This window comes from Mus caroli, unplaced genomic scaffold (genome assembly GCF_978045245.1).
Source record: "Mus caroli unplaced genomic scaffold, Mus_caroli_1 scaffold_1, whole genome shotgun sequence".
NCBI classification, from domain to species: Eukaryota; Metazoa; Chordata; class Mammalia; order Rodentia; family Muridae; genus Mus; species Mus caroli.
Window position 1 is genome coordinate 37,362,356 of NW_028227256.1, and position 144,179 is coordinate 37,506,534.

The window sequence follows — 144,179 nt, forward strand, 5'->3', positions numbered from 1 at the left end:
TCTTGTGGGACAGTGTTTCAAATTCTTCTATCTCCTAGTAAAGAGAAGATTTCTACCTAGTTCTAACCTTGTTGAAAGAAGAAAGTTAAAGTGTCTGGCTATGATTCAAGATTCTTGTATCTGCTCTTGAATTTTCAAGTTCCCTTCTCATGTTTCAAAGCTCTGATATTAGGAACAAAATCGGTATGCTTATTATAATATGAGGTGGATTGACTATCATTATTCAGTGACTCTCTTTATTCCAGGATATATGTGTGTATGTAATATATATATATATATACATATATATGTATATATATATAATATATGTATATATGTCTTTAATTAACATACATACATTAAATATATTATATATTCAAATATATTAAGCTATAATATATTTAAGTGTATTATATATTAATGTTTATATTAATTACATATATATATATATATATATATATATATATATACACACACACACACACACACACAAAATCTACTTGATAAAAATGAATATAGTATCCAGGTATGGGGGCTCAAGTTTGCAATTGCAGCCCAGGAAAGGGTATGGCAGGTGTTAGGTGATACTTAATAAAATATTTCCTCCCAGTGTGGAATGAGTTTGTTTCTGTCAATGCACAGAATGAACACATAACAAGAAGAAGCCTTATCTCATCAGAATGGGTCAGATATTCCTTGAGCAGTGAAACGATCTCTAAGGGCGGAAGCTCCTCGGATAATGGAAACCTCAGTGCTGCCAACATCCTGATGTCACAGATGTTACGAGGCCCACGGGTATGAGTAGAAGTTGAGCTTTGGACATTGTATAAGGGCAATAAAGTTGAACTGTTCTGAGGGTGAACAATTTCTGAGAAGAGAGACTAGATGATGGCATGTGATTGTCATGGCCCAGCGTTTCAGTTTGTTTTTGGTCCCATTGGCCTGCCATGGTAAAATGTGGGGAGGAGACCAGCAGGAAACTTCATCTGGAGCCATCTCTGAGGCTTGCTATCATATCTTTTCTGGAGAGCTCATGATTCGTTTTCCAAGTGGTCGTTGCTTAATCTACCCAAGAATAGGCAGAGACAAGAATCTTCTTAAAATATGGAAAGAAATTTGCAAGTTTCATAGAAACCATGAAGTCTGAGGAGGGCTATGTGTTCCCCTCCCCTCCCCCCTCCTCTCCTCTCCTCTTTTACCCCCCCCCCCCCACGTCTCTCTCTTGCTCTGAGATAGAGAATGTAAAAATCAAAAGTTTCAGATGGAGATTATTTTTCTCCAAGTGAGCATCTCCGTTAAGCATGATTCTTGGCCTCAGAAATCACATGGACTTAGGGAGGGTTGGGGAGGTGGAAGGGACCCAGACTTCTCACCTGATTGTAACTTTTAACTTTTTAAAGATGGGGACAGGAGTTACTGTGGTCCAGTCTTCCCCTCTGCAGACCAGGTTAGCAAACTGGAGTTCACAACGGGCAACTGGTCACGCCAATTCAGTTCCTGTCCATGAGGAGACTCCCCCCAACCCCCGCCTCCACCATTATGAAATTGTAAGAGTTCTAAACGAATTTACTACTTTGTACGCACAAAACAAAGCTGAGGTTTTATTTCCTGTTGAACGTTATAGAAAAGTGTTGGAGACCAGCTCCAACATTGTGTTCAGTGAACTAAGGAGGTGACGTGGAGGTTTGAGCCAATGTAAAGCAGGCATCCATTCACACATGCTCAGTGGATGAAATCAGATCCAATGAGCAAGCTGCAACAACTTCACATACACACAAACACACATACACACACACACACACACACACACACACACACACACACACACAGTGGATGGAGCAAAGCTTCAATAAGCAGACTCCAACAACTCTTCCCCATTTAGCCTTTTTATACAACCTAAGACAAAACTCCCTATGTAAGAAAAAGATTTCCTTATAGCCACAAATTACATATTCTCTAAAAGTAATCGCCATGGAAACATATACTTCAAAACCAGATTAAAATCATCACAGGAAAGGAAATTACAACAGAATTATTGATTATGTATTCTTGCTTTGAAACTCATACCTAACTACACATTTCCTGTCTATCTTTCTCTCTACAAGTTCATCGTAACCCCAAAGCGATAACTCTTTTGTCACTGATTAACGAAGTTGAAGCAAGCCAGTCTATATAGGAAGTTTTTTTCCCCTATGCTTAGCTGACGAAAATTTGTATTTCTCAAGAAACAGATCATCATCTGGCTTATGTCTCATTTTTGAAGTCTTGTTCAGTTAAACTGGCTAATCATCTATTCTCTACTCTTATTCTCACAATAGAATTAATTGTTCTTTGTTCATTACCCTGCCTTTTCATGGTGCACACCAAAACCAATGGCCACATCCCTAGATCATAAGATCCAGGAACTCAGACCCAACATAAAATGAAATGTTTTCTTTGATTGCTAACTTGTCCCAAACCTATTTTCTTCTTCCAAGTACAATTACACGTTCATAGCACATGAAAGCTCACTGTACTCCTTTTTCTAACCTATGCAGCCCTTACTATTCTACAAGGAGGGTTCACATCCCATTCTTAATTCTAACATTATTATCTCTTTTGGATAAAACAACCTAAACCATCTCCTTAAACTTTCTATTACCCTAACTTCCTAAAACTGTTTATATCAAGTCAGTAATTCTGTAAAATCATTAGTTCATATAAACAATATTATTTTATGAAATTTCATCTTTATGTTGATCTACAGGAAAATTGCCCAATAGAGTGGGCTGTCTTCCAAGAAGAGAACACACCAGAGTATAGGCAATGAGGGTCTTCCCATGCCCAATCATACTATGCTAGATATATGAAGAAAGAAGCAATGGCAAACACGAGAAACCACAGAACCAACAAGAGGCTTTATCTCTCCAAGGTGCATCTATCACAGCTGTGCAAAATGGTGGACCATCTCCAGGGAGCTCACTTGCCCCTTGCCGATCCTCCTGCATGGCATCCACCATTAATTGATGATTTGTGACAGATGTTTTTCTGCTTTGCTTTCTTCTTCAGACATGCCTTCAGAGTTCATGAACCACCACCCCCGCCCCCCCGCCCCACACACACATAGAGAATCCCCAGCTTCTCTTTAGGTTTAGGACATTTAGTCTTGAGACACTTTTTATGTCTGTGCTGTTTTTGTGGGGTTGTATCTGTGGCTGCTTTCTGTTGCTGAGATGGTGTGTGTGTGGGGGGGTGGTAGGGTGGGGTGGGGCACACATGTATGCATGTGCACACACAACAGAATACCTGTGGAGGCCAGAGGACTCCCTCTTTTCTTCTCTCATGTTAGTCCTGGGGAGACAACTCAGGTTGCCAAGCTTGAGGGCAAGTCATTTTACTCATGAGCCATCTTACCACCCCCAGAAACACCTTTGATTGCATCTGGTTTCTTTAGAGACTCCTAGTTTTAAGAGGTATAGTTGGTTTTGCTGGATGGAAAATGAGGGTATATCAGACTGGATGGGGGACATCCAAGACCTTCTGGTTTGAGGAGACTTTCCAAGATGGTTGGACTAGACTCTCCCTTTGAGGTGGATGTGATCTAGCAGTCTTTGAGATGCACACTTTTCAAAGCCTTTATAAATAGATACATACCAAACCCATACAGGACTACTTAGTATTTCACATATTTATTTTTCTTAGTAAGACCTTTTTATTTCTAGCTCGGATGGACCTTAACATTCATCTCTCTAGGCTTTGACGGGAGCATTGAGGACACCACGATTCATTTAGAGAGTACCAAAGACATAAATGTGAAGGATTGATGAAGACTGTTTTACAGATAAATAACCACATTCTTAAGCACTGACACGGGCCACGTTCTTCAACATTGTTAAGGTCATACTCACGACAATAAGTGATATCAAGAGATCTAGAGTTCGGGTAGACTCATAGGCCAACCACAACAGCAGATGGGGAAAAGATCTGCTCACGAGGAAAGACTACCACATTAGCTTGATCTCTGTTGATGTGATAAACACCGTAGTCAAAAGAAACTTGGGGAAGAAAGGGCTTATTTCATCTGATTCTTCCCTGTCAACTCCATAATTGAGGGAAGCCAGGGCAGGAACTCAGTCTGAAACCTGGAGGCAAGAATTGAAGCAGAGGCCATGGAAAAACGCTGCTAACTGGTTTGCTCTCCGTATTTGTTCAGGCTGCTTCCTTATACAGCCAAGGACCACTTGTCTCGGGGGTGCCACCATCCACAGTGGCTGCTATTCCCAGAATAATTATTAAATGAGAAGATTTCCCAATGGCTTGTCCACTGGCCATAAATATGATGGAGACTTTTCTCACTTGAGGTTTCTTCTTCCCAGATGATTCTGGATTGGATCAAATTGGCAAAGCAAAGCAAAGCAAGCAAGCAAACAAACAAACAAGCAAGCAAACATATAATTTTGGAACAATCCATTCTAGTTTTCAAAATTTTTATTTTTCAAATATCTTAGTTTGAAGTCTATATTTTCAGGCTTTTGAAATGTTATGACCCCTTTCCCAGCTCTTACAGGGTTGCATTCCATGAAGCTAAGAATGTGTTTCATGTTCGTGCATCTTTGAGTATCTGGATTAATGTTGGGCCTGTCAGTCAGTGTGTGGTATGTGATTGATCACTTGTGTCTGGGATAATGTTGGGCATGTCAGTCAGTAGGTGGTGTGTGGTTGACTGCTTGTCCATGTTTTCTCCCTTCTCATGCCGTGGGGAATAAAGGGTAGGTGACTCCACATAAAGTCACACTCTGTGTGGAGACTACACACTAAGATTCTGATGGCATTTACTTGCTGGTTTTTCAACTTTTATTCATGATGCCAGTAACTGCAGAAACGATTTGGCTGAAATGTGGGTAACTGGTCTCTTGACACAAGGACAAAAGACAAACAAACCAAAATATAAAAACAAACAAAAACAGAACAATAAAAACAAAACAACCAATGAAGAGTAAGATCAAAACCCAGACTCTAACTCACACTTGTTACTGACTTAGCCAGATGTGACATCTGCTGAGTTTTCAAGCACTCTGCATGGTCAAATAAATCCTAAAGATGTTGTTTGTTTCATTTTGTTTTTTTTTTAAATGTAGTTTTGCCAAAAGTAATGTTCATGTTTGAGGCAGAGAAACTTTAATATAGATTATCTTTACAGAGGTTATTTATTTAGCAACAATCATACATTTTGGACAAGAGATTATTTTGAGAGACCAAAACAAAAGTTTCCCCAAATTAGACAACAAGTAAGAGACAAAACAGGTTGTACCTAAAGAGTTCGTTCTTTCTGCATATGGAGGGCTTTAGTAAATTACACAACCCATTGGTTCAAAAGCTACTAATGTGAAGAGAAACAATTGTATAGATAACTAGAGTTGGTATTTAGTATTCTAGAACACTTAACGTGAACTCATAAAATCTTTCTTACGAGGACTCGAGAGGCCATTTGGGAACAGGTAGAAAGAATCCAGCTATGGGCACTTTGGATTCTGTCTTCACTTGTACCAACCAGTGGCTTGGGTGAGATAATTATCCTCTGAGCATCCTGTCAGTGGGTGGAGGCTACAAGGGATAATGTGAGCCTAGTCAGTATACAAAGAGCTGGTTGTTCACTTAAGTACATGGCATGTGCCAGACTCTTCAAAACCTTGACACAGAAGTTTCAAGAGTGCCACTGTCTGCAGAACTGTGCCTTGTCACCCTCAGAGCACAGCTGTAGGGAATTCGGTCTATCTACCGGCTCTCTGAGGACAGCAAGAGACCTACAGCCAGCAGGAATTGGGCTGGTTTTTGTTTTGTTTTGATGATACTTGAAGGTCCATGGAGATAAGGTTAAAACTGGAAGTCCATTGTGTCAAATGTCTAAGACAAACAGTAAAATGAGTGAAGATGGTTAACAGCTATCTCTGAGTTACCAGAGACAGTTTCTGTCTATCAGCAACTGGGTTCCTGTAAAGTAACTGATAAGGAAACAGGGAGGTGTTTAGAGATAGGGTGGCAACCGTATTTGCATAAAACTATTAGAGAAGTCACCTTTTGCAGTTGACAAATTCTGGTGTTTTGAAGCTGAGGAATAAAGATGGCTAGGACCTCTGGCTAATGGTGAGTACTTTTCAGGGTTTATTTATTTATTTATTTATTTATTATTCATTTAATCAAAGATGGCTTCATCTCAAAGGGAAAAGCTCTTTCTAATACAAACTTAGGTTAAAGATGATAATCACTACAACTTTTGCTTATGAGAAAGATAGTATTATTAATGGGAATAAACAAAAACAACAAACCAAACCCAAGGCACAGAGTAATAAGGTTGAGCTCTTGAATTCTAGTGTGTGAGATGGGATTTTGGACTACAGTGTTGAGAAGGATTGGGGTGAAGCTCTGGAAGGATGTGAAACTTCAGAGCATGCGTCTAGAGGGCTCATGGATTCTTTAATCATCCCTGGGAACCAGATAATTCCGGAAATGCTGTAGTGAAGTGTTCCTGACTGAAAGTGTTGAGTGAGAGGCTGTGGGGTAAGTGTGTGTGGGGGGTTGGCTGTGAGGAAGACAGTGAGGGATGATGGGAGTGGGATAATCAGTCTACAGGGGAGTCACGAGTCACTGAGCTCTCCCCGATCTGTTCTCCCCCTCCTGCCGTCCTGGTGCCTTCTTTGACACTTGGGCTGACAGTCTACTTCTTGTTCCTCTCAAGGTGACCAGAAGAGTGTGTACAGCAAAATAACCTAGAACTGGACTTCCAACGTCCTCCCTGAACATCTGTTTTTTTTTTCTTTCATTGTAGTTACTTTCAGAAATTAAAAAAGAAAAAACCAAACAGGTAGTGTACTTCTATATCTGCCAGACTTTGGGCACACCATTGTGCTAGTCCCCTTCTGAACATCTAGATGTCACCTTGACCATTCTCTACACAGAGTGACTGAGCCAGACAGTTTAGATTGATGCTATCCTGCATCCAACCCATGTTCTTTTTCTTGTCTACTGGGGCTTGGGGGCATTGAACCTAGCACCTCATGCATAGTGGGCAAGTGCTCTATCATGGAGTCACACCCCCAACCTAGTGTTCAACTCCTGATCTTGTATTCATTTGCTTGGACTCTTTGTTAAGTCTTGGGTTCCTTGTTTAGAAAGCCAGCAAGCATGTTGGTGTTAACACCAAGCTCAATGGGTGGTTTCTAAAGAAGAATAGGGTGTAGAATCCTTAGTGTTGTGATAAGAGAGAACAAGAAATACTGTCAGAGTTCATCACTGTTATGTGTCCCTTTCCTGCTCTGAGCACATTCTTCTATTTGTCCAGCTATCTGGGTGCTGGAGCTGCTAATTTGAAAGTGTCAGATCTTCCAGAGGAGTTTGGGGTTCTCCCTATTTCTGATTAAGTTGTTGAGGGAAAGATTTTGGTCCTAAGGCATTTTTCTACCTGGGTGCCTACATATTTGTGGACCCAGAGAGCAACTGAATCTACAGGAAGAGGGATGGGCAGGAAGGGAGTGTTCCTGGTTTTAAGAGCTCTAATGATTAAAAAACATTTTATTAAGCACACACTAGTACAAGCTAGTGTGTGGATGGGTTTGGGTCCTTACAAACATTTACATGTTTACCTGCTGTATTTTCATTTCTTCATTGGTTGCTTGGTTGGTTCATTTGTTTATTCATTCCTTCTTTCCCTCCTTCCTTCTCTCCCTCTGTCCCTCCATCTCTCTCTCTCTCTCTCTCTCTCTCTCTCTCTCTCTCTCTCTCTCTCCTTCTAGCCACATCTCTCTGTATCTGTTCTTTTCCTTTTGAGACAGAGCCTTGCCATGTAGCCCCAGCTGGCCTTGAACAGGTGAACCCTCCTGCCTTGGCCTCTCAACTACTAACACTATGTCACTTCCTCTTCTCTTTCTGAATGCATATTCTAAGCAGTGGAGATGTAGCTCGGTGATCAAGTCTACACTTAGCACATTAATGACCTCCTCAACTCCCAGCATCTCCAAATAAATCAAATCCAAATGAAAACTATAATCTTTTATTTTTCTGTTTATCTTGTTTGTTTTTCTAACTAACTGTAAGAGGGAAGGTTTTCAAAGCAAACATACCTTCCTAAATGCCAGTGATCTGTTTATTATCCTCTATTTTTCCATGAAGCAAGGATATTTCCTGCCTCACACTTCTATCTTTCCTGCCTCCATACTTACTTCTAGCCTTAAAAATATTTTCTAGAATATTCTAGAGCCTACATCAAAATACAGACATGTGCCTAAAATCTGTCTTGGTTTCTTCTACTCACTTAGTGAAAGTGGTCAGGAGTCAGGAGATGACTCTCTGACTTGCTCTTATATCTCCACCTTTCCTTGCTTCACTTGGGCCACAGGACCTTTCTGACTCTCAGACCTGGGACATCCATCTTCAGCAGGACTCCAGGCTGGCCTGGTCCTTCTGCCTGAGCTGCCTGAGCTGTGCTTCTGTAGTTTTTCTGCAAGGCACCATCCTAGATAGCCTTCTTAGATCATCTGCTGTAGAATTACCTTGCTATATCTGTCCACTTTGCCTTTCTCTTTAGATCATGGTACATGATCTTTTACTTACTTACGCTGTCTGCTATCTCTTGCTTCTGGGGAATAATGTTTATAACATAAGGTGGTTTCATAACCCTCTGTTCTGTCTGGTACTTTCCTATAGCTCTAATGTCTGAAGCAATGACCCCTGTCTAACCCCCATAGCAGTCTGAGGTTCAACATGTTGCAGTTGAAAGCCTGCTTGATGCAGAGTTGGTATGTTTCACTCTACAAAATGCTAAGGCCTGGTACTCCTTACCAATGAGTCACTAGTCAATCCTTACCAATGAGTCCTCTGAATACTCCCCACAACACTTTCTTGGGAAACCCTCAAAATTCAGGCGCTTGACCTGGCTTTCTTCCAATGTCTGTTATCACTTCCTACCACCTACTATCTTATAAAGATTATTTCCACATATCTTACTTTAAATGTGTGGAGTCATTAAAAGTGAATATTTATTCATTATTTATTATTAGAGAGGATCCTCCCACCTCAATCAACCCAATAGGGACTGTCCTGGTTGTCTTGGGTGATTCTTGCTCTTCTAAAGTTGGCCATCAGTATTAGCCACTGCAGCACTGATGGTTACAAACATGACTTGAGAAGGTAACATGGTGGTAGCAGATGACCCACTCTCTCCTGCTAGTCATGCCCTGTGCAGAATCAAAGATCCTCCAAGCATTGCATCTCCCCAACAAAGTGACTTGGAGAACTCAAAATGAACCTGGTTCATAGAAACATCAGCATGCATAGAAAATAGGCATCTTTACCTTTCAGTGGTGGAGTGCAGCAATGAAGACTTGGCATTATTGTCAGGTGCCCTAGGTAAAGAAGTTAGTCTATGGTTGACCAGTTACACTAAAAATAATCTGAGATCAAACAAGTTCTGTTGGGTTGGTTTTGTATTGATATATGCTGTATTAGTAATCTCTGAAGCAGCAGAACCAATAAGTATTCATCTTTCTACCTGGCATCTCTGACTCTATGCTTTTTTTTTTTCTTTGACTAATACATAAATAGGATCTTGCAAGTCCAGAATTCAAAAGTCTGGCAGGCTTAAATATGTGGAGTTGATAAGGTCATCTTGAATCTGATCCTAAAGAGCAGCAGGTGGGAAACTGAGGCAGGATTTCTATCACAATAAAGGCACAGTGTACCTTTTGGAAGTCTATCTCTGCCCTTCTGTTTGTCATGATGCTGGCTGTTGGATGAGGCCTGCCCTTCACTGTGGAGAGCTGTCACTCTGGCTTGTCAATGTATGTGCTGTGGACCTGGTAAATGTTTTTAAGGTCATCTATACTTTCATCTAAGAAACTGGAAATAAATCTGGCTAACTGCTCTTACTTTTAAGTAGATAACTGAAAAAAAAATGGTAAGGGAAAACTTATCCAAAGGTTTGAAGAGGAAAAATCCAGGATAGAGGGGCCAGGAAGTGTTTGTATTTTACTCAGAAGGTAAAGACACTTGTACAAACCTAGCAGCCTGAGTTCAATTCCCAGTTCCCAGGCAAAGGTACAGGAAGTAAATTGATTCCATGCAAGTTATCCTTTGATTACCACATATGTGCTACCACATCACATACAATAATAATGATAATCAATTCAAAACATGAATCAAAAGAATTCCTTCTAGAACAACTTGTCCTTGGAATTTTTATTGAGTCACCTGTTCCTCCAGGAATTGTGGCAAGGGGTAAAATAATGTGGCTACAATCACATGTAGGGATTTCTCCTGCTGTGGCGGATCCCAGAACTGACTTTAGTACTGTGAGCTCCTGTCACATGTACAGAAGGAAGTCTCTAGTCAAGGGAGTGTTATACACCCTGTTGAATGAAATTGGATGCTGTCTCTGTCCACTAAGCCACACCCAGCACAGGCTATGTCTCTTCTTCCCAGGAAACAGACCTTTGTCCCCTCCCTTTCCAGTGAACCATCCACAAGGCTTCTAGTTTCCATCACCAGAATCTGTAATCCCCACTGCTCAGCATCACGTAAGGATAGTACATACTGTTCTGTATTTGACAACTTTTGCTTAGGATATTTTGGGGAAGAGCTTGCTCGTTCACTTTGAAATGATTCCATACTTTCAGATCATGCTGTCTTTGAGAGTCATCAGTTCACCATGTCCTTACAGCAGCAATTCCTTCCCTTTATCAGTGGCTATGCCTTTTCCTTACCCATTCTGTGGATAGACTTCTGAGCCATTTTCAGGTTCAGTATTATGGGTATGGCTTGTTGGTGGAAATGTGATTTAATTCTCTAGGAGTTAAAGTACTGAGAAATGTTGCAGATTTCTTTTTATATACTATCTTGTTTGTCTAAAATGCAAAATGTATACACTTTACACATGAAGCTCGATAAGTTTCCACACACATGTAGATGACGACCCTCATCTCAATTGTGATCTCCCTCCCGCCCCCATCCTTCTCATATCAACCTCTACAGATAATCATCCATCCTTGTCTTTCACATTGCCTAATCCCTTGTGGTTTTGAAAGATTATATATATCCCTGGGTTACACAATGTAGATTCTTTTAAGTATGGCCTCTTTCTTTCAGAATAAATGTTTCTTGGATTAATTCATGTCACACACATTGGTGCTTTATTCTCTCTTATTGTTGGGCAGTGTTCTGTGAGCACAGATGGTTGTTCATGTACATTCTGGTGAATGTTGCTGCATGGTCAGTGTTTCTTATATAAATCAAGACACACAACCACAGAGGACTTGTTTGTGTGTATACATTATTATCTCTTTCAGGCTAATCCACAGGGGAATTCTTGGTTCTTATAGCAAATGTTTAATCAGAAATGACTGTAGTGTGATGCAGTCATGGTGTCAGTTGAAGCTCTCATGGCAATCTATGTGCAATGTCTGAGAGCTGGGACCACACATGACCTTCCAATACTTGGTATTGCTAGGATTTTTAAAAAATTGGATGTGAAATAGAATTGTATAGTAATTTAATTATATTAACGTCTGTAATGATTGATAATGCTGAATATTATGAGTTCACTGTTGAATGATGAATTTTTTCTTTTGTTAAATTCATTTTAGATCTTTTCCTCATTTTTGAATTACCCGCTTCACTTTCTTTATATTGGCTTTAAAGAGAGTTTTGTGAATTATAGCTATAGAAGTCATTCTTCAGATGTGTGGACTTTATTTATCAGAAACTCTGGGTTAGCATATTTAAATTTCAATATCCCTTGAAGAACAGACACTCTAACTTCGGCGAAGTCTAAGTTACTCATTGTTTTAGGATCAGTGAAGTCATTTGTGTGTATATGGTTTAAGTTCTTTTCCTGTACTAAGTCAAAGAGATTTTATGTTATAAAATATGATTGGTTTTAATTTTGTGTATGTGTGAAAATTTTCCACATAGATAGCCCGTTTTCTATCATCATGTGTTGGAAAATGATGTTTCCCCATACATTTGCGAGTATACTTTCATGAAATGCCAGATCATTCTCTGAGTCTATATCTAGGTGTTCATTTTCTGCCTTTGTCCACTATGTATTATAACTCTGTGCCAACATTGCACTGCTATAATTATTTTAGCTACATATGAAATCTTAATGTCAGGTTGTTTCTATTCTCCAACTCGATTCCTTTTCTTTGAAACGGCATTTTGGATAGTTGACGCTGGGGAAAATCACAGCCACAGTGACTGTTACACAAAGGAAGTTACACCTGGATTCAATTAAGGTGTGACAAATTCATACACCAGTGACACATGGTCAGGGGTATGTGATGCAGTAACTGCTCCAAGGTCAAAACAGCTTACTTATGTCTTAGTCACCTTACACATGCAAACAATTAGGACTGCTTGGGGTTTCTCACATGACTGCATCCCCCCACCCTCACAGAGTTCTTTCTCCATTCTTGCTGATGGCTTTGTCCATGGCCAGGGTTTCCCCATGGATCTTTCTGGATGACCTGGGCCTGGCTGAACATGAGAGAGCAAAGAGAAGTCCATGTTTCTGGAGAGTTGAGGTCTCTGGGTAGATGTCCATCATTCTCTCATTGTCATCTACACTCCAAGGCTGGAGCGATGGATGCACAGCTCTTCTCGGTAGCTGTCTTGGCTCATTCAACCAAGTGTGGTGAAGCTTTCCCTGTTTCACACACAAATCACACAGTAATATAAATGTCAAAATCACTTTCCTTCCTGTGGCCTGCCTGTGGATCCTGTTCCCTAACTGGGCTGCCTTGTCTGGCCTCAGTGGGAGAGGATGCACATAGTCCAAGCCAGGGAAAGAAAACCAGTAAGTAGCATTCCTCTTTCATCTCTACTTCACCTCCTACTTCCAGGTTCTTGCCTTGAGCTCTTTCTGTGACTTCCTTCAGCAATGGATTGTAGCCTGTGAACCAAACAAACCTTCTCCTCCCTGCTGGGTTGCTTTTGGTCTCAGTAGCTTCTTCATAGCATCAGAAAGCACACCAGGATGCCAGCATGAGCCTTGAGGAGAAGATCTGTCTCAGGTTGGAGGAGAAGAGTTAGTCCAGGGGTAGCTGCAATAAGGTGTTTTGGGAGAAGGAACAAGGGGGGCAGTGGACTCTGTTTATGAACAGAAAGGGCAGAAAGCCACAGGGGCACAGAGTTGATAGGCAATAGCATCCTGTCAATAAGCCCACACGGACACTCCAGGATATTGGCTTTTCCTTCTGCTAAAATAGAAGGGTACCAGAGAGATGCATGAATTGGCTTAGATTCTTAGGGGTTCTCTGGAATCAGTGCATCTAGAAGCTACTGATGAGGCACCAGAAAGCTCTCACTGAGTTTTCAATAAAATGCAAGTACAAGATGACGTCATGGACAAAGATGGTGGGGTATGTTGCAGGTAGGATAGGGTTCACAGGTGACACTGGTGACTCATCCCCATGGGCTGACTGCCTGCCACATATGTGAAGGAGGGCAGATAAAGAGTGAAGAATTTTGCTCTTCGCCAACGATGATGTGCTCATTACTGACATGGGAAAAGTCATGGAGAATCCAGCTTTCACGGGGGCCAAGAAACAAGGCTAGAGGACACTGGGTGTTAGGTTCTGCAGGTAGGAAGACTTTTCTCTTGATGCTTGTACTTCTTATTGTTGGGGCAGAGCAACCTTTCTAGCAGAAAGACAAAGAGGAAGCAACAGAGCCCAAGTAGGTGAATCAAAGGATCCAGGAGAAAATGTGCATTTCCTGTGATGACAGGCTGTATGAGATCTGTGGCTGACAGATAACAGCTATGCACACAATTTCAGTAGGAAAAGAAAAAAAAAAAACCAAAATTTAAAATGTTCTTTATTTATAGGAGGGCAAAGTAATCCATTCTTTTTCTGGTAGGATCTCCTGAAAGTTATGGAACTGATGATATTTGTTTGTTCTTAATATGACAAAAAAGTTCCCAACTCCTACAGGGGACTTGTGATAAGATAGGGGTACAGGTAGCCAGCTCAGGTGGATGACATTTGTAATTTAAACTTAACTGCACTGTTGACCAAGTCAAATGAATAAGCTTTGCATAATATCCCCTGTTACAAAACATGCCAGTGCCGTGACCCAAATGGAAGGAACTGACTGCCCTCCCAGCAATATCAGAGAGATTTGTTTTAATTTACTATATTGGAGAAATGTCAGGGAACCAGGTGATAAATAGATTCACATATAGGTTCAAAACTGTAATCCCAAATCAGGGGAACTGGTGCAAAATTACGTTAGATTTTTGTAAGGTTGATTTTTTTTTTCTTTTAGAACGAGGTAGTTTGAAGACAGAAAAGACCTTTTTTTTTTTTTTTTTTTCCAGAAAAGTTGGCAGATGCTAGCCGGATTCTGAAGGACTTGGCTACTTTAAAACTCCTATTTGGTTCATTGATTGGAGACCCTCCTTGCTCAGATGTGCCTCATAATGCTGTGTTCTATGTATTCTCAAATGGTTGCATTCCATGTCTACAAACCCAAATAGAGGCTGAAATGGCTTATTGTTTGTGGAAGAACCTGGTTAAGGGAAAGATCTTACTTTAATAACTCAGTCATGGTGATCAGAGAAAGGGGTTGACTATGCCAGTTTCTCTCATTTTTTAGTCGACCTGTGGAAAAAGAAAAGAATGCACGTTTCCTTGCTTCAACCACTTGGTTTTAACCCCAGCCACATCTGAGTGAGCTTGGTTGAATTATTTAAGCATTATTAATGATAATGATAGTAGTAAATAACGTAGTCTTGGATTTTGCTCAAACTCATGCTGCATGCAATCCTGATAATAAGAGTCAAGAGTAGCAAGGAACACACTCAAGGTCAAGCTCCCAGACAGCAAAAGGCTTGCTTTTTCTGCCTTGTAAAGTGTATCACCAGTGGCTAAGAGATGGCTAAGCCACTGGGCAGAGAAGAGATGTCAGGAACAGTTCCAGCCCCTATAAGGAGCTGGCTCAAGCTGTGCTCTTAGCTAGCAATACTTCCATGCTTGACTTTCTACCCCTGGCTCACTTGGATTTGGTGGCTAGCCTTTAGAGCCAGCCTGCTTGGGTTCTAATTCTCTTAGTGCTGTGTTGTGTGGATCCCTTACTTAATCTCTGTGCCTCTGGGTCATCATTTGTACAATGGAGAGAACAACAGCATGGCATTGGCTGACTTGGGGAATGAAGAATTGATATGGGAGTCACAGAGAGCCACATAAAGCATAGAGGAGATACTGCATAAAGATATGAATTATTTTTCTATTGGTGCTGGTGTGGGGATGGTCCTTCAATCCTTCCTATGCATGAAGACATCAAAGGAAGTCTCATAATAGAGTCAAGACAAGGATGCTTGGTACAACTCAAAACCAACCGTTAACATTTGTTTCATGTGAAGCCCCAAAAGATGATGGCCTCCTTGGAACGGCTTGGTTATCTTCATCCTAGATGAGATTATAGATCAAAATCTCAGGTACTAGACTATACTTTGGACTGAACCCGAGATGCTCTTTCCGTTATCAAACACATCTAAGCACCCAAGGAGCATAAACATCTTTTGCATCTCAGGGCTCATCTCCATGCCCCCCCCTGCACTCTCCCCAACATGTGGTGGTTTGTGAGATTGTCCACACCACAGGAAAAAATTGTGCCCCCTGACAGTATCAGCAGAGGTCATGACCAGCTGGAGGACAGCCTGGTGTGTGTTTGTTTTTGAGATTTGGGAATGAACATTATGATAAACAGCATTGTTTATCTTAGCTTCACCGACCCAGCAAAGACAGGGGTGAGTGATTTAATTGGCTCCCCTGAGATGGATTATGACGTTGTCCTCATGGTTAAATATTTATGTGGTAAGTTTAGGAATTTCCAGTAAGTGAGACAGCAGCATTTTTGAACAAGTCATGAATTTTGGCTAAAACTAAAATTCTATGATGGGCGGGTTAAAAAATGCCAAGACATCTGTGTATTTAAAAAGAAAGAGGGAGCATGCCCACGTGGGTAGTCTGCAGGAACGAGACAAAGGAGCGCCAAGTAGCCTCACGGCTCTGAGCTTATTCTCTCCAGCCCTTCATCTGGGGTAAGAATCAATAACTGTCTGAAGCTCGTAAACGAAAAAGTGCCTGCAATTCAAAGAAACGTGCACTCTTGAAACTACTAAGGAGTTTAATATTTATTTCTAGCTTTGGGGATTTCTGTATCCCTCCTCTGACGGGTGAAGGGGAAAGCCACAGTAATAGATTCTTTAAAAGAAAAAGGATTATTTATTGTGCACAGACCTCTGGCAAGCCTCTGTGGCTTTTGGGAACAAGCCTAGGCAGTTACTATTCTTTGAAAGTTTGGGGGAACAGTCTTGGATGGCTTCCTGGCTAATGTTTTAGTTCAAATTTTTCCTTCCTTAGTTTTTTATAATGATGCCTATCTGCGTGTACTGGCATGTTGCTCTCGCCTGCTACATGGCTGTGGCTTTTGATTGACACTGTGCTTTCTAGTATCTACTCAATTTTATGGTTCTAAGTTTTACAAATGCAAAAATTTGTTTCCTTTCCTCTTAATTTAGTTTTTTGTTTATTTGTTTTTTGTTTTTTTGTTGAGGAAATGTTCAAGAGACTGGTAAGTATAATCAATCATGAAAAAAAAAATCTAGTCATTGTGAGGACTGCTGTCTGGTTTCACGTTCTGTAGAGATGGATGCAATATTGTATACCTGAAACCTACTATTATCTGTATGTGAATTTAATAAATATGTGTCACCCGACTGTATGGTAAGGACAAATCAAGACAAGTAAGCAAAAAGCGATACAAGTTAATTATTTTACTTGTGGTATTACATGGTTTATTTTTCAGTATCTACAGTGATTTCTCTTCTGGACCCTACCTCAGAGAGCACGCGTCAACGGCCTAGTGAACACACCATTACTATCCTGTGCCATTGCCATAGAGGGACCTCAGCCATCAATCACTAGCACATGATTGAGAGACAGAGAATGGGACTTTGGGCTTTGGCAATTCTGACACTTCCTGTGTATTTGACAGTTACCGAGGGCAGTAAGTACCGAGGGCAGTACCGAGGGCAGTAAGTACCGAGGGCAGTACCGAGGGCAGTACCGAGGGCAGTACCGAGGGCAGTACCGAGGGCAGTAAGTACCGATTCTCAGATGAGTGGTATGGTTTTAACTTAAGTAATTCTGGGAATATTTGGCCTCATTTAAGCTGCTTGCTTCCTGTTGTTTTGGGCTGAATTTTATGTTAGGAAATTATTTCCTCTTCATTCACTCTTTATCGTAAATCTCTCAGAAGGAATTCTCTATAGGGAGTAGATCGTAATTTTTGAGTTATGTAAATTAAGACTTAACCCAGTACCCGCACATGGAAGTTATTAGAAGCATTCATCGATGGCTAGAAGCCAACAGGGACAGTAGCTCAAATTGATTCCTTAGTCTATTGCACCAAGGGGCACATTTAGTAAACGGGTTTAATTGTTGACTTCTTCTTCCTCAAAGCATTACAATATATGATCCATTTAAAAATCTAATCCTGAACAGAAACTGTGGTCTTTTCACTTGGACATTTTAGGATCATGTTCATACTTTTGACTTGTAGGCAAATCGTCCTGGGGTCTGGAAAATGAGGCTTTAATTGTGAGATGCCCCCAAAGAGGACGCTCGACTTATCCTGTGGAATGGTATTACTCAGATACAAAAGAAAGTATTCCTACTCAAAAAAGAAATCGGATCTTTGTCTCAAGAGATCGTCTGAAGTTTCTACCAGCCAGAGTGGAAGACTCTGGGATTTATGCTTGTGTTATCAGAAGGTACTGTTCAGGAAACCATTGTAAGCCTTGTGCGTATTCCCCTTTCATTAATGGCCGGTAGCCCAGTTGTTCTTGCTTTCTCTGTGTCTGCCCTTCAGTGAAACAGTTAAGTTTATAAAATGATTAGAACAAGAAGGGACAACTGAGAAGACCAGCAGCCTGAAGGTTGATGGGCTGGCTATTGAATATGTAACAGTAGAATTGGCAGCCTGATTAGAAGAATACCCATCTTGTCTAGTGACCTATTAGAACAATGAGTAACCGCTCGATGCTCTCTGGGATTAAGAACAAACTAGCATACGAAACAGAAGCCCAGACATCTAAAACCACAAAGATCTGTGTTGGGTGAAAAGGTGTAGATGCCAGAGCCTGACAAATAGGTAGACTGCAGAGACTTGGGGTCAATGTCTGCAGATCTCTCAGCCTGAACTGCAGATCTAACACTGCTACATGTTTAGATTTCACACCATCTCTGGTACTCACAAAGTGTCAGATAAGCCTGGGTATGGTTTGGTGACCACAGTTTTCAACCCAGGCCCTTGTACCAGTTAGGTGTGTACTGCCACCAAGTGACCTCTCTGACTCTAGGTGCCTCATCTGTATAATTCATACAGTAGTATCATTATGATCCCCAAATCACCACTGTGAGAATAAAATGATGTAATTCACGAACAGGGCTTCACTCTGTATCTGGTTCAACAAACATTGGCACAACATTGTCCAAGAGTTACAGCTGGATAAAGCTATATCATGGTAATAAGTATCTCATTTTAAATCTTTGGCTTCTTTTAATAGCCCCAACTTGAATCAGACTAGATACTTGAATGTCACCATACATAAAAAGCCGCCAAGCTGCAATATCCCTGATTATTTGATGTACTCGACAGTACGTGGATCAGATAAAAATTTCAAGATAACGTGTCCAACAATTGACCTGTATAATTGGACAGCACCTGTTCAGTGGTTTAAGGTAAACGTTTAAAATCTGGGGAGAAATTGATAACATCTGCACATGATGTAGCTGAGAGTGAAAATTGAGTGGAAGAAGGTTGGAAAGTCTTGTTGTTGTTGTTGTTGTTGTTGCTTCAGAACTGCAAAGCTCTCCAAGAGCCAAGGTTCAGGGCACACAGGTCCTACTTGTTCATTGACAACGTGACTCCTGATGATGAAGGTGACTACACTTGTCAATTCACACACACAGAGAATGGAACCAACTACAACGTGACTGCCACCAGATCATTCACAGTTGAAGGTAAGCTCTTGGCTTCAACAAGGGATAAAATTCAAACAAATGCAACCAGGGAGACCTGTGCACTTCTGGTTGCATTTCCTACCCTCTCCCCTTAGTCTATTCCCTTCTGCTGCTTCTTAACTTCCATATACTCTAACATGAAAGGAAGTTGCGATGAAGCATAGGCTTAAAAATTCCAGGGAAAGATATTGTTGAATCAAAGCCATAGCTGTTTTTTTTTGGGGGGGGGGAGGCTTAATTTTCAAGAATAACCCAGTCTGAATTTCCTTCTTCCTCCTCCCTGCTCCCCTTCCTCCCCTCCTCCTTCTTTAACAACTCCTCCTCCTCCTCCTCCTCCTCCTGGCTAATCAGCAGAATGCTTATGTACCTAAATCCTGGATGATCCAGTGTCATATATTTTTCTCAGAGGTTCCTCAACTCCTCCCTTAAATTCTACCCCATCTCTGGATTACTTGCAATAACCAATGCAATACTGAAAAAAAAAACCAGGTGTACTGCTTCATAAAGAATAATAAGTCTACAAAACAAAAGTCTACACAAGAGTTATCAAAGAAGCCACTAATGTCCATATGTAGCTAGTTGAGTTCCTGGATATAAAAGCCGCAAATGAAGAGGCCTGCGTGTAACAGGGTGCAGTACTTTTATACACACTGCTGGGTGGTTTTCAGTCCTGGTCTATAATGCTTTTGACATCATCAGTGTTTTCAAAGCAGTTCATTTGTTTAGAAAAGAATTCAACGTTAAAGAAGACATTAGAGGGGAAGATTCCTTAATCATAGTTGATGGTATTTATAGAGTTGAGTTTTTTCTGGGTGCAGTTCCTCTATCGAAGACATGGGGTCTCACTATCAAGTGGCATGGAACAAGAATAGGACTAAGCAATACTGGAGACAATGTTTCGTTTAGAGCCTTTCTGCACTCCATTGCTTGAGAGTAAGCATCACCAGACCACAGTTGTGTCTGTCCCTCTCATTGTTTAATGTCAAGACCTGCAATGTTTCTTAATCTCAATACCCAGAAATAAAATGAGCATATAGGGGTGAAGGGTTCATCCATGCTCCCAGAGACCTCCCTGCTCCCCACTCCCACCCCATCTCAGTGGTAACAGGAGGGGAAACTACTGCGGAGGAAGAAGAAACCTCTCCATATACACATGGGCACAGTGGTGGAGAGCTGTGAACAGTGGACCTGTGGGCTCCTGAACACGTCTTTGTCATGGACATATGGACAGCATCTTCTCTAAATGTCTATGCTTCTTCTATAGAATCATGGTTCTCAAATAATTTATAAGTTACAGAGTCGTTGGATCAGGCAGTATTTGTCTTAATGATATAGAAGATATCAAAAATAACGTAGTAATAGTAATCAGAAGAAGTGTGGCATAAATCACTTGTTCCATTTGTGTATCTGCACTGCCAAAGGTTATTTTCCAAGAGTTGACACAATGCTGTGAAATTAAATAGAACTACAAAAAGATTTGCTTTATATTGGTGACTAATCAATACTTCAATAATTATATTCTATTTCTGTTTTTAATTTTAAGAAAAAGGCTTTTCTATGTTTCCAGTAATTACAAATCCTCCATACAACCACACAATGGAAGTGGAAATAGGTAAGAAAATTTAAACAACTCTCTGTTGACCTGGGAAAACATTTCCTTAGGATTTCAGGTCTGGTTTCTTATGGAAGGGTCACAGATTAGTAGAGAGGAACTTGGGGATCATGTGAGGTGACAGTATGAAAACACCTGCCCTCGTCACAGCAAAAATCAGCACTGCATTTGTGTTGAGCCTTGGAGTTCATGGTTATGTCATAGAAGTATTTCTTGTTATCATCAGTTCTGCCTAGGGAGCAGATGTCCTCACTTCACTGTTGAGGAATATAGGCTCAGAGATGCTCAAAGGAGCACCAAAGGTCATGGATAGCAAAAGAGCGAGGGTAGAATTTTATGAATCTGCTTCTGCTCTTGTTGGTTTTCATTAGATGCTGGGTCCAATGGAAAGGACTTGGTGTCTGAAACACCAGGATGAATCATACCTCCCTCATCACACTCTGTAACCTATCACTCTCCTACACTCTTGGCCTCAGCATACCACTATCTGATGAGCTGTGTGCTTGCATTCTTCCCTATTCTGCCCACATGGTCGTTCCTCATCTCTGTGGAGCAAGATCATACGTAACCTCCCATGTGCAATCCTTCCTGCCTCCTTCTTCCTTGCCAACAAGCAGTATCTAACTGCATCATCATCTCAGGTCTTGGCTACTAGATTTTATTTTGCAGTGTGGTAGCCTCTAACCCTTTCTCCACAGCTTTGCCTTTCCAGAGACTGTCAGGTCCTCCCTCATGTCTGTGATGTGACTCATTTTTAGGCAAGCTCAAGCATAAGTCTGAGGTTCTGGAAGGGAAGTATAACTGTAGCTAAAATCAGCTCTGATGTTTGCTTTCTTTTTTTATTGGTAATTTAATTTTTTACATTTCAAATGTTATCTTCCTTCCTGGTTTCCCCTTCACAAAACCCCCTCCCCTCCCCCTCCCTCTGCTTCTAAGAGGGTGCTCACCCACCTACACACTCCTGCCTCACCACCCTAGCGGTCCCCTTCGCTGGAGTATCAAACCTTCACAGTATCAAGGACTTCTCCTTCCATTGATGCCCGACAAAGCCATCCTCTGCTACATATGCAGCTAGAGCCATAGATCCCTCCATGTGTATTCTTTGGTTAGTGGTTTAGTCTCTGGGAGCTCTGGGGAGGTGTCTAGTTGGTTGATATTGTTGTTCTTTCTATGGGGTTGTAAACCCCTTCAGCACCGTTAATCCTTTCTCTAACTCCTCCATTGGGGTCCCTGTGCTCAGTCAGATGGTTGGCTGCAAGCATCCGCATCTCTATTGGCCAGAGGATCACTCTGTGAATGTTGACATACAGGTTACTTGATAGTTGGGTTGGGTAAAGCTGTTTTAGCTCCAGAGGTAGCCTGTGAAGAGATAAGAGGAATTCTGTGGGAAGAGAAAGCTGTGGAAGAGACCAGTGAAAAAGAAACTCACTTTTTAAACTAGCAGCAACTCCTATGTGATTATGTGAGGCCAGAGCAAGCTTTGTGTTCCCTGAGTTAAGAGGGTGCTAGTGCTATCAGGAACATGGAGGCATTGGGGAGGAGGTGTGAGAACAAAGAGGCACAGGAAGAGGATAAGGAAGGGATGTGAGCAGAACTATAGTCTACTACACTGTGTGAAACTGGATGCCACTAGCAGAATTCAACTTTTGTGATGAATCTCTTTACTTTTTATCTAGGAAAAACAGCAAGTATTGCCTGTTCAGCTTGCTTTGGCAAAGGCTCTCACTTCTTGGCTGATGTCCTGTGGCAGATTAACAAAACAGTAGTTGGAAATTTTGGTGAAGCAAGAATTCAAGAAGAGGAAGGTCGAAATGAAAGGCATGTCATCTATCATATCTATCTATCGTATCTATCTATCTATCTATCTATCTATCTATCTATCTATCTATCTATCTATCTGTCTATCTATCATCTATTGAGACAAAGCCTTACTAGGTATGTCCTGGAACTCACTGTGTAGACCAGCTTGACCTCAATTTCCTGCTTCCTGAATGATGGGATTATTATATCCCAACATTGGGATATAATATTACCATGCCCAGCAATTTCTATATTGAAGCTGAAACATCCCTCTCTGCCTCCTTACAGCTGGCACTTGCCAGGAAAACATCAGTAACATGTTTCTTTCTCAGTTCCAGCAATGACATGGATTGTTTAACCTCAGTGTTAAGAATAACTGGTGTGACAGAAAAGGACCTGTCCCTGGAATATGACTGTCTGGCCCTGAACCTTCATGGCATGATAAGGCACACCATAAGGCTGAGAAGGAAACAACCAAGTAAGGAGTGTCCCTCACACATTGCTTGACTAAATTGGCTGAATCAGCTGTAAACTGCATCCGTTTTCTCCAAGGACTGTGTGTTGTAGCTTGGTCCCAGGGAATCCATCATGATCATGGGAATAGTTGGCCTGTTTCATCAAGTGTTCTTCTCACGTTGAGGAAGCTCCTTAAATCTGGTCTTTCCAGAATGTTTCTGTCTTCCAGTAAGAATCTCTGTCATTGTATGCTTCCCCTCTCTGTGTCCCCTCCTCCTTGTTCTCCCCACAGTCCTCCCCATCTCCTCACCTCCCTTAATGTGTTCTTGACCCCCTTCTCTCTTTTTCTTCTCTCTGGGCTCCTTCTCACCCAATAGTGGCTTTTGCAGTCATCCTTTGTACAGACTACAAGGGACATTGGTATTGATACTGGGTTCAGAGCAGTAATAACTCTGCTGTGTCTCTTTGTATAACCGTGTCATGGAAAACAACTTACAAACTTTCATTCTGAGCAGTTATTAATACCCTTGCTTGGTCCTTGGGTTGACAGGTGCAGCCATCATGATAGATAGATGACCAACTTGATCCAATTTTAAAAGAGTAAACATCCTTTTTACCCTTATCACTCTCTTATGATACTGACCACTGCCTTAATGGCAATACAACTAATATGGAAAACATTTTAAATTTCTTTCAAATATCAAGAGGGCATGGGAGGGAGAGAGACACTAACTCTAAGATCATAGCAATATGTGGTTCATTTATTTGGATAAATATATTGATTAAAAGGATAGGGTGGAGGTACCTATTAGATTCAGTCATGCTGTGTCTCTGCCTGAAGTGGTATTTGGGATTTTTGTTAATTCTGTTTGTCTTCTTTTGTTTGTTTTTACTATAGAAACTATTCTGCCCTTGGACTCCTAGAGTCACCTGCCCTTGCCTCCCAGTTACTGGGATTAAAGCCCAGCCAGGATGTTTCTTGTTTTGGTTTTGATTTTAGAGCCTCTGGTTTGTAACATTTTTATAAAACAGAATTTTGATTCCTAGGTGGCCAGAGTTGTGACTCATAGAGGGATTTTAGTGCTGTTGTGATCAGTGAGGTCTTGGGGATCTGCCCCTGATAATGGTGTTACTCTGGGTGACTGTGGACCACAGCACTGTGTTCCCAGGTGGTGGTGGTCACTGCACATTCTGCAGGAAAAGAGAAGCCAAACCCCTATTCTCACCCAGTTTGACCTTGATTCCACAATGCCTTCCTCTGCTAACAGGGTCTTTTGTCTAGATTTCTGAGTGTACTTTAGTTCACGTTTGTATTAGAATTATATTTTTTAATCAGTAATTTTGTATTTGTTTTGTTTGTGTGTGATTTCTTTGTTTTCCAGTTTATTTTTAATTCACCTGTTGCTATTCAAATCAATGTGTTCATACTGTTTGAACAACACAGCATATTAAATAAAATTCGTGTCTATTGTTCTTGAATGAGCATAATGAATTCTTCTGATATTTCTTAAATTATAAAATCAAAAACCTTAAAAAGCCTCCCTCTGTATTTCTCAACACCATTAGGTACAAGTAGAGTGTCTGTGATAACAATAATTCATATTCATGTTCAATGTCTTCGATGTTAAAGCCAGATGTCTTCGACATATGTCTTAGAATTTCCCATTTATCTTCTTGCCCCATACTATTTGTCAATTTTACTGACTAAGTCAATGAAGCAAGGAAAGAGTGGGCCTAAGGCCTTGCCAAGAACTGTAATTCTAGACCCAGGATGCAACACAGACGACATTTTCATGTTTATAAACACTGCATTTGCGTCTGGTCATTGAACGTGAAAACCACTTGTAGTTTACAAAGTCATAAGCACGTAGATAGGCGTTGAACATCAACTTTCTGGGTCACCTTGAATCACAGTCTTGCCTAGTGTAAACATTTCAGCCACCCACACAGGTACTTCAGCCATAACAGTTCCTATAAGAAGTATGTCTTCCATACCCTCTGTACCTCCCTAGCACGCATCCGGTGGGACTTTTAGACAATTTTTCTGAACAAGCTCCTTGGGAAGTTCTTACTTAAACCTAAAGAAGTGAAGACAGCAAGCTCTGGCCAGTTTTGAGATCTTTTCTCATTTTTGGGTCGCAAGACTTTAGTGTCTTGAGTTTCTTTTCCCTGGATTTAGAGAGAAGGTGAACTGTCAAGGATGGTAGAGGAATTTGTCACTACTAGCAGGGATTTCATGCCAGGTCTTGTGGCCTATGCATGGGGATTTACAAATAAAATAAAAAAGAACTACTTACCCGGTCTGACCGAGGAATCTCCTCATATTTGTGTATAAGCAAAGTCTATGAGGATCATATGGTTCCAACAGGCAAGCATACCAGAAATGGTAGCAGTTCCTGTGTCCAACCTGTACATGTGCCTTACAAGTTCCTGAAGGTGAAAGCCATGTTTCTTGCGTGTTTTGTGAAACAAGGAATGTGGGATTTGGCTGAGAGATAGTTGAAGGAGGATCTCAATAGCAGAAGGCATCAGGATTATAGAACCCAGCAATCTGATGTCTCCATCAAAGCACTCTGTGACCTACAACTGTGTGTGTTTCCTATATTCCCCATCCCCTAGATGCAACAAATTTCCTGATCTACTGACTCACATGCCTTAGGGCTGCCCATAAACACCGACCTTACCAATCCCATTCCTATCATTTCACAAGTTCCAAGCCTCATCATCCCCCTGTACAAATACCCTGTTATATTCCTTGAACACATCATCCCTTCCCATACAAATGAACGTTCCACTACTGTCTGATTAATCTTGCTGAAAAGCACTTTCATCTCTAATACCCTTTCACATCAGGACACATTCCCTAGCAAGAGTGTCTGATCATGTATAGACCTGACCACACCTTCCAGGAATTCCCCAAACACAGTTACTACAGTTCTTAGAACACACACTTCCACCTCTGCACATGAACTCAGCATTCTCTCTGGAGAGGGGAGTGTTCTTTTTTTTTTTCTAGACCATTCTGAGTCTTCTTTGTCCTTTAGTAATCAATTCTATAGTAAGCCTTCCTTCCTTCCTCTAATATAGAGCAATTTCTGTTTAAAATGGCTGTCAGCTGAAATCCCTTTTGCCTCCTATCTTAGCTGGGTTTTCCTGTATCTATGTGCTTCTTTACCTTTAAGCGCACTCTGTGTTACTAAGCCTTAAGACTTGTGCAGAGTATGTGCTAAGAAAATTGATTTGTTGATTTTGAAAGTATTGTTGAAAATTCAGTATTGGTTTATTGGGTAGGAATGCCTTGTGGTTTCTAGGGATGTCGGAGTTCATGCAACCATCCATTCTGTCTCATTTTGCTAATACTAATGCCCGTTTCCCCCATCTCCCCATCTCTTGATAGTTGATCACCGAAGCATCTACTACATAGTTGCTGGATGTAGTTTATTGCTAATGTTTATCAATGTCTTGGTGATAGTCTTAAAAGTGTTCTGGATTGAGGTTGCTCTGTTCTGGAGAGGTATAGTGACACCTTACAAAACCCGGAATGGTGAGTATCTGTTTTCAAGATTCTCTTCACAAGGAAAAGTCCCATTGACTATTGATTATTTGTTTAAAGATATTTTGCTCCTAAACCCAATCTCCATTTCCTTTTAACCTCATCTGTGAGATTTTTGAGTCTACAGGGATCATTTTCCATGCTTCTGTGTCACTGCTTATACTTCTGACATTCAGACATTCATCTCCAAGATTCTCCTTGCTGAGATTGCTATTCCTAGTGAGCCCCCATAACTCTGCCTGAGACCGGACAGGTTCTGCTGTTTTGAAAAATGCATGTTAATAACATTTTACAACAGGACAATAAAATCATACCTGCTTTTCAAGTATGAGCAGGTTATGGAGAGAGTTGGAACACATGCTCATTGCCCTTGAATCCTCATTCCATGAGTGCACACTTGCACAAACTTTACACATGCAAAGGAAGAGTCGCAGTGAAGTAGGAACTTTGAAGCCTGTTTGTGCACGAAGCAATCAATTAACTGTAGGTTGCTTGATCTGTGGGAAATTCAGACCCTTAAGAAGTCCTACTTCCTTGTCACTATTTGCCATTGGCATATTACCTTCCGAGGAAGTAGTATGGTTGCCATATGCCCTTTCTGGGGTTTCAATTGTCTAAGGTCAACTGAACTTTGTAAAGATTAAATAAGCAAAACAAATGTGAGTTTTAAATTGAGCATGACTCTGAGATATGTGATTGTCCTGCCTGGGATGTGAATTGTCTGTTTGTTCAGTGTATCTATGTTGTATAATGCATAATAACCTAGCACTAATCAGTTACCCTATTAGTTAACAGGTTCACTGCCAAGATTCCTTGGTAGCTTGTGTTTGAGGGACAGTTATTTTATGTTGACATCACTGCCTTCATTGCTGGAGTAGTGATGCCATGGATTTTGCTTTAGTCCATTGTCCTATGTTTATTACTAGCTATGGTTGTTAAACTCTTACTGTGACAAGTGTATTAGGTGTGTGTGTGCAGAAGTAAGTGTTGAATGGAGGGCTCAGTACTATCTGTGGCTTCGGGTACTCACTGGATGTCTTTGAACCTGTGCTCTGTGGCTAAATGAGGAAAACTGTAACAGTCAATAGACAGAGAAGACCCTTCCCCACCCATGATAATAGACACTAATAGCTTATAAACAAACTTGAAATATTCTGAAGACTCTTTGTTCTTTATCATTCAAGCTAAGATCATAACCAACCAACCAACCAACCAACCAACCAACCAACCAACCAACCAACCTTTAGTCCAGATCGCTTATTTCCTAGTCAAAATTTAGAGCCATAGTTTGCTGATATCTCTTGGTTTTAGAGTATGAGAGGGGTGAAAGCCAGTTATTAGCAGCCATAAAACTTGGTAAGAATTGCCCTTCAAAAGACAGGCGGGAGGTCTGAGAAGCAGTAAATGAAGCGGTACTTCTTGATTTCCTTCTCAGACGGCAAGCTCTACGATGCGTACATCATTTACCCTCGGGTCTTCCGGGGCAGCGCGGCAGGAACCCGCTCTGTGGAGTACTTTGTTCACCACACTCTGCCCGACGTTCTTGAAAATAAATGTGGCTACAAGTTGTGCATTTATGGGAGAGACCTGCTGCCTGGGCAAGGTAAACCAACTGAGACACATTAGGCGTTGAAATTATTTGAAAAAAAAATGGAGGAAAGGAGACTATGGGTAGATAATGCTAGGTAGTGAGGAGGGGGCGGGGTGGGGGGAAGGACAGGTAGATCGTAGATCACGATAGTTAATAATAAAGTGTGTGAGAGATAGGAAAAGGAAAGCCACAGTTCGTTACAAAATGTCATTATGATGTCGAATGCATTATACATCGATTTAATTTTTTTTTAATTTAAAAAAACTTTAGTACATGGAGTAAGTACTGAGAGTTATATATTTGCATTCGCCTTTTGGTTTATCAGGTGAACCATACATACACTGCCGTCCTAACAATGATGTGTTCACAGCCATGTGGGTGGAACATGGTAGATGAGTCCAAGGCTTCAGCTGTGCAATAGCCACCATTGCTGCAACTTTGTTTCTATTGTATCACACTAGGATAACTGGGACGCTTTTAATGATTAAGTATTATGTCATTTCCACCCTTTCTTCCCTCCTTCCAGTCCCTCTACCTTGCTGCCTCTAAATCATGTTCTCGATACTGCATTTTTAAAACTTAACATTCTGAATTTTGAAGTTCATAGTAATTTTGAAGTTCATAGTAACTTCATAGTAATGAGCAGAGGTAATTCTGATGTTCATACCCTAAACATAATAGAAATTATTTATTATATTATATAATTATTATATTATAATATATTATTACATTGTTGTTGCATCTTGTTACATATATAATGCTAATGCATTATATTATACTGTAATATGTTATATCACAATAAGGAATTTAGCTTAGAATTTTTACTTCATAATAAACACATAGTCATTAACAAAAAATAATTCATGCAAATGATCTGGCCTCTTTGCTGATTGGTGAAGGACTTACATTGATAGTCAGATTAGATTTAAGATCAGAGGTTTACTTACTACTGGCTAACTGTTATTTTGAGACAGGATCTTTCCTGGTCCCCTGGCTGGCCTGGAACTCACTATGTAGTACAGGCTGGCTTCGAACACATGTGGATTATGATATAGCATGAACTACCACACTTGACTTAGAGCAGAGATATTTTAAAATTCCATATATGTTGTGTGTGTCACACGTGCCTGTGACAGTGAGAGGTCAACTTACAAAGAGCCGGTTCTCTCTTTCTATCATTTCTGGGTCTTGGGGATCGGATTCTTGCTCTCAGACTTGGCGGCAAGCACCTTTACTTACTGGCCATCTGGTTGTCCCAAGACCAGAGCTTTTAGGCCGTTGCTTGGGAGATGCTCACCTTTAACTCTTCTCCCCCACTGCCGTCCTAACAATGATGTGTTCACAGCCATGTGGGTGGAACATGGTAGATGAGTCCAAGGCTTCAGCTGTGCAATAGCCACCATTGCTGCAACTTTGTTTCTATTGTATCACACTAGGATAACTGGGACGCTTTTAATGATTAAATATTATGTCATTTCCACCCTTTCTTCCCTCCTTCCAGTCCCTCTACCTTGCTGCCTCTAAATCATGTTCTTTTTAAATTTGTCATTGTTTCATACACACACACACACACACACCACACACACGTACACATACATGCACACACATGCACACACACATGCATACACACATGCACACATATGCCCCCACATACATACATAGCTACACACATGTACACATATGCACATGCACATGCACATGCACACACAATACAATCATACACACATGCACACATATGCCCCCACATACATACATAGCTACACACATGTACACATATGCACATGCACATGCACATGCACACACAATACAATCATACACACATGCACACACACATACACACACATGCACACATGTAATCTAGCCTGCTTTTCCAATTTGGTGTTGTTTGTATATATATATATATATATATATATATAGCTACACTTGATATTGCGTGATCAATTAAAGGGCTCATCCAAGTAACTATTATACTTTTGACATTTCTTAATTGTATGTAGTTCTTTGACTATGGTTGGAGCCTCATAAGATTTCTGCCCTTCTTTGATAGCATGTCTGTTGTGTTGTACACATCCTGGCCATATTCATGATAAGGAGTCATGGGTGAAGCTTCTCTGGCATTTCTAGGAGACACAACCTCACTGCAGCTGACCTGGTGTTCTCTGGCTCTCAGAATCATTTCACCCTCTGTCCTCTGAGCCTTAGGCAAAGGAGTCATATTGTACATTACCAGTTGTGACTTGGGACCCCACCATTGATTGCTTTCTGCTTTTTGACCAGTGGTTTTCTGTAATGGTCTCTAAAATCTGTCTTCCCGTGCCCCATGGGAGAGCTAGAAAATCTCTGGCAAGAAGGTTCAGAGTCTGAAGGCTTGTGTTGTGAGGAGAAGGTTATAATCCTTTACAGTTGGGCAGAGCCAGATCTGAAACTTGCTAACCTCTTCAGGATACCTAACAGAATCGAGAAAAAGGTTTTTTGGGTTTGTTGTTTGCTTTGTTTTTGTTTTTGTTTTTGTTTTTGTTTTTTTGAGACAGGGTTTCTCTGTGTAGCCCTGGCTGTCCTGGAACTCACTCTGTAGACCAGGAAGACCAGGCTAGCCTTCAACTCAGATATTCACTTGCCTCTGTTTCCCAAGTACTGGGATTAAAGGCGTGCGCCACCACTGCCCGGCAAGAAAAAGGTTTTGATTCTGATATTCAGACAGCCTATGGCAAAGATATTTGAAAGACCTGAGTAATGTCCTGCTGGTTTTCTTCATGATGCTGACACAGTTTACAAATCTATATTCCCAGGCAGCAGAACAGCGGCTTTTGTTTCTTAGTATTCTTAGCTAATCTCATGTACTTTTGACAGTTTTATCTCAACTCCAGCTGTGCCAGCAGAGGTTTTATTGTCTTTCTGCCCTCCATACATTTAGGATAGCCTACAGGAGTGTTCTTGCCTTCCCTGTCAACTCTTCCTTGATTCCTCAGAAACCAGCAAGGGTTTAGAATGAGAACAGAGACAGATTATCACAAGCTTAGGCCTTATAACTATTTAAATTGACATGTCAACTAAAGGAGAGGGATGTAAGTACCAATAGTTGACAGGCATGTGCACAGGACAACCTGTTTTCTTCTCAAATATCCAATCAATGCTGACACTGTTATAAAAGACCTGAAGATGCACAAGTTATGAGGGTAGGTACGATCTTACTCTTCCTAGGGGCCCCTCCTTGCTTCCCCAGCTCTCCTGCTGACTGCTGTGATGGTAGAAAATATCGGGCAATGGTCATTAGGGTTCTTTCTGTGTCTCAAATCTTTTCAAGGATCTGTAGGCTCTCCACTTGTCTATGGGGCTGTATGTAGCTGCCAGATCTTCATTTCTCTATCTTACTTCCATTATCAATTACTCATCAATTATCTACATTCTGAATATCAAGCCGACACGTTTGTTTGTTTTTTTTTTTTTTTTTTTTTTTTTTTTTTTTTTTTTTTTTTGAGACAGGGTTTCTCTGTTTAGCCCTGGCTGTCCTGGAACTCACATTGTAGACCAGGCTGGCCTCGAACTCAGAAACACCTTCCATATCAGCCAAACTCAGATGCTTGAATGTTCTCTTGGGATCAAGCTTGTATTGTCTTTCTCAGTTGGCAGTACTCTGTTGAGTAGTTCTTACTTCTCTCCATTGATGCATGAACTCTGGTCTCTCCTCCAACCAGTTACATCAAAGCTGCCAACAGAACACATCTCTTCCCTTAGAGAAAGTTGGTAGCTGGCCAGTGCACTGTGCATAGGTTGTGGCTGCCTGTTTTCCATGCTCCGGAGAAGTCCACTCTGCATCTCCCATGAAATGATAGACTAAGAGACCTTCACTATCCTAGGTATCTGGGAAGACTCTTCGTTAGCACTGATTTATCTGAGTAAACACAGGGCCCTTGGAAAGATATTTTTGTAGCAAAATTGGTAATTCACTCCTACTTTATGAATATGATGCTTTCAGCTCAGAATCTTCCATCTTCTTAGGTCCAGACCATTCATGATTCAAACATTAAATGTACACCAGAAATGATATGAGGTCTCCATCCATCTCTTGACTGTAGATGCAGCCACTGTGGTGGAAAGCAGTATCCAGAATAGCAGAAGACAGGTGTTTGTCCTGGCCCCTCACATGATGCACAGCAAGGAATTTGCCTACGAGCAGGAGATTGCTCTGCACAGCGCCCTCATTCAGAACAATTCCAAGGTGATTCTTATTGAAGTGGAGCCTCTGGGTAAGGCAAGCCGACTACAGGTTGGGGACCTGCAAGATTCTCTCCAGCATCTTGTGAAAATTCAGGGGACCATCAAGTGGAGGGAAGATCATGTGGCCGACAAGCAGTCTCTAAATTCCAAATTCTGGAAGCATGTGAGGTACCAAATGCCAGTGCCGGAAAGAGCCTCCAAGATGGCATCTGTTGTGGCTCCGTTGAATGGCAAGGCATGCTTAGACCTGAAACACTTTTGAGTTGAGAGCTGCGGAGTCCCAGCAGTAGGCACCGGAGTGCAGGTGTGAAGACTTGAAATGCCAAGGGTGGGGGCCCCAAATCTCAGCTAAGGAGCAACTCTAGTTTATTTTCCTGGTTATGGGAGGAGCCACCCATCGCCTGTTTCCGGTTTCCTTTTCCTACTTCACTCTTGTGGCACAAGATCAAACCTGAGCTTTTTCTCTTTTATTTCTCTTTTTGTTCCTTCTTTTTAAAGATTTTTGTATTGGTTATCTTATTTATCTACCTTTCAAATGTTATCCACCTTCCCGCTGCCCCCTCTACAACCCCCCTCCCCGCTTCCCTCCTTCCCCCCTGCTTCTATGAGGGTGCCCCCCACACCTTCCCATCCACTCCAGTCTTACAGGCCTTGTGTTCCCCTACGCTGGGGCATCGAGCCTCCATAAGACCTCCCCTCTCACTCATCAATTATCTACATTCTGAATATCAAGCCGACAGGTTTGTTTTTGTTTTTGTTTTTTTTTTTTTTGGAGACAGGGTTTCTCTGTTTAGCCCTGGCTGCCTGGAACTCACATTGTAGATCAGGCTGGCCTCGAACTCAGAAATCCACCTGCCTCTGCCTCCTGAGTGCTGGGATTAAAGGCATGCGCCACTACGCGGGGCTAAGCTGACACTTTCAGAATAAAGTTCTGATTCACCTGAAAGAGCAGTCTCATTCCCAGAGGCAGAGAGCAGGAAAGAGCCTCCAATGTGCTTGTTCAGGCACAGCTGACATTATTTGCTTACTAGTCACAGGAAAACAAAGTGTTTCTCCATGTTGCCTCTTGTATTAGATTAGGAAGGGAATCCCTGTATTAGATTAGGAAGGGAATGAGCCGTCCTACAGACCAGTTTGTGAATTGTGGTGGAAAAAGTGTTGAAGTTTGTTAAATGCTTGTTAGCAATGTAAACCTCATTCCTAACACACCAGAATTTCTTACTTTTTATTTGTCAATTACCGAGTTTTGTCAAGTCAGTATTAACAGATTTGGTTGAATACCTTTCCCAAATTGCCATTACAGTCGAGCATGTTTTCAGTTCTAAATGCCTTTTATATATTCTTCTATTCTTCTTAGAAATACTTCCTCACTTTAAAAGTAATGTAAAGATGTATTAGAAAACATAAGGTGTAAGAGAAAATATGATAAAATATAAAAAATAATAGAAAGGAAAGGAAATACAATGAAAATCATAACTCTAAAGATTAATTTTGGTAGGTCTGTATTTTAAAATATAATTAAATTTTATACCAATCACTTTTATAGCTGATATTGTACAATACAGACTAGGCAGTTTTTCCTATTTACCACCATAATGAAAACTGGTGGCTGGTTTCTTTAACATTCACAGAAGTTCCAAATGTCTCATTTTAGACTGTGCTGCAGACTATGGCTGAAGCAGCCAGAATGAGAAACATGTCTGCCATGTCACATCGGGACATTTTCCTACTTATTGAAATGTATCTGTCACTGTGTGACAGCTAACTTTTGTGATACTCCTATGAAATGTGTAGGGAATTTGGACAGAACAGAATTAATCTATAGTTCAGAGGTCCTCTGGATGGTCTTTTCCAGGAGAACACACAGACTGTGAGGTCCTAGGGACCCAGGAAACGGATCCAGAGCCCAGGCAAGTGTCTTACAGGTACCTTGAATTTTGCCGATAGATATGAGACCTGGCTTAGCTGAGTTGCTCATTCGGTGATGGGACTCCAGGCTGAGGAGACAATGAAAATAGAATTTGGGAGACTCTTGAAAGGAGGGGAATGTTGAACTCACGGTCAACATATGAGGCTGCAGAGAAGTGTGTGTAGAGGATCTAGAGTAGCCCGTTTCTCTGGGGACAGTGTGCTCTTAGTCTGTACCCTTAGGCTGGGTAAACATTTGCTAGTGTTCAGTTCAGAGGCTGAAGCTTTAGCTGCGGGTGATGAGGAATCCCATATCCAGGGATCCACCCCATAATCAGCTTCCAAACGCTGTCACCATTGCATACACTAGCAAGATTTTGCTGAAAGGACCCAGATATAGCTGTCTCTTGTGAGACTATGCCAGGGCCTAGCAAACACAGAAGTGGATGCTCACAGTCAGCTATTGGATGTATCACAGGGCTCCCAATGGAGAAGCTAGAGAAAGTACCCAAGGAGCTAAAGGGATCTGCAACCCTATAGGTGGAACAACATTCTGAACTGACCAGTACCCCGGAGCTCTTGACTCTAGCTGCATATGTATCAGAAGATGGCCTAGTCGGCCATCACTGGAAAGAGAGGCCTATTAGACACACAAACTTTATATGCCCCAGTACAGGGGAACGCCAGGGCCAAAAAATGGGAATGGGTGGGTAGGGAAGTGGGGGGGAGGGTATGGGGGACTTTTGGGAGAGCATTGGAAATGTAATTGAGGAAAATACGTAATAAAAATATTAAAAAAATAAAAATAAATAAAAATAAAACAAACCATTAAGAGGAAAAAATTGGATTGCTAAATGTGCACTGATAGAAAAGTAAGTTCACTATGGAAAACCCTATGACACATAAAATGTTAGCAATAGTCAAAGTACTAGAAAAGTTAACTGTTTACTATACAATGTTCAGAGTAAATTAGTTTTTTTAAATAAGTGGGTTGTTATGTCAAACGCTTTAAAAATATATAAGATAGTCATATGATGTTTCTCACATGCTTTTGCTGTATGATTCACTTCTTTTCAGAAAACAATTTTTGCATTTATAGAATAAAGTAAACTTGTAACTGTTTGTATAAAAAGAAAAAAAGGAATTCAAACTTCCCCTCGCATGCATCCACCCTGTGGTTGCCTGGTATGCTAAATCCACCTGCTCCCCTGTAGTAGACCGTTTTGTTCTTCTGCAGCTTCATCTACTTCTTAATGAGTTGCCAAAACTGACCACTGAGAAGCATGCTGTGTACATAACTGTCTCGTGTCCCAGAACGTGGAATCAGGAGGAAGCCCTCACACCGGATAACGGAATCCTTGCTCTGTGGCTCTGAGGACGTCCCTTCGCATCCTCAGATAGCACTTTGTCTTAGGTTGGATGGAACATAGTACCATGCTGGATTCTTTGCTAACTGAAAATAGAAGTATTTGGATTTCAGAAAGAACTGGATAAATATTAATGTTGGTGATTATGAAATCTCACTGTGAGCCATGGGAATTTGAGTGTGTATTCTGTGATTGTTCTGAATGAAGACCTCTAAAAATGAAATTCTCTCCAATCTCACCCCTGGGAATAGTTGCTTCCTCGTGCCTGCTGCTCCATCCATGGAAAAGGACTCAAGAGAATTGTTATTTGTTCCAGAGATTCTTCTGATAAGTCTAAACTATTTGCATGTAATTGAGCTGGGCAGCATGGCGCACTTGGGAGGCAGAGGCAGGTGGATCTCTGTGAGTTTGAGGCTAGCCTGGTCTACAGAGTTAGTTCCAGGACACCAGAGCTACACAAAGAAAACCTGTCTCAACAGCAGCAGCAGCAGCAGCAGCAGCAGCAGCAGCAACAGCAACAGCAACAGCAGCAGCAACAGCAGCAACAACAACAACAATAAAGAAAAAGAAGAGAAGGAGGAGGAAAGGAAAGAAGGAAGAAGAAAGGGAAGAAATAATAGATTTTTCTGTAATGAACACACATATGCTTTGATGCTTTTGCTAAACTCAAAATATTAGTTTTATTTTACTGTTTTGAAAGGTTCAAAGCATGATCCATGTAAAAATGTCTTCTGTGGGCTTTCTCCCATTTCTACTTTTGTTTCCCTCATTTCTTCAAAGTGCTTGTCCAGGCAGAGCTGACGTTATTTGGTTATTAGTCACAGGTAAACAAAGCGTTTCTCTGTGTTCCCTCTTGTAGACATCGCTGTATTAGATTAGGAAGGGAATGAGCTGACCCACTGTCCAGTTTGTGAGTTGTGGTAGAAAGAGTGTTGAAGTTTGTTAAATGCTTGTTTTCCATGTATCAAAATGTATGCCTTTCCTATTTATTATTGTATGGTGACTTATTTTTCACTGGGCAAAAATAATTGTGCCATTGATTCCTTGTGTGTTTTCTTCATGTGTGTTTGAAGAGTTCTAGCTTATTAAAAAAAATGTAGAAATACTCTGTTTCTTTTGAACAATTTAAAATCTCACTATAACTTCCCAATTGTGGCTTTCCACCCATCCAGGAGGCTGAGCACCCTGTGCTGGCTGGCACTATAGCCTGGCAGTCTCAAGGACTCTCCTCCCGCAGTGCAGGAGTCCTGGGTTCTCAGCGCCCTCTGCCTGAAGGGTGTGGCACGCACAGGGCACACAGGTGGTTCTTGTGGTTGAGTAGACAGGCTGCAGGTTCCGGGAAGCCAAAGGCGGAGTCAGCTGAGATCCAGGCGGGAGAACTCCAGGGGCTCTATCACCTCAGCGGTGGGGGGTCGGGGTTAGTTCTGGGAACTGTGGAGCTCTTAGGTGAGCAGGGACATGCAGAGAAACCCTGCCAGGAGTGCAGGTCTTCCCAGAACTGAAAGCTTGAGCGCTCCTGGGTGGAGCAGCCTGTAGCGCCCTAGACTTCAGTGCCCCAGCTCTTAACTCCGGGAGCTCCTCCCATCCCAGGCGGTGATCACCTGAAACCTTAGCTTTTCCTTTTTTCTTCTTATTCTGATCTTCCTCTCCCAGTCCTCCCTCCTCCCCCCCCCCCGTCGTTGGCTGTCTTTTATTTTATTTTATTTTATTTCTTTTCTGCAATAATTCTCTGGGTTGCCCAATCTCTCTAATCAAGCTCCTGGCCTTGCCTCATTGCGCCTTCCCTCCCTGTCTGTTGTCACAGTTGTGGGACCAGGAGGCATTTAGTCTCACTTGCTAGGCGAATCCTGCTTCGCAGATGTAAGTGAAGGAGAAGCCACTGCCCCGCCCTATCTGTGGGCCACCTCTCTGAAGGTAAGGGCAGACTCTGATGTCCAGTCCTCACTGTCTTCTGCTGTCTGGAGCAAGGAGAGGGACAACCCACAAGGATCCCGAAAACAAGGTCAATTGTGAGTGGGGTGTGTGTGTGTGTGTGTGTTACTAGTGAGTACAAATGTATACGTTCTTTGTAGAGAGGTATGAACAGCTAAAACACAGCAACAGTTGATTTATTCAGCTCTTACCCTCTGCTGACAATACACACAGGTGTGCTGTATTTTAGTTGCTTAATCCTCTTAGGAGACAAATGAAACAGGCAATATCAGGCTTAATAAATGGTGTGAGGGGAGAAATATTCAGAAATTTATCTAAGAACATCTTCAGTTATTGCACCAGTGAATGACCCATTTATGCAGATTTGGGGAATATTCAATCTCCCTCATGAGTACATGCATGTATGTGTGCACTGATGCATGCACAAGCATCCACACACATGCATGTACACTCACACTCCTGTGCACACACTCACTTCACACACACACACACACACACACACACACACACACACACTGCAGTCACAAGAATATCTGCCTTAGGCACATATTATGGAAAAGCAGAGAGCCTTCTCCTGGGTACCTCACCAGGAAGTGGAGGCTGGTCCAGGAGCCCTGGAAGTGCTGTGTGTTAGGGTTGGCTTGAACTGGCAAGCTTCCTGACAATGCCAAACATTGTGTCATATTGGAAGGACAATAGGGTTCCAGAGGAGTGGGGGGAGGGGGGACGAACATGGTCTTCATACCTGGATCCATGCTTGTGAAGGCATATTTTGGAAAATGGAGATAATAGCAGCAGGTATTTTTACGCTAAGTGTCGTGAGGTACCCATGACTCTCCTGTACTTACAGATGGAAAGTCAAATGTGCATACCCCTTTTTTTTTCCTTAAAGCAGAAGTGCAAGGGTGTATTCAAGATCATTTTTGTTGGTTGTACCAGACTGATTAGCCTTTCTGCAGATGAAGTAAAGCACCCATTGGAGACTGTAGCAAAAGGGACTGCATGTTTAAAAAGAGTCATGGAGAGCAGAGCTCAGTGGTGTTCCCAGCGAGGAAAAGAAAAACCTCATTGGGTGTCATAATTCACCAAAGCAGTGTTAAGGATACATCAGGGTCATGTTTTGTTAAGCAATGACTGTCCATGAGGTGACATGTTTACCTGTGAGTGACTGAAACTCAACTGTCACAAGCTTGGTTGTTTCCCACTCTCCCAGCCTTAGAAACTGAGTGTGTATGGATGTGAGTGAGTGTGTGTGTGTGTGTGTGTGTGTGTGTGCTTACCTGGAAGCTTTAAGGAGCTTAATATCTATGTGCTCAGATGAACTGTTTGTACTAGAATGTGGTCAGTTTCCTCATGGTAAGGACCCAAAAGGACAGAATCAGAAACTCAGGATCTCAGGACATGACCACATTGACATCCTTAGAAAGGACTCCCTTGTCTTGGGGGACAGAGATACTTGTCACCTTGCATCTGGCCTTCATCCTATGCCTCCAGATCACAAAACGTTTGGAAGAGCACTTAATTTAATCTAGAGAAAAATTTATGTCATTGGATAACTAAGTTTGTAACTATCCTTTCTATTTATGAGCACACTCACACTTGCTTGCATATGGATTAATTTTATGTTTTTTATGTCAACTATGAACTGGATGTATCTAATAAGAAATGTACTTTTCTGAGTGCACAGGCAAGACCTATAGATTGGTGGCTTTCCATTTGTTTGTACACTGGAATCAGCTGGGAATGTGGAAGAGTCAAGGGCTCAGGGTGCCTCCTGTGTGTGTTTAGTGGGCAGCATGTCTGTCAAAATAAACCTTTGAAGACATTATGCTTTAAGAAGTCAGAGATGGTGTAGGTGTGCAATAAATTGAATGATGAGTCGGGACTCGCATCTGTATGCATTTTGTAAGCTTCTTTCATTCAACGATTTAGCAAAGAAGCCAGCATAGAGTGGCTCAGGCTGGTTTGCATCAGTTGCTATGGAACGTTGGCACAGTGAGAACAGAGAGAAAGTGAGTGTGTCCATGCTTACACACACCTGCTCCTGGCCAGGCACCTGTGCTAGATTTCCAATCGAGCTCTAGGACAGCCTTTTCTTGGTAAATGGACATCAGCCAACTTCAAAGCAAAGGTAGCACTAATTGATTGGACAGAGAAATAATTCATAGTTATTTTGTAAGTAGAAGTTTAATTCGGTCCCATTTTCCTGACAAAGAAGTAAATGAGATGTTTGTAAGTTTAGAAATAAGTCAAATGTCAGGATGAAATCATAAAACTGAGGAATGTAGGTAAATGTCTGTGTTACCTTTGAGGGAAATTCAAAATGATCTCTACTTAAAAATGATGGAAACACACACAGAGACACACACACAAGGGTATTGACTTGTGTGCATGGTTATAAAAGTTTTCTGTATGCTAATATACCAAAAGAAAAATTAAACAAATTGGGTAGAATTCCAGACATTGGGGAACTGCGAAAGAATCACTTGTGATGGAAGAGTTGGTAATCATGAACTGAAACAGCTAGCATTATGTGATTATTTAAATCATATATAATAAAAAGAAAATGCAGATTCAAATATTCCAGAGGCCCTGTTCCTCTTGGATGGCCTAGTTAGATGTGAAGAGTGGGGTGGAATGTATTGACCTGGGTGTGGTGGGAAGTTTCTTGCACTCTTGAGGCAGGTAGAAGCTGCCAAGACATTTCTGGAATGTGGCTGGGTAGCATCCATTCATAATGCCTTTGGCCTCTTTTCTGTCTCACCATATCCCAACACCAGTAAAATGATAAGAAATAAGGACAGTGGTAGGAGCCGACATCTAGATGACATTATTCTTTAGACATTTTGGGCAGGAACACTTTTGCTCAGGGTGTTAGACCTGTCATTCCCTCTTGTGGATAAAGGACTCTGAGCTCAGCTAGGCATGGTGACTGGCCCATGATTGTTAAGCCAGTAAAGGAAAGGCTTGAAGATTCAGATCCAGGCAGCCTGGTGCCCACGGTTGTACCCCATGAAACTGAGGGACAGACAAAACAGGAAGTTACTTGGGCATCATTTCATTATTGAAAACGAATACAAAAATTATAAGAAGGATAGGGAAATATGGTGCATTGTGAAAAATTTTTCTTATTTTTACTCTTTGTTTTTATTAAATGTTCTACATTAGGCAGATAATATTTTACAAATTAGAAAAAAAATTAGGAAGAAAAGTAAGTTACTTCAAGTTACATCAAAGCAAAACAATACAAAATGAAAAACTCAACAAGAGAACACTAACAATCCTTAAAATTGCTACATGAAAAAACACCAGTTCCTTAAATCCACATATACAACTTAAGAAGCACAACAGAACATCAGAGTACTGCCCACGCCTCCACTCACACAGCAGTGTGGTCAGCATGGAGTTTTTATATGCTGAGATCTTAACTCATCTCACATTGAAACTTGTATCTTATCAGAATGTCAAATGATTGTGTAATTTTATTTCTTGTTAAAAGTTAAAATGAAGAAGAAGAAGAAAGGAAGGAAAAAAGATAGTGCCAGCCTGTGGCAGCCTCAACTGGAGAAAAGGCCCGGGGAAAAAAATCACACTTTTGTATTCTACCCAAGTCAGAAATATCAGACATTAATAAAGGTGTCGGAGTGGGTGGCAGAGGTTTCGAGTTGTGCATTGTTCTAATTTGGCTCCGAACGGTTGGTACTTTCCATGAACAGATACCCTTTGTGTTTTCACACTGTTCTCTATCATCCCTTGCAAACTGGTATGTGGTTTGGGTAGGTTTATTATAAACCTTCGCCTGTGGTTGAGGAGGTAGGAAGGGATGTGAGCGGCCATTGGGTGTTGCCCTTGGTTTTAAGGCTGCCAGGCTCCCAGATGTCTTCATTCATGAGCATTAGATACTGCAATCCCTCGATGGTTCTGGAGGAAGCCGCCTTACCCTCTGTGTTTTGGGAATGGGCTCTCCAGATACTTAATTTGTCCAAGGTCCACAGCTCCTCCTTGAGCATTGTCAGGCAGGGATTCTAGTCCATTCTGTGTGCCTCTAAAGGAACCAAGCTCTTCATGACCCACTGTGTTCCATGGGGCCCCCAGTTCCTTTGAGGCAATGGCGTGGAAGAGATAGGTGGTTCTGTAAACAGGAGATGAGGGATTATTTATGAAATATTTAGACTGAACACCTGACTACATGAGGGAAGGGTGTTCTTCTGTTCTGCTCCTCTTACTCATATCAGAAAGGCGAAGGTTGGGCTGTTCTAGGATCAAAGCCCAGGGCAGAAAGAGAAATGCCCTGGGGTCACAGCCCTGTAAAAAGCTTTGTAATTACAGGAACCTTCTACTTATTTTATCCATGCACTTAAAGTAAGCACACAGGACAGCCAGTGCTGACTCGGACCCAGATCATATACATCTCCTCTAGGGACAGTGCTCCAGGTGCCAGGTCACATGCCCCAGACCTTGTGCAAACTTTGCTGTTGATCGGGGCATCATAATTCTTAGACTTTTGAAACTTTCTGAAATTTTCGAAACTATGAAATAGTGAGTCAAAGTAAGCCTTTCTCTCCCCTGCACCCACCCTCTATCATACACCACACACACACACACACAACACCCCTCCATAGACATAAAACACACACAGCGATACACATACAACCCCCCACAACCCTGCACACACAACACTCCACACACCCCTCCACACACACAAAACATACACAGAACACACACAATACACCTACACACAACACACAAATACCTACACACACACACACACACACACACACTTCTGCACAGGTAGAACTGCCATTCACACCTCCATAGACCATGGGTTGTTTAATCTGTAGAATCATGTATTTTTTTCTAGCATTTAGCTTGGACCCTGAAGGCAAAGTTTAGCGCATCAGGTAAAAAGATGTCAGGCCCCATTTGCTAAAGAAAATTGTTAAATAATTATGTTTTGTGGGAGCTAAAATTCATTGCCTTGAAATTTATTAGTTCTTTGTGACTAAAAGTTTGGTGCACTGGACTGTTTTAGAAGATATGTGATATTGCTGGAATACTTGTGTCGATGTGCCGGAAGAGTGTTTAAACATCTGTTGTAAGATGGAGTTGGTTGTTTGAGGGCATAAGCTTAACCTTATATTATTCTTTCTCTAGAGATACCATTCAAAGTGGAAGCCTAAACATGCATCATGAAGAATTAATCTTGACACTCTGCATTCTCATTGTTAAAAGTGCCTCAAGTAAGTGGTTTATAAACATTCACAAACAAACCATGTTAGAGAGCTAGAGGGAAATTATGGGGATTTGTTCTTATAGCTGACGCAGTTACTGAAGTTGCCTAATTTAGTTAACATTTAGTGACTTCAAATTTTACTTTACAACTCCGAGAAATACTTGCTCTTTCTGGGGCAGGGAAGGGAAGAGAGCTGGGAATGAAGCAGATGAAGATGCTCCTGCAGGTCACTGTGCAGAGAGACAGGGATTCACACTGAATTACGCTTTAGAAGAAAAGGGCATCTCTCAACTGCTCCTGGTTGCCTTTTGAAATAGAGGAAGAAAACAATTGTATTCTTTACTGGTTTTAGACAATTTTATTTGTTTTCTTTTTGGGGGAGTGTTTTGGTTTTTTTGAGACAGGGTTTCTCTGTAGAGTCCTGGCTGTCCTGGAACTCAATTTGTAGACCAGGCTGGCCTTGAACTCAGAAATCCACCTGCCTCTGCCTCCTGAGAGCTGGGATTAGAGGCATGTGCCACCACACCCAGCTTTTAGACAATTTTATATAGCTTCCATTTCCTGAGAGGATGGCAAGAATTCCTTCATTTTAAAAGGAATATTCAAATGGAAGTAAACAGAAAATACTTTCCAACTCTTAAAAATCACCCAAGTGCTAGAAAAAATAAGAAGGAGAAAGGCTGGACTAGAAGCTAAAGGGAGTGTCAGATTACATCAGACAGAACTTGTAACTCATGAGCTGTGGTGGTTTGGGGATCTTCTCCAAGTAGAGAAGGATTGGAAGGTCCCGTTCTTTGGCAAGAAGTCCCATGACTAAGGAACTTTGGCATAGACCTTGCAGGAGAAAGGGAGCAAGCCAGTTAACTTACTTCAGGATGTTATACCCAAAAGGGAGCACTCGGGACCATATCCTTTACTTTGAGAATTATTGAGACAGGAAAACAGAGATTAGCTATGATTGCTTTTATATAAGACATCTCCAGTCTGGAGGTATGCTTATGAATTGACTCATGCATTGTTGGAATATTATGTGCCACACAACGCAGTGATATCCAGATCCTAAAGACCGTTCATTCTTCTTGGTATGAAATGATTTGTTCGGGACTACTGAGCAAGAGTGCCAAGTACCAGCTGTGTGCCACGTGTTCCATGCTTGATAGACAAACATCTATTACCTATTCATGACTGCCATGAAACACAATTTTGGAACAAAATCAGGTCTACATCCTGTTAGGTCTGGGGCTCAGGTTCCTTTGGTGGCTTAAGGAGTGCCTTTCACGAATAGGAATTATAGCCATATGTATCAATATTTTATCTGTGGAATTCATTTAACTTGTTAGTGCTGCCTCTCACAGTTGTCTTCATAGAACAACTTAAACCACTGACTTTGTCCATAGAAGAACAGGACTGACTGCTCACCCAGTCCATGCGCCTTGGCCTCTGTTCATTTATATAACATAAGAGCATCATATCAATCAACAAAGTGAGGCTGTCATGCTAAATGCAAGGAAAGGTATTTTAAGACATGAGGTTCCTCATAATTATACATTCCTAACATCCTACTGCCCACTATTTTTTTTTAATGGAGGCAATCTCCAAAAAGGAATTCATGCATTCATCAACCAAAGAACAAGTACTTATGTTTGCAGCAGGTTTGTTTCTTAAATGAATCAGCACTTGGAACCTGGGATACCTTCAACTGTCCAATAGATTCTTTTACAATAATCTAAGTCCTCAATACATATACAGTGAATCGTCTAATCATGGTTATGGCTGAGCCCTGCATAATAATAAGTCAGGAACTCACATTGCATGTAGGAAAAAGAATGGACATCTATAGGCTTGATGATGTGTGGAGGGATCCAGACACAAGAAAGCATACATACTATATGAGCTGTAACCCTGAGTCTCTAAGGCACTGGGGAGAGTTATTGAAGTGCTAAAGACTCTTGGTTTGAGTGTCAAGGAACAAGTCTGTTGGGAGATTGAGATAGAGAATAGGGGTTATGTTACAAGCACCAGCAAGAGACTGACATTCAGTGTCATTCTTGAACTTTGAAGTAGATCTAACATTTGAGCCACTTCCTTCTTCTGCTGTGGTTAACATTTAAGTTAACGCCCTCCTGAATGTTGCTCTGAACAATAGACCCTAGCAACAGAGACAACATTTTGTGTACGGTCTTAAGGAAAATACTGTATATACTTAACAGACTGATTTTCTAAATAAGGATTAAGGGCATTCTAGATCCAGTGGAGTGGCTTTGAGAATTGTTCAGCAACTGTAATTTAGAACAGAGGGCCACTCTTTGGAGATGAAAAAAAAAGATACATTTCTAAAGCTAAAGAATCTGAGTGAAGAAACAGGGAGATGGGAAGAGAAAGGGTGGTCTGTATTCATCAGTTCTTGGTCAGTTATGTGGAAATATGCCACCGTGAGGATTTAGCTACCCAAGAACTCCTCTAACTCTCCCAAACTTCCCCAGATCGAGTAGACAGACTGGTTGGACACAAGGGACATGAGACCTGCTCTGACTGAGATGAAGATGTATACCCAGGTTTTTTGTCTTTCCCATGGAGATTCCATGGTGCTGACATTTTGAGGGAATACGATGACCCTTTGACTTCTATGCCTTTTCTTAACAGTGAGTTATAAAGTGTCATACTCTGAAGATGTGGCCTCAAAGCCTTCGAGTGAGGGTTGGCTAAGCTCTTCAACTTTCTATCTAGGGGAAGCCATCAGCTTTATCTTCATCTTGGTTCTGAAAGTGTCTTATCTCCTGCATGTCTTCTCTTAAGACAAAAGACAGCACAGGAGTACGATGCTGAGATTTCTCCTAGCTTTCTTACTGACTGTTTATACCCATGGAGGGGAATCAGGGAAAAATCACCCTTGTCCTGTTTTATCTCCCTTTCCTCTTTCAATCTGCTGTAGAAAGTTGTATTCACCGATCGCAAATTCATGTGGTAGAGGGAGAACCTTTTTATCTGAAGCCATGTGGCATATCTGCACCAGTGCCCAGGAATGAAACAGCCACCACGAGATGGTTCAAAGGCAATGCTTCACATGAGTATAGAGAGCTGAACACCACAAGCTCGCCCAGAGTCACTTTTCGTGATCACATCTTGGAATTCTGGCCAGTTGAGATGGAGGATGAGGGAACCTACATTTCTCAAGTCGGGTGAGTGAGCCAATTTGTTTTAACATATTTCCTGAGATTCTTGACCTTGACTCAGAAAATCAAATACACATTTGTAAGCTCTGATAATCCATGCATTTTTTTCTCCCCTGTTCTCTCTTCAACAGGAAACAAATGTTTCATTGTAGAAATATTAAGTTGGTCACTCTGAATTTATATATATGTATGTATGTGTGTATATATATATATACACACACATATGTATATATATGTGTGTATATATATATGTATACATATATATGTATATATGTATACATATATGTATATATGTATATATATGTGTATACGTATGTGTGTGTGTGTATATATATATATATATATATATATATATATATTTTTTTTTTTTTACTAAATTATTAATGAGATTTCCTTTGCAGGGACTCTTGTTAATGATAAGCAGAGAGGAAATTCAGGTGGGTTTGGTAATGAGGTCTTCAGATGATATGGCACCTGAGGCAAGAGCAGCAGGGGCTCCCTCCCACATGTCCTGTTTAGACTTCAGAGAAAGGGAGAAAGGAGAGAGTTTAGAGGAACACACCCTAGTCTAGATTTTGGAGGTTTCTGGGAAACAAGAGGCAAAGTTACTAGGGAAAAGATATAGTTGCTACCCAGCCACAAGCTAATAGCCAAAGTCAGAGTGAGAGGGAGAGAGGGAGGAAGGGAGATTAGGCTCATGCATACATGTGTAGGTAAACATTCTTTATAAAGACTTGGCATTGACCTATAAAACGTCGGTCTCTCAGGGTTAGCTGGATGATATGTCGCTGTGTTGTGAGATTTCTAAAAGAAATCTGTCTTTATTCTGGAGTGAGCCCTGATCCTTATCAGCACACCTTAGAGAAAGAGAAGTGAGATTTCACAGCAAAGCCTCTTTTTCGCTCCTGTGGTTTTTCATGAAATGAGGTCATAGTTGTTTACTAGACACAGAAACGTCTGAGTGTCAGAAATATGTTGTAGAACTTGTTTTTTTAAACAGTGCAGTATATGTGATATTTTAAGGGAGAGAATTATAATATGTATGTTGCAACTGGATCTTTCTAGAGTGAGTTAAAAATGAATGGGGAAGAGAAATGGCCCCCGTCCTCACTGACATAATTGCATGCACAGGACATGGGCATTTTGGACATGGTGGAAAGAGCCATTTGAGGTGAAGAGGCATGTATAGTCATCCTGGGGAGAAGATGGAGACAGGGTGTTTGCTACCTATTTTTCTGATCTGGAGGGCAGATAATACCACCTGTATTAGGAAGCAAGAGTGGGACCATCAGGATGAGGGGGGAATGAGCAAGCAGTGTGGAGACCCGGGAGGCAGGATCAGGGCTCACTCTAGAATAAAGACAGATTTATAAAAGAAATCTGCTACATCTCACAACACAGCAACATATCATCCAGCTAACCCCGAGAGACCGACATTTTATAGGAGCACAACCCGATGATAAGGATGAAGCTTTGACAACGGCTTTGAGTGTAGTGGAGCTTCCACATGGAAGAGGGTGCTTTGAACATCTTTAGTTCAAATAGAAGAAGAACCCGATGCCTGTGTCACATTTTACGGAGGAAGTCAGTGCTGAGCAGGTGGACCAGTGTTTTTGAGAGCATTAGAGGCAGGAGAGAGAGTTTCATGAATAAGAAAATGTGCTTCTCTTGCAGAAAACCTGAGTTCAGTTTGCAGCACCCATGTAGGGTGGCTCCTAAACACCTGGAACCCAGCTCTAGGCACCAGGGCCTCTTCTGGTGTACAGCACTGATACTTGCATGCACATACATACGTACGTACACATGCTTGCATGCACACAGAATCTTAAAACCTAACATCTTTTGAAAAGGAAAGAAAACCAGCTAAGAAGGAAATTCACACAGAAGAGAGTTTTCTCCAGTGGAGGTGAAGAAATGGTGCACAAAACACTTTTATTGGAGCCAGAGAGAAGAAAATAGGTCTTTCTGTTTTCATTCTTCCTTTCTTCCCTCCCTCTCCCTCTTCCTTCTTTCTTCCTTTTTCCTTCCTGATTAATCTCTCTCTTTCTCTCTCTCTTTCCTGTTTTCTTTCATCTTGCTTTAGGTTGCTGCTGATGGAAACCAAGATTATGTTCGTGTTTGGCAAGTGCTCTACAATGGAGCAATCAGCTGTTAAGCTGGGCTTCTTAAACCTGAAGAGCACTCAGCCAGAGGGGCCATTATAATCAGAGTGGCATTGATTCAAGGCCAGGGGTGACAGGGAAGGTGTGTGTGGAGGGTGTCTTAGAATTTTACTTTCTTGATCTCAATTTCCTGCTAGCCTTTGAGCTTGCTCTTTGACAGGGAGTGCAGAGTGATGCCTGGTTTAGCATTCCTAAGGGGTTCCCACACACAGCAAGCACTCTGTTAAGATTTGCTGAACGTTAAGAACTGGGAATTGCAGAGGTGGAAACCAACGTGATATGACAAGAGGAGTTTTAAGAAGAAGATGCTGCCAATGGGAATCTGAGCTCTTTTCAGGGCCAAGTAGCTCTGCTATGCATGGCCACTTAGTCACTGCTTTTTAGCACATGACAGTCTGTTACCCTCCCTAAACCTGGCTGATTTCCTCTATGTTGAACTACAAGATAAAGAACAAGGCTTCAGGGAGTGAGAAAATGTAGTATTATGCCAATCACTCCTGTCTCTTAGGGGCAAACTAATGTGCATTTACTCCTGGTCCCACCCAGTACAACACACACACACACACACACACTCTTGTGTGACCTTGAAAACATTGTTTAGTTACTTACATGAACATTAGGGAAATGGTCAATCTCCCTTGCATACACACACTGTAAAATATCTGGGAGTCTTTGAGCAATAGACCACTTGCTCTCTCCTGTCCATCTCATTGTAGATATAAAGAGGACCTGGGAAAACCCAGGTGTACACATATTTCCCAAATCACAGGAAAATTTAACAATATATGTGCTACCTCTGGGATGTGGACCCATACACCACATGTATGGTGTAAGCAAACATACAATTGAAAATGTTTTCACTTTTAAAAAATGCTGTTGTTTAAAAACATGCCATTTAGCATCATCTTCAAGATGGCTGATTTCTGAGAAGAGCAGTCACAACCATAAGAGCTACTGAAGCTCACTTTTGCTCAGTTGTGCAAGGGCTGTGGCAAACTCCAGCTTATTCAATAGTAAGGAAAAGTCCACAGAACAGCATGCCTGGAGAAAGAGAACACAAAGTGTAGAGGCACACACCATCAGAAGACAAGGTTGGCAGCTGCTTATAGATCTCTTCAAACTAAGACTGTCTTCCTATCCTGGTCTGTAAACCTCTGAGTTTGTCCAGCACTGATGATAAAGTTTAAAACATTAATTCTCTTAAGTTCTTGCCAAATGGCTGCCGGTGTGAAGTCTATTTGGTATGTATGTGTGATGTGTATGTGCTACACACATGGTGTTATGATGGTATACACGTGTGCGTATGTGTGTGTGTGTTTAAAGACTGTACTGGAGTGCAATCTTTCACCACATGACCATTGTAAACGTTCTGCTCTGAACTGAGGGGTGGCGGAGAAAAACTTACACATCAATGATTCAATCTCTTCATATAGAAATTAGGGTAAATCAGAAGATTGGAAGTAGTTGCAGAACCTCTTCACTTGTTATAAAATCCCTCTGTACCTTTGTTTCTTAGAAATGATCGTCGCAATTGGACCTTAAATGTCACCAAAAGAAACAAACACAGCTGTTTCTCTGACAAACTCGTGACAAGCAGAGATGTTGAAGTTAGGAAATCTCTGCATATCACTTGTAAGAATCCTAACTATGCAGAGCTGATCCAGCACACATGGCTGTATAAGGTAACATGTTGACAATATCTCCACTTAAGGCTCAATAAGAAAGAAAACATTCCATGTGGACAATATGAAGACTGTGGACCATTTTGGCCTCCACTAAAACAAGTGGTCCAAGTCCACATGGCTTGCTTGGCCTGAGTGAGAAAGTGTTCCATATGGGTATTATAAAGAGCTAATGTATGCAATATGCTTAGCGTGGTAGTCGGTGTTCAGTACACAGCGACTGCTTCTTCTCTTCTTCTTTCATTGTCCTTCTATTTAACTAAATCAGTTTTGGGAGTGCAGGTTTAGATTCTTTGTTTTATTTTATTTTGGGACATTTAGATGTTGAAACACAACACAATTCTATACATATCCTGAATGTTTGAGTTTACATTATAAAGCTGGTAGACAGAAAACCAGAGACAGAGAAAGGGAAAAATCCCTCCTACTCTCTCAGCTGTGCTTCTTTTGTCACCAGGTGAACATCTGTCCTTAGAAGTAGTGTGTTCTGCTGCCTGCCTTTTTTTTTTCTTTCTAACTGAAACGATGTGATGATTACTCATCCATACCTTTCTCTGAACAACCTTCTTTCAAACCTGAGCTGCATTTTGTATGAACTTAATTTAACCTAATGGACCTCATTCTTTTTAGACATATGTAACTTTCCTAGGTCCTTCAGGTATTTACAGGTTAGAATGGATGATTTTATATAAATCTTTGGGTGATTTATGATTAATACTATAATAATGTGGTTAATCATTCAAGGAAATCCCCACATATAGGATGACTGGAGCAGAGAAGAGGCTAATTGATCGCCCTACTCTCTACCTGCTTTCATCACGTTACTCTAACATGAGAAATAATACTTTCGGAAGGTTAAACATTTGACATAAAACATTTCAGAAACTTGGTCTGTCTCCCTGTTGTTCTCATAACGACTCTAAGTTAAATGTGGGGACTGCATCCTAATAGAGCTTCTTTTGGGAATAGCCTGTGTGGTTTCTGTTTGCCTCCTTGGTGGGCCTTTCCCTTAGTAAGTTGTAAGAGCTTTTTAAGAAGATGCTACGGAGGAGATGTTCACACTTGAATTCCATGTTTAGCATGTATAAAACAGTATATACATTCACATTCATGCACACATGTAACATGACCTGCATCATATCTGTGGAAGAGAAAACCTGAACTGCTGACTCTGTCAAAAGCTGAACAGCGGAACTTGTGGAAGCCGAGCCACTGGTGGTTTCCTTGGGGCGTGTTTGTAGCTCTTTCTGTCATGTCTTGAGATGCGAGGTGTCAGGGGAACTTCCTATCTGAAATGTTTTCAAAACATATGACTCAGGCTTGAGTTTACCTGCCTTCTTTTCCTGTTAAATATACATATTTTGCAATACATGTAAATTAGGGAGTCTTGGTTTCTGGGTTTTAAAGAAAGCCCCAAATACACAAATACCTAAATTTAGGAAATGCATGTTTCTGGATCTGTGTGTGGCTGAGCAGCTGACCAGAAGGTCAAGCATGCACAGACTGTGAGCTGTCTGTGATCTTCCTGAGGTACAAGGCAGGTGAATCAGGAAAGGTCTGATTAGAACCGAAAATGAAGACCTCTAGCATTTTGTATATGTTAAAAAGAATTTGCTTGAGTTTATAAAATGCTCCTTATACTCAGAAACACTTTGCAGATATGAGGCACACATGGGCACTTTGCAAGACATTTGGGTAACTGCCTGGGTCTAGCTACAGAGGCCTCCAGCAGTGGCCAGCAAGAGGCAAAGTCTATAAGCACTAGGTTCTCCTCGTTAGGAATGTGGAAGAACAGAGACACATGGTCAAAGTTAGTATTCCAGATCTCCTTTTTCTGATAGTTCCCACACTGGCCAGGACCTACCAAAGGCTGACGGAGGGCTGATTTGTAGACGGTGGCTTTGTTATGTTATTATTGGTGACAGTAACATGTGGAGAGAAAAAGAAAGATTGAAGTATGCCTATGGGTCTGGCCATCTATACCTTTTGGTACAGGACATCAAGAATCCAGAGCAGGCAAGCTCTACTCAGTCCTCTGAGTCATTCTGCCCATATTCCCTTTGACCCTCCCCTTACACACAGAACTGGAACCAAAGTGTCATGTAGTAGAGGTGTGTTTCATGGATAATCTTCACCTAAGCAGGTACTTTGTTATTTAGTATTCTGTCTCTGTTTCTCTCTCTCTCTGTGTGTGTGTGTGTGTGTGTGTGTGTGTGTGTATGAACACCAGGTGATAGGGGTGGTAAGAGTCCTCTCTTCATCAGTGGCAATGGTAGCAGGGCGCTTTACTGCTCTAGTGGAAGCAAGGGTGAGTTGCTAGGGCACATACTTAGGGGTTGAAGGTCATCTGTTGTGTTTCCCTTTATCTCTAAAGATCTTAAGCATTAGGGATGCGAACGATTAAAACTATGTGGCCTTTAGTGTCTTAAAGTATTTTTAACTTGCCTTGACAAAACCAGAACTGTAAGGAAATATCCAAAACCCCAAGGATCCTGAAGGATGCCGAGTTTGGAGATGAGGGCTATTACTCCTGCGTGTTTTCTGTCCACCATAATGGGACATGGTACAACATCACCAAGACTGTCAATATAACAGTTATTGAAGGTAAGAGAAAGTTTGTGGAAGAAGCAAATGCATAGGAGAGAAGCAGGGGCCTCCTCGGGTTTGAGAATACAACACCACTTGAAGTCTCAGGTTTAAAAGCTTTATCTTGGGCTTCCATAAAGCCAACTGAAACACATGTTTATAGATGGCTATAGTCAATAAGCTGTACTTAGTATTAGAAGGCAAAGAACACAGGTGAATTCACCAAAGCAAGGGATACACTGTCGTCAAGAAATTTTATGCCGATCTAGAGGGGCACTAGGCACTAGAGCTGCAGCTATATGAAATGGGTTGTCAGGGCGGTTGAAGGGTGTGCTGTGTAGTTGAAAGAGAAGTGCTGAAGACTTTGGCAGGTCTGGATTTTAGAGGGCCAGCACCTTGAAGGGGCAGAGCATGCTGGGAGAATAGCTGGCAGCTGACAAAACAAGGACATTGTGTGCCAGTTGGAGAGGAGCACATAGCCCAATTTGCCCTAAGCCCAGAGGGCAATCAAAGACCTAGGACTCTATGGTGACAGGGACCTGAGAGGTGATTTAACCGAACGGCACTACACGAGGATATACTTCAGATGGCACAGCCAAGAACCTGCCATCTATTACCTTATTGGGAACTGACAGGTAAATTTGACTGTGCAGCTATCTTGATATTTTCTCAAGTCCATTTTGCTGCCCTTAGCTTGTCCTGACTGCTTTTCATTTGCTTTCAAAAGCTTCATGGATGATCTGCTCCTCTATGAAAGCCCCTCCGGCTGTTTGAAGATATGTGGTATGACCATGACCCTAATTATGACCTTCTCCCCGGCCGCCCCAGTAAACTAGAAACTCTGTGTAGACGACACGTTTAACCAAACCCACAAGCTCAGAGATTGCTCCAACACATCCACTGTACTGACATGTTTCTCCTGCATGTCACCTGATGCTTTTTGATAGCTGCCCCTGTGTTACTATTACAGCAAAGTACCACAAGACTTAGTGTTCTGAACAAATGAACACCTTGTCTTAGAGTTCTGAAGGTCACATGTCTAAATAAGTTCATTGGGCTGAAGTCAAGGTTTCCACAGCATTTTATAGTTTTGGAGAGTGTGGGGGAAATATATTTCTCTGCCTTTTGCCAGTATCCAGAGGCTATCTTGTTTGTATAATACTTTATCCTCAGGCCTACGCGCATATATCTGCCAGTCTTTTCTCCTCCTCCTCCTCCTCCTCTTCTTCTTCTTCTTCTTCTTCCTTCTTCTTCTTCTTCTTCTTCTTCTTCTTCTTCTTCTTCTTCTTCTTCTTCTTCTTCTTCTTCTTCTTCTTCTTCCCCTTCCCCTTCCCCTTCCCCTTCTTCCCCTTCCCCTTCCCCTTCTTCCCCTTCCCCTCCCCCTCCCCTTCTCCTCTCCCTCCCCCCCCTCCTCCTTCTTCTCCTCCTTTTCCTCCTCCTCCTCCTCCTCCTCCTCCTCCTCCTCCTCCTCCTCCTCCTCCTCCTCCTCCTCCTCCTCCTCTTCTTCTTCTTCTTCTTCTTCTTCTTCTTCTTCTTCTTCTTCTTCTTCTTCTTCTTCTTCTTCTTCTTCTTCTTCTTCTTCTTCTTCTTCTTCTTCTTCTTCATTATATGCATTTCCCAGAGTCTGACATTTCTGACTTTCCCATGAAGACATATTTATAGCCTGATTGGACAATACAAGATAACTTCCCTTTCTTAATCCCTTAAGCAATCACACCTACAAATTTCTTTTGACCATATTCTTCTGCTAGAACAGAGTGCCATGGACCGAGCCAATTATAAGTCATAGAAGTTTATTTGGCTGGCAGTTATGGAAAATTCCAGACCCAGGGATCACCTGTGAGAGTGTATCTATGATGTGCTGTGTGGTTCAGGACATCAGATGTCTTTCTGTCTGTATCACCTGCCATTGCCTTGAGACATATCTCTTGCTAAACCAAGAACTGACTAATATGGCTGAACTAACTCACCATGGAGTTTCTAAGATCTGCCTGTCTCTTTCCCCAGGTGCTGAAGGTACAGGCATATGTAGTCATGCTTAGCTTGTTACATGGGTTTTGGGGATTCAAACTCAGGTCCTATCCTAGCACATCAACCATTCCTGTCCACCAAGTCACTTCCCCAGCCTTGAAAAGAAAACCTCCACTTGACTAGAGAGTAAATGACTATGAATGAGACAGGAAACCTGGGCTGGGCTCATCTTTGTAATCAGAAACCCACCCCATAACACCTAACCCATTTTGACAATAATGACACGAATAGGAGAAGCTTACATACTTTAGGTTAGGACCAGAAACCACTAGGGACAGTAATTGTACCGGGACTACAGATTTGTACAGCAGAGTTGGATAGAGTCAGGTAAGGCACCCAGGATATGGTTAGGTCTGGAGAGTCCATGCCTGGTTCATCTAGTCTTGATATATTCTGTTAAGTCCATTAGTGAGAGAAGGACAGATGGAGGGAGGTGATGTAAAGTAGGCAAGTGCTTCCCAGTGTCTGTCCATCTTCTGTGTCCTAAACACCTGGTCCTCTCAGTACCTGGCAGCAGTCTCCCTTGACCAGACATTCCTTTGGCTTCAGGTTCACTGAGCAGAAGCCAATTTTTGAGTTCAAAGGATACTAGATGGACGATGCTTTCAGCAATAGGAACATACAGCTAATGGGCAATGGAGGCTCAATTCTATGAGCTGTGTTAATGAAGAGTTAATAAGATCATGACACAAGTCAATATGTGGCAATGACTGCAGTTACTCACAGATAATTCTTAAAACCCTAGTGTAGCTCCTGACACCATATTTGGAACCCAAACTGATACATGCTATGTTTCTTTATACATACATGCCCGTGGTAAAATTTAGTTTATAAATTAGGCACAGCAGATTAGCAACAAAACTTAATAATAAAATATAGTAATATGCTGAAACAAAATTGTCAAAGTCACTAGTTTGTGCTTTGTGGTCATGATGAAGTAGAACACAGGTTATTTGAAGACAAGTACCATGATACCACGATGATTAGGCTGGAAGTATATAATGCAAGGATGCACTGAACACGGGGATGATTCAGGTCCTAGTTTGGATAGAATGGGATGGAAACCTGAGAGTGGTACACAAGTTATTCTTCTGTTTAACATTTTTTGGGCCACTTAAACCACAGAAAATAAAATCATGGATAATCAAGAAATGCAGTGTTGGAATCTTTGTTACATGGAATGATCACATTCCAACAGATAGATGTCCTAGAGAAACTGGAGGCAATTCTAATGGTTTTGTTTGTTTGCTATTTTCCTTCTAGGAAAGAGTAAAGTAACTCCAGCTATTTTAGGACCAAAGTGTGAGAAGGTTGGTGTAGAACTAGGTATGTTTTACAAAGTGTGCTTTCTGAATTTATAAATGGGGCCATTATCGTGTTCTCAAGAGTAAATCTGGCTCACTGTTGGCGGATATGACTCATTATATATTTATTGAGGAATATAACAAAATGAGGAAAAGCATGCTACTGTTTGACTATTGACTCTTTTAGACCAGTTAAATGAGTCTTCTGTTCAATATCAGGGGGCTGTCTATGGCTTGTAGACTTCGCTCTCAGCCATGGTTTTAGGCCCCCCGATTTTTCCTCTATTGACTTTTCAAAACATGAAAATTTGGTGATAATACTCTGGAGGAATAAATCAAGCTTGTTCTATGGTTTAAATATTTGGCCATACATGGAATTGGCTGAACTTTCAGGGTTTGTTTAATGCTGTGATTCTCACTCTTCCTAATGCTGCAACCCTTTAATACAGTTCCTCATGTTGTGGTGACCCCCAACCATAAAATTATTTTGTTGTTACCTCATAACTATAATTTTACTACAGCTATAATATAAATATCTGACATGGAGGATGGCCTTAGGCAACCAGTGTGAAAGGGTCCTTTATTCCCTAAGGAGTCACAATTCACAGGTTAGAACTGCTGGTCTAGGCCGCTCTTAAGATTCCCCATGTACAATTAGGTAATTTCTTTCAAACATAAAAACCAGGAAGGAATGAAATAAATTTATACATTCTAAGCCTTATATTGAGCTAAGTGACTTGAGATACAGTTTTCTATTAAGTATGAGAATATTGCCTCTATGGTACCGACTGAATAACTGACACACAGGCCAAGCAACTCACAATTCTCTCAGTCTGCTCAGAACTCAGCTGAGGTGGCTGGGAGCAGAGTGCTATATCCAATCTGTTGTGCACTTAAATAGCTGGGGTCAGAGAGAATTATATTCTCATGTTTGTTGTAAATCTTTGCCACTAGAACACCGCTTCTTAAGGTGTGAGTTGAGACCACACATAGAGCTGTATAGGTGAATGTGAGGACCTTGAGGAATCTGGCAAAAACAAGCTTTCTGATTGCACAATGACAGGAAATTCCAAGCCAAAACTGCAAAGAAGCCAAGATGTTTCCAGGAGCAGTCACTAGAGCTGACTTGTACAACCTCACTGTGTGCTCTGTTCTGAGCACACATGCACACATGCACACTATGTACCAGGCATGCCTTCCTGTATAACATCTCAGCAGAGGACTGAACATCGTGTCCCAGAGTCAAGATGTGTGTGCCTTAGGAGGTTCAGTCTCTTTACTGTGCAGATAAAGGCTTGCAGTCTTATAGAATCATAATGGTTTAATTACAGAAAACAAAACAAAGAAAACCAATCAGATAACAAAAACCTTTAGTGTTCCCCTCCAGTCATTCCTGAACTTGTATTGTTAGTGAACCCTCGGGTTGTATTGTGTTAGGGTGTTTCTTTTTGAAATTGGCTGTTTGAGTTGCAGACTTGAATTTGATTTTCTAAAAAATTGTTGGAGGAATTTTAGTTCAGGATCAGAATAGAATTTCTGAAAGGTCCCTAAATATATTTCTGTCATTTTGTATTACATAATTATGTAAAGTTGTCTCATCTTTGATGATTATAAAATCAAAATTTGAATATTTCTAAGTAACATTGAAGATGTTTCAGAAGCATGAATTACCAATTATTCAGCCAATGTTTAATTATTTACAGAAAAAAACAAACAAGCACACATCTCATTAGCATACAGATTTGCTTTTGTCTTTAATAAAAATTATGTGTATAACAAAGAATTGTTTTAAAATAAATTTCCTCGTATCTTATTTTCAGCCAATGCTTAATTCATATACCTATCTAATTGACCCATATACTCAATCACACACAATTTGTTGGCTGTAAGGGAGTCATGAATCCCTTACATCCTGGCTGAGCGACACTACTTGCTCTCCTATGGTCCCACTGGAAACATGTCTCTGTAGCCTCATGCTACCCCAGCCCTTACTGATATTCGAGAGAGATGTGCAGCTGCCCCCATATACCCAGAACTGGACTCTCTGCTTTATAAGACTCCTGCTTATTTCAACTCCAAGGGACTCCTTACCTGGAAGAGAACTTTCCTACCTACACTTTAATCTCACCATTTCTTGTTCTTTCCCCTGTGCAGCAATGCCTTTCTTATTTTAGGTAATTGGTTTGTATGGTATACCTATCTTGTTTTTCTGGTAGTTTTAGAGAGACATTGGCTTGGTTTAAAATGAAGCACTTCTTCATTTTTAATTTTTCTGAATGTGATGATATTTAAAGGTCACTTAGCACACACTGATTGTATTTTGAAACTTCTACCGAGTTTCTAAATTCAAAACCGAGACTGTCAACTTCTATCTAGGAAAGGATGTGGAGCTGAACTGCAGTGCTTCACTGAATAAAGACGATCTGTTTTATTGGAGCATCAGGAAGGAGGACAGCTCAGACCCTAATGTGCAAGAATACAGGAAGGAGACAACAACATGGTATGTACACGTGACGTGCAAGAGACGCCTGGGTGCGTGCTGTAAAACTTGCACGTGCACACAGCAGAAGAGAGGCTGGGCTCCTGGGTGGCTGATGGGATGTTTAAGTTAGCTTTAACTACAATTATAATTTGCTTACCATCATCATTACCATATTCCAATGTTACCTATCGATCATGTGGACATTTGCTGTACATATCTAAGCTTGAAGCAAAAAGTCTTTTGAGAGTGTTAGTGAGCATTTTTCCATCATTTTATAACGGTACCAGTTAGTCAGAGTGAAGTCACCAAGTCAGGGGTGAAGTCACCAAGCTCCTCGTAAGAGAGCAATTAAAGGGTGCCATAGTTTCTTGGATTTTGGGAACTATGTCAAGTGCTTTATTTTGATTAATGTGCCATAAAAGTCAAAATGGCGTATGTACTCAAAGTCCATTCTCTTAACCACTGAGAATATCCAGTTGATCCCGCTTTGATGTGATTTGTCATCTCTTGTGCTCTTACAGGAGTCTGACTCCCAATGTCTTTTGAATGTATAGAGAATGGAAGAATAAACCCATTCTGTCCTTAAGAGGATGAGGCCTTTGCAGTGTGGTTTGACTGGATTGGGTAGTTGTGTTGCTCAGGATTCTGTTGCTGTGAAGAGACATCATGACCAACTCACTCTTTTTTTTACTCCACACTTCGTCTCTGAATTTGCTCCCATGAGTATTTTGTTCCCCCTTTTAAGAAGGACCAAAGCATCATACTTTGGTCTTCCTTCTTCTTGAGCTTTATGTGGTCTTTCAATTGTATTTTGGGTATTCTGAGCTTTTGGGCTAATATCCATCCACTTATCAGTGTGTACGTACCATGTATGTTCTTTTGTGACCGAGTTACCTCATTCAGGACGATATTTTCTAGTTCCATCAGTTTGCCGGCAAATTTCATGTACTCATTGTTTTTAATAGCTGAGTAGTACTCCACTAAAATGTACCACATTTTCTGTATCCATTCCTCTGTTGAAGGACATCTGGGTTGTTTCCAGCTTCTGGATATTATAAATAAGGCTGCTATGAACATAGTCATCAACCCAGGCACTATTGTGGATGCCAAGAAGTGCTTGCTCAAAGGAGCCTGATGTAGCTGTCTCCTGAGAGGCTCTGCCAGATCCTGACAGATACAGAGGTGGATGCTCACAGCCAACTGCTGGACTGAGTACAGGGTCCCCAATGGAGGAGTTAGAAAAAGGACTGAAGGAGCTGAAGGGGTTTGCAGCCCCATAGGAAGAATGACAATATCAACCAACCAGACCCCATCCCCAGAGCTCCCAGGGACTTAGCCATCAACTGAAGAGTACACATGGAGGGACCCATGGCTCCAGCTGCATATGTAGCAGAGGATGGCCTTGACAGGCATCAGTGGGAGGAGAGGCCCTTGGTCCTGTGAAGGCTCTATGCCCCATTGTAGGGGAATGCCAATGTGGGTAGGTGGGTAGGGGAGCACCCTCATAGAAGCAGAGAGATGGAGGAGAACTGGGAAAGGGGATAGATAACATTTGAAATGTAAATAAAGAAAATATCCAATAAAAAGGGCATCTAATTGGGGCTTGCTTACAATGTCAAAGGCTTAGTCCATTATCGTCTTGGAAGGGGATATGAGAGATACAGGGAGAAGTGGTACTGAAGAGAGAGGGAGAGAGAGGGAGAGAGAGGGAGAGAGAGGGAGAGAGAGAGGGAGAGAGAGAGAGAGAGAGAGAGAGAGAGAGAGAGAGAGAGAGAGAGAGAGAGAGAGAGAGTGTGAGAGAGAGAGCTGAGCAACAAGAAGAGCTAGACTCGGCTTAGAAAGGGCTCTTTGAAACCTAGAAGCCCACCTTCAATGACATACTTCCTCCCACAAGGCTACACCTCTTAATCCTTTCAAATAGTGCCACTCCCTGGTGACCAGTTATTCAAATATATAAGCCAAATGGGACTGTTCTTATTCAAACCTCCACAAGAGCGGAGTACCTGTGATTGAATTCTGATGACTTTAAAGCATGGAAGAGAAAGATCATTTATAAGTCCACAGATGTTACTGCCATGATAGAATGTAGCCCAGAGGCCCTGCTAGAGCATGCCTTTGGACTGTAAGCTAAACAGAAGTGCTTGGATGCCAAGCACTTCTTGGCATCCACAATAGTGCCTTGGTTGATGACTATGTTCATAGCAGCCTTATTTATAATATCCAGAAGCTGGAAACAACCCAGATGTCCTTCAACAGAGGAATGGATACAGAAATGGATACAGGAATGGATACTTTTCTTCCTAGACTCTGGCTGCGCAAGATTCACTTAGAGCAATGAAAGATACAGACTGCAGAGCTGGCTGGCCACAGTTAGTAGGGGTGGTGGTGTGGAATGAATTCCAAGTCCTTGGGAGGGAGATATAGAAAAGCGAAGGAGGAAAAGTGTACCATGCTGTGAACTCTGTTGCTCCTTGGGGGAATCGGGAAACTAATTTTAATTCACACCAGAAACAGAAACATAACTGATGCTTCCTTTCAATATTTTAAACATATAATTTCCCGTCTCCTGGGTAGACTTATGGCTCACGAACAAAGCCTGTTGATAAATTATCTTCTTATGTTACAGGACTTCTGAAGGCAAACTGCATGCTTCAAAAATACTGAGATTTCAGAAAATTACTGAAAACTATCTCAATGTTTTATATAATTGCACCGTGGCCAACGAAGAAGCCACAGACACCAAGAGCTTCGTCTTGGTGAGAAAAGGTATGAGAGGCTTGGTGTTGGCTTTCACTGTGATTTCAGAGAGTCTCAACAGCAAGCTTTCATCCCAGGTCACACAGCGAGGTGACAAAAGCCATAGCTTATAGGTCTAGACCCACGTGCTTCACTCCTTCATCAGCCTCTCTTGTCACGTGAGCAGCAGTTGTATGATCTGCGCACTTGTGAAGCAGAAACACAATCTGTTTCTTCCGTTACCTGATGCTGTTTGTGTTTCCTGGACACTGCCCAGTACCAGCTCAACACCACTTGCAGAGCTCCTCAGAGCTTCTGCCCCTCCTTGCTCCTCTCAGGTCACATATGTCACCGGAGAAACAGGATCTGCCTGTCTCTGGAGCATCAGAAATTCACAGATCTCTCTCAAAGTTGTAGGAACTCCAGAGTACGACCTCTAAGAGTTTGCTTTTTAAATATGCATAATTGTTTACTTAATGGAATGACTGATTTTATTGGAAAGATTATCTCTTAAAAGCGTGCCACGTAGGAGGGTAAAATCTTCAGTGAGGCTTATACTGTCTGACGTGGAAATCCCTACATCATTAGTGTTTCCTCCTGGAGAATAGGCGAAGGAAAGGGAAAAAGGTAACGCATAGGTAGGGAGTTGCTACAGCATTGTCTACACTTACAAAAAAATAGAATCATTATAAAAATAAGTATACTGTGAATCAATAAAAGGTTGTTGGTCAAATGAGGAAATAAAATGCGATTAACATTTAACCTCAGCTAAATAAAAATATCAGGGTCAAAAGGCTTTTATATTTTCTGGGTATGGGTAGTAATCATGTATACAACGTGTGATCCTGGTGTCCACATAAGCTAGAAGAGGGACTCAGATTTCCCCTGGAACTGGAATTGCAGATGTTGGGAGCCAAAAGAAGATGCTGAGAACCATCAGCGCCAAGTACTAGACCTCAGCGTCAAGTACTTTTAACTGCTAAGTTATCTCTCCTGCCCACCTCCCCAGGTTTTGACCCTGTTCAGCCATCGGCACTTTCTTGGATGGCTGCTAAGAATTATTATTATTTTTTATACCCCTCCTGGCTCTATTGTATTTATCTATGGTGAATACAAACTGAATCGATCTGGGGGACATAACTGTTTTGAAGAGTATATTGCCTAAGAGTATATTGGATATCCTTGGGCACGTTGACAAGTTGGAGTAAAAAGATTTCCCACTGTAGACTACCAGCAGGAGTGTGGGGAGCTAGGGGGAGTATGGAAGCACGTGGGGAGACAGACACCTGCTGTCTGTCAAGGGCAAGAACTGACCACCAGAACTCTAAAATGTCGGCCACATGCCTTTGGGTCATGATTTCCCTGTTTCTCTCTCTCTTTTTTTTTTCCTGCAGAAACACCTGATATTCCAGGCCATGTCTTTACAGGAGGAGTAACTGTGGTTGTTCTCGCCTCTGTGGCAGCAGTGTGTGGGGTGATTTTGTGTGTCATTTATAAAGTTGACTTGGTTCTGTTCTATAGGCGCATAGCGGAAAGAGACGAGACACTAACAGGTAATATGCTGCTGTGAGAGGGGCTCCCTAGCTCATGTTTTTGTGCCTGTACCCTGCAAAGGAAAGAAACACTGGTCTTCCTTTTATTTGGATGATCCCACTAATGATCTCTGAGCCTTGTTCCCAGCCTGGAGTCAGGGATTACTCTGTGTGGGTTACACTGAAACAGGCGACATACAACCCTATACTTGTTTGTGAGAAAACAGATGTGTTTCTTCTGATGTCTCATGTCTGTGAACTGTCTCCTCACATGTCTCGTGCTGTCAGTCAGAGTGTGTTTACACACACACACACACACACACACCACTACACACTCAAGAAGACCATTTTATACCCAATAAAATTTGTTTTTATTGAATTTTCATTCATCCTTTTCATCATTTGAACTGGGAAAGGGATCAAATAATGGACTTGGAGGAATGTGGGGAGAAACAAAGATCTCTGTTTCAGTCTCCTAGACCCATCCGCTATCGTGTCTAATGTTTTATGCTTCTCAATGCTTTTAAAAGTGAATTTCAAAATTATTATGCTCTGAAAAATTAACCTAATTCTGTGGTGTGTGGGTGTGGGTGTGTGTCGCGCGCGCACTCATGTGTTTAATAGAAAAAAAAATTACTTCACAGAAATCAAATTCAAAATTTGTAAATATACAGCAGGAGACCTCCCCTGTCTCGTCCAGTCTCTGATTCCTACCATGTCCCCCACATGCTATTATATCCAGTGAGTTATTAATATGGATTCTTACTTCATGCTGCCTTTAAAAAAATTCTTGGTTTAGTTTCCCTACTTTACTATTTTCAGTTTTTGCTTTATCATTTCTTATGTATCTGTTCATGCTATTGAAGGAATCCCTCATCTTTCAGGGTGCTCAGACCCTGCTTGCATGTCTGTCTGTCTGTCTGTCTGTCTGTCTCTCTCTCTCTCTCTCCATGCATGCATGCATGAGTGTGTTGGTCAGTTGTTCTGCCTGTCTGTCTGTCTGTCAGTCAGTCTGTCTGTCTGCCTGCCTGCCTGCCTGATTGGTTGTCTGCCTGTCTTTGAGATAGAGTCTCATGTTGCCCAGGCTGACCTCCACATGGCTAAATATCATCTTGCCTCCATCTCCCAAGTACTGGGGTTACAGGTAGGTGCGCTCACAGCAGGTGGTCATCAGTAACTTGCTTCTATGTAAACTCTATGTCCTCTCCTTCAGATGGGTGGGTGTTTGTGCTCTTGCCTCCTTGCTATTATAGAGATGTTGTGCTGAATAAAGTCATCCCTCCATTGCCTCCAGTCATGCTGTATTGCCGCAGGGATGCTCTCAGTAATGCCCCTGGAGCTTTGACAGGTGTTACCCCATTGCCTTCCTTCCTGAAAGTTTTATGTTTGCCCTGCAAGGATGGCATTGACTTTCCTCATACTCTCACCCACACGCTCTCAAATTCTGGTCTGTTTAATAGATGAGAATTTGAAACTGCGTAGATTTAAATTGTATTTCATTTTATGATGTTAAAAACACAAGCAACCTTTCATATATTTGATGTTTGTGTGTGTATCTTCTTTTTCAACATATCCTCTTGGCCCCTTTTGCACTGGGCTTTCTGGCTTTTTGTTTTGTTTTGTTTTTCATCTTCTTTCCAGACACTATTTATATCTTAGGTGAGGTTCCTTTGGGATCTCTATTGAGAAAGGTAAAGACCCCATGTCGTCATCAATCTTTGCTTTTTGTGGTGTGGCTATGTGGGAGGCCCAATATATCTTTACTTCTTTTGGTATCTGGTTTTGGGGTTATAAGGACAAAGGATCCTTTAACCGCATGATATGAAGTGATTTTCGAGTACACTTCTCTGAGATTTTTAAAACTTATTTTGTTTCTACTATAGTATAATAGAACTTCATATCATTTTTTTATGTTTACAAACTTAGTATTAACAGCTAGTAGGCTTGGCGACTATGATGCTCAGCCTGCATATATGTGATCTTCCTTTGAAAGGATATGAGACAGTGAAGTAAAAAGTCTGTGTATGGCTTTTTCTCCATGGTTTCTGCTCAGAAATAATAATATTTGTATTTAAATGGGCATTAAATAACCGTTCTCTTGAGTTTCCATAATATTTTTGTCAATTTTGTTTGACCCAATTTAAACAACCTTGTTTTGATTTTTTTGTTATTTTTTTAATTATCTAAACTCATTGATTTTATTTTATATGTGTGTGCCTGAGTGTGTATCTGTGCACCACATGTGTGCAAGAGCCTGCAGAAGGGAGAAGAGGGCATCTGATTGGAACTGAAGCCACTGATGGTTGTCAGTCACCATGTGAATGCTGGGAATTGAACCCAGGGTTTCTGTAAAGTGACAAGAACTCACACTCACTCAGCCATATTCCTAGCCCCAGTCATTTTTTTTCAAGGCATACATATCACAGTAAGTATAGAGTGCGCAGAAACACTCAGGAACATGCTCTAAGCACCTTCAGTCAAAGTGAGTTCCATGGCCAGGTGCAGTCTGTACCAAGGGCAGAAATTGTCTAGGAAAGAAAACTTGGTTGCCAACACTATGCTTTTTGCTTTAACAGAACAGGAAAAGAACCAACGAGCCAAAGACTACTAAAACACAATCAATTGATGCATATAGTTGGAGAAACGATGGTTCTGCTAACTCATTATTAGTTATATAGTGATAGTATTGTTAATTAGAGATCAAAAGTATTAACCACCAGGAAATCAGGTTTTCCACCAAGCATCTCACTATCCACATATAAAAATAAATTGTGATGAAAATTAGCTGATTTATATCATAAAATAATTACTTGAAATAGGAAACTTGAAGTCAATTAATAGTTGGGAACTAGTTCTTCATGCATAAGAACAAAGGCATGTTGCATGTGCTACGGCTACACATGGGGTTGCCTTTCTGTTTCCCACGGTCAGTTATATCTTGGTTGTGAGAAATGATCCTTTACTTATTTACCAGCTGCTGCCTATTTTTGTCACTGACTTGATAAAAACATTTACAAAAGCTCATTTCCTCGTTGCCTGGACAGTAGCTATAGTTCACAGCCATCTAAAAGCATCGCCCAGAGGCAGTGCTTACTGGTTACAATAACAGCTAGTTTTATGGTCACCCATCTTTCCTACATTTGATGAGCATAGGATTCTGTAATCTTTATCCAAATTTTCTTACACGTGCAATTCTGCCAAACCGGTTGCTTTAGATCAGCAATTGCTCCTAACACATTGGTGGAAGAGCATACTGTGAGAACTGAGCAAACTTTGGCCAGACAGAGAAAGCATTGATTTGTGAACTTGATTGTGAAGAAATAGGGCCAGGCCATTGGGTTTAGACAGCATGGCCTATAAAAGAATAGACCCAGAGTTGTTCCATCCCATCTTATTTTAATAAGAGACCCAGCTATGTTTACCTTTCAATTTAGTTGGTGAAGATCTAGCTCCTTAGCCATCTACGAAGTTTTTGTGTGGTAAAGATGAACACCAGACTGCCATCACTCTGCTGCCCCATCTGCAGCACTTACACAATGGAGGACATTACTCAAACTCCCCTTGTTGATGTAATGTCACCACGGAGGTCCCTCTTCTTTCGCTGGTCAATCTTGTTCATCTTCATCTGTGTTGCAGGATTTTTTTTCATCCGTGAACTTGTTTCTTTTTAGTCCTGTCAGGTTGGATGTGCCTCTTCCATAGACTGCATGAAACCAAAAGGAGAATCACATATGCGTTCACTCACCCAGGGGAGAGAATGAATTGTCTTTGTTAGTTAGGTGACTTGTTTTCTTCTCCACTGTTCTCCCAGATGTCTAAATACTGTTCCATTATCAAGAACCGGATGGGAGCCCACTCAAGGATCACTGCAAAGCTTTCAGAGGATCATAGATTTTCCTCTTGACATTTGATACCCTAGGTGTGTGTGTGTGTTAGATTATAGTTACAATTTCATGTCTCTGATAGGCTTCTCAATGCTTTCCTCTAAATCAATGGCCTCCTTTTTCATTGTTGCTAGCATCTTCTTCCAAGAACCTTTATTATTTCTTCCATGCTCTGGGGTACAGTCTCAGTTTGATTTGTGTATCTTATATTTTACTTTACCTTGATATTATGTTTTAAAGGCCTTTAGAGAGTGAAACCCCCAGTACTGGTGTGGTAGAGTTGACTGAAGTGAATGAGTGAGGGTGTAACTTACTTCCCAATCCTGGAATGAAGATCTTCTGATATATATATATATATATATATATATATATATATATATGCCTTAATATCATGATTATTAGTTCTCTCTCTCTCTCTCTCTCTCTCTCTCTCTCTCTCTCTCTCTCTCTCCCTCCCTCCCTCCCTCCCTCCCCACCCCCATGTGGAAGTCTTAAAGCAGAGGATTTAAAAAGATCACTGCTTGCTTGGTATGAACCTGAAATTTGATAACCAATAATTCTATTCTCTTTGTATAAGTTTCACACAGGATTTTACTTAATTTTTTCCCATAATCACAAATTAAAAGAGTCCACCTTGTCTCCTAGACGGTAAAACATATGATGCCTTTGTGTCTTACCTGAAAGAGTGTCATCCTGAGAATAAAGAAGAGTATACTTTTGCTGTGGAGACGTTGCCCAGGGTCCTGGAGAAACAGTTTGGGTATAAGTTATGCATATTTGAAAGAGATGTGGTACCTGGCGGAGGTAAGAAAGGGAGTCCTGGACAGACAGCTAATGAAGATAATTCTTTTAGGGAGATGATTGCTTATCTTTTTACCTTAAGGATACACATATGGCCAAAGTCCTTTAAGCCAGGAGAAATCAGGTCAGTTCATGACTAGTTATTAGTTAACCAGGTCAGTCTGGTTAGCCAACTTTTCATTATCACACAGTAACAAATATTGAGAAAATCATTCCAGCCTTTCCTCATTGACCCTTTCATTCTGCATCACAGGTCTGATACCTAAGAAAAGGCACAGGCATTTCTTTTTCCCAGACCCTGTTTCAATAAACCACATGGAAGGCAAGCCAGGAAGGCACTCAAGGTCAAACTCTGACCTCTGTGTGCACATATACACATGTAGGCATGGCACACATGCATGTTAAGTAAATTAATGAGGAAGAGAAGGAGAAGGAGGGGAAAGAGAAAGAGGAAGAGAAGGGGAGAAGAAGGAAGAGAGGAAGGAGGAGGGAACAGGATTAGAGGAAGGAGGAGAAGGAAGAGAGGAAGGAGTAGGAGTAAGAAGGGAAAGAAGGAGGAAGAGAGGAAGAAGGAGGAAGAGATGAAGAAAGGGGAAGAAGGATAAGAAGGAAGAAGAAAGGAAGAAGGAGGGGAAAGAGGAAGAGAGGAAGGAGGAGGGGAAAGAGGAAGAGAGGAAGGAGGAGGTGGAAGAGGGGAAGAAGGTAGGGAAGGAGGAAGAAAGGAATAAAAAGGAGAAGGAGGAAGAGCAGAAGAAGGAGGCAGAGGGAGAGAAGAAGAGGTGGGGGAAAGAGGAAGAGAGGAAGGTGTAGAAGGAGAAAGAGGAGGAAGAGAAGGAGGAAGAGATGAAGAAAGAGGGGAAGGAGGAAGAGAGGAAGGAGGAGTAAGAGAGAAAGAAGGAGGGGAAGGAGGAAGAGAGAAAGAAGGAGGAAGAGAGGAAGGAAAAGGAGGAAGAGAGGAAGGAAGAGAAGAGAGGAAGATGTAGAGGAGGAGAAGAAGGGGAAGAGAACTGGAGAAGATGGCAGAAGAGACACTGGAGAAGGAGGAAGAGAAGGAGAGGAAGAGGAGGAGGAGGAGGAGGAAAAGGAAGAAGAGAACCAGGAGAAGAAGGTGGCACAAGAGAATTTGAAGGAAGAGACAGAACTGGGGGAAGAGGAGGAGGAAGAGAGAAGAAAAGCACAGTCTTCATTGTCACCATAATTCATTCATTCATCCTATATTTATTATGTGCCACACCTGCGTTAAATTGAGCCAGAAAGAAAATGTCACAGTAAATAGGAAGTAGCTTTATATTCTCCCCACAGCACAAAGCAGAAAGCAAAATGGGGGTAAGTGCACAAAGAATAAGTTCAGTACCGATTGGAGGTAAACTACTTCTGACAAGGTGCAGCATTGCTGGTGAGATGCAGGCCATGCTGGTGTGCTTGGTATCTAGAAGGTACAATGTTATTTCTAAAATATGGACCCATGGTTTTACTACCATTGCATTATATATTTTTCAATTCCTTATAAATTCCTAATTTAAAAAAAACTTTTTTTTTTTTTTTTTTTTTTTTTTTTTTTTTTTTTGCATACGCTGAATTATCACTAGGCTAGATTGAACTCTCTGGGGTCCAGAGCGAGGCTTGGCATGTATAGCTAGCCATGGTTACCTAGCCACAGCCAAATACAAATGTCATTAGCACATTGTCTGTGTGAGCTGCTGCATAGGAAGGAAGAAATGAAGCGTTACTACCCAGCCGTTTAGGGAAAGCCCACCTCTGGTATAAAATAATCGGTGTTTTGGGTCAGCTTAAGGTATTGTTAGAAATCTTTAACCTTCCTACATAAATGAAAAACAAATCAGAGATGATAAAAATGTACTTTATTTGGGTTGTCTGTCTGTGACACATCAGCTGCGTGACTGCAGGCAAGGTCTTCACTGCTCTGTGCTTTGGCGAAGTGGGGGGTGACAGAGCCTTTCTATGAGGTTGCTGTAGGGGTGAAACGAATCAATAGGCGCAAAGCTTTAAAGAAGGCATAAGTGTTAAGTGAGTGATCGCTGTGATAGTTATTAAGATGATTATTTTGCTCAGTGTCTAAAACAGATAAAAACGTCTTATTTTTAAAGAAAGCCTTGGTAGTCCAGCCAAAAGTTAAATATCATAAACCAAGGGCATGCAATATTTTTCTTCTGTGTCCACCGTTTAGTTCTCTGAATGGTTGCAAATCTTGCCCTTCCAGCTGTTGTCGACGAGATCCATTCACTGATAGAGAAAAGCCGGAGGCTAATCATCGTTCTCAGCCAGAGTTACCTGACTAACGGAGCCAGGCGTGAGCTCGAGAGTGGACTCCACGAAGCACTGGTGGAGAGGAAGATTAAGATCATCTTAATTGAGTTTACTCCAGCCAGCAACATCACCTTTCTCCCCCCGTCGCTGAAACTCCTGAAGTCCTACAGAGTTCTAAAATGGAGGGCTGACAGTCCGCTCTCTCCGAACTCACGGTTCTGGAAGAATCTTCTTTACCTGATGCCCGCAAAAGCCGTCAAGCCATGGAGAGAGGAATCGGAGGCGTGGCCTGTACTCTCAGCACCTTCAGCTCCAGACGAGCTCGATGTCAACAGGAAGTGAAGCGCTGCTAGAGGTCATGCGTGTGCCTATTCACAGCGGTAGCTGTGGTTCAAAAGGCTGGATTTTGTGACTATACCTCCCACTCCCGGTTAGGAGAGCTGTCATCGGGTCATCACAGATGAAGCAGAGCCTTGAGTGTGATCCTGAACTCATAGAGGGGGGCCTTGGGATTCACAGGAAATCAGTTTGTTATTCTTTCTTCCTCTGGAGCAGTGATTCCCAACCTGTGGGTTGTGACCCCTTTGGCAAACCTCTATCTCCAAAAAAGATTTACGCTATGATTCATAACTGTAGCCAAATCACAGTTACAAAGTAGCAACGAAAAAAGTTTTATGGTTGGGAGGTTCACCACAGTGTGAAGAACTGTATTAAAGAGTTTAAGTATTAGGAAGGTTGAGAACCGCTGCCCTAGAGCTGTTTGCACCCCATTCCATTCAGCCAAGATGGAGGTAGGCTGGCAAACTGATTTATGCCCCCCAAATAAGGCACCTCTTCAGAATTTTTCAACTAACAATGGATTCCAACTGGAGAATTTTACCCGCTCTGAGGCATTTTCTATGAAACAATCTTTCCTGCATCTCAAGGGTACATGGCTCTCTCCCAGGCTTGGGAGGTGCAAGAGGTGAGAGAAAGAGCTGGAAACAGAGAAGAGAAATGGGATGAGAGAAAGCTCCAGGAACTTGGCTTCAGGATGAGTTCGGTGTTGCAATGTAGTTCTTAGAAACTCAGTCAGACGTCAAGCAGAACTTCCTTATTTCTTCAACCTTTTCATACATCCTTTGAAATGGAACCCTTGAAATCCTTCATTGCAGACAGAAGCTTAAATTCAGAGAACTCAGTGGGCCTTGCAACTTTAGTGGCTTTAAGTTTTTGTTGGCTTTGTGTAAATGTTTATCTGTAGGATCATATTAGCTGCTAAACGGTAGCAAACAAACAACAATTGCTTGTTGTTTTTACGAGCCATTTCTGACGCCCTGGGCATGCAGGCAGTTTTGGGTGTGGCAGTTGACAGTGTGGTATGTGCAGCCAAATTTGATGGACAATCTTGGATTTTGTGAGCTCTGGAATTTTATCCAACTTCTCATACTTCAGTTTACTCATCTCTAATATCAGAGTTTAAAGTAGATACAGCTAGTTCCCAAGGGGACTAAAGTCTACTCTGTAAACATGGCTCTTACTGTTGATGGCAGTCACTGCCTTCATTCATTGGCTCAGTGATTCCACAGTGGAAGGAATGGGAGCCAGAGAGCAGGTGGGGAAATAGGTCTGCAAATAGGAGTGACAAATGGAGAGGGCAGAGGAGAAACAGCAGAAGAAACACACCAATACACATAAACATATACACACAAATACACACAAACATACATACACAAACACACACACAAACAGAAACACACATAAACACAAACATACAATCACACACACAAACATACATACACAAACACACACACAAACAGAAACACACATAAACACAAACATACAATCACACACACCAACATACATACACAAACACACACACAAACAGAAACACACATAAACACAAACATACAATCACACACAGAAATACACACAAACACACACACACACACGAACACACACACAATCTCTCACACACACACACACACACAAACACCTCCTGCTGAAATATGCATCTCTGAGCACTGGAAGACACTTTTGTTTCTCTAAAGGGAGTTGTCACACTGGGGCCTCCTCTATGGTTCAAAACAGCAGCTGTCTGTGGGACCTGCCTCTCTCTCTCTCTCTGTGTGTGTGTGTGTGTGTGTGTGTGTGTGTGTGTGTGTAGGAGTATGCTGCCCTTGTATGAAAAAGAAGATTCAGAGAAGCCCCCAAAGCTTCTTGTGACCTTGCAAATGCCTGGGTGAAGCAAGAATATTCTAGGGAAGTTTAGAGCAGAGACTGTTCTGAACAGACACAGTAGATTTTAGGAAAACCAGACCAAACCAAACCAAACCCAACAAAACAGAAAAACAAGAAGAGCCAGGCAATGGTGGCACACGCCTTTTAATCCCAGCACGCGGAAGGCAGAGGTGGGCAGATTTCTGAGTTCAAGGCCAGTCTGGTCTACAGAGTGAGTTCCAGGACAGCCAGGGCTACACAGGGAAACCCTGTCTTGAAAAACCAAAAGAAAAAAAAAAAGAAAGAAAAATAAGAATGGGGATTCTTAAGTAATTTTTTGTAGCTCATAACTTCATGTGCTATTTGGCTGACTTGAGAAAAGAAGGTAAATTCATTCAACATCTGATGTCACCACACCTGTGTGTGAAAATCTAGAATCAGAAGAGAGTTTGTAGAGTTTGAGACTTTGCTTTGTTCTTTTATCAGCCAAGGTTCAACATGTGAAGTTTATTTTACATGAAATATATTTTGTATTAAATCTGCCAAATACATATATTAGACTGGAAATATCTCTTGATGTCCTTTTCACTTGTCCTGAGATTTCTTGACATCCTTTTCCTTTGTTTTGGTGAAGACTGCACTGCCTGATTTTCACCATGGATCCCCACCTGTTTTAAGGAGCTGAGGGAAATTTAATACAGCCCACCTGCAACTATCATTTTAAAATCCTGTCACTCGTGTGTGTATATTTTTGAAAAATTTATTCTTTGAGAACCTCATATTTATATACAGTGAAATATTATATACACACCCATTCTCTCCTGCCACTTTCCCCTTTCCCCAAAATGTACCCCACGTAATTATCGTCCTCATTTTTTAAATAACCTAAGTCCAGTTAGTGTTTCCTGTAGATGAGGCATGGGGCCACCCACTAGAACATGCACACACTAACTAGGAACCACATCTACAGAGAAGACTGATTCTATCTCTCCCAGCAGCTATCACTTGCCGACAGTTAGAGCCAGAAACCTCATGACATCTTTCCCATGGATGCTGCAGTGTTGGCTGGTTTGGTCTTATGCTGCTGTAAAATCTCCAGCTCTCCCATTCTTCCTGCCTCCTCTTCCAGGATGACCCCTGAGCTTTGTCAGGAGGCAAGGTGGAGCTAACAAAGATGTCTAATTCAGGGCTGAGCACTCAGATTCACTTGCTCTCAGAACTTTGATCCCTTACAAGTCTTTCTTTGCATTGACTGCCACTCACCGAAAAAAAAAAAAAAAGAGAGAAAGCTTTCTTTAATCAAGGTTGAGAGCAGCCAAGGTCTGCAGGCATAAACATAGACACTTAAAAGGCGTTTTGACAATATTGGCAGTTAGCAACTTAACAATAGTTGGTCCCACCCTAGGTGCTATGTCCTCCCCAGCCTTGGGCTTGTGACCATGTTGATAATATCAGGTATGACTTCCCTCCTGTGATTGCACAAGAACATCCTCAAGTACAAGCTGGATGTGGTTGGTTATGCCATATACTCAGGCCACTAATGGCATTAGGCGTGGCTCAGAATAGGGAACGAGCAAGGGGGTGTTCAGGGCTCCTTATACGCCATTCAGCTTGGGGTAAAAAGACAAAGCCAGATGAAAGCATATCCTAAGTGAGACATGACTCTACATAGCATCCCCAAGATACATGGAGGGAAGACTAGAGAGGCGACGATCAGTAACAAGGCAGCCAAGGGACTCAGAAAAGTGTGAGTGTGGGTGGAGGCTGGTGGGAAGGATCTCAGGAGCTACCAGCTCCTGAAGTGTGGCTCTGAAGAAGAGATGAAAGCTAGGGAAAGTCATATTTTCAAGAAGGACCTTCCATGCATGTGTGATCTCTAGCACAGTGCAGCAGGGCTTGGAGAAGGAGGCTCTTCAGAGTGACCAAGCGACAGAACTAACAGGAAATGGTCTATGTGTGTTCTGTGGGAAGGACAGGGCCCCTTCCTACTGCATCCGTGTGCCACAGAAATATCGGTCAGAGCCCAGGCTGGGAGCTTCTAACCAACTACTATGTTTCTGGTGGGAGACATATAAACTCAGAGAATGCCACTCCTAGCTTATATATATAATTGTTACGACTTGGTGTATGTGTGCTCAGTAACGGATCATGAACATGTCAGTGGGCTTTTGTGCTGTTACATGAGTGAGTCTTGGGTACCTCAGAGGTGTCAAGAATAGCAGATACAGATCTGGGGAAACATATCTTGGACTCCAGGTACCTCCACTTTACCCCACCTTTTCTCCATTATAAAACATTGACGCTACATCTATATATTGTATGTTGAACTCTCCACTAACATTCTACTTGGAAAGAGAATCCAGCCAGGCAGGCCTGCTCATCTATGCCTTGGGAAGCTAACATAGGAGGATTTCTGTAAGCTAGAGGCCAGGCTTGGCTACATAGTGAGCCTATTTTACAGAGTAAGATCCAGAGAAAATACTTCTGAAGAGATCATAGTTTAGGAGGAAAAAAAATACAATCTTAGAGAGATGAGAAAGCCCACCCTAGCAGAACTTTTCATCTCTATGTCCAGAATCATTCAAAATACAGGGGTTGATGACAGAGCTGGTGATCTTGCAAATGCCAAATGCATGCAGCCAGGAATCCCTGGGCACAGATGAGCATCCCCATTCCTGAACATCTTACATTAACCATATAACAGAGTTGTCCAGTGCTTAAAGAAATTAATCACTCGTGAGCTCAGATCTGAGCAGCAGTTTTGAATGGCAGTCTGAATGTTAGGCTGAACAGGGTACTGCCATCCATACACAGGAAGCCGTGCCATTGAAGTACTGCCTTCCTACCATGTAGTTGGTTTTGTGTGTTCTCCAGTTGGTCGCTATTAATATGAGCAGGAAATGAGCCTGGCATTGGATGGACAATGGTCATCAATGCCTTTAGACTTAACATTTTTTTCCTAGTGATTTATCATCAACTGAGTAGAAGCCATCTTGGTCATAGGGTGGCCCTAGGGGGAAATAGTTTAAGGCTTGTAGACATCTCTAATGTGGACTGATGAGATGTCCAAAACCTGTCTAAAAAAAAATTAACTTCTATAGTAAATATAGAGGGACACTCTAAAAAGGCCTCTGAAAATTTGTGTGAATGTCAGGTTGTCACGGCAGCCCACCTGGAATCCCATCATAAAAGAAGCAGAGACAAAGAACCCCTGGAACTATCTGGCTAACTACACTAACAATTAGTGAGCTCTGGGTTCTGGTGAGAGACCATGATTCAGTGTAAAATATGGAATGACTCAAAAATACACTGATGTTAACTACATACAAGTGCACAGGTATCTATAAACATACACATACAACAAACATATTTATACACATGTGTGTACACTCACACATGCATATACACTGCACACTATTCAAACAGTTGTTCCATGATGAAAGATGACCAGCTTCCACCATAAGCCATATAGACACATCATTTAACAAGATCTCAAAGGCACCCAGTGGAGTTATCTTGATTCTCAATCATGTTACTCCAGGGGAAACCCATCATATAGAGGCACAGACCTTATTTTCTTGACCCTGATGCTGGATGCTAGGAGTGTGTATGCTGAGGAAAGGAAAAAAGGTCCCTGACAACAATGGTTAAGGCTATTAACCCTAGTTCTCAGATTGACAGGAAACACACTGTGTGTCTACACATTGAATGATTCTGTCCTTCAGAGTGGGTATCTAAATAACACTGACTGGGAACCCAGAGGGACTCCTCAAACACCTGCCTATACCCTCAGGATATACAGTCTGAAAGCTGAGCAGCAGCCTACGACATTCTACACTTTTACTTTTGCTGGGCACACCACCAGGCCTGCAGAATCCTCACTAAGGATCAGCCTCAGTACTGCCATCATCAGAAGATCAGCAGAAGTTCCCTGTTCATTGAGGCAGCTGCTCCAGCCGCCACCATGTGGACATTGTAAGCTGTGTTTTTGACATATGTAAGCAAACTGTATTTTCAGGTAAGGGTAGTCTCATTCAAATGACCTGCCCAAGCAGGCCATCCACTTTCTAAAATAGTTTCTAGACTCTCTTTGTAGTTACTTCGACAGCAATCCATTTAAACCATGCTATCAGCAAAGTAAAATATGACCATGAGGGAATCTACATTTAGATTACAAAAGAGCAACAGGAAGCACTCAATCATCGGCCTCTTTTTAAATTTTTATTAAATATTGATTACAAACAGTTCAAATTTACACAGCAGGTGGAATATGCAACATATTCTAAAACATCTGCAATTGGATTAAAAATTTAAATAGCTTCCCAGGCTTAGCCTGTCTCCCACCATAGCCTGAGCTATTTCACTCTGTATTTTAATGTTATGACATCACTGTGCGTGCTATGCCATATCATAAGAAATGGGTGTTTTCTGCACACCGCATCTTATTAATCAACAGTAATCTACTGGCACTCAAGCTGTCCAGCTTGGGACATTTTAAAGTTGACGTCTAAGTCCTTTGGCACTGCTGCTGACTTTCAATCATTTCCTTCTGCTGTTGTGGTTTCCTGACAGGAGAAGATGCTTTGGGCTTATGCTGCTCTAGCCTTGTCTTAGAAACCTCTGTATGAAGCTTTATGTGCTGCCAGGGAGAAACTGTATTCAGGGATGAGGAGCCAGCCTTAGGTTTACTGAGTCTTAAATCATCAAGTTTTCTTAAACCAAACAGAGCAAGGACAAATACATGGGGAGTGGGAGAGGAGAGAGTGGGAAGGAAGGAGGAGGGTGGACGGAGAAGGGGGGCCGAGGAAATCAACTCTGAAAGAATAATTTCACTAAAGACTGCAAGTTTTACTTAGTCATCAATTTTATGTTGGTAACCTTTGTATTCAGAAAACTCCAGTTCTTGATGATATTAATATAATTATTAATCTTTTTCAATGTACAGTATATATAATAACCTCAGAATAATTTCAATGCTCATATTAAACAACCATTTTTTAATAAAAGCAATTTGACATTTTAAAGTTTTTTTTAACCAATTTTAAGAATATTTCAGTAATCAGCCTTCAAATGCTGACACCATTGCATACACTAGCAAGATTTTGCTGAAAGAACCCTGATATAGCTGTCTCTTGTGAGGCTATTCTTGGACCTAGCAAACACAGAAGTGGATGCTCACAGTCAGCTATTGGATGGATCACAGGGCCCCCAATGGAGGAGCTAGAGAAAGTACCCAAGGAGCTAAAGGGATCTGCAACCCTATAGGTGGAACAACAATATGAACTAAACAGTACCCCCCGGAGCTCGTGTCTCTAGCTGCATATGTATCAGAAGATGGCCTAGTTGGCCATCAGTGGAAAGAGAGGCCCATTGATCTTGCAAACTTTATATGCTTAAGTACAGGGGAATTCCAGGGCCAAGAAGTGGGAGTGGGGGGGGCAGGAGAGTGGGAGACTTTTGGGATAGCATTGGAAATGTAAATGAAGAAAATACCTAATTAAAAAAAAAGGAGCTATAGTATCTGGGGGAGCTACCTTGCTTCCCGGATCCCGCAGAGACTAGTCTGCACAGGTGAGAGTGTGGACTGCAGAAGTTAACAGCTTCTGGGACATGCGGAAGCCACAGAGCTACTGAGGTAGACCCCGTTTCGGGCTCTAGACATCTGGGCACCTTCCCTGCCAGAGGAGAGGTGTCCACCCTGCCCCAGAGGACTTTGCTGTAGCACCTGGGAGAGCCACATTGGTTCCCAGATCCCGCCAAGACTAATCTGCACAGGTGAGAGCATGGACTACAGAAGCTAACAGCTTCTGGGACAGGCCCTGTTTCAGGCCTTCATCTTTTGCTGGGAGGCAAGTCTGAACCCCAGATATCTGTGCACCTTCCCTGCAAGAGGAGAGCTTGCCTGCAGAGAATGCTCTAACCACTGAAACTCAGGAGGGAGCTAGTCTCCCAGGTCTGCTGATAGAGGCTAACAGAATCATGAGAGGAACAAGCTCTAACCAGAGACAACTATAACAACTAACTGCAGAGATTACCAGATGGCAAAAGGCAAACGTAAGAATCATACTAACAGAAACCAAGACCACTTACCATCATCAGAACCCAGCACTCCCACCTCAGCCAGTCCTGGGCACCCCAACACACCCGAAAAGCTAGACCTGGATTTAAAGGCATATCTAATGTTGATGGTAGAGGACATCAAGAAGGACTTTAATAACTCACTTAGAGAAATACAGAAGAATACTGCTAAAGAGTTACAAGTCCTTAAAGAAAAACAGGAAAATGCATCCAAACAGGTGATGGAAATGAACAAAACCATACAAGACCTAAAAAGGGACGTAGACACAATAAAGAAAACCCAAAGTGAGGCAATGCTGGAGATAGAAACACTATGAAAGAAATCTGGAACCATAGATGCTAGCATCAGCAACAGAATACAAGAGATGGAAGAGAGAATCTAAGGTGCAGAAGATTCCATAGAGAACATCAGCACAACAATCAAAGAAAATGCAAAATGAAAAAAGATCTTAACTCAAAACATCCAGGAAATCCAGGACACAAGGAGAAGAACAAACCTAAGGATAATAGGAGTAGATGAGAATGAAGATTTTCAACTTAAAGGGCCAGCACATACCTTCAACAAAATTATAGAAGAAGACTTCCCAAACCTAAAGAAAGAGATGCCCATGAACATACAAGAAGCCTACAGAACTCCAAATAGACTGGACCAGAAAAGAAATTCCTCCTGACACATAATAATCAGAACAACAAATATACTAAATAAAGATAAAATATTAAAGGCAGTAAGGGAAAAAGGTCAAGTAACATATAAAGGAAAGCCAATCAGAATTACACCAGATATTTCACCAAAGACTATGAAAGCCAGAAAATCCTGGACAGATGTTATACAGACACTAAGAGAACACAAATGCCAACTCAGGCAACTATACCCAGCCAAACTTTCAATTACCGTAGATGGAGAAACCAAAGTATTCCATGACAAAACCAAATTCACACATTATCTTTCTATGAATCCAGCCCTTCAAAGGATGATAACAGAAAAAAAAAAAAACAATACAAGGATGGAAACCACATCCTAGAAAAAGCAAGAAAGTAATCCTTTAACAAACCTAAAAGAAGACAGTCACAAGAACAGAATGCCAACTCTAACAACAAAAATAATAGGAAGCAACAATTACTTTTCCTTGATATCTCTTAATATCAATAGACTCAATTCCCCAATAAAAAGATATAGACTAACAGACTGGCTACACAAACAGGACCCAGCATTCTGCTGCTTACAGGAAATCCATCTCAGGGAAAAAGACAGACACTACCTCAGAGTGAAAGGCTGGAAAACAATTTTCCAACCAAATGGTCTGAAGAAACAAGCTGGAGTAGCCATTATAATATCGAATAAAATTGACTTCCAACCCAAAGTTATCAAAAAAAAAAAAAAAAAAAAAAAAAGGAGTGGCACTTCATACTCACCAAAGGTAAAATCTTCCAAGAGGAACTCTCAATTCTGAATATCTATCCTCCAAATGCAAGGGTAGCCACATTCATTAAAGAAACTTTAGTAGGACTCAAAGAACACATTGCACCTCACACAATAATAGTGAGAGACTTCAACATACCAGTTGAGCACATACCAGTAGAGAGAGCACACACTAGCAGCTTGACATCACACCTAAAAGCTCTAGAACAAAGGAAGCAAATTCACCCAAGAGGAGTAGACAGCAGGAAATAATCAAACTCAGGGGCAAAATCAACCAAGTGAAAACAAGAAGAACTATTCAAAGAATCAACCAATCAAGGAGCTGGTTCTTTGAGAAAATCAACAAGATAGATAAACCCTTAGACAGACTCACTAGAGGGCACGGGGACAGCATCCTAATTAACAAAATCAGAAATGAAAAGGGAGACATAACAACAGATCTTGTAGAAATCCAAAATACCATCAGATCTTTCTACAAAAGGCTATACTCAACAAAACTGGAAAGCCTGGATGAAATGGACAAATTTCTAGACAGATACCAGGTACCAAAGTCAAATCAGGATCAGGTTAATGATCTAAACAGTCCTATATCCCCTAAAAAATAGAAGCAGTCATTAATAGTCTCCCAACCAAAAAAAAAAAAAAAAAAACAAAAAACCCCAGGACCAGATGGGTTTAGTGCAGAGTTCTAGCAGACCTTCAAAGAAGATCTAATTCCAGTTCTTCACAAACTATTCCACAAAATAGAAACAGAAGGTACTCTACCCAGTTCGTTCTATGAAGCCACAATTACTCTGATACCTAAACCACAGAAAGACCCAAAAAAGATAGAGAACTTCAGACCAATTTCTCTTATGAATATCGATGCAAAAATACTCAATAAAATTCTCGCTAACTGAATCCAAGAACACATCAAAACAATCATCCATCGTGACCAAGTAGGTTTCATTCCAGGGATGCAGGGATGGTTTAATATAAGGAAATCCATCAACTTAATCCACTATTAAAAACAAACTTAAAGACAAAAACCACATGATCATCTCGTTACATGAGGAGAAAGCATTTGACAAAATCCAACACCCATTCATGATAAAAGTCTTGGAAAGATCAGGAATTCAAGACCCATACCTAAACATGATAAAAGCAATCTATAGCAAACCAGTAGCCAACATCAAAGTAAATGGTGAGAAGCTGGAACCAATCCCACTAAAATCAGGGACTAGACAAGGCTGCCCACTTCCTCCCTACCTATTCAACATTGTACTTGAAGTCCTGGCCAGAGCAATTCGACAAAAAAGGAGATCAAGGGGATACAAATTGGAAAGGAAGAAGTCAAATATCACGTTTTGCAGAGGATATGATAGTATATATAAGTGACCCTAAAAATTCCACCAGAGAACACCTAAACCTGATAAACAGCTTCAGTGAAGTAGCTGGATGTAAGATTAACTCAAACAAGTCAATGGCCTTTCTCTACACAAAGAATAAACAGGCAGAGAGAGAAAGTAGGGAAACAACACCCTTCTCAATAGTCACAAATAATATAAAAAACCTTGGCGTGACTCTAACTAAGGAAGTGAAAGATCTGTATGATAAGAACTTCAAGTCTCTGAAGAAAGAAATTAAAGAAGATCTCAGAAGATGGAAAGATCTCCTATGCTCATGGATTGGCAGGATCAATATAGTAAAAATGGCTATCTTGCCAAAAGCAATCTACAGATTCAATGCAATCCCCATCAAAATTCCAACTCAATTCTTCAACCAATTAGAAAGGGCAATCTGCAAATTCATCTGGACTTACAAAAAACCTAAGATAGCAAAAACTCTTCTCAAAGATAAAAGAACCTCTGGTGGAATCTCCATGCCTGAACTAAAGCTGTACTACAGAGCAATTGTGATAAAAACTGCATGGTACTGCATGGTATAGCAACAGACAAGTAGACCAATGGAATATAATTGAAAACCCAGAAATGAACCCACACACCTATGGTCACTTAATCTATGACAAGGGAGCTAAAACCATCTAGTGGAAAAAAGACAGCATTTTCAACAAATGGTGCTGGCACAATTGGTGGTTATCATGTAGAAGAATGTGAATTGATCCATTCCTATCTCCTTGTACTAAGGTCAAATCTAAGTGGATCAGGGAATTCCACATAAAACCAGAGACACTGAAACTTATAGAGGAGAAAGTGGGGAAAAGCCTTGAAGATATGGGCACAGGGGAAAAATTCCTGAATAGAACAGCAATGACTTGTGCTATAAGATCGAGAATCGACAAATGGGACCTCATAAAATTGCAAAGCTTCTGTAAGGCAAAAGACACTGTCAATAAGACAAAAAGGCCACCAACAGATTGGGAAAGGATCTTTACCTATCCTAAATCAGATAGGGGACTAATATCCAATATATATAAAGAACTCAAGAAGGTGGACTCCAGAAAACCAAATAACCCCATTAAAAAATGGGGCTCAGAGCTAAACAAAGAATTCTCACCAGAGGAATACCGAATGGCTGAGAAGCAATGTTCAGCATCCGTAATCATCAGGGAAATGCAAATCAAAACAATCCTGAGATTCTACCTCACACCAGTCAGAATGTCTAAGATCAAAAATTCAGGTGACAGCAGATGCTGGTGAGTATGTGGGGAAAGAGGAACACTCCTCCATTGTTGGTGGGATTGCAAGCTTGTACAGCCACTCTGGAAATCAGTCTGGCGGTTCCTCAGAAAGTTGGACATAGTACTACTGGAGGATCCTGCAATACCTCTCCTGGGCATATATCCAGAAGATGTTCCAACCAGTAAGAAGGACACATGCTCCACTATGTTCATAGCAGCCTTATTTATAATAGCCAGAAGCTGGAAAGAACTCAGATGCCCCTCAACAGAGGAATAGATACAGAAAATATGGTACATTTCCACAATGGAGTACTACTCAGCTATTAAAAAGAATGAATTTATGAAATTCCTAGGCAAATGGACGGACCTGGAGGGCATCATCCTGAGTGAGGTAACACAATCACAAAGGAACTCACATGATATGTACTCACTGATAAGTGGATTCCAGAAACTCAGAATGCCCAAGGTACAAGATACAATTTGCAAAACACATGAAACTCAAGAAGAACGAAGACCAAAGTGTGAACACTTTGCCTCTTCTTAGCATTGAGAACAAAACATCCATGGAAGGAGTTACAGAGACAAAGTTTGGAGCTGAGACGAAAGGATGGACCATCTAGAGACTGCCATACCTGGGGATCCATCCCATAATCAGCCTCCAAACGCTGACACCATTTCATACACTAGCAAGATTTTGCTGAAAGGACCCAAATATAGCTGTCTCTTGTGAGGCTATTCTTGGGCCTAGCAAACACAGAAGTGGATGCTCACAGTCATCTATTGGATGGATCACAGGGCCCCCAATGGAGGAGCTAGAGAAAGTACCCAAGGAGCTAAAGGGATCTGCAACCCTATAGGTGGAACAACAATATGAACTAAACAGTACCCCGGAGCTCGTGTCTCTAGCTGCATATGTATCAGAAGATGGCCTAGTTGGCCATCAGTGGAAAGAGAGGCCCATTGATCTTGCAAACTTTATATGCCTCAGTACAGGGGAACGCCAGGGCCAAGAAGTGGGAGTGGGTGGGGAGGGGATTGGGGGGGGAGAATATGTGGGACTTTTGGGATAGCATTGAAAATGTAAATGAAGAAAATACCTAATTAAAAAAATAGAAAAAAAGGAGAAAAAAAAGAGGAAAAAAAAGAATATTTCATTAAAAGATAAAGTCAAGTGTGTTCTGAAGTCTTGTGAAATTATCTTTTGATCAAGGTTTGTTGATTCAGTATAGTTAGGTTCCTTCTTCATATTTTTATTTTTAGTGTTTTTTTTCCTTAAAATTTTACTTTGTGTGAAAAATATTTGCATTATTTTAAGTGCAAACCTACAAAATAAAGTTCACACAGAATTCATTTCTCATTCCTCTCTACCTCCTGTTTGCTCTGTACCCAAAAGGAATCACTTTAGAAACTGGCATTGTTTTTTTCCCCATACATTAAGAAAATTTGCATGTCTATTTACATCGCTCACCACTCACAGGTTACAGAGAGCTTTTCCAATATAATTTTTGAAACTATTTTAGTAACTACTCCATAATTAGACATAAAAATAGTTCTCATTATTTTGTACAAATACCTGGAATATTTATTCTTATGTCATAGTTGATTCAACCAGTCCTAAGCCTTCAGTATTTTGCTTTTATTGGTTACGCTATAAAAGACAATACTATTTAAATACATCTTCACATATTTTTGTTTGAATATTTTTGAGATCATGCCCACAATGCAGGTTTGCTGTTTCAACAAACACGCATATGTGACTCAGTTTGATATTGCCTCACTTCTCCCCATAGGGACTGTGCTGTCTGTCATCTCAATAGCGATGGATAGGAATGTGTCCTTTACCTTCTGTCAACATTTTTTGAACACGTTTAATCTTATTTCCATTGGTGGAAGCAATTTCCACATTGGAGGTGACAAGATTTGTGTATGTAAATTTCTAATAGTGCCCAGAGTTTATTGATTTCCTTTTACTTCTTTTGTACATACTTATTTCCAGATGGTAAAGAATTAAACCACACTTTAGATGAACTTTTTCCAGCTTCACTGAGACACTGAGATAGACAATAAAATAATATTATCTGATTATTATCCCTGCTCATTATCCCTGTCACTGGTTGGCCTTTCCCTCAATCTCTACTCCATCTTTATCATGTAAGGCAAGAAAATTAATCAGATAATAAGTGGGACCTCATGAAATTGAAAGGCTTTTGCAAGGCAAAGGACATCAGGAATAGGACAGAGTGGCAGCCTATATAAAGGGAAGAGAGCTTTATCAACCCTCCATCTGACAGAGGATTAACATATAAAGAATGCAAGAAATTAGACACCAGCAACCCAAATAACCTAATTTTAAAAATGAGGTGTAGAGCTAACTGGGAACTCTCAACAGAAGAATCTCTGATGGCCAAGAAGCATTTATAGAAATGTTCAACTGTGGGAAGCCACATGTGCCGTTGCAGAGTGGCACAGGCTTCTGCTGGCCACCATGCATACATAGGCAGGAAAGTTTTTTGTCAAGATGAGGTTTTGAGAATTAACCAAAATTGACCAATCAGATGAGAGAGAAGTTAACCAATCAGATGAGAGAGAAGTTAACCAATCAGAAGAGAGAGAAGTTAACCAATCAGATGAGAGAGAAAGTAACCAATCAGATGTAGGCATGCAAATGAGGTGGTAAGCATCAACCAAGCACAACCAATCCGGGTGTGAGACACGCCTCTCCTAGGCCTATATAAAGCAGCACCAGTGCTGGGCTCGGGGTCTATTCGCTTCTACAATCAAGCTCTCCCAATAAACGTGTGCAGAAGGATCCTGTTGCAGCATCGTTCTTGCTGGTCGAGTTGGACGCGCGCGAGCGAAGACCCCCTGCTACAGGGAGGATTCAGAACTGCATCGCGGGGAAGGAGCGGTTAATAAAGGTTCCCGTAAAACAGGCTGCTGAGAAGGATCTGGCGGGGATTCAGAACTCTTCAGCTGGGGAGCGGTGTTAATAAAGTGTTCCTGCAAAACAGACTGCTGAGAAGGATTCAACTGCGTGGATTCAGAACTCTTCAGCTGAGGAACGGTGGTACTGGTAAGTATAGAGAAATTAAGGTAAGTCTCTGAGAGGTATGCTTTCTTACGCAGTAGGTCTGGTAGTTGTTGCTGGGTTTGTGAGGGACCAGCTGTTAAGGAAGGGCAGTGACTTTGTAGGAGTACCAGGAAGGCATATCAGAAACAGAGAGAAAGGAAAAAGAAGACGCGCGCAGAAAAATAAGTAACTTAAAAAGAGAGAGAGAGAGAGAGAGAGAGAGAGAGAGAGAGAGAGAGAGAGAGAAAGAAAGGAAGCTAAAAATAAAGATACAAAGGATAATATAAAATATAAAGATACAAAGGATAATATAAAATATAAAGATACAAAGGATAATATAAAATATAAAGTTACAAAGGATAATATAAAGATATAAAGGATAATATAAAAAATGAAGAACAAAAAATTAAGTCAATTTACCCTCCTCTCGAGGACTTTGACTAAAGAGGCAGCCTTCATCAAAGGCTTAACGATAGCTCTCAGGGAAAGAGGAGTAACTATTAGAAGCAGCCACTGTGCAGAATTCCCAGAAGAAAGAGAAAAAAAATGAAAATAAGCTATTTCAGAGCCCTCCTAGGGACAGAAGGAAAACGGGAGACGTCCTGCTTCCTCTCTGACTCCTATGGAGATATTCTTAGCTCTGGTTAGGATATCTGTGTCACTTTGAGCTGTCTATTGTCTGTTTTTGGTGCACCAAATTGTCTATATGTTTGTCAATTCATGTTTGGATGATTGAATGATTGTTGTTCTGTGTTTCATGTTGAAAAATATAAAAAGCAGTCTCAGTCTGCACAGCAAAAATTGACAAGTTAGCTGCACGGTGGCTGGGAGTCAAGTACAGCTGAAAAAGCCCTGTAGAGGGCCGATTGCAAATGGAGCTTTTAAAGGGGCAGGCAGCCTTTTGCTTGTAACAGAAAGTTAGCTTAAAATTGGAAACTCAAGGTTGGAGTTATTCTAAACAACATAAGAAAACAGGTCATATGCAAAAGCAGTGTTCAGAGGGTAGAAAGAGTAGGTTTGAAAAGAAAGTACATATCTTTACAAATAAAAGGAAAAACGTTTCAAGGCATAATGGATACAGGAGCAGATAAAAGCATTATATCTAGTAATTGGTGGCCTGCTTCTTGGCCTGTTAATCAATCGTCACATAGCTTACAAGGATTAGGATATGAGGCTACCCCAACTATAAGTGCAAAATCCTTACAATGGAAAGATAAAGAAGGAAGGACAGGGCTTTTTCAACCTTATGTACTCCCTTTACCTGTAAACCTATGGGGAAGAGATGTGATGTCAGCCATGAACTTTATACTGACTAATGATTATTCTCAGAAAAGCAAGGAAATGATGAAAGGAATGAGATATATACCTGGACTAGGTCTAGGAAAATTTTTACAAGGTAGAATTTCACCAGTTAAAGCCACAGTAAAAGCAAATAAGAAAGGGCTGGGTTTTTTTCTAGGGGCCGCTGAGGAGCCTTTGCCCATTCCGTGGTGTACAGAGGACACGGTGTGGGTGCCTCAGTGGTCTTTATCCTCTGAGAAATTAAAAGCAGCTAAAGAATTAGTACAAGAACAATTAGACCTGGGACATGTAGAACCCACATAATCACCCTGGAACACCCCTATTTTTGTTGTAAAGAAAAAGTCAGGTAAATGGAGATTGTTACATGACCTCAGAGCCATTAATGCACAAATGCAAGTTATGGGTCCTGTACAAAGAGGACTCCCCCTACTTTCAGCTCTACCTAAGGATTGGAAAATTATAGTAGTAGATATTAAGGATTGTTTCTTTTCCATTCCATTAAACAAGAAAGATAAACCTAGATTTGCATTTACCCTACCTTCTGTTAATCATATGGAGCCTGATAAAAGGTATCAATGGCGAGTGTTACCCCAAGGAATGGCAAATAGCCCTACCATATGTCAATTATATGTAGGAAAAGCTTTACAACCAGTCAGAGATGGTTTCCCCTCCTTAAAAATTTGTCATTATATGGACGACATTGTGATTTGTGGACCTGAAGAAGAAAGTATACAGCGAGCTTATGGCTTTCTTAATGAAACTTTAAAAAATAATGGCTTGATTATTGCACCAGAAAAGGTACAGCAGTCTAATGTTAGTCAATTTTTAGGAGCCACTATTACTTTACGGTGTGTTACCCCACAAAAGATTAGTATAAGAAAAGATCATCTAAAGACATTAAATGATTTTCAAAAATTATTAGGAGATATAAATTGGATTCGACCTTATTTAAGGATCCCTACTTCGGAATTAAAACCTTTATTTCAAATTTTAGAAGGAGAATCACATATTACCTCATTGAGACAATTAACACCTGAGGCTTCTGATGTTCTTAGGAGGGTAGAAGAAGCGATCCAAACAGCACAGCTAAATCGTATAAATGAGCAAAAACATTTTTGCCTATGCATATTACAAACCATAAATTTGCCAACTGCTGTATTATGGCAAGATGGTCCTCTAGTATGGATACATCCACATATATCCCCTAATAAGACTATAGAGCATTATCCCACCATGGTGGCAAATATGGCCCATAAAGGCATAAAAAGTTCAATTACTCACTTCGGAAAAATGCCGGATAGCATAATTGTTCCCTATACTGCTGCACAAATGCAAGCATTGTGTGCGACTATAGATGAATGGGCTATTCTTAGATGCAGTTATTCTGGTTTAATTGATAATCATTATCCTAAACATCCTTTATTACATTTTCTGTTATTACATCCAGTGATATTTCCAAAGGTAACAGCTAACACTCCTATAAAGGGAGCCATTGATATTTATACAGATGGATCCAAAACAGGAATTGTAAGTTATGCGATTAATGAAAAGGCTGTAAGGTTGCAATTTACACCAGGAGTCCCTCAATTGGTAGAATGTTTGGTGGTTTTAGAAGTCTTTAAAAGATTTCTTATGCCCATAAATATTATCTCTGATTCTGTTTATGTGGTTAATGCTGTACTAACGTTAGAGACTGCTGGAAATTTTAAGCATTCTAGTCCAGTAACTGAAATTTTGATGAAAATACAAAATTGTATTTTGATGCGTGAGCATCCCTTTTATATTCAACATATTAGAGCACATACATCATTACCTGGACCTATGGTTAAGGGAAATGCAATTGCTGATTCAGCCAGCAGAGATATGGTTTTCCTATCACAAAATTCTATAGAAAGTGCAAAAAATTTTCATCAACTTTATCATGTCCCTGCTTCTACATTACGACAAAAGTTTAAGCTCACACGAACAGAAGCTCGAGATATTGCCCTACAGTGTGGTAGGTGTGTAGAATTTATTAATGCACCTTCCGTGGGCGTTAATCCTCACGGATTGTGACCCCTAGATGTTTGGCAAATGGACGTCATGCATACCCCAGCTTTTGGGAAATTACAATATATACATGTTTCCATCGATACCAGTTCTGGTGTCCTACATGCCTCCCCCTTGTCAGGGGAAAAAGCAGTTCATGTCATATCTCATTGCTTAGAGGCTTGGGCTGCATGGGGTAAGCCCCTAGTGCTAAAGACAGATAATGGTCCTGCGTATACTTCTTCTAAATTTAGCCAATTTTGCAAACAAATGCACGTGAAACATATTACTGGACTGCCCTATAATCCACAGGGCCAAGGCATCATTGAAAGAGCCCATCGTACTTTGAAACAATATTTGCAAAAACAGAAAGGGGGAATAGAGGCTATGACGCCAAAGATGGCTCTATCCCTTACAATATTTACTCTTAATTTTTTAAAATTGGATGATGCTGGAAGATCACCAGCCGAAAGGCACAGACAATGGCTTCAATCGCCCAATGAAATGGTCAAATGGAAAAATGTCCTTGATAATGAATGGTATGGCCCGGATCCTATCTTAATCAGATCCCGGGGAGCTATTTGTGTTTTTCCACAGGGTGAAGAAAATCCACTTTGGGTTCCGACGCGACTGACAAGGACCGTGAAAGAGCAAGATGAATCCCAAGATGATCCTGCTATTCCTGCTCCTGATGATTGAGACCGGGATAAGTATACCTTTGTGGGCCATAGTAAGATCATGGCCAGCACCTTTACCGGTACATTCCAATTCTTCCACCTTGCCTTTGTTTTATGCAACAGAATGTTTTCTGGATGCGCCTTGTGCACGACAAACTCCTCAAGAGCCACGGGTGTATAATAGTACGAGTTTTCATTTAAATTATACACTATGCTTTGTGCATAATGTGGATAGACCTTTTACACCCTGTATATTTTTAAGGAAAAAGATTATCTCTAATTGGGCAGACCCCATTATCCAAAATAAAGTGAGCTCTGGAGTGTTACTTAATGCTTTAACGCAAGTTGTCCAAGGAGCACAATTAGGCTCAGGTGATGTTGGAAATAATATAACTTCACCTATAAACATCACTACTATTATGATAAAGGGAAAGGTGACTATTCCCAAAAGATCACGATGGCCTGTTGGCAATGCTACTGTTAAACACAGCGTGCCCTGGTGTCATCTAGACCTCACATTTCCTATAGTTTTTTCACCTTGTCAATCAAAAATTTTTCCTCGAAAAGAAATAGCAAAGGGTTTTGTTTTGTCACCTCCATTAGATTTTACTGTAATGAATGATAAAGAAGATGCTACAGGAAAAGAAAATATTTGGCCATATTACCAATGGATTTTAAGTAATGAGGCAGGTGCTAGTACCAGTCTGTCAGCCTTTGCACTGCTGACTGGCACCTTTCATGAGATACTGAATGTTTCTGCCACACTTTCCAATACCTCTGCTCATTTAGATAATGTGACAACTAATAGAGTTATCAGAAATATGACTACCTCTCCAGTAGAAGTTTGTGTTAGTCCTCCATTTTTCTTTATATTGGCTGAATTTCAAAATGATACAGAATGGTTAGATTGTACAAATATCACTTGTTTTTTGACGCAATGCTGGAATGGAACCAAATTCTTAGCCTTAGTGATACAGCTACCAATCTTGGTCCCTGTACCTGTTGAGGCAGATCCAGAGAAGTTCCCAATAATGAGTCTAGTTAGGCAGAAGAGAGATTTTGGAATCACAGCTGCCATTGTCACTGCCATTGTGGTGTCTGCAGCATCAGCGGTTACCGCAGGAATTGCTATGGCCAATCAAGTTAATAGTGCTGATACCATAAGTCAGATAGCAGAAAAAACGTCTGAGGCATTGCTCACTCTGCAAAGAGTGGATTCTCATATCGCCTCAGGATTAATGTTAGTGAATCAGAGAGTGGATATTTTACAGCATAACATGGAACAGATGATGGATGTCATTCAAATGAGTTGTGTGGCATCCACTCCGCATGTATGCATTATTCCCAATAGGTATATTAATAATTCTTTTATTAAAAGTACAGACCTATCGAATTATCTGAAGGGGAACTGGTCGCAGGAGCTGGACAGGCTGCAGAAGAGACTGCAGATACAGATCCTGAACCTTAATGGAACCAGAGTGGAACCTGTGACCTTTGGAGACTTTACCTCTTGGCTTTCCTCTGCTTTCTCTTACTTTAAGGAATGGGTGGGAGTGATTTTGTTTGGTGCTGCCATATGCTGTGGACTGGCGCTCATGCTCTGGTTGGTATGCAAATTTAGAACACAACAAAAACGTGACAAGGTGATTATAACTCAGGCACTATTGGCTATTGAAAACGGCACCTCCCCTAAAGTTTGGTTATCTGCTCAAGAATTAGTCGGCATCTGAGTTCTCTGCTCTTGCGCATGAGAGAGACTCAACAATCATTGATCAGCCCTTGCACATTGATGTATACGACAGGGTGATCATGATTTCCCCTCTAATTCATTTTTTGGCTGGCCTCTTTTGCAGAGTTCACCCTAGGTCATTTAGCAGTTACTGTCACACAGCACTGGGGTATCCAGAGACAGGCAACTTTCCTCATGCACAGGCCAACCTAAGACACGGGGCCCGGTGGCGATAGGGTTACCCTACGACGGGAAAAGACTGTGACATTGGAGGAACGATCTAAAACAGGAGCCACAGCAGATGGACATAATTGCACAGGCCTAGTCCAGCCTCATTTTATTAAAACAAAAAGGGGGAGATGTGGGAAGCCACATGTGCCGTTGCAGAGTGGCACAGGCTTCTGCTGGCCACCACGCATACATAGGCAGGAAAGTTTTTTGCCAAGATGAGGTTTTGAGAATTAACCAAAATTGACCAATCAGATGAGAGAGAAGTTAACCAATCAGATGAGAGAAAAGTTAACCAATCAGAAGAGAGAGAAGTTAACCAATCAGATGAGAGAGAAAGTAACCAATCAGATGTAGGCATGCAAATGAGGTGGTAAGCATCAACCAAGCACAACCAATCCGGGTGTGAGACACGCCTCTCCTAGGCCTATATAAAGCAGCACCAGTGCTGGGCTCGGGGTCTATTCGCTTCTACAATCAAGCTCTCCCAATAAACGTGTGCAGAAGGATCCTGTTGCAGCATCGTTCTTGCTGGTCGAGTCAGACGCGCACAAGATTCGACATCCTTAGTCATCAGGGAAATGCAAATCAAAACTCTGAGACTCCATCTTACACCTGTCAGAATGACTAAGATCAAACACTCAAGTGACAGCCCATGCTGGTAAGGATATAAAAGAAAGAGAAGACTCCTCCATCACTGGTGGGAGTGCAAACTTGTACAACCACTTTGGAAATCAATTTGGCAATTTCTCAGAGAGTTGGGAGTAGTTCTACCCCAAGACCCAGCTACACCACTCTTGGGCATAAACCCAAAATATTCCCTACTATACCACAAGGACATGTGCTCAACTATGTTCATAGCAGCTTTATTCATACTAGCCAGAAACGGAAACAACCCATATGTCTCTCAACTTAAGGATGGATAAAGGAAATGTGGTACATCCACACAATGGAATACTATTCAGCTATTAAAAACAAGGGAATCATGGATGTTGCAGGCAAATGGATGGAACTAGAAAATATCATTCTGGGTGAGGTAACTCAGAACCAAAAGGACATACGTGGCATGTACTCATTTATAAGTGGACATTAGCCAGAAAGTGCAGGATAATCATTCTACAATCTAGAGACCCAAAGAAACTAACAGGGAGGGCCGAATGCTTGAATCTCACTCAGAAGAGAAAATAAACATGGTGGATAGATGGAAGAAATTGAGTGGGAGAGGGAGACTGGGTGAGAAGGGGAGTGGGGATGGAGATCAGGTATGGGGGATGGAAAAGAGATGAAAATCAGAGTGGGTCATCTCTGATATTAGCTGGAGATCTGGGATAGAAGAGGCTATGGGAGTGACCCTAGATGAGGCTCTTAACAGTTGGAGATAAGGAGTCTGAAGTGGCCACTTCCTGTAGGCAGGTGGGACTTCCAGTGGAGTGAGGGGGACATCAACCCACCCACAGTCTTTGACCCAAAATTTTTCTTGCTTTACATGATAAAGATGGAGTAGAGATTGAGGGAAAGGCCAACCAGTGACAGGGATAATGAGCAGGGATAATAATCAGATAAGAGGAATGCCAAGGGAAGAGGAAACATGTTGTAATTATACTTTAATTTATTTGCAAACATTAAAAAAATTAAAAAAAATAAATTTTAGTAAAAAGATCTGAGTCCATTTTTGAACATAGTCTGTTGTGTGGTGCGAGTGGAGAATTTGTTGCGTAGTTTTCCATAGGGCTCCCTAAGTTACCACACTACGTCTAGTTTGTGATGCTCTTTCCTATTTTTACTAAATTTCCACACACAATTAGACTTGTTTCTCCACTCTACTCTTCTGTTCCACAGGTCAACTCTCTTTATTCATGAGGGTACTCCGCAATGGTTTTACTTGTACCAAGTTTCCTGTGGTGACAAAGACCTTCATCTGGCCCCAAATCTCCTGTGGTTCATGATGTCCTGCTTTTCTCTTCCAAAAACAGTTTATAAAGGACACATTAAGCTTCGAAGGAAAAGCTGTTGTTGAATTCACTTTAGGAGACCACACTGGCAGTAACTTTGGGCTTAACTTTAAGGTCTATATCAAGATCTCTGAGGTTTGACAAGGACACTCCCAACGCCCAGGCACTCTGAATGTACCTCAGCCTGAATTAAACCACTATCATGAACAATGCCTGGTCTGTCCATTTCCCCTTCATCCTCAGTATTCCTCCTTTAATCCCATTTAGATTTTGGATTACTGGGGCTGTCCCTGCCACACCCTGGGAGTCTAAGCTCATGTGCCCTCATGTGCTTTCCTCTGAACCTGCAATAGGTGGTAGGAAAATCTCAAATCCTTTTGGAATTTGAGCTAGTTTCACAACTAGCATGAATGCATGATTTATTTATTTATTTATTTATTTATTTATTTATTTATTTATTTATTTATTGGCTTAGACCTGCTCTCAGTTGCTAATTCTTCTCTTAGATTTTCACCTTCACCTCAGGTCAACACTTACCTTGCCCCCACTCTGACATGAACTTGGGCTCTGCTTTTTTTTTTTTTTTAATGCTCTTCTCCAGCCTTGTGCTGAAACAATCCCCATGGCTTGCTGTGCTCCGCTGCTTCAGCTTGGTCTTTATGGGGAGAGTAGGTACCGTTTAATTAAGAGGCTTTGGGACTAGTGTGGTCTCACGGTCCTCTAAATTGTTTTAATTACAGTGCAGTTCTTAATTAGGCATTCCAAGGTGCACAAGCATAGCCTCTGAGCCTTTCAAAGTTACGGTTATATCACTCTCCTCATTGATAAATTATTGCTCTGTAAAAGTGATGCTGGAGAGAGTTCATCAGAAGAAAGCCTTTAGGTTTGAAATGAAAGGCAAGGTTGGCAGTGCTTGTTTTAGAAGAAGGGGGAGGAGGAAGAGGAGGAGGAGGAAATAAAAAAGAACTCCCCTGTTGAGAAACAATGTCGAATGTTAACATTTGGTACAGGAAATTCCTGTAAAGGAAGCAGGCTTACTCACCGTTTCAACTAAACCTAACCACAACCCCTTTCTTGTCAAGGAGGCTGGCCAGAGGACAGCTTTGAATGCTTTATTTCAGGAGTTTTCTTCTGTGGATAAAGGTAGTTTACTTCATTTCTCCTTTGTTATGACTGGGCATTTTCCAACACCAGAGGTCCTTTACAAAATTCCAAGGTTGTCCTTTTCTGTCCAGGTGTAACTTATTATCTTGAAACTGTATGAGTTGGATATTCTTACATCTTCAAGTAACTCTCTTGCTAAAAAAAAAAAAAAATGTAGCAGAACCCTTTGAAAATGGGTGTTTTTCACACTTTTTTTTTTTCAGATGCACAAGCTGCCATTCACTGACATAAAGACTTGAAGTTCTCTATTTGTTGTGTATGTAAGAGCAGGAAACAAAGGTAAGAGACCAGAATATTCTTTCGCTAGATTCCTTAACCCAAATATATATTTTTAAAGGACTTAAAAAGTAAATTGCTAAACAGTTGCTTTTTGTGGAATATTTTTAATCACAGATGTGCTATTAGGCAGCAACATTTGTATCTCAGTGTTGTTTTTTTACCTTAACTTGTATAAGTGACTAGTTACAAAGTAAACCTTTTTTTAAAACAGCGATTCTTACATTTTATTGAAAGGATTATAAATAGAGGGATTCAATCAAATGTGGATCAAATTTGAATGGCCACATTACTTGTCCATCTTTGGAGGCAAGCATTGAACAAGCTGCTATTGACCATGTGAGCATTATCAGTATTCTTTGAATACTGCAACTATTAGACTAGTCCATAGCATCTCTTTTTTATTTGTATTTTAAGGGTGTGCACAGGACTGAGAGTCTTCCTGGTGATTCATTCAGAGCTTTCATTTTTCTCCTCACAGCAAATGCTTTGTTCTTTGAAAAACTTAGCTCATTATTACTCTAAAATATGGTCAAATTTGGTATCTTTTGAATAACTTCAGGGTAACTTTTTCTGCTTCTGAGAAAAAGAGAATTTTTAAATAAAAGTCTTCTGGAAAATTTTAGGAAAGAGACCTTGCAGATCTTCAGATCATCTCACTGGCCTCCTACCTCCTTCTGTAGAGGAGGCGAATAGTGGTGGCAAGATGAGAAACTTTGAAACCCTCCAGATATGATTCCTCCCTTCTACTACTGAACAGGTATGTGGTCATTGTTTCATAACGGGCACCGCTGCTATGAGTGATGCAACATTTGGTTTTCTACTGGGACAATAAGAATGACAGTACGCATGTTTTACAGAATGACAAACTTGAGTTTTACATTTGCTGGTATCTGTCAGTCATTTTTACTCTCACATGCAGAATTGGCAGCCATGTTGGTTTAAGTTGGAAAATGCTCAACAAGTACAACGCTCTACTCTTGGATGATCTTTTTGGAATCCCTGATGCATTTGGGTAATGGTAGAATGAGATTGTGTGGTCTTTTAAAAACAGACAAGGGCTTGAAGTATGGACTTTTCAGAATGGCTTTGTTCTTGGCTGGTCTGTGGACAATAACAATAATGGTAGCTACCATGACTGCTGAGAATTCTGTATATTCGAAGATTTTAGTTGGAATATTTTATAGATATCTAGTAAGCCCATTTGAGCTGTGGTACTGGTTAATGCCCAAGTTTGTTGATGTTTTATCTGGATTGATAAAAAAATGGGATATCCAAATCATTTTCTGTTTTTTTAGCTGAGTGAATCTGTTTGTGTCCAGTACTGTTTTTTAGCTGAAATCTGGTACCCCAGTGTTCAGCACGTTTACAGTAATTCTATTTTCTTGATGAATTACTTTGTTTATTAATGTGCATTAACTTTCTTTCAGTATGACATGGGGTCTAATTTCTTAGATATAAATATAACTATTAATGTTTATATTTTTGCTTCAATTTGCCTGGCTTTTGTTTGTGTGTTGGCTTTTATTGTTTCAGATTTAGTCTGTGTGTACCTTTGCCAAAAAGGTGGCTTGACCATTGTCCCTGTGGACTTGGATGTTTGAATACTTGTTCCACGGCTGACAGTGCTGCTTGGGTAGATTTAGGAGATGTGGCTTTGTTGGAGGAAGAATCTTATTAAGAACATAAAGATTCCTGAAATTCCCAGTTCACACTCCATGCTTTGTGATGTTTCACTTATCTACCATGGACTCTAGCCCTCTGGGACCATAAGCTCAAATAAACTCTTCTACATGTTGCATTGGTCATGGTGCTTGATCACAGTGATAAAACAAAACACAACAAAATGAGCAAACAACAACAGTAACAACAAACACTTAACTAAAAGACAAGTGTTTCTTGTAGACAACAAACAATAGGTTCTTACTCTTTAATCTGTTTAGCCATTTTGAGAGATTTAATCAGCAAATTACAACCACTTGCGCCTATGGCTGTTGTTGAAAGGAGATTGTTTCCTCCTACGTAAGGTTTTGTTGATTTAATTGTCTTCTTCCTATTTTATGTTAAAGGTTGGTTGGTTTTCTAACTTAGAAATGACTGTGCTATTCCTAATTTTCTTTTGTCTATTTGTTCTTCTCATGAAATGTATTCTTTCATTATCAAGGCTCTCTTTGTTCCCCCACTTGTGTAAGTGTAGGTCTTATTCTTTTTTTTTTTTTTGATATTTTCTTTATTTACATTTCAAATGTTATCCACTTTCCTGGCTTTCCTTCTGAATACAATGACAGCTTAAAAGTCATGTCATGATACTGACTGTGCTCATCTTTGGCTTTCTTTCTTTCTTCACCTATTTTAAGATAACTTTACTGAAAACAGTTATTTTTGTTGCCATTTACCTGTTCTCACTGCTATGATACATCATTAGATACTTTCCTTCAGGAATTACATTGAGGTATAATTTATTTGTTTGGTTGTTCGTTTTGTGATAGATTTGCCTTAATAATAAGTTAACATTTGTTCTTTGGCAGCTTCTAACATTGTTTGATTATTTTGAACTTCAGCATTTTGACTCCCATGTGTTGTGGAGACATCATTCCTCAGTCTGTCTAGGTTCTAAATACTTCTTGGGCTTATATGCCCATTTCCGTGTAGTAATTGGCAACTGTTAACGAATAGTTTTCTGTATATTGTGTATTTCATCTTTCTGTTTATTTCTACTCCACTGATGTATGCATGACATGATTATGTGTCCTTGGTCTCTGTCTCTGATATTCCATTTCATCATAGCTCCACTGTCCATAGCTATGTGTCCATTGTCAAACTTTTATTGAGTTTTTCATTCTGTGGGTTATTTTCCTGAAATCTCTATTTTCTTCCCAGATGATTTACCAATCTCCACTTTCTCTTTTGCAATGTTCACTTTCTTATCCATACCCTGAATTTATTTCTTTACTTCTTTTTGGTGCTTGCTTGCCTCCTCTTTAAAGTAATTCATTATTCTTACTTGCTGACTTTGAATTATTTGCGCAGCAAGGCAATCATTCTGTTGTCCTTAGGCTTAGGAATTGAGGTGTCATCATCACTTGGATGTGTAACATTACCTTAATTAATCATGATTAATTAATCAATTAATTGAGCTTCTCTGTTATAGTTTGGGCATTTTTTCTTTTCTCCTTCCTCTCTCTCTCCTTCTTTCTTTCTTTCTTTCTTTCTTTCTTTCTTTCTTTCTTTCTTCCTTCCTTCCTTCCTTCCTTCCTTTCTTCCTTCCTCCCTCCCTTCCTTTCTTCTTCCCTCCCTCCCTTTCTTTCTTCCTTCCTTCCTTTCTTCCTTTCTTTCTTTGTTTCTCTCTTTCTTTCTTTCTCTCTTTCTTTCTTTCTTTCTCTCTTTCTTTCTTTCTTTCTTTCTTTCTTTCTTTCTTTCTTTCTTTCTTTCTCTCTCTCTCTCTCTCTCTCTCTCTCTCTCTCTCTCTCTCTCTTTCTTTCTTTCTTTCTTTGCTTTAGCTCTCTCTTCTGTTTTTATTTGAGATTCTCCTGAGGGGACACAACTCCTCAGGACCATTCAAGGAAGAGTAAATAAATCGTTAAAAGAGTAACAACACAAACAGAGCAAACTTCACACATACTCTTAAAGTCAGTGGAAACAAATTACTACACCAGCAATAACCATGGGATACAAAGTGGTACAATGCTAATGTGGGGTCTGCTCTTCAGCCAGTTATTATTTTAGATAAAGGTGAAAGCAACAAATGAAAGAAATAAGACAAGGGAGTGAGGATAGAGAGAGAAGAATGGGAAAGAAATAAGGCAAAAAGATATTAGAACATTGCAAAAATAGAGGAAATCGCAAATGAACAAAATGAATTTAAATGCCTGATTACTTCTCAGCCTTTTGGCTAAGATCAAATGTAGGAATAATGACTGAATAGATTCAGATAATTAAGAGGAGGATAGAAATAATAATATTGAAACTCTTTTTTAAAAAATAAAGCTAAAAAATACTTCTAAAAGTTTAATAAAAAGACAAAATGGAGTACCAGTAGCACAAACATGATGTGCTGGAGACCAGAGTCTATTAGAAAGGAAAAGGCACCTCACAGGAACTTGAAGGCTCTTATCTTCCCTGATATTTAGGATGGTGATGAATTTTTGAACTACTCCAATCTCCAGTGCCCACCAGAGTTTTCTTCATATCATAAACTTCCCTGTTTGGAACAACAGGAGTCTGAGGTGCCACATCTGACAGTCCGTGTGTTGGGCAGTTTCTTCCACACCCCCTAGTGCACTGAGGGTAATACAATCATAGAACTCTGCATTTGATACCAGGTTCTGTGCTTTCCAAGCCTACTGGGCAAGGCATTCCCTCATGAAGAGATGGGACTGTGGAAGTCTGATCCCTCCCCAGGGTTTCAGAGTCCTGCCAGCAATGAACCTTGTAGCAGACAATTGACTCCAATTATTGACTTTGAGCTTGAGGAGATTGGGCTACACAGTTATCTTGAGGTGGTGAGGTCAGCTCTTAGGAACAGAAAGTGAGACCCCCCCAGGGCCATCCCTTTTGCTGCTGAAGGCCAGCCTCTTGCCCCTCTGCTTCTCAGCATGCCTATGTGTACTCATCCTTCTCTGTAACTGCTTTGTGTAGATATCTTCCATCCAGAGAAGGTAACAAGTTGATTGCAGGCTTTGTGGCTTCTGGCTGTTCTTGGTGATCATGTTCCTTGGGCAGTTGAGACTTAAACAGTAGGTTTCCTTCTAAGGTATATCCAGCTACAGCTTTCTGGTATTTAGTGGGGTAACACCATTGACGTCTTTTCCAGTGCTGACCTCTTCCTCAGGAGGAGTCACTGTCTCAACCCAAACTCCTAAGTAAGTTGGAGGTTTGGCAAGAACTGTGTGAGCTGTTCTGAGTCTTCAGCCAGGGTTTTGTGGCTTAGCTTTTGAATGAGGGTGATGTTGCCTTTCCTCCCTGCTGAGGATCTGCAACTACTGATCCTGGTATGTGCTGCTGCTGCTGCTGATGTTGTGTGCTGATGTTCACTGCTGCTCACGTTCACTGCTGCTGACATGCACTAGTGTGCACTGCTGCTGATGTGAGCTGCTGTTGATGTGCAGTGCTCCTGATGTTCACTGATGTGCACTGATGATGTTCATGTGTGCTTCAGCTGATGTGCACTGCTGCTGATGTGTGTTGATGCTTGGGTGTGCTGATGCTGATGCTGTGCACTGCTGTGCACTGCTGTTCCTGTGTGCTGATGTACACTGCTCCAGCATGTTCTGCTATTCCATGTCTCTACACTCTTCAGCTGACCTGTCATCCTCTCCATGACCACCCGGCTTGTCCTTTTGTTTGAATAGTGTTTAATATTTGCTGTCCTGACTTTCTCATTCAGCACATTGCATATAGCAGATGATTCTTGTCTACAGTTTTATCCCATTCTTTCTTCATCCTGAGATCTTCACCCCCTTTCTTAGTAACCCATCTCTTAGCAGCCACAGAAAATGGATGATCACCCCAATTCCTTGGCAGTTTCTGACATTCACAGAAAACCTATCCTCCAAATTTAGTCATTTTAATGTCAGATTAGACAATAGTACCCTACAAGTAAACATTTTATTTTCTGCTCAAAACTACATGCTCATTGAATTTATACTTTCCAAATTCCTAGTGATCATTGCTTATAAATTATTTAAAGTTTCCCATAGTCACTTTCTCTACAGAGGAGACAAACACTGTGAATCCAGCTGATGTCTAGCTTTCAATTTTAAGAACACATGCTCTCTCCTTTTATATCTTAAAGTGTCACAGTGATACCTCAAGCCACAAGCTCTTATTCCTAGTTATCTAATTGATAATCTTAAATTACTGTTTAATAATATAGATTCTCTGAGGTTTTATACATAGGAGTTTAATCACCAGCTTCCCTTTGATTTTTATATAAATCAGTCAATCCTTTAAGGGGGAAACATTATTTTTCCAAATTACTAATAGAAATAGACAATAGATGAGAGCATTATAAGAAAAAAAAAGAATTCCATGAAGAGAAATGTTCAGAGAATGTAATGTCCTCAGGGGACCCTGGATCTGAGATATGCATCCTTTGTATGTGCTAGAGATGACACATGGAAGAAACCGTTTCATGCCTCTGAAAATACCCACGCAGACTCTGGGCTTCTGAAGGCTGTTTGGGTGGGATGTGCTCTTTCAGAGTTTCCTGTGTGACTTGAAGCTTGGCCACAGGTTTTGATTTCTCCATTTCCTACTTTAGAAGTGAAGAGGATGCCAGAGAAAGAGGTTTGCCTCTCTGCACCCTCCACACTGGCGATCAGAAGTAGCTGAAGCCATGACAGGAGCAAAGGAGAACCATGCTCTGTTTGGGCTGGATGTTTCTTTGGTTTGTTGTAGGAGAGAAGACCACAGGATTTAATCATTCAGGTATGGGTTTTCTTTTGCATATTAACACCGCAAGTCTTGTGGTCAAAAGCTGAACTGACAGATGATCTGATACATCAGCAGGCTGATCTATTAGTACACAGCATCTTCTCACTGTCAAAAGGGGGAGGAGGAGAGTTCTGGGTCAGGGCTGCTTTCAGCAGACAACATACCCCTGGGGGATCCCAGTGACCACAGCTGGGTGCTCACGGGGGACATCCAAAAAGGAGTAGATGATTCTATTACTCATAGCAAATTAATACAAGCCCATTGAGAGTTAATCAAAACAAGAACCATTTTCATCTAGGAAATGGACACAGTACACATAGAATACAGAGCTTAGTCATTTGTTATATTGAGTCTATTCATGATATAAATGGAAATTCCGCCTTCTAATGTGTTTCTCTGTGTTGTTTCATTTGCTGTAATTTTCAGCTTGTGCTACCAAAAAACTTCTGTGGACATATTCTGCAAGGGGTGCAGAGAATTTTGTCCTATTTTGTGACTTACAAGAGCTTCAGGAACAAAAATTCTCCCATGCAAGTCAACTGTCACCAACACAAGGTCCTGCTCACAAACCTTGCAGTGGCAGTCAGAAGGACCTATCTGATGTCCAGTGGTACATGCAACCTCGGAGTGGAAGTCCACTAGAGGAGATCAGTAGAAACTCTCCTCATATGCAGAGCAAAGGCATGCTGCATATATTGGCCCCACAAATGAACAGCATTTGGTCATATATTTGTAGACCCAGAATTAGGTACGTCCTTAAATCATCCCAGTCTGAAAATATTCTCAACATTTCTGTTATCTAGACAAGTGCTCACAGGACCTACTATATCTCTTAGGAGCCCCCAGGATATGGCCTGTTGTGTCAAGACAGTCTTAGAAGTTAAGCCTCAGAGAAACATGTCCTGTGGGAACACAGTACAAGATGAGCAAGTCCTACTTCTTGGTAGTACTGGCTCCATTCATTGTCCCAGTCTCAGCTGCCAAAGTGATGTACAGAGTCCAGAAATGACCTGGTATAAGGTATGGATGGATTTGCTAAAACTGGTATAAGAGCATTGTTTTATGATACTGTCTCTAGGGTGTTTTATAGAAACATGAGTTAGAGAGCCTAAGACCCAGAGCTATATAAGGGCTGGTCTGTGCCTAAGCAAAAGATGTTCTAAAATGGTTGTGTCTTTATGTAGAGTACAGCTTGCTATTCAGATCAATAGAATCACCCTTTGGTTCAGTATCAGAGGAAAAGTCAATATGTAAGAATATCATGGTCTGATAGGGCATAAACAGGTGTCTGTATACTCAGGACTGGTGAATTCATTGTTCCTGCCTTAGAAAACAACAGGCAATGCTAAGGAAGAGGAAGGGAACTCCCTATAAGCAAGTTTTAAAGGACATGGGAGTAGAATAGTTTCTACAGGGGAGGACATTGAGGAAAGAACATCAAATCACCATGTGACTAGTGACTTGTACAAAGCTTGTGGGAGTGGTGGGATGTCCAGAGAAAGAGCACAAGAGAAAGTTTATAATGATGTTGACTAAACTGGTAAGCAAATAGTAAAAGCAAAAACATTCTATGTTTTCACTGTGCTATGGCTTTTCCAAGTGCTTGACCACCTGAGAATGCCCATCCAATGGAGCCACACCTCCTCCAACAAGGCCACACCTCCTAATCCTTGCCAAATAGATCCACCAACTGGGAACCAAGCATTCAAATCCATTATCCTATTATACATGTCCCTAACTTTATGCTCACTCCTGTTAGATTCTAATACTAATACATTGGTTTTATTTCATTATTGTGTGTTAAAAAACTTGGGATTTTGATTTTATAATTCTATAGCCCAGTGTAGTAGGTATCATTCTCAGAGTTTTGAAGCTGATAGATAAAATGTGACCATATGACTCTTTTAAAGATGATTTTAATTTTTATTGAAAATAGATATTTTATATACCATACATTTTGATTGTGGGTTCCCCTTTCCCAACTCCTCCCAGGCCACCCCACCTGGCCCCTATCCACCCAAATCCACACCCCATCATTCTTTGCCATTACAAAGCAAATAGGCAACTATAAAACCAAACAAACCAGAATAGGACAAACATACAGATGCAAACACACACACTGGCACACACAGAAATCCCTTAAAAACAGAAAATCCTACATTGTAATATAACAAAGCAAAACCTGTAAATAAATAAAAAAAAAAGGTGTGGGGAGTAGGGAGAACTACTGAGCAAGCTTGGATGGCAGCTTTTTCTCTCGGCTGTGGGTTCTGGAGCATGCTTCCAGGTGCACACTGCCATCTCTTAGGGGTATTACTGTTCAGTTATTTGAAAAGACACGCACATATCCTATTATTCAGCTTATACGTATCTTATTGTTTAACAGGGAGATCACTCAAGTATTGTTCAAATTACACCATAGAGCAAAGATCGAATGTACTTACTATAGTGCCTTGAGCCTCTAATCTAAGTTCTCAAATACACAGGAAAATGAGATGACTTTTATAAGCTCTTAGTTAGTGAACACAAGCTGGCTGTTATTAACCATCTCCTCCTTTCCAGCTGCTCATTCACCATCTGTTGAATAATTTACTCAGTACGTTGCCTGGGAACTGACATTGGGCCCATAATTTAAAATGTTTGGCTTATTAATTGCCGTGGATTATATTAAAATGAATATTACTACAGGACTGAAGCATAAGTTTAGCATTGTCAGGTGATTGGAGCAAGATATTGTACGAGGGTTCTTACTAGGAAAGAATAACATTGAGACAGAGATAGAGCAAGGAACCCATTCAGTGCAACATTGGTAAACTGTTCAGTGTGGTAGAAGCAGAGTTCTTGCATGATATACACTCTACTGGATTGGAAATAAAAAATGGCTTGCTCATGCTCATGCTTGCAGGGGTGGAACCCTGCTGGCATGTTTGAACTTTCCTGTTGTACATTCTGATCCAGAAAAATAACAGTGAGGATAGAGTGAAGGGAGGAGATACTCTTACGTAAGAAGAGGAATAATCACATGCTTTGACAAGGGACAAGTTAAAGAAGCAATCATAATATTTTCAAATTTTCAGGCTCAAAAGAATTCATGATGTTTACCAAGTTGTAGACAGTAAAAACTGGATTGATCATAGATAGCAAAGATAGAATCTGCTTAAATCCAGACATGATGATGATGGTGAAGAAGCCATTGCAAGTCCATCAATGAGAATAAGCTGAAAATATAGACCCAGGAAGTCCCCCGGAACAGGTGGAGGAATCCCAGATAGAAAGCACTATTCCTTGATAACTCTACAGTTTTGGGGTGCTCCCTAGTCCTGTGCTGCCCAGAAGTAAAATTCTGGATAGTACATTACAAGATCACAACGATTGCTCTCCCACTAGGAATGGTTTTGTTCTCCTTACATGCACCCCTAACATCTGTTTTTCACTTGTTCTTTCTAGTACCCCCCAACTCTCCACACAGGTGACACTGTGGATGCTTCCCCTCTGTACTTTTATTTTCTACTGCTCCTTCTCCAAGCACAACACAGTACTTTGAGCAGACATCTCTGCCTCTCCTTCCAGCAGGTCTTTCATGTGACTGAATAGAGTGATGAGGTCCACATGAGGTCCCCATGTTTCTTTGACATTTCTTTTGAGTTCCGTTTCACAAAGACTTTAAATGACACACACTAAGCCATGGTCACTATCTATATAGAGGAACAGGTCTATTTGTCTACCATCTTCATCTTTCTTAGTGATGGTGCAGTGTGTCATCACTTCATCAGATTACCAGGAGATCTACTGCCCACAGTCTACACTCTGCTCCGTGTGTGCTCTTAGTGGGCTCTCTAAAGCTTTATATCTGGACTTTTCTTCTTATTCACTTCTGGAGTGTTCTTGATCTTCACAATTACCTGATAAATATTTAAGCTGTCTGTCTCTGTCTCTTGCCCTGACTTTTCCTCTTGTCTTGTAACTACTCTCTATGACCCTCTCAGGCTTTTTGGCATCTCAGGAGAAGTTCTTTCTTGGGCCACAGGAACTGCTCCAGACACTTGGATGAGGGGGAGTTCCTGATTCTACCTGTGAGAAGGCCAGTGGAAGGGAAATTCCTCAAGCAATAAATAAGACTCGTAGTCAGAAAAATGATGTTTGATATTCAGTTCTTCATTTACCAGGCATGCTCTTGTTAGTTTTTAAACTCTAAAATACTTGTCTCCTCATTTTAATAATAGAGATAAAATCCATGTGAATCTAAAGTCAGAGACTCCTTTAGGCAAGTGATAGGTCATATGGAGAGGAAGCAGAAAGGGGGTTCAAGAGAGAGGCACTCTGAGAGGAATTGTCCTTTAGGTGAAAACCTTACTAGGGATGTTAGTGATAGACTACACTCTCCATCAATCTCCCAAGGCAATGCCAGGTGCCCTTTCCTAAAGGTTCCTGAGGGAGGCAGTGTGCCCTACACCAGGAGGAAGTGGGGATATTTGGCACGCTAGGAGAGTTGAGAGAAGAAGAAGACTGAAGATCAGTCACAGTGGTATCTGGGAGGTTTGTGATCTAATGACAACCACATGGAGTCATGTGCAAAGGAGATTTTTGCCATCTCTGTAGAGATCAGACTCTCCCCAGTTTGTTGTCTCTACTGTCTCCTTTCTTTAAATTATAATTGTAAAAGATCTACTCTTGATGCTCGTAGGAAAAGTGGAAGGTCATGTGTCATAGAATCATCCTATATGGAGCTAGGCTGCTGGAGTCAGGACAGAAGTGGTGATAAATCTTTCCTTGGGTATTGACTGAACCCCCACGGTGCCGTAAAAACCCTGGTGATAGGAAGTTGGTTATAATAGTCTTTACTTCAGACTCCAAGAACTCCATAGCCAGCTGTAGACACTTTACTGAAAATGTCTTATCACGTGACTTTCCTGGTTTAAAACCTTTCTTGCTTTGGGCTCTCCTAAATTCACACGTCCTTAAGGAAGCCCTTTCCTAGAGAAACAAAGATCAAACATATTCTGAGTCCACTTGGGCTTCTTAGCCTTCTTTCCCATGCCCAAACTTTACTTTACATGTCCTAAGGTGGCTGTCTTAGTCAGGGTTTTTATTCCTGCACAAACATCATGACCAAGAAGCAAGTTGGGGAGGAAAGGGTTTATTCGGCTTACACTTCCATGCTGCTGTTCATCACCAAAGGAAGTCAGGACTGGAACTCAGACAGGTCAGGGAGCAGGAGCTGATACAGAGGCCATGGAGGGATGTTCTTTACTGGCTTGCCTCCCCTGGCTTGCTCAGCCTACTCTCTTATAGAACCCAAGACTACCAGCCCAGGGATGGTCCCACCCACAAGAGGCCTTTCCCCCTTGATCACTAATTGAGAAAATGCCTTACAGTTGGATCTCATGGAGGCATTTCCTCAACTGAAGCTCCTTTCTCTGTGATAACTCGAGCTGTGTCAAGTTGACACAAAAATAGCCAGTACAGTGGCATTGATATTTAATTGGTTCCTCTGCAGTCTTCACAACTCTGCTCAGACTCAAGGAGGTAGCCCTGTTCTATGTGAGCCGAGATCTGCTGCTGTCAAGTGCTCCCTGAGCACTCTGTGTGATGTGATGGAAGAGCTCGACACTCAGAGCCTGGAGGCTCAGTGTCTGCTGGGAGAAGGGACTCATGTTTACTCCCTAACACGTACCCATGACTCACTTGCTTCCACTCTTGTTACTCCCTACCAGCTTGCTTTCCTAGGGCCAATGGCTATTTTAACAATTATAGACAAGGTGTGCCCATCACATCCTTACTGTAAATAGGTAGTGCCCATAACAGCTGATTGCCTCTGAGCCTCTGGAGATGTAAAATGACAGTTCTGCTGGGAGCAAGGGATGATTTTGTTCTCATAATCTCAGTCCTGTTGAAGCTTTGGCTGGAGCTGCAGTCTGTGCTCTGGGGAAAGCAATGATCCCACATAGCATGATCCCCCAGGGAAAGACAGGTGCGTAAAGGAGCCATAGCCCAGAATGAGACCAGATCAGGAACTACAGAAATTGCATGAACGATTCTAAGAGACATTTTCTTCGTTGACCCTAAGTTCAGAGTTTCTGAAGCTTTGCTCTGTGTGAAACGAATATCATTAAGATTCTGAGGTTATAGAAAGGTGTTCATTTCCCTATCTCCTGGATTAGGATGGAAGACTACTTCCCGAGTACAAGAAAAATCCAATTGAGATGGAAGATATTTATGATTTTCATCAAGGCTTGTATGTATGTGATTACACCCAGTCAGATAATGTGAGTTCCTGGACAGTCCGAGCTGTGGTTCAAGTGAGAACCATTGGTAAGTGACTTTTTCTGAACTCTTGGTTGACCAGTGAAAATCACCTTTATTTGGTTAAGTGATTATTTTCCTTTAGACTAAAAAACAGAGATAGCCACACACTGGCAACCATTAAAGGGTTGCATGTTGGCAAACCCAGTGTCTCCATCAACTGAGGTTTTATCACACAGAGAGGCTCAGCTCTGGGTCATGTTCATCTTGAGGTGGGATATCTATTCTTTTCTCTCTGGTTTAAGTTTTGAAATAAATTTAAATATGCATTAGATGTATTTTACATGAAGCATTAAGGGACATCCACGAACCTGTTTAAAATGTGTTAATGGTTTTTTCCACATGTTTAAAATCTTGTGTATTTTTTTTAAGAAAAGGAACATCATTGCTACAGCTTAAGATCTGTGCCTCATCTGCTTCCCATGAGGCACTGAAAAATTATAGTCTACCTTCCTAATGCTGTGACTCTTTAATATGGTTCTCCATGTTGTGGTGAGCCCCAACCATAAAATTATTTTGTTGTTACGGTTTGTTCCAAAGAACAATAGAGTAGTTGACTTAGTTCTTAGAGAAAACCTTGATGGAGTTTACTCCTGGTTTTCTTACCGCAGGGTGCAGTCCAGTGGGTGTACATCAAGATACAGTCCAGTTGGGATAGATTAATATTGAGAAATATCTGTTTATTTCCAGGCCATTGCCCTTTTCATGGCTTCATCATATATGGGAGTCCTCCTTAAAAGAGAGATTCTATGCACAGACATTACTGGCATCACTTTCTCTCACAAGGGATGTGTGAATATTCTTATATGCAGATATCACAAGTCCCTAACTTCTCAGTGGTAGAAATTACTTTCCTCTCTCATTTGAAGGTCTACTTTATCTATGCCAGTCATTCCTGTCTTGTTGGTCATGCTTAATTCTCATCTAATGATTTCTTCCTGCATGCCCACAGAACAGACACAAAATGTGTGTGTTAACTTTGGATTAAGGATCAGTCCTCTGACCTCTCAGAAATGACGGTGTTATGGGTCAGAGAAATAGAAAACAGGAGGTCACCATCCAGTACAGGAGAGGAAGGAGCAAAAGGCATGGATAAGGTACAAGTCTTAGTTAGGGTTTTACTGCTGTGAACAGACACCATGACCAAGGCAAGTCTTATAAAGGACAACATTTAATTGGGGGCTGGCTTACAGGTTCAGAGGTTTAGTCCAGTATCATCAAAGTGGAAACATGGCAGCAACTAGGCAGGCTTGGTACAGGAGGAGTTGAGAGTTCTATATCTTCATCTAAGGTGGCTAGCAAAATGCTGGCTCCCAGGCAGCTAAGACAAGGGTAGTAAAGACCATGCCCACAGTGACACACCTACTCCAACAAGGCCACACCTCCCAACAATGCCACTTCTTGAGCCAAGCATATATAAACCATCACAGTCCACCAGGTCCATCATTGTTGACCCACATCCAAGTCAGAGCCCTGGGAAAAGAAAAGTGAGCACCTTGTTCATTTCATTAGGAAGAGAAGAGTGTGTGGTACCATTCACTGTGTTGTCAGGCACAGAAGTATCATTCATTTCCAGGATTTGTGAGAAAACACAATTCATAGGAGGGAGAGAAGACCAGAGAACAGGGATCATCAAGTAGGGGTTGGGGGTCTGACGGCAAGGACCACTCCATCCTTGAAACTGGTTTCAAGTTGTTGGTTCATTCTTCTTTGTCTGTGTGTGGAGATTTTTGTTTTTTGTTCATTTCTGTCCTTATTTGAGTAAAGGTCTCTCTGTGTATACCAGGGTAGAATAATTCACACGTAGCCTAAGTTGGCCTCAGACTCATTATCTCTAGCCTCAGCCTCCTCAGTGCTGGGATCATAGACATTTGTGACCACATCTGACAAGTCTGGAATTTTTATTCAAAGGACAATAGAAGACCACTCAGTACTGCAATGCATGGGCAGGCTTGTACCTAGCGCAGATCACTTTGATTAACATGAAGACGTAACATTTTTGAGAGTAAGTTTATAAGCAGGGAAGACATGGTTAATTCAGGCAGTTGCCAGGAGGGACATGACAAGGGGGCATGAATCGGAAGAGATGAATGGTAGAAATATATAGGAGATGATTCCATGAGAATGTAGGGCCTAGGAATAAAAGAAGCCAAGAATGGGAGTCGGGGCTGCATTGCCTTCTACTGATAGTGGGCAAAATGGGAGTCGGTGTGGTCAGCAAGCATGACAGATGCTGAAGATACCCCAGGAGGCAGAGGGAACAGAGTTACTGAGTCAACAGAGCACCATGTGTTTTACAAAACAAATGAAGAAAAGAAAGAACAGACATTCTAGTTTTCTGTGAGGGTACATCAGTAAATGCTATTTAATGAGAATGGAAGACAGAGCACAGATGCTAATTTGGATGGACTTCAGTAAAAACGTTGCAACAAAGAGGGGTTATTAGGTTAAGGTTAACGATGGAGATCTCAGGGCTGGGGATGGGAGTATGAGAATGGCCAAGTCAAAGAGCAGGTTCCCAAGCCCCTGAAGTACTTCCAACATGTGTAAAAGAGGGTGAAACAATAAGATCTTCAGGAAACATACCCTGGTGGGTTGGTGTCCATGGGAGGGAGAGTTTGTAGTGTGCTAGCAAAATACCTTTGGAGGCCAAGATTGCCAGGAGAAGGATTGTGTGAGTCCTATGGGTGCTGATGGCTTGAGAGAAACCAGGTAGGTGAGGAAGACTCTGAGGACTGAGAGTGAGGAAGCCTGTGAGAACTGAGAGCCAACGTGTTGTAGAAACCACAGCTTTTCATGGGAGATAGAACACCTTCAAGAGAAAGCAGGCCAATGGAGGTGCATTTGGAATTTTGTGGCAGAAAGGTAAAGGGCAAGTAAAACCAGAGACGAGACGCACTGCACCTTCATTCTAAGGTAAACCGTGAGTTTAAGGGTTGCTGGGTGGATGGTTTGGAAGCTCGGTTCCTTGGGTGGGTTCTTCCTCTTGGCTGGTGACTCAGCCAAATGGCAACAAGAAGAAACCTTCCTGTAGGAGACACAGATGGAAGTTCAAGTCTGCAGTGAGCAGGACTGACCAGGGAGACCATGTACCACAGGAAATACGGATCATGAAGAACTAGTTTTTACCTAACATTTGTAGCCTAGTGTACCAGTCATTTCATGGGCAAGCTTGTGTGTATGTATGTGGCTGCATGCGTGCCTGCATGCATGTGTGCATGTGTGGGTGTGCACATGTGTGTTTGTAGGCCAGAGTACAAACTTGGGTTTTACTTCTCAGGTTTAACCCATCAGTTTCTGCTGAGACAGAATTTCCCACTGCCCTGTAACTTGTCATGTAAGCCAGGCTGTCTAACCAGTGAGCCCGAGGGGTCTGTGCAACTCGACTTCTCCACACTAGAATTACAAGCATGCTCACCATGCCCACGGGGGAGAGGGCAATATTTTGAGAGGTCCATGGATCAAACTCAGCAACTTGTGCTGTTTTAAGCCCTGTGCCAACTGAGCTCTCTCCTCAGCCCCGAGGAAGCAACCTTCTGAGTAGAAATCCCAATTCCAAGATTTATGCATCCTGGGTAAAATTTAAAAAAAAAAAAAGAAAGAAAATCAAAAGGAGCAGCAGCATGTTATATGAGTGTTGATGTAATAGCCCTAAAACTTCATGAGCAGGCCTTCAGACTTCTCAACGCCAAGGGTGAATTTTGTTTTCAACTTTCAGGTAAGGACATCAATGTGAAGCCGGAAATTCTGGATCCCATTACAGACACATTGGACGTAGAGCTTGGTAAGCTACCTGGTTATTACCATCCCTGGATGCCCCTGCGCTTCAGGGAGTAAATTGGAGGACGGCATGAAGAGTGATTAGACTTTTGAGCTAGAGTATTCGCTGAGTACCTTCACTTGGCCCTGATGAGTTTTGTTGCCCCTCGTGGTTTCTTAATCCGGAGCCTCAATGATCAGATTTGCCCCTCACTATGGCATCCTGACCTTCTCTTGAGGTAGCATGAAGAAACATATTCTAAGTGCCTGGTGAGTTAAAGAAGATGAAGTGGTTTTATATTTTCGATGCACGGGTTTCCATGTAGGTAATGATGTATGAATTCATCAAGTTAGCATTGACCCCTGTGACTATGACTTTTGGGCTATTCCTTAAGACAATTATAGAAAAACACTTCAACTCTTGCTCAAATGGATTCCAAAATGGTGTCTTCTTCTGGATAGAGGAGACATTGACTTTATTCTGGCTGCCTTGTATTTTGTCAACTATATTTATTGTTTTATGCACAGCAGAGTAGAAATTGTTATGCTTGAAAGAAAATGGTGGTGTTTCGGTGCAGTAGTTACCATTTTAAATGTGAACGACTTAAGTTTTGTACAAAGAAATCTAAACAAATTATTATGACAGTATAAGATCAGTAGGTGGCGGCAGTGGCACATCCTGGGGCTAGGAACATCAAGGAGGAAAAACAGGAGCATGGAAAGCAGAAAAACACCCAGCCTGGTTGTGTACAGCATCAGTGAATCTTAAGGCATTGCTAGTAGAAAAGATCAAGATCCAAAGACGAGCTTGCAAGGGGATTCCCCACCCACTCATACACAAGTCAATTCTAAGCGTAGGATAATCTGCACTAGTGGTTGGGGAATGGGAAGGGTAGGAAGAGGGAGGGTGGTCCAATAACATGCTTGGCACATCCATCCATCCTTCCATCCATCCATCCATCCATCCATCCATCCATCCATCCATCCATCCATCCACCCATCCATCCATCCATCCATCCATCCATCCATCCATCCATCCATGCATTGTGTGGTATGCTGAACCCCTGAGAATCTAAATGATTTCTTCCCTAAACTGCACACACCTTACACTGAACCTTCTGCAAGACCAGTTGATAGCAAGAACCTCAGTGATCATGGAAAGGGTTAGATGCTCCAGCTCCACAGCCTTGTTACAATTTATCTTGGGCCTTTTATGGCTATAGTAATGTCTGTGAGAAAGCACAGTTCTCATCTCAAAGGTGACAACAGGCTGTTTATTCTGGAGTCTGATGTGAGTTGAGTGTGACCCAGGAACACAGATTTGGGTTACCCCAAATCCATATCCCAATGAGGTAACAGCTTCATAAGGCTTTATGGTAACAGGAAAAAGAAAGTAATAAATTAAGACTATTTTCAAATACAATGGGGAAAAGGTCAGATACACAGGATGCATTAGGGAGACCTCAGCTGTTTGATGACAGTTTTAACATTTTGGTTGGCAGTGGTCTGTTATGCTAGTATATTGCTTAAAAACTAATACATCCTAATCATTATAAGGATGTTAAGTCAGCTATGGAGGTGGGCAAGGAATGACTGTTAAGGATGGTGAGAAGGCCCAAGATTAATTGTCACAATGCTGTAGATCTGGAGCATGCCAATCCTTTGACGATCATGAAAGTTCTAACCATTAATTGGTCTTGCAGAGGTTCCGTGTAAGGTGTGTGTGTGTGTGTTTATTTTTGTTTGCTCTATAAAAGAATTTCCATTCACGGTAACCTCATGGCATTGATTCAATATGTAACTATCCGCTAGTTGAATGATGTTTTTAATATATCTTACACATCACCACTAATGTTAAAGACTCGGTTCAAGAGTAGTCTGTTCACAGAGCTCCAACCTGATTGTGAATTTCCTCATGTTAGGGACATAGCTACACATTTGAGATACACAACTCAGCTACAAGGGACAATTGTAAGCAGAATTGTGTTACTGAGTGGGAGGTGTTAATGCTTGGCTATTCCTGGTACCCACTTGATGGACACCTGCCTACATCCTGATGCAGCCTTATGGTCCTTTCCCAGCACATCAATGTTCTAATATGCTCACCTCCTGTTTTCTTGACCTCTGCATTTTCAGGAAAGCCTTTAACTCTCCCCTGCAGAGTACAGTTTGGCTTCCAAAGATTTTCAAAGCCTGTAATAAAGTGGTATGTCAAAGAATCTACACAGCAGTGGGAAATGTCAGTATTTGAGGAGAAAAGGTAAGAAAAGATTGCGATCATGACCCATCATGACCCAAACTAGTGCTTTTAAACCTTTAGAGATTGCTAAACAGAATTTATGGTGGTGGGGTAGCCACTCGTGCCTACTAGTGGTGAAAATAAAACTATGTAAACACTATCTATCTGTCTGTCTGTCTGTCTATCTATCCATCTATCCATCTATTACCTATCATCTATCTATTATCTCTCTCTCTCTCTCTCTCTCTCTCTCTCTCTCTCTCTCTCTCCCTCTCTCTCTCTTATCTCTCATCTATCATATTTATTTAAAATACAGAGGCACTCCATTTCTCATTTCTCTTTATGAGGCCATAAAGTAAACTAGATATACAGAAGATTTAGTCAATGATGGAATTATATATTATAGTAGACCTCCTAAGACTGTATCACTTAGTGATGTTAGAGACATATTACCTGTGTTAAATACCCTGTGATGTTTGCACAATGGTTTCAAATACCTTAGACCATGTTAAAGTGTATTTAATTTAATTTAATTTAATTTTTTGAGACAGGATCTCATGTATTTCAAACTCTTTATGTGGGAGAAGTTTTAAGTTCTCAAATGCTGGAATTAGAGGCATGTACCACAATATCCTCTGTATGTTTGGGTTTGAACCAAGAGCCTCATGCATTCTAGGCCAGCACTATACCAACTGAACAATATCCCAAGCTTTCATAGTTTGTCTTGGTGACAGGGACATCCACTGTGCTGAGCACATACTCTATCACTAGGCCAAATCCTCAGCCCACAAAAGGTTTTTGTTTTTGTTTTTTTTTTTAAACAAACTAAAGAGGGTGGTTCCTGCCCCACCAGATCTTCAACTCTGCTTTTATTCGGTGCTAAGGAAATGGCACCATAGCATAGATTCTTGCAAAAGAGAATAGGTGGCATGGCTTACCCTGGAGTAGAGCCTTAGAGGAGAGATGTCTGTCTTGGAATACTAGCAGGCTGAAACATTTTATGATAACTAGACTTCATTTGTTATCTGTGACTAACAGACACCCCAGAATTTATAGGAAGGAGAACTTGACCAGTTGAAAGGAAAACTAGACCTTCAGAACCAAGCCCTCCAATGTCTAGAAAAGTAAGTCTCTATCCTATTGCAAAGGAGCTGGGACCTATCATGGCCAGTCAGACATGTCAATAGGAGATGTGTCCTACCAATTTTCTGTATTAGACCCCGCTCCAGATAAGAATACACAGCATGTTCTCTCTAGTTTTTCAAGGATTTCACTGGACCAATGTAATATTTTGAAAAGTATAGATGAACAGTAAAGGAAAGATTTTACTGAGGGAAACGCCATTTAGCAAGAGGTTCTAAAATCAAGGAACACATTGGATTTCAAACTGATGCTGCATGAGACTCTATGTAGGAGAAGTGAGGCAGAGCCCAGATTCTCAAGCCACTCCACCTGTGGATTTCAGTCTGCTTTCCAGGAGTACAAGGTGACTCTGGCCTTCTGTGAGGGAGGCCCCATTTCCTAGGTATATGACCGAAAACCTCATTTTTCAAGGTTATCTGCCATAAGGGACAGATGAGGTGGAAGCCACATGTACCTCAGAAAGTGTGGCAAGCAGGAAATTTCTGTGGACTGATTGTAGGCTCACAGCGGCATGACCGATCTGAACACGGTCCCTTAATATGACCACTGAATGATGCAGACATAGAAAATGGGAACTAAGTAAATGCAGAAAGTCACAGTTTTCTGGGTGGGACAGAGACCTGGGTGCCAGGCTGGAGGTGGGACATACTAGAGTCACACAGTAGTGATGATGTCACTACTGTGGCCAGCACCACTCTTCCTCCTCTGAGCTTTACCCCTGACACTACCAAGTCAGGATGTTTATATCCTGACCCCTTAGAGTTTATGTGGCGAGGAGGGAAGAGATTAAAGAGTCCATAGTCAGTGCTCAGCCAAGTACCTGGTAGCAAGCCTCAAGAGGAATTAGGTGTGGTGTGGTGTGGTATGATGTGTGTGTGTGTGTGTGTGTGTAGGTGTATGTAGACATATGTGTACTTGCATTTGGAGGCTAGGGGTAAATCTCATCTTTCATTCCTCAAAGATCACTAATCTTGTTTGGGGTTGGGGGTGGGGAGCAGAATTTCTTCCTGACTGAACTAGGCTGTCTGGCCACTGAGCCATACGCATCCACTTCTGTCTGCTTTCCCAATGCTGGCATTACAGGTACACGCTACCACGCCTGGCTCTTTACATGTGTTCCGGGGATTAAATTTAGGGCTTCATGCTTGGGAAGGAAACAGTCTACAGAGGGAGACTGTTCACAAATTATCAATATTCTTCATTCCCAAAGGGGGACTCTTACAGTGAAGACCAGAGGAGGGCCACAGGTAACTTGTGCTTTAGTGCAAAGCCTTAGCAGATTCCATCAGTTGATGCAGAACAAGCCTCCTCTGTCTGTCTCTGATCTTCTACAGTCTTCTTATGAGAAATTCCTACTGACTCTTCGTCAGCTTTCTGAGCACAGCTTCACCAATGGGAGTTGATCTTCCTGAGTGGGTGTGAATTTCCCCCTCCTTTTCTAGGATTCAATCCACTTTCAAGAATGAAGTCATTGAACGTACCATCTTCTTGAGAGAAGTTACCCAGAGAGATCTCAGCAGGAAGTTTGTTTGCTTTGCCCAGAACTCCATTGGGAACACAACACGGACCATCCGGCTGAGGAAGAAGGAAGGGGGTAAGCCTAGAAGTTTGTTCCCAGAGATTGACAACTGTTCTTCTTGGAAGGGGAAGGGGCATCTTGCCAAGAAGAGCATCAATGTTCGCTATGAAAGCTTTCCAGACACTGAAGCACTTTGCCATGGTAGTTCCTTTAAGGCCTTGACTATGACCATACAACTGACTTTGACCTGAGCTTCGTAACAACTAATTTGTGGGCAGAAGAGCCCATTACTCAACTCACCCAGACTTTCTGTTCATGCTGTTGCCCATTCATGTAGCCTTCCCACTTACTCATTCTGTAAAGAACTCAATTAACCCACTTATCCCTCTTGTACCTACAAGAATCCCCAGCCCCACCTACCCCCACCCACTGGGCCAGCCCAGTGTGCAGACATCACTTTCTTTGCCGTTTGCCCCCTCTGGCTTCCAGAGACCATGACAATAGCTCTGAGAAATGCCCATGAGGAACAGTTCCATCCTTAGCAAGATGTCCAGGGATGAGGTTGGGCCAATCACGGACTTGCTCAGTCGATGACTGGAACACAGTCCAGCAGAGTAAATGTCCTCTGGCCATAGCGTGACACTGTAAGTGTGCCATGACGGTAGCTTTCCTATGCAGATCCCTTATTTATAAGTGGAGTCATGGAGGGTGTGGGGTGATGCTGATGTGACTCCTAGTTTAGACTTCCATGGGGATGAGCACCCGCAAATGTAATTTACAACAGGCAACAGGAAAGGTACAGATGAGCTCTGTAGATATTTGTAGGAACAAAAATAGGCAAAATGGCTCAGCATCGTAGGTCAGCTCATCAGGAATTTCCCATCAACCTGGCTCTCTAGAGTTAATTGTGGAAAATTCCATCCAGACTTGAGATGACAGAGATAGCAGCATGGCTTTCTATTACATAATAGGCTGTGTTGGTCCAGATGTGTTTGCTCAGATCTCTGTCTTTCCCTTAGTGGTGTTTGTATACATCCTTCTCGGCACGGCCTTGATGCTGGTGGGCGTTCTAGTGGCAGCTGCTTTCCTCTACTGGTACTGGATTGAAGTTGTCCTGCTCTGTCGAACCTACAAGAACAAAGATGAGACTCTGGGGGGTAAGAACACCCAGTGTGCCACTCTCCATCTAAATGACAAGACACTGTTACTTAATTATTCCCTACCTATTGGCTCTCTTTTTTTAGAACTGTCTTAGTTGTGATTTCACATGGCTCCTGCCAGCCAGAGAAGCCCATGAGAAAAGTCAGAGGTAGCGAATTCCTGATAGGTAGTGTTTTATCTCGAAGGATTAGGTCCTTCCTCTTCTTCTTTTCCTCCTCCTCCTCTTCCTCTTTTTCTTCCTCTTCTATTTCTTCCTCTTCTTTTCCCCCTCTTCTTTTTCTTCCTCCTCTTATCCTCCTTCTTCCTCCCCCTCCTTCTCTTCACCTTTCTCTCCTTCTTCTTCTTCTTCTTCTTCTTCTTCTTCTTCTTCTTCTTCTTCTTCTTCTTCTTCTTCTTCTTCTTCTTCTTCTTCTTCTTCTTCTTCCTATTCTTTTTCTTCCTCTTCTAATTCTTCCTCCTCCTCCTAGTCTTTCCTCCCCTTTTTCTTCCTCTTCTTCTTTTTCTTCTAATTTTCCTGCTCCTCTTCTTGTTCGTCTTCTCCTCCTTCCTCTTCCTCATCCTCCTCTTCTTCCTCCTCCTCCTTCCTCTCCTCCTTTTGCTCTGGCTTTACACCAGGAAAGACTGAAGAAACAATTCTAGCTCATTCTAGTTACCAGGAACCTTGCAGAAGATACTTTTGTGGGATTTATGGGAGTTAGAAATATTCTCTTTGCTAACCAATCTGAGGTGACTCAGCAAGTGGCAGCTTTATATCCCGCTCTCCTCATTCATAAAACAGGACTGTCACAGCAGCAGGCAGAGGACAGTATGTGAGCTCACTGAGGCTAGACATGGTTTGTCTTTAGACTGGTACCTAAGTATATAGAACTCAGTATGGTCTGCGATGAATGTCACTTGAGGATGGGTCATATGCCCAGTCTGAGTATTGACTATTGCCATCTTCACAGTCCCCTTAGACAGAGAAAGATGAAGCCATAATCTTCATATGAGACCACCCAAAGAGGCTGTGTCTTAACTTTGAATCTATAAGTCTGGTTTTAGGAAACCCATCACCTGGGTTATTACCAAATGAAAACAAGGCATGCAAGGTCAGGGACTTGTCCCAAACAAGTGTAAGTTGCACAAATTACAAGTCCTATTATTACTAATGACACTTCTGTTAATTCACCCACAAGACATGGTTGCAATACCCTTCCAGTTGTATGAGCTAGAATGCTGCTTTAAGCTTTGCTGGCTCCAGAAAGTCTCAGGTCAGTGTATTGGCAGTGTCAGTGATTGACTTTGCTGCTTGGAGCAGAAGGTCTGCCTGCTGTGTAAGCACCTTCACTGGGAGGGTCCTCTGAGGCCAGTGGCTTTTGCAGGCTGAAATTACTGCACCAAGAAAAGGAAGTAAGAAGTGTTCCAGGTCTGAGTTCAGTCACCCCCCCACACACACACCCCTGAACCAAGCTAAGAAAACTGGAGAAATACATGCATTTCATCTTTTTTTTTTTAGATCGATTATTGATAACATCTTTTGAGTTCCATAAGCCAACAGTGTTTTCAGAATTTTTGTTTGTTTAATTAGCCTTGTATATTTGTATGGAACAAATTCACTGAAATGCTTTTTTTTTCCCCTCCCTTAAGATTCTAGAGTTTAACAAAGCAGAGTCAGTTGATAGGGATCATTTAATTTTGTCTGATGTCATTTCACTTCTTGGTGATTTGCTCAGAACTGGTTTCTGGAGCACAGTGATTCAGCGCCCTCTGCTGGTCAAACGGATATTTATTTACAAAATGAAAGCCCAAGAGTCCATTGTGAATGTCTAAACTTCATTTAGAAAGAAATAACACTAGGAGGACATGCGTAGGTCTTCTAACACCACACTCTGTAAATTCATTGCTAAATAAGTTTATCTTTTGATTTATAGAAAACTCTGGGGTTTTTACAAAACCCTGGGAGGTAGCTAAGGTGTGTTACACATTTTTATTTTTATTTTTATTTTGTTTTAAAATCATTTCTATTGACATTCATCCACCCTTCCTTTTATCCTTCCCCCTCCTCAGTAAAGGCAATCTCACTTTTTTTTAAATTAGGTATTTTCCTCAATTACATTTCCAATGCTATCCAAAAAGTCCCCAATACACTCCCCCCCCCATCCCCCCACCCACCCACCCCCACCCCTTGGCCCTGGCATACCCCTGTACTGGGGCATATAAAGTTGGCAAGTCCAATGGGCCTCTCTTTCCAGTGATGGCCGACTAGGCCATCTTTTGATACAAATGCAGCTAGAGTCAAGAGCTCTGGGGTACTGGTTAGTTCATATTGTTGTTCCACCTATGGGGTTGCAGTTCCCTTTAGCTCCTTGGGTACTTTCTCTAGCTCCTCCATTGGGGGCCCTGTGATCCATCCAATAGCTGACTGTGAGCATCCACTTCTGTGTTTGCTAGGCCCCGGCATACTCTCACAAGAGACAGCTATATCTGGGTCCTTTCAGCAAAATCTTGCTAGTGTCAATCTCACTTTTTAACCCTTTCTGCATACTGGTGTGTCCTACTATCCTCCTCTCTGGAACTTCAGGTCTCACCATTAAACACACCAGCACTTACCTACAGGCCACACCTCCGAGTCTCCTCCTTTCTATATGGGCAGTCGAGTACCTCACAAACTAGCTTCTCTAGCTTTGGGGGCTCTGAGCCTCCTGTTTACTTTGTGGATGGTAGCCAATCCTCTAGGCATCTCTTTTAACTTACATTGGGCAAGCACACTGCTGAACGGCCTGAGGCACTACTTGTGGCCTGAGACACTAGTTACATCTAACAACACTGTAGATGGAGGTTATGGAATGACCAGAAATATAAACTACAGCTGCTCCATCCCAAAATGTGTGAGTTAACGTGTGAGTTTTCTGTCTCTTCTAGGTAGTTTGTTTATTTATTTATTTAGCGTATCCCATAACAAATCTTCCTGATATTATCAACAGAAGTACAAGAGACCTTCACAGTGTCCTAAGACTAGTTCTATAAATGTAGCTTCTCAAACATAAAGGGATGGCTGTGTGAGACCCAGAGACTCTGGTCTGGCATATTTGCTACCTCATGCAACCATTCCTGCAAGGGGAACTCGACTGATCTCACCTCACAAGCAGATACAAGTACTGTCGTCACTTGACACAGCACTTCACGACAAGGGTACATTCAGATACATGTGCCCTTAGGCTACTTTTCTTTGTAGAAAGAAAATAGAGAGTGCTTGTATAAACCTAGACAGTATAACCTACGACACAGTAGGCTGTGGACTCTCTGGAGAGTGTGTGTATATAAGCCTATCACTACACAGTGGGTACTATATATGTACATACATAGATATGGCCCAACTACTCCCAGGTTGTGATGAGCAAAACAACCAACACCCAGTTAAGCAGAAGAGAACATTTATCCAATTGTGAGACTTGTTAACTGCCAGGTACGTGAGGCTGCTGATGGCGTTGTCGGGCAAATAGTGTTTAGAAGCAGTAGTGTGTTCCAGTCATGGCAAGCAAAGTGCAACAAATGGAGAGGCCAGTGATATAGTCATGTGCTGTATACGGGACATGGCTGGAGAGATATGCTTCTGCATGTTGTGCACATAGAGGACCATACCAGCATTACTGCACATGGGAGAAATATTATGGGCTGTAGTGCCGTGAGGACTACAGCAGCCATGGGCAATAGGAGTCACCTGTGTTGTTAACTTACAGGACCTCCACTGCAATGTACCCGTCATTAACTGAACCATCCATTGCTGTTGCATGGCTGTAAGTGTGCCACTATCTCCCGATGGGTACTGGATCCAGATCTTAACAGCACTTGATTTCTGGTTATTATCACGCTTTAATGGAGCAGACTCCTCTTTGATGTGTGACTAATGAGCTAGAAACACTGCAGATACGAAGAATGATGCCCTCCTGAGCACACAAGATTCAATCACGGGAGGCCCCAGCTGTTTGATCTGTCCCCTGCAGAGATACAGGGGTACTTCATACGCTAATCATTGGGTTTCATACAGACAATCAAAACCACTCCGTGGTGTGATTTTAAAATGGATGCATCTGCTGGCTTTGTTTTTAATTCCTTTTTGTAAGGATCCCAAATCTTATTTCTTTTCCATTTAGCATACACTCCAAGCATCTGTATATATCATGATAGTTAATAAAAAGGACTTTGATTTTGTTTGTTGTTCCCTTTCCTTAGATAAGAAGGAATTCGATGCATTTGTATCCTACTCGAATTGGAGCTCTCCTGAGACTGACGCCATGGGATCTCTGAGTGAGGAACACCTGGCTCTGAATCTTTTCCCGGAAGTGCTAGAAAACACTTATGGATACAGATTGTGTTTGCTTGAAAGAGATGTGACTCCAGGAGGAGGTAGGTCTTGCCTGCCAAGGAACCAATTAGAACACAAAGAGTAACCCCCTGGAGCCCAGAGCGTCATCTGTTGTGCCTTCATCATAATATATGCCTTCTCTGTTTACATTTTTTTATGAGCTTAGGTCATCTTGGACAAGAACAGAGAAAACTGTGCTCCAGAGACATGCTCTGTCTTCCAAAAATATCTATTTTCAGGAAAATAATAAATAATAAATGGCCCTGGGAAAACCACCTAGGATTTCCCTGGATTCTTCCTGGGAAATAATCACCCTCATCTTGAACAGATGGCCTTTCTGGCTTCTAGAATTCTGCTCCAGCAGGAGGCATAGCAGGCCTCTAAGATGGGTGTCACACATGACCCATCCAAGCCTCAAATGGCCTGCTAGTCTTCCCTGCCCCCATACTTCCACAAGTAGCTTGAGATATTCCATCCCCCCCAGTCATATTCCGACGTGATTTAGGTTGTTTAGGTGGTGATTTAAGGTGGCAGGAGACAGGAACAGTTGGTAGTTATTAGCACATATCTTCAACAGCTCAGAGGGTATTAGCACATATCTTCAACAGCTCAGAGTGTGGGCGGGTCCTTTCTCCTTATGTCTTTGCCCAAGAGTATCCAAGTTAGAAGAAACCCTCCAGGCATCTCTGGAAGGTTCAAACTTGTTGTGACTCAAATTTTCTATCAGTTGAAAGTCATTAATTTATTCGTTTCCAGTGTATGCAGATGACATTGTGAGCATCATTAAGAAAAGCCGAAGAGGAATATTTATCCTGAGTCCCAGCTACGTCAATGGACCCCGTGTCTTTGAGCTACAAGCAGCAGTGAATCTTGCCTTGGTTGATCAGACACTGAAATTGATTTTAATTAAGTTCTGTTCCTTCCAAGAGCCAGAATCTCTTCCTTACCTTGTCAAAAAGGCTCTGCGGGTTCTCCCCACAGTCACGTGGAAAGGCTTGAAGTCGGCCCACGCCAGTTCCAGGTTCTGGACCCAAATTCGTTACCACATGCCTGTGAAGAACTCCAACAGGTTTATGTTCAACTGGCTCAGAATTTTCCTTAAGGGCTTTTCCCCTGAAAAGGACCTAGTGACACAGAAACCCCTGGAAGGAATGCCCAACTCTGGGAATGGCCACGGAGCTCAGAACCTCCTCCTCTCCAGTCACCAGAAGAGGTGCTGATGGTAGAACTTGCTGTGTGGATCAGGCTGATAGAAAATTGAGCCTTTCTGCTCTCAGTGCCAAGCAAGCTTGACAGGCAGTGGAATGAAGCAGCATCTGTGGTTTTAGGGTCTGAGTTCCTGGAACAGACACGGAGCAATACTCCAGACCTCTGCCGTGCGCTTAGCACACATTTCCCTGAAAGTTCCCAAGTAGCCTGAACAGAATCAACAGAAATAGCTCCATGGGCTGTCCAACATTCATGCACGCATGCCTGTTTTGCACTTATATATATGAATTTATCATATGTTTGTGTGTATATGCTATCAGATAAATAGGATTTTATTTTGTTCAATATGAGTGATTGAAACTCCATCTAAAGCCCTTCTGTAAAGAAATTCTGCTGCATGGTTATTCATCAATTCTATAGAAATATAGAAGGTGAGACAGAACATAAGATCTCCTGGGTCCCTACAGGACCCACTTGAAGGCATGAACTAGGTATATGTTTCTAGACCTGCAGTTGAACAATGTACATGGTATCTGTTGTTCGCAGAAAATATCACGACTCACAAATGTATTTAGTGAGCTCATCCTGTGTCCAAGCTTCGAAAGGTATGGTATAGAATGGTGATCATTCCCCGTGTGTCTAAGGGGCTGGGTGAGAGTTGTGCTTTCTTTCTTACTCACTACCATAAGTGAAAGTCACATCACAAGTCACTAGTGCCAGAAAAAAAAAATCATGATCAACACTCAGAGGGTCAAAAATTTGAGTCAAGTTCTTCCAAATCGTATATAACTGAGAGGACAGAGCCCTCCTCTTGGCTGGAACACTCGTTACAGGATTTAGATTTAGGAATGGGATAGAACTAATTATAATTTCTCCTTGTTTCCTTGGCTAGAGGCCGTACCGGAGTCTCTGCAAGTAGAGACTAATTTGTCCCAGATCATTAGTCCAATTAAGACAAAGAATGGGTTTGTAGTTGTCTACAACCTAGAGAGGCAGCAATTATGAAGCAGAGTGTGGGGCATAAGGGCACCCATTTGATGACAAGCAGCAAGAATACAATAGATGCCATAGCTTTGCATGTCATTTGCCTGCTGAGAGTGGTATCCTGTATGGACACTGATTGGCCGAGTGGTCTTAGGGGAAGTCTTCCTTGGTAACAAGGTGATGTGTTTAAGGGCTGGGTCATCGTTTTGCTTAACGAGGTGAATTTGATGCTTATAACTTGGTCTGTAGCTGAAAGAGGGTTTGAGCTGATGTGGCTGTTTATGCCCTTTGAACGCCACCTTTCCTGATGGAACAGGGTGGCTCATCACATGAGCAGTGAAGGCAGCACCTCATGAACTGGCTCCCGCATCATGGGTCACATCCCCTGAGAACCAAATGAGGTCCACAGGCAGAGTGGGTTATCCACTGACATCTGACCCATTGGTGTCTGTGTGAAATGCTCTTCTGATCCTCCTTCGCAGAAGAACCACATCATAAAAACCACTTTGGCTTTGGCACTAAGCAGCATCCTGGCTGGAAATCTCAGAGCTAAAGAGGAACCAAAGAGCATAAATTATCCCTGGAGGAAGTTTCTGTGGGAAGGACCACTGTGGGATCGCAGTGGGGAGGAACCCACACTTGTTGAACCACTGTGCCCTGGCTCTGGCCAGGCTTCCTGGGTTTCTTGTTAGCCTCTCTCTGAGATCATAGACTCAGAAACCTCTTCAGGCCAGTGCAGCCAGGTTTATCTTGTTCCAAGATAACTGAGCTCCCAAGCCTTTGGCTTTACAGTGCCTCAGACTTGTACAAATATGAAAGCAGAAATAGCCAGTTCATGTTTATAGAATGTCCTCTTTTCCGTAGCTAGGTCCAGTGAGATGACAGGTATGCATTTGGGACAAGCTGTTATTAATATTTATGCCTTGCATATCAACTAAAACAAGAGGAATAATCAAAACAAAATTCCTGTGTTTGCAAGACTTTGGCTGAGCAGCTAGGTTCAGCTGAGTGAAAGCAAAGCCACGTTTTCTGGCTGCACCATCTAGATGAGGAGGCCATGTATCCTGTCTCTTGGCTTCACATACATTGAACAAATACAATGGTAACCATGCTTTCTTATACCATTTTGGTATAAGAAAGCATCACCATTTGAGTATGGATGGCGGCTCCCTTCTAGGACACACTGCAGACCTTTCCTTATGGACCCTATATGGTCTCCCAGACAGTTCTCAGAGAGAAAGTTCTCAACATTCATGTTATTCCAAGGTCAATACCTCAAGTAATATAAAATAAATGCCCACAGTCCTGACTACTGGTTTGTTTTATGCCAGCTTAATACAAGCTAAATCAGTCTGGAAGAAGGAACATTGGCTGAGAGAGTGCCCCCACTAGATTGGACTATGGACAAGCCTATGGTACATTGTCTTGATTCATGATCAATGTGGGGGGTGTCACAGCTCACTGTGTACAGTGTCACCCCTTGGCTGGTGGCCCTGAATGCTATGAGTAAGCAGGGTAAATAAGTCGTAAATAGGAAACCAGTAAGCAGCACTCATCCATGGCTCTGCTTCAGTTCCTGTGCCCAGATTCGTGGCTTGTACTCCCTGGACAATGGACCTGAGAATTGTAAGACTGAATAAACCCTTTCCTTCTCAATTTGCTGTTTTATCTCATGGTGTTTTATCTCACTAATAGAAACCCTAACAGAGACACTGTCCTCATCAGAGCTATACCACCCGGAAACATGCATAGAAAAAAAATCACGTTGAGGGCTGGTGAAACGATTCAGTAGGTGAAACACTTTCTTTTATTTTTTTTTTATTTTATTATTTTTTATTTTTTTAAATATTTTTATTACATATTTTCCTCAATTACATTTCCAATGCTATCCCAAAAGTCCCCCATAGCGCCCCCCACTTCCCTACCCACCCATTCCCATTCTTTTGGCCCTGGCATTCCCCTATATTGGGGCATATAAAGTTTGCAAGTCCAATGGGCCTCTCTTTCCATTGATGGCCGACTAGACCATCTTTCGATACATATGCAGCTAGAGACAAGAGCTCCGGGGTTCTGGTTAGTACATCATGTTGTTCCAACAATAGGGTTGCAGATCCCTTTAGCTCCTTGGGTACTTTCTCTAGCTTCTCCATTGGGAGCCCTGTGATACATCCAATAGCTGACTGTGAACATCCACTCCTGTGTTTGCTAGGCCCCGGCATCGTCTCACAAGAGACAGCTATATTTGGGTCCTTTCAGCAAAATCTTGCTAGTGTATGCAATGGTGTCAGCGTTTAGAAGCTGATTATGGGATGGATCCCTGGATACGGCAGTCTCTAAATGGTCCATCCTTTCATCACAGCTACGAACTTTGTCTCTGTAACTCCTTCTCTGGGTGTTTTGTTCCCAATTCTAAGAAGGGGCACAGTGTCCACACTTTGGTCTTCATTCTTCTTGAGTTTCATGCGTTTAGCAAATTGTATCTCATATCTTGGGTATCCTAAGTTTTGGGCTAATATCCACTTATCAGTGAATACATATTGTGTGAGTTCTTTTGTGATTGTGTTACTTCACTCAAGATGATGCCCTCCAGGTCCATCCATTTGGCTAGGAATTTCATAAATTCATTCTTTTTAATAGCTGAGTAGTACTCCATTGTGTAAATGTGCCATAATTGATGTATCCATTCCTCTGTTGAGGGACATCTGGGTTCTTTCCAGCTTCTGGCTATTATAAATAGGGCTGCTATGAACATAGTGGAGCATGTGTCCTTTTTACCGGTTGGGACATCTTCTGGATATATGCCCAGGAGAGGTATTGCTGGATCCTCCGGTAGTACTATGTCCAATTTTCTGAGGAACCGCCAAACTGATTTCCAGAGTATTGTACAAGCTTGCAATCCCACCAACAATGGAGGAGTGTTCCTCTTTCTCCACATCCTCGCCAGCATCTGCTGTCACCTGAATTTTTGATCTTAGCCATTCTGACTGGTGTGAGGTGGAATCTCAGGGTTGTTTTGATTTGCATTTCCCTGATGATTAAGGATGTTGAACATTTTTTCAGGTACTTCTCTGCCATTCGGTATTCCTCAGGTGAGAATTCTTTGTTCAGTTCTGAGCCCCATTTTTTAATGGGGTTATATTTGACTTTCTGGAGTCCACCTTCTTGAGTTCTTTATATATATTGGATATTAGTCCCTTATCTGATTTAGGATAGGTGAAGATCCTTTCCCAATCTGTTGGTGGTTTTTTTGTCTTATTGATGGTGTCTTTAGCCTTGCAGAAACTTTGCAGTTTCATGAGGTCCCACTTGTCACTTCTCGATCTTACAGCACAAGCCATTACTGTTCTATTCAGGAATTTTTCCCCTGTGCCCATATCTTCAAGGCTTTTCCCCACTTTCTCCTCTATAAGTTTCAGTGTCTCTGGTTTTATGTGTAGTTCCTTGATCCACTTAGACTTGACCTTAGTACAAGGAGATAGGAATGGATCGATTCGCATTCTTCTACATGTTAACAACCAGTTGTGCCAGGAGCATTTGTTGAAAATGCTGTCTTTCTTCCACTGGATGTTTTTAGCTCCCTTGTCGAAGATCAAGTGACCATAGGTGTGTGGGTTCATTTCTGGGTCTTCAATTCTATTCCATTGGTCTATTTGTCTGTCACTATACCAGTACCATGCATTTTTTTTTATCACAATTGCTCTGTAGTAAAGCTTTAGGTCCGGCATGGTGATTCCACCAGAGGTTCTTTTATCCTTGAGAAGAGTTTTTGCTATCCTAGGTTTTTTGTTATTCCAGATGAATTTGCAGATTGCACTTTCTAATTCGTTGAAGAATTGATTTGGAATTTTGATGGGGATTGCATTGAATCTGTAGATTGCTTTTGGCAAGATAACCATTTTTACAATGTTGATCCTGCCAATCCATGAGCATGGGAGATCTTTCCATCTTCTGAGATCTTCTATAATTTCTTTCTTCAGAGACTTGAAGTTTTTATTATACAGATCTTTCACTTCCTTAGTTAGAGTCACGCCAAGATATTTTATATTATTTGTGACTATTGAGAAGGGTGTTGTTTCCCTAATTTCTTTCTCAGCCTGTTTATTCTTTCTGTAGAGAAAGGCCATTGATTTGTTTGAGTTAATTTTATATCCAGCTACTTCACCGAAGCTGTTTATCAGGCTTAGGAGTTCTCTGGTGGAATTTTTAGGGTCACTTATATATACTATCATATCATCTGCAAAGAGTGATATTTTGACTTCATCTTTTCCAATTTGTATCCCTTTGATCTCCTTTTGTTGTTGAATTGCTCTGGCTAGGACTTCAAGTACAATGTTGAATAGGTATGGAGAAAGTGGACAGCCTTGTCTAGTCCCTGATTTTAGAGGGATTGCTTCAAGCTTCTGACCATTTACTTTGATGTTGGCTACTGGTTTGCTGTAGATTGCTTTTATCATGTTTAGGTATGGGCCTTGAATTCCTGATCTTTCCAAGACTTTTATCATGAATGGGTGTTGGATCTTGTCAAATGCTTTTTCCGCATCTAACGAGATGACCATGTGGTTTTTGTCTTTGAGTTTGTTTATATACTGGATTACGTTGATGGATTTCCGTATATTGAACCATCCCTGCATCCCTGGGCTGAAACCTACTTGGTCAGGATGGATGATTGTTTTGATGTGTTCTTGGATTCGGTTAGCAAGAACTTTATTGAGGATTTTTGCATCAATATTCATAAGGGATATTGGTCTGAAGTTTTCTATTTTTGTTGGGTCTTTTTGTGGTTTAGGTATCAGAGTAATTGTGGCTTCATAGAATGAGTTGGGTAGAGTACCTTCTGTTTCTATTTTGTGGAATAGTTTGTGAAGAACTGGGATTAGATCTTCTTTGAAGGTCTGATAGAACTCTGCACTAAACCCATCTGGTCCTGGGCTTTTTTTAGTTGGGAGACTATTAATGACTGCTTCTATTTCTTTGGGGGATATAGGGCTGTTTAGATCATTAACCTGATCTTGATTCAACTTTGGTACCTGGTATCTGTCTAGGAACTTCTCCATTTCATCCAGGTTCTCCAGTTTTGTTGAGTATAGCCTTTGGTAGAAGGATCTGATGGTGTTTTGGATGTCTTCAGGATCTGTTGTTATGTCTCCTTTTTCATTTCTGATTTTGTTAATTAGGATGCTTTCCCTGTGCCCTCTAGTGAGTCTGGCTAAGGGTTTATCTATCTTGTTGATTTTCTCAAAGAACCAGCTCCTTGATTGGTTGATTCTTTGAATAGTTCTTCTTGTTTCCACTTGGTTGATTTCGCCCCTGAGTTTGATTATTTCCTGCCGTCTACTCCTCTTGGGTGAATTTGCTTCCTTTTGTTCTAGTGCTTTTAGGTATGTTGTCAAGCTGCTAATGTGTGCTCTCTCTAGTTTCCTTTTGGAGGCACTCAGAGCTATGAGTTTTCCTCTTAGAAATGCTTTCATTGCGTCTCATAAGTTTGGGTATGTTGTGGCTTCATTTTCATTGAACTCTAAAAAGTCCTTAATTTCTTTCTTTATTCCTTCCTTGACCAAGGTATCATTGAGAAGAGTGTTGTTCAGTTTCCACGTGAAGGTTGGCTTTCTATTATTTATTTTGTTATTGAAGATCAACCTTAGTCCATGGTGATCTGATAGGATGCATGGGACAATTTCAATATTTTTGTATCTGTTGAGGCCTGTTTTGTGACCAATTATGTGGTCAATTTTGGAGAAGGTACCATGAGGTGCTGAGAAGAAGGTATATCCTTTTGTTTTAGGATAGAATGTTCTGTAGATATCTGCCAGATCCATTTGATTCATAACTTCTGTTAGTTTCACTGTGTCCCTGTTTAGTTTCTGTTTCCACGATCTGTCCATTGGTGAAAGTGGTGTGTTGAAGTCTCCCACTATTATTGTATGAGGTGCAATGTGTGCTTTGAGATTTACTAAAGTTTCTTTAATGAATGTGGCTGCCTTTGTATTTGGAGCATAGGTATTCAGGATTGATAGTTCCTCTTGGAGGATTTTACCTTTGATGAGTATGAAGTGCCCCTCCCTGCCTTTTTTGATGACTTTGGGTTGGAAGTCAATCTTATCAGATATTAGAATGGCTACTCCAGCTTGTTTCTTCATACCATTTGCTTGGAAAATTGTTTTCCAGCCTTTCATTCTGAGGTAGTGTCTATCTTTTTCTCTGAGATGAGTTTCCTGTAAGCAGCAAAATGTTGGGTCTTGTTTGTGTAGCCAGTTTGTTAGTCTATGTCTTTTTATCGGGGAGTTGAGTCCATTGATATTAAGAGATATTAAGGAAAAGTAATTGTTGTTTCCTGTTATTTTTGTTGTTAAAGTTGGCATTCTGTTCTTGTGGCTGTCTTCTTTTAGGTTTGTTGAGGGATTACCTTCTTGTTGTTTCTAGGGCGTGGTTCCTGTCCTTGTATTGGTTTTTTTCTGTTATTATCCTTTGAAGGGCTGGATTCGTGGAGAGATAATGTGTGAATTTGGTTTTGTCGTGGAATACTTTGGTTTCTCCATCTATGTTAATTGAGAGTTTGGCTGGGTATAGTAGCCTGGGCTGGAATTTGTGTTCTTTTAGTGTTTGTATAACATCCGTCCAGGATCTTCTGGCTTTCATAGTCTCTGGTGAAAAATCTGGTGTAATTCTGATAGGCTTGCCTTTATATGTTACTTGGCCTTTTTCTCTTACTGCTTTTAGTATTCTATCTTTATTTAGAGCATTTGTTGTTCTGATTATTATGTGTCGTTAGGTATTTCTTTTCTGGTCCAGTCTATTTGGAGTTCTGTAGGCTTCTTGTATGTTCATGGGCATCTCTTTCTTTAGATTTGGGAAGTTTTCTTCTATAATTTTGTTGAAGATGTTTGCTGGTCCTTTGAGTTGAAAATCTTCATTCTCATCCACTCCTATTATCCGTAGGTTTGGTCTTCTCATTGTGTCCTGTATTTCTTGGATGTTTTGAGTTAGGATCTTTTTGCATTTTACATTTTCCTTGATTGTTGTGCCGATGTTCTCTATGGAATCTTCTGCACCTGAGATTCTCTCTTCCATCTCTTGTATTCTGTTGCTGATGCTCGTATCTATGGTTCCAGATTTCTTTCCTAGGGTTTCTATCTCCAGTGTTGCTTCATTTTGGGTTTTCTTTATTGTGTCTACTTCCCTTTTTAGGTCTAGTATGGTTTTGTTCATTTCCCTCATCTGTTTGGATGTGTTTTCCTGTTTTTCATTAAGGACTTCTACATGTTTGATTAGGTTATCCTGTTTTTCTTTAAGGATTTGTAACTCTTTAGCAGTGTTCTCCTGCAATTCTTTAAGGGATTTTTGTGCTTCCTCTTTATTGTCTTCTGCCTGTTTAGCAGTGTTCTCCTGCATTTCTTTAAGTGTGTTATTAAAGTCCTTCTTGAAGTCCTCTATCATCATCAGGAGATATGCTTTTAAATCCGTGTTTAGCTTTTCCGGTGTGTTGGGGTTCCCTGGATTGGGCGAAGTGGGGGTGCTGGGTTCTGATGATGGTGAGTGGTCTTGGTTTCTGTTAGTAAGATTATTACGTTTACCTTTCGCCATCTGGTAATCTCTGGGGTTAGTTGTTATCGTTGTCACTGTTTAAAGATTGGAGCAGAAGCTGTGTTCCACTCACCAGCAGTCCCAAAATCCTGCGGCGGGGGTCGTGGGTAGCTGGCGGGTGTCAGACAACCCTGCTCTCCCGCTACCCCGGCGCTGATCCGGCCGGATGAGGCCTGTGGCCCTACTCAGGCAGGTTTCTGCTTCCCTAACTAATGCAGTCTCAGGTCCAGCGCGCAATTGGATTGGAGCAGAAGCTGTGTTCCACTCACCAGAAGTCTTAAGATCCTGTGGCGGGTGTTGTGGGTAGCTGGCGAGTGTCAGCCGACCCTGTGCCCTAGCTACCCCGGTGCTTTTCTCCTTGCTTGTTTTCTTGCCTCTATAAATGCTTGCTTGAAACTGGGCTCTCAAGGCTTCACCCTCCTGTTCCGTCGTGTCAGTGATGACAGTGTAGCTCAAGCTTGGGCTTGAGTAAAGACCTTAGTGTGATTGCATCCAAAGGGGTTCCTTGGTAGTCTTTTGGAGTTTGAGAAACAGGCACAACAGGGGTCACATGGTGAAGAAGGGCATCCTAACCCACACTGGATTGCAAGGAATGAAAAACAAACTCTGTGTGCCATTGGCCTTGCGTGCTGTAGTCTAAACCGACCAGACCCTCAAAAGAGAGAAGTCTCTCCCTTCCTTTATATGTTGTATGCTCTCCCTGGGAAATTGCCATTGAGGGATCTCAAGCATTTCAAATAAAGACTTTGATGTTGAAACAGTTGTTCGGGTGCAGAGGGTCCTCAGTTCCCTCCATGTTATTCCAACTTCTTTCTCCTTTCTTTTCATTCTGGACTGTGTGCCTGTGTCAGGGCAGCTCTTCAGTAAGCATTGCTCTGAGTTGAACTAGCCTGTGCTGTGTGAATGGTACATAGTGAAGATCTTCATGGAGAACCCAGCCACCACATTGTGCAAAGGGCTGTTGACAACTTATTCCAGTCAGAGATCATTCTAACACCTCTCCAAATTTTTTTGTCCCTTCTCTTTTAAAATTAAAATTAACTTAGTGTGTCCTTTTGTAGGGAGGGATATAGATAGATATATTAAGCATTTTTGAAGGGAATATGGTACACTAAAATATTGATAGCTTAGCATCTTTCTCAGTGGAATGAGATTTGGTGAGTGTGTGCGCGTGTGTGTGTGTGTGTGTGTATGTGTGTATGTCTGTGTGTGTCTATGTGTTTATGTGTGTATCTATGTGTGTATGTGTGTGTGTATGTGTGTATCTTTGTGTGTGTGTGTGTGCTGCCTTGTATTTTGTCCTCTGGTATTAAGAAAATAAATTTTTGGTGTTTAAGTTACATAAGTTAAAAATAAAACATAAGTTATGGCAGCTCGAGCTAATACTTCAATATGAGGCATGGTCTGTCTAGGTGGAATGGAAGGGAGCCTTGCTAGGGTGAACATATTCACCTGAATTGCATTATGGAAAACGGGGGGGGGGGAATTACAGCCATCAGCAGACAGGTAGTTCCTTGAGATTAGACTGTGATTCTCACATCACATCATCATGTGATTCTCTCCACACCCATGTTTGCCCTTGGAGATCAAGTAGAGGAGAAGACTAGCAATTTCCTCCAGGTCTCTATGATAGTTTGAATGTGTATCCTCTGACCCTCTTCCAAAGCTCACACTGAAAACTGTTTCCTCCTGTGACAGTATCAGGAGGTGGGACTGGCAGATTCTTGGATGAAGAGTGTGTTTCCTTCATACATACACTGATGCCATCACAGTGAGAGTGGATTCAGTGTGATTGGAGCTGATGTGTGTGTGTGTTTGTGTGTGTGTGTGCATGTGTGCATGCACATGTGCTTGTGTGCATGTGTATGCCTGTTTGCATGTACATGTGTGCTTGCATGTGTGTGTATGAGCACGTGTGCAGGTGTATGTGTGTATTGTGTGTGGGAGCGAGTGTGTGTGTGCATGTGTTGGATACTTCCATGTATATACAAGTGGGGATGGAGTGGATTATCTGTGCATGCCCATATAGAGACCAGAGATAGATGCCAAGTACCTTCTTCTATTATGGCACATAGCATGGGGTGGCAGGCTTGCTGTTATACCTGACATTTTTCATGGGTTCTAGGGGTCCAAATTCAGGTCGTCATGCTTGCACAGCAAGCTCTTTGCCACTGAGCCAAGCCTCAGCCACTTGCTTTATTTCTTTCTGCTCTTTCTTCATCTTTGTCCTTCTGGGTCTACTGCAAACTGTCTTCCACATGTATAACGCAGCAAGAAGGTGCTCACCAGATGACAGCACATTGATCTTGGATTTGCAGCTCCTAGACCTGCAATCCATTGAATTATGGCTCGTTATAAATTGCTCAGGCAGTAATACTCTGATATAGCAACCCAAAGTGGACTAAGATAATCACAGTATCTCTCTGCACCTCGTTAGCCTGTTGGTCACATTTATCCAAACATAAACTCTTCTAGGCAAGCAAAAGCCTCTTCCATATGCCATCATTTGTTGTCTACCACCTTAGAGAGATTCCACGTTCCTTGAACTCTATTGACATTCTCACACTAAGGGAACAGGATATTCCTCTATGGCAGAAGCAGTAGGAGACCTGCTTGACACTGCTAGCACAGGGGTCATGAGGAGGGGTGGGGTGAGAGGTGCAAGGGGAGGACATTCCTGGGATAGTAGCAGGAGAACAACTGTGAATTCAGCCATGTTGCTCTGGGCTCCTCTGTCCTTGTGACTCAATCTCTGAATGTGGGTGACTGGGAAGAATGTGAGTGGCAGAGTAAAGGGTTAGGCTGCAGCTTAAAGCTTTCCTACTCCTGGTTTAACTTCAACCATACAAAATATTTTGGTTGCACTGGGGACAAATAACTTTGAGTGTGGTAATATTAAGGATTCTACGGCAACCTTACATATATGGCATTTTTTGACCATACATATGATGCTCTTGTTGTACTATGGACCAAGTATTTTCTATATTCTGTTTTTGCTACTTATCTTCAGTCTATCTTTAAGACAGGTGGCATCACCACCAACCACCGCCACCGCCGCTGCCATCATAAAAAAAGAAATGTGATCAAAAGTAGAGAAAGGTTTAAAGATGCCCAAGAACACATAGCTTCAAGTTTCTCTTTCTTAAAAAATACCAAGTCCTCCTAGGGAGTTGTCACATTAGATTTGTAAGAAGATGGCGTTAGCTCTGGTGTAAGGTTGAGCCTTCTATTCAAGGCTCATGTTCATGTCCCTCCTATCCACCTTATCAGGTCCTCTTCTCTTCATGTTGGAGGGCTTCTGGAGTTGGTTCTATCCTTCACCAGGTCTGTGTCTCTCTAAACTCTGGAGGTATGACTTTACAAGGCACAGACGGAGTTCAGATTTTCTGTCCTGAAGGCAAGGTCAAAGCTCTTGACTCCCCTCCAGCTTAGGATGCAGGCTTTCCATTTAGGGAGATAATATAGCAGAAGCTGATCCAAGACCACACAGTTTAATTGCTAGCTGAGGACGTGGAAAGCAAATCAACCTCTGGACAGTGCCAACCGGTTCTCTATCACAGATTTCCCCCCTCCCCCTTCTTCCTAAAAAAAGAATAGAAATTTCAGCCTTGACAGAGAAACAAGAGCTCACAGGCAAACAACTGGTGACTTAGACCCAGTTACACTATGCAAATGTTTTCTGATAAAGCCAGTTATGAGTCTACACTGTGGTGAGGTGCGAAGGGGTGTTGATTACTGTGTTGGAAGCTATTATGAGAGATGTGCCTTTCTAGTTCCTCACGTGGTCATGAAGAAGATAATGTGAGGTTTGCTCATTTTTCCTTAAGACCATCTCTTTAAAAAAAAAGTCACTACTGGGGCTAAAGGTTAAGGAAATAAAAATGAAGACCTTTTCCCCCCAAACCACTGCTTGTCACTGTATAGTTGAAGCCGTGAAGGATGTGAGTTTCCTTACAGAGTATCCCACCTTCAATTAGTCCCATGAGGGTAGACAGGATATGGTAACCTAAATTATAAGGCATCTAGCAGCCAGGCAAGTCAGGCCATTTCTTCTTCACCACTGGACCCAAGGTTTGGACCAGTTTCGGAGAGTACATGGCAAGGACCACAGGGATGCTAAAGACTGGCTCCAGATGGGGTCAGCAAAGGGCAAGTGTATTCGACCAACAGAACTGACTTCATCATTACATCATAAGTTCCAGGCAGTTGCAAAGCTTAGTGCAGAATTAAGGGTCAGATATTTTATTTACCTGCAATGTACAAGGGTTTCTTTTATTGTTGTTGTTAGTTTTTGGGTTTTTTTAAAAAATCTCCTTCAGATAACATTCAATTCTCATTGCCAGTTTAACTGGATTCAGAATCACCTAGGAGACACTTGTCGATGTGTCTTGGGGGTGATTCCAGAGTGGATTAAAGGAGGAACAAAGAAAAGAGCCAGCCTGGATGAGAGTGGACTTATCCCATGGGCTTGGATCTAGGCTGGATGAAGAAGGGAAGAAAAGAAAAGGAAGAACATCAGTACTTACTCATCTTATCTCCCTGATTTACAAACACAGGGAGGCAGCTCTCATGTGTCCACTGTGACAAACGGAATTCTCATACTGTTATGGGACATAACATGCAAAGACAGAGAAGAAGAGGGGGGGGGACATGCCCTTATGCACATTGCCAAGATGAAAGACACATGTGTGTGGGGTTGGGGGAGAAAACTGTCTATGCTTTCTTCTAGTGTCTTTCCGTATTTTTCACTCACCCACACATACCTACCTGTACATACACACATGCACATGCACACACATATACTAGCATGCAGGTATGTACTTGTGGGACCGTGAAAGGCAGCCTGTTTTCTGGTTGAACTAGGTTTAAACCCCAGAGACCCAGAAGGTGTTCCTGCAAGAGACAGAAGGCCTGTTTGCCACACCCCCAGACACCAGGCTCCTGACACAAGGCTTTAGCTCCATAATTCTGTGGCCATCAGTCAGTAGGAGAATGTCCCAAGCCCCTGGTAGTCTGTCTGGACTCCACCCCCACAGTTTTCTGGCAACAGCCAGGTATGCTCCACCCCACAGTTACCTGGCAAGAGCCAGGTAGACCTGGCTACTGTAAAAGGGGCTGCTTGCCCCCTCCTCCCTCTCTTACTCTTACTCTCTTACTCTTGCCTCTCTCTTGCCCTCTTGCTCCCCTTCTCTCCATATTCCCTTCCCCCCTTTCTCCACGTGGCCATGACTGGCCTCTACTTCTCTACTCTCTCCCTCTCTCTGCCTTTCTCTGCCTCTACTACCCTCTTAGCTCCCCTTCCCAGATGCTCCTCCCTGCAAAAGGTAATTAACTCCAGGCCTGCCCTGAGAAAGTGGGGTAAGGTTTCACTCAGCACAACTCTCTCCGCCATGGCAATAATTGCCTTAAAACCATGGGCTGCCTCTTCTCATCGGGATCCATCGTGCTGGAGCAATAGAGCAGGTCTTCCTCTAAAGAGGGTGTCTAATCTCCCTTGGGAGGTCTCTCTGCATTCTCAGCCACCTTCTCAACCAAGCTGCCCACCAAGCAAGACAGAGCTACTCTTAACCCAGGAGAACCAGCCAGAGCTCTCCTCATGCCTTTTTCCCCTCAGCCCCAGGCTAGGGCCAGCCCCACAAGGCCCCACTCTGTAGTCTGAGCCAACTCCAGCAAGTTTCCTGGGGACCTCAGACTGGCCCCCCCAACCCCAGAGCAGGGTCCTGTGGCTTCTTACAGCCGGACACCTGCCCAGTGGCTGCGTGGGATGTGCACAGTCAAACTTCCAACATCTACCTCCATGAGCAGCCCTAATCCTGTGGCAGGCCGGACTTGGGACCCCATTTTAACCCACATGCCCACACACAAATTAAGAACAAAATAAATCTCAAAAAAAGAAAATAACATGGGTGTGAGTGCCAGTGCTTGCTGTGAGAACAACAACCTGAGCTCTGGTCCAGATCACACATGTAAAAGCCAAGCATACCCACAGGCACTTAGGATCTCAGCATGGGGCCAGTGACAGACACAGGAGGATTGCTGCGACTCACTGGACAGTCAACCTAGCTGAAAACCAACATGCTTCAGGTTCAGTGAGCAACATGTCTGGAAGGGATAGAGCTGGGAGTGGTAGAACTGGACACTGGATGTGCCCCTCTAGCTTCCAGGAAGCCCTATGGCTGCACAGGTTCTCTCAGGTATGTCACATGTCCTGTGTGAATGTATGCACATGTTTAGGGAAAATCTGGGCACTATGCTATTACATAGGAGCCAATGTTTCTATTGTTTCTCTCTTCCTTTGATAAAGCTGTTTGCTGAAGTACAGATGTTTAATAATTGACTCTAAAATCTGGGATTGAAGGGACACTGACAGTACAGGACATTGGCTTAGTCAGGCCTCCCTGAAGTGTCAACTTGCTGAAGTGCCTCATTCAAGGTTCTTGCCTGGTAGGATGGTTTAGTTCCAGAAACCTGAAAACAGAAAGTGAGAAAACATTTGATAAAGGACTTTTAAGAGATACATGGGCTTCTAAAACCACTATTTTAGAGAGACAATAACATCTAAAATGTTGCTGAAAATATAGTTTGTTTATTTCAACCTCCATTTGGAGTCATAAAATAAGTTTTTTTAAGTTATAAAATATATTGACTACATAGAGTTTTAAGAATAGTCTTCTAAAATATTTTTCTAGAAAGAAATTAAATTGTATTTATGTATTTATATATAGTCAGAGTAACAGAAAATAAGGACAGAAAAACACTTTTGTTAAATGCTCAGAAAATTTCCAAAGTGAATTTTGCTAGGCAAACTTACGATGCAAATTTAAAGAATCAATTTTAGGATTAGCCTATGGACTTGTAGAATGTTTGATTTCAAAGCTTTAGCCCATATAAAATATGCATGTTTATCGGTGATAATTGCTCACACACAGTATTGTTTGTTACAAATGATGCTGAGATCAGATATTTTGATACCTAATTTAGTCTGTATGTGCATGTAAAACTACTACATGAGTTTGTTTTTAAAGTGCTTTCTACTGATTTTTTGTTCAGGCTTTTGACGACTTACAAAACACTCTTAGGGCTGAAGAGATGGCTCAGCAGTTAGAAGCACTAACTGCTCTTCCAGAGAGCCTAGGTTCAGTTCCCAGCACCTTCCTGGTGGGTGGCTCACAACCTCCTGTGGCCCAGTTTCAGGGATGCAGATGCCCCATTCTGACCTCCCTGGGTACCAGGCATGCACTGGTGTGCAGACATCCACGCAAGGAAGCTGTCTTAACAGAATAGAGGTTCTCTTAAGGTTTTGTTTATGTCAGGGTCTTTCAAAAAACCACTTTTCAAGCAACTATCTTAAAATAAGTTTATTTTATTTAATATATTGTGCACTTATGACTAGAAATGTATAAAACTGCCTAAACTTTATTATGTAATTTTATATTATGTAAAAGTTTGACTGAAAGACATGTAAGTTTGTTTGTTTTTTGAGACAGATTTTTAAAAAATAAGCTTTACTGGCCTAGAATTTGCAATGTAAACCAGGTTGACCTCAGACTCACAGAAATCCACTTACTTCTGCCCACCAAGTGCTGAGATTATGCCTAGTAATCTATAAGGTTAATATATGGAAAATAATCAATAAGTGCTGTTTATTCAGTATGGATTATGCATATTCTGTCAACATATCAGATAGACAATAAATTCTTTTGACAGTTCTGCTTTTTAAAAAAATCAGTACCCTCATTTGATGCTCTGTCTCCCTGCTGGAGGTGGTCTCTGGTGCACTCTGGAGGGTCCCCTCAACCTCCTACCTCCTGAGGTTGCCTGTTTCCATTCTTTCTGTTGGCCCTCAGGGCTTCAGTCCTTTTCCCTCACCCAATACCAGATCAGGTTCCCCTCTTCCCCCATCCCCCACCCGCACTGTCCACTTTTCCTCCCAGGACCCTCCCTCCATCCCCACTCCCACAGTTACAACTCTAACCCATAATTGTTTCTTTCTGAAAGAATTACAGGGATGGAAATTGAGAGGAGCCTGAGGAAAAAAAGGTCCATCGACAGGCCAAAAGAGGGATCCAGCTCAAGGGGAGGTCCCAAGGCCTGACACTATTACTGAGTCTATGGAACACTCACAAAAAGGGACCTCGCATGACTGTACTCCCAAAGACCCAACAAGCAGCTGAAAGTCAGATGCAGATATTTTCACCCAGCCAATGGACAGAAGCAGCTGATCCCTGTTGTTGAACTAGGGAAGGCTGAAAGAAGCTGAGAAGGGCGACCCTGTAGTGGGACCAGCAGTCTCAATTAATCTGGACCCCCGAGATCTCTCAAACCCTGGACCACCAAACAGGCAGCTGATATGAGGCCACCAGCACACATACAGTAGAGAACTGCCCGGTCTGTGTTCATTCAGAGATGATGCACCTAACCCTCAAGAGACTGGAGGCCCCCAGGGAGTTTAGAGATCAGGTGGCATGGCGGGTAGGGACATCCACATGGAGACAGGGAGATGGGGAGGAGGTGTGGGATGTGGAACAGTAGAAGGGTGGATGGGGAAATAAAATATGGAATGTTAAATAAATAAATAAATTTAAAAATAAAAAATATTTTAAAAGAAGGAGAATAATCAGCACCATTCAGATGCAAAGTTTGCCATTTGAACAGTCCTGCTATTCAAGACAACTTTGGAAGTCCATCCAGGCATCTGGATTTTCATGGTGGAAGTGGGTTACATCTATCTTCCACTTTCAACCCATTTCCTAAATGATATTAGGGTTACTGTTAGTTCTGACGAACCCCCCCCCGCTACCCCCAGCAAAGCTGTAGCCATTTTGTTCCAGGCCTGCTAGCTATTTCATATTGTTGCTGTAAGATGCCTTCTGGTCCTTGACACAGAAAAGTGACTTGGCTCAGAGGAAGAAGGTGCTGACCTCATACCCTGTTATGTTCTGTACGTTCTGAATGTTCTGTATAATCCTCAGAAGTTCCACAAAGCTTTACATAGGACCCATCAAGTCAAAGGGCAGTATGAACCTAGAGTATCTTGGGTCCAAGCTGACCATCAGGCAGTTTTCCTGCACCTGCATATGAACTCATTGTGGGCTCTGTGGATTCTTCCTTTATAAGCTGACAGAAAAAAAAAACAAAACAAAACCCTGAACTGCTGTCATAGTTCAGATTCTTCTGAGCTATGTCCCTGGTCTGAGAACTATTAGTGTGTGCTTTCACTAAACCATTCTTGCTTAACTGAGACAAATGTTCATGCGGTTTGTGTGGTGATTCCTGAACCCCAACAGTTGCCTCCTCATAGTGACTAATGGTACCCTAGTTTTTGTAAATAACTTTTATTCACCAGATATAGCAGCTATCTGTTCTAGTGAGCATTGGGCATATCCTATCTGTGACTGATTCTATCAGATCTTTCTCTGATTCATCACTGTCTGCCGCTCAGTTAAATGTCACTTTCAAACATGGGTGCTTCCTTCTATAAGCTACCTTTACCTTCATTGTTTGGAGTTAAAGGTGTGTTCTAAGGGTATGTCTATATTCCAGGTAGAGAGATTAAAGGTGGGTCAATCCAGCCGGATCACATAGACCTACAAGTTCTTTAGATGTGATCCCTTGCCAGGCAACCATGCTGCTGAATTAAAATTCCTCTATATGTTTTGGAGGACACCAGGGCTCCGTTGAGGACTATCTAGATAAAGCTGTTTGCTCTTGCTCAAAAGAATGGAATCTGCCTGTGGCTCTGAGGTGAGACATCATTGCCTTCTCCTTTGAGAGTTAATTTTGGGCTATGTTCAGGGGTTGATATGCTCAAGTGCTTGCCTTAAAGCCTGAAGACCTGAAAGCAGAGAACAGACTCCCACATTTGTTCCTTGTTCTCTACATATGTACTGTGCCATATGCACATTAGCATCACTCCATACATATAATACAAGATAAATAAATAGTAAGTACATGAATAATTAAATAAATAAATGCGATTTTTAAATTTGGGACTATTAATTACTTGACTAATCACCCACCAATTGGCCGAGTCTCTGGAGGACGAATTTACCTGACTTCATGCTGAAGAGATGGGAGGAACAATTCCCACTCTCTGGAGACAGCGTTCTCTTCCGATTACAGAGAGAGTTAATGGCTAAACACAGATCTAAGTTCTTCTAAGTTCTGGGCTTTCTCATTCTTTCTCAGAAGAAACTCCCCAGCCCCCTGCACTTCAGCATGCCGCTGCTTGTCCACTGTGTGCTTGCCTGCTGAACCTCCATTGCTGAACACGCCAGCCCAAGTCACAAGCATAGCGTCTCTCTTCCTCTTCTCCATCTCCGTGGTTCTCGGCAGCTGCCAAGGTTTCAGCCTTGACGTCCCTGTTGTTTTTCTTTTAAACTCTAATAATTTTTTTTCTCAAGCTTCCTTCTGAGTCTTTCCTTAAATGCTCTTATTCGTCTGACTAAGAACCCAAAGACAGAACCACAATTGTCTTGGTAACATGTGCAGTCCCAGCTAGAATTTCCTAAACTTTCTGGTGACGCTCATTGTGCTAGCTCTTTTATATGTATTTATGCCTCTTGCATTAAGTAGTTATTCTGTCATTTATAAAGTTTATAAGGACAGAAGGTAGAGAGAGACCAGATGAAGCTATTTCACCCAGGAAAGAACAGATGATCTTCTATTGCATGGAGGTCCAATGTAGAGAAAAAGATAGCTAAGACCATTGATGTAGGTATGGGGATGTCTTTAAAACAAGAAAGTTGATACAGCTGCTACCTGTGGTCTTTCTTTCCTGGAATTGTGTGCTTCAGGGAAGACAGATTATCTTGGGAGAAAGGCTGTCTCTAAAAACAGTCCTCTCAGCTAGAGAAATTACCCAAGGAGCTAAAGGGGTCTGCAACCCTATAAGTGGAACAACAATATGAACTAACCAGTACCCCCTGGAGCTCGTATCTCTAGCTGCATCTGTAGCAGAAGATGACCTAGTCGGCCATCAGTGAAAAGAGAGGCCCATTGGTCTTGCAAACTTTATATGCCCCAGTACAGGGGAACGCCAGGGCCAAGAAGTGGGAGTGAGGCAAGGAGGGAAGTGGGGGGGGGGTTTGGGGGACTTATGGGGTAGCATTGGAAATATAAATGAAGAAAATACCTAATTAATTAAAAAAAAAAGGAAAAAACCCTATACATTTTGATTTTTTAAACCATACTCATTTAAACAAATAAAAAAGTAAGGTTTATATATAAAAAACACAAAACAAAAAACAAAACAAAACAAAAATCCAGTCCTCTCTGGGAGCAAGGTCAACTGTAATCTTACAGGAACCCTGGTTTTATGCACACTATCACCTTCAATAATTCAAAGCATTTGAGGACACCTAACTAAGCTGATGTTCTTCAAACTAAACTTGTTTATAGTATGAAGCTTGCCCAGACCTGTGTTTACATGTTCCCAATGGTATTATGGTTAGTCACACTAAGCACAGAGAGTTAGGCATGGCCTAACATTATGAACTCCAAATAGTGCCCTAAAAAAAATGAAAAGATACTGGACACTAGAATTCTAAGAACTATATCTATAAACAGGTGTGAAGGTGTTCTTAAGAGAAAATTACTCCTCTTTCTTCAGCTACCAATAATTGGAACTCCCTCCCCCAAGAAGCTCAAACTTGGAGAAGAAAATGGCTAAATCCTGCTTCCAGGAAGAGGAAGAACTTGTTTCCAGGAAAGAGATTTCATACGCCAGGGCACCATCATGGAGGGCCTAGAGTGGAGACAACTGACAGGGGAAGTATGGGCAAAAATACCCTGATGGGGACTGTTTAGTGATGCAGCTTTCTCGCCCTCTGTTAAAACCAAACATCACATCAGAACCTCAGAAGATGGATGTGGTGGGTGCGGGGGACAGTGTCATGGGATCTTTGTTCTTTCCCCAACATGGCCACATTGAATACATCACCTCTCTGACACTGAATACATCTCTTCTCTCTGACATTGAATACATCACCTCTCTCTGACACTGAATACATTTCCCCTCTCTGCTTTTCAATATTGCTTATCTCACTGGTATAGTGGGTCAGGTGTCTGAGCTTAGCCTGTCAGGCCTGCCAGGACCCAGGAACTGGTTCTGACTACTCTGGTAACAAGCTCCTTAAGCAGATCTAACAGTTTTTAGTCAATTATTAATGATTCCCCATTAAAAAGATTATATCATATGTACATAGAATTTTACTTTCTCAAGCCAACCTGGGTATCCTTTTCTTTATTGCTTAACCACCCTGGATAGAGCCTGCATGGCATGTTCAATGGAACAGCATGATTGGGAGAAAATGTCAGTTTTTGACAAGAAATAAATGATTGTTTGTGAATGTTATATCAGGAGTCTCCCTCTTCTCCATTTTGGTGGCTGTTCCCATCTTATTTATTTATTTATTTATTTATTTATTTATTTATTTGTACTTATTCACTTTATATCCTGCTCACTGCCCTGATTCCGATCACCCCCTCCCACAATATTTCGCCCATTCCTTCCTCTTCTCCTCTGAGCAGGTGGGACTCTTCCTGGGTGGGTATTTCCCCCACCCCCTCCACACACCCTGGTACTTCAAGTCTCTGCAAGGCACTTCCTCTCCCACTGAGGCCAGACAAGGCAGCCCAGTTAGAAGAACATATCCAACATACAGGCAACAGCTTTTGGGATATTTAGTCTGTTTTTTTTTTTTTTTTAATGAAAACATGTTGATTTGGTCTGTTTCTTTTTTCTCAGTTTATTTAAGAGATCTGTATGACTTTGACTTTCATCCTATCATATTACATTATGTCGAAATTAATCCAACTTCTCTCCCTGGAGTTAATCTTACTTTGTAAATCCATGGTTGACACATGGTTGAATGACTGATGCTTTCCTTTGTCTAAGATAGCCCCTGTATGCCCAATGAAATTCATAGTTACATCAAATGCTACTTAGTGGCTATTTGTAAAACTAACCCATCCCTCTGACCATGCTGTTGGTGTTCTATTTACTTTCCATGCTGTTACTTTCTATCTTCTGTCTTAAAGGATTTCCAGGCTGGAGAGATGGCTCAGCAGTTAAGAGCACTGACTGCTCTTCCAGAGGTCCTGAGTTCAAATCCCAGCAACTACATGGTGGCTCACAACCATCTGTAATGGGATCTGATGCCCTCTTCTGTTGTGTCTGTAGACAGGTATAGTGTACTCATATACATAAAATAAATAATCTTTAAAAATATAATTTCCATTTGTAAGTGGATCAAAAGGTGGTTTTGTGGGGTGCACTTGACAAGGAAGGGGGATGACGTGGTAAAGTTCAAAGTGATGCTGTGGCCTCAAGCAGAGCGTGTTAGTTGCTTTTACATCCTTGCTTCAGTTGTCTTTAGAAAAATACATATTAAATCTGTAGGCAATTTG

At 41.6% G+C, this 144,179-nt stretch overlaps 3 protein-coding genes across 5 annotated transcripts; all 3 read left to right on the forward strand.

Moving 5' to 3' along the window:
* The first annotated feature begins 15,974 nt into the window (after positions 1 to 15,974).
* On the forward strand, positions 15,975 to 32,712 carry Il1rl1 (interleukin 1 receptor like 1). The gene is made up of 11 exons (XM_021171073.3): positions 15,975 to 16,051; positions 16,819 to 17,019; positions 17,575 to 17,785; positions 18,581 to 18,755; positions 18,875 to 19,037; positions 20,581 to 20,649; positions 22,326 to 22,467; positions 22,782 to 22,927; positions 26,303 to 26,449; positions 27,894 to 28,061; positions 32,126 to 32,712. Exons 2-11 carry the CDS (start codon positions 16,941 to 16,943, stop codon positions 32,527 to 32,529), a joined length of 1,704 nt encoding a protein of 567 aa, XP_021026732.1. The 5' UTR covers positions 15,975 to 16,051; positions 16,819 to 16,940; the 3' UTR covers positions 32,530 to 32,712.
* A 4,644-nt stretch (positions 32,713 to 37,356) lies between these two features.
* Il18r1 (interleukin 18 receptor 1) lies at positions 37,357 to 71,720 on the forward strand. Of its 2 annotated transcripts, XM_085836750.1 has the most exons (11): positions 37,357 to 37,456; positions 42,629 to 42,714; positions 45,640 to 45,886; positions 49,559 to 49,724; positions 52,184 to 52,328; positions 55,605 to 55,667; positions 58,022 to 58,145; positions 60,754 to 60,893; positions 62,258 to 62,416; positions 66,925 to 67,083; positions 69,302 to 71,720. In XM_085836750.1, exons 2-11 carry the CDS (start codon positions 42,657 to 42,659, stop codon positions 69,688 to 69,690), a joined length of 1,650 nt encoding a protein of 549 aa, XP_085692876.1. In that variant the 5' UTR covers positions 37,357 to 37,456; positions 42,629 to 42,656; the 3' UTR covers positions 69,691 to 71,720. The 2 variants fall into 2 exon arrangements, with proteins under 2 accessions (XP_085692876.1, XP_021030232.1); XM_021174573.2 differs by lacking the exons at positions 66,925 to 67,083; positions 69,302 to 71,720 and having other exon boundaries at positions 62,258 to 62,671.
* Positions 71,721 to 100,378: 28,658 nt separating this feature from the next.
* Il18rap (interleukin 18 receptor accessory protein) lies at positions 100,379 to 122,458 on the forward strand. 2 transcript variants are annotated; one of them, XM_085837014.1, is made up of 11 exons: positions 100,379 to 100,520; positions 100,953 to 101,274; positions 101,363 to 101,546; positions 106,688 to 106,838; positions 110,548 to 110,613; positions 112,725 to 112,827; positions 114,551 to 114,568; positions 115,413 to 115,564; positions 116,509 to 116,646; positions 120,863 to 121,036; positions 121,752 to 122,458. In XM_085837014.1, exons 1-11 carry the CDS (start codon positions 100,451 to 100,453, stop codon positions 122,213 to 122,215), a joined length of 1,842 nt encoding a protein of 613 aa, XP_085693140.1. In that variant the 5' UTR covers positions 100,379 to 100,450; the 3' UTR covers positions 122,216 to 122,458. The 2 variants fall into 2 exon arrangements, with proteins under 2 accessions (XP_085693140.1, XP_021029848.1); XM_021174189.2 differs by lacking the exon at positions 114,551 to 114,568 and having other exon boundaries at positions 112,725 to 112,848.
* The last annotated feature ends 21,721 nt before the right edge of the window (positions 122,459 to 144,179 follow it).

Coding starts and splice junctions, on each gene's coding strand:
- Il1rl1 (XM_021171073.3), top strand. CDS start 16,941: ATGATTGAGAGACAGAGAATGGGACTTTGGGCTTTGGCAATTCTGACA. Junction 26,450..27,893: donor ACCTTACAAAACCCGGAATG/GTGAGTATCTGT, acceptor TTTCCTTCTCAG/ACGGCAAGCTCTACGATGCG. Junction 28,062..32,125: donor AGACCTGCTGCCTGGGCAAG/GTAAACCAACTG, acceptor TCTTGACTGTAG/ATGCAGCCACTGTGGTGGAA.
- Il18r1 (XM_085836750.1), top strand. CDS start 42,657: ATGCATCATGAAGAATTAATCTTGACACTCTGCATTCTCATTGTTAAA. Junction 42,715..45,639: donor CATTGTTAAAAGTGCCTCAA/GTAAGTGGTTTA, acceptor AATCTGCTGTAG/AAAGTTGTATTCACCGATCG. Junction 55,668..58,021: donor GAAGGTTGGTGTAGAACTAG/GTATGTTTTACA, acceptor ACTTCTATCTAG/GAAAGGATGTGGAGCTGAAC.
- Il18rap (XM_021174189.2), top strand. CDS start 100,451: ATGCTCTGTTTGGGCTGGATGTTTCTTTGGTTTGTTGTAGGAGAGAAG. Junction 106,839..110,547: donor GGTTCAAGTGAGAACCATTG/GTAAGTGACTTT, acceptor TTCAACTTTCAG/GTAAGGACATCAATGTGAAG. Junction 112,849..115,412: donor TCAGTATTTGAGGAGAAAAG/GTAAGAAAAGAT, acceptor CTCCTTTTCTAG/GATTCAATCCACTTTCAAGA.